The sequence below is a fragment of the Gossypium hirsutum genome, chromosome A09, assembly GCF_007990345.1.
Source record: "Gossypium hirsutum isolate 1008001.06 chromosome A09, Gossypium_hirsutum_v2.1, whole genome shotgun sequence".
NCBI classification, from domain to species: Eukaryota; Viridiplantae; Streptophyta; class Magnoliopsida; order Malvales; family Malvaceae; genus Gossypium; species Gossypium hirsutum.
This window is the reverse complement of record NC_053432.1, coordinates 80,281,184-80,423,414: the sequence shown is the minus strand read 5'-3', so window position 1 is coordinate 80,423,414 and position 142,231 is coordinate 80,281,184. Positions and strand designations below refer to the sequence as shown.

General features: G+C 33.5%; 5 protein-coding genes, 3 long non-coding RNA genes, 2 other non-coding genes and 2 pseudogenes across 11 annotated transcripts; 6 read left to right on the top strand and 6 right to left on the bottom strand.

Moving 5' to 3' along the window:
* Positions 1–18,304: 18,304 nt before the first annotated feature.
* Positions 18,305–20,860, top strand: LOC107935204 (transcription factor MYC2-like; annotated as a pseudogene).
* A 1,776-nt stretch (positions 20,861–22,636) lies between these two features.
* TRNAM-CAU (transfer RNA methionine (anticodon CAU)) lies at positions 22,637–22,723 on the top strand. The gene is given in 2 exon segments: positions 22,637–22,674; positions 22,688–22,723. It is a non-coding gene; the product is annotated as a tRNA-Met (tRNA).
* Positions 22,724–24,440: 1,717 nt separating this feature from the next.
* Positions 24,441–24,527, top strand: TRNAM-CAU (transfer RNA methionine (anticodon CAU)). Its single transcript is given in 2 exon segments — positions 24,441–24,478; positions 24,492–24,527. It is a non-coding gene; the product is annotated as a tRNA-Met (tRNA).
* Positions 24,528–25,053: 526 nt separating this feature from the next.
* On the top strand, positions 25,054–26,032 carry LOC107935188 (protein HAIKU1-like; annotated as a pseudogene).
* Positions 26,033–35,133: 9,101 nt separating this feature from the next.
* On the bottom strand, positions 35,134–36,345 carry LOC107935197 (transcriptional regulator SUPERMAN). The gene has a single exon (XM_016867762.2). It carries the CDS (start codon positions 36,044–36,046, stop codon positions 35,234–35,236), a length of 813 nt encoding a protein of 270 aa, XP_016723251.2. The 5' UTR covers positions 36,047–36,345; the 3' UTR covers positions 35,134–35,233.
* Positions 36,346–43,786: 7,441 nt separating this feature from the next.
* Positions 43,787–44,817, bottom strand: LOC121206268 (uncharacterized). Of its 2 annotated transcripts, none has more exons than XR_005901367.1 (3): positions 44,744–44,817; positions 44,394–44,663; positions 43,787–44,123 (listed from the first exon to the last, which is right to left on the bottom strand). It is a non-coding gene; the product is annotated as an uncharacterized lncRNA (long non-coding RNA). The 2 variants fall into 2 exon arrangements; XR_005901368.1 differs by lacking the exon at positions 43,787–44,123 and adding an exon at positions 44,181–44,236 and having other exon boundaries at positions 44,744–44,762.
* A 16,768-nt stretch (positions 44,818–61,585) lies between these two features.
* LOC121206267 (uncharacterized) lies at positions 61,586–63,939 on the bottom strand. Its single transcript, XR_005901366.1, has 5 exons — positions 63,846–63,939; positions 63,565–63,649; positions 63,093–63,177; positions 62,944–62,985; positions 61,586–61,796 (listed from the first exon to the last, which is right to left on the bottom strand). It is a non-coding gene; the product is annotated as an uncharacterized lncRNA (long non-coding RNA).
* Positions 63,940–64,731: 792 nt separating this feature from the next.
* Positions 64,732–66,170, top strand: LOC107917068 (uncharacterized protein At4g13200, chloroplastic). The gene is made up of 3 exons (XM_041076232.1): positions 64,732–64,763; positions 64,922–65,033; positions 65,916–66,170. Exons 1-3 carry the CDS (start codon positions 64,732–64,734, stop codon positions 66,168–66,170), a joined length of 399 nt encoding a protein of 132 aa, XP_040932166.1.
* A 353-nt stretch (positions 66,171–66,523) lies between these two features.
* LOC107912785 (uncharacterized) lies at positions 66,524–89,947 on the bottom strand. Its single transcript, XM_041076231.1, has 5 exons — positions 89,916–89,947; positions 87,527–88,848; positions 87,068–87,193; positions 86,250–86,449; positions 66,524–66,838 (listed from the first exon to the last, which is right to left on the bottom strand). Exons 2-5 carry the CDS (start codon positions 88,827–88,829, stop codon positions 66,524–66,526), a joined length of 1,944 nt encoding a protein of 647 aa, XP_040932165.1. The 5' UTR covers positions 88,830–88,848; positions 89,916–89,947.
* A 6,987-nt stretch (positions 89,948–96,934) lies between these two features.
* LOC107935181 (AT-hook motif nuclear-localized protein 23) lies at positions 96,935–98,177 on the top strand. The gene has a single exon (XM_016867748.2). It carries the CDS (start codon positions 97,205–97,207, stop codon positions 98,030–98,032), a length of 828 nt encoding a protein of 275 aa, XP_016723237.1. The 5' UTR covers positions 96,935–97,204; the 3' UTR covers positions 98,033–98,177.
* A 2,044-nt stretch (positions 98,178–100,221) lies between these two features.
* LOC121206265 (beta-amyrin 11-oxidase) lies at positions 100,222–102,303 on the bottom strand. Its single transcript, XM_041077082.1, has 6 exons — positions 102,189–102,303; positions 101,158–101,858; positions 101,004–101,082; positions 100,784–100,890; positions 100,587–100,708; positions 100,222–100,502 (listed from the first exon to the last, which is right to left on the bottom strand). The coding sequence occupies exons 2-6, from the start codon at positions 101,455–101,457 to the stop codon at positions 100,409–100,411; spliced, it is 702 nt and encodes a 233-aa protein (XP_040933016.1). The 5' UTR covers positions 101,458–101,858; positions 102,189–102,303; the 3' UTR covers positions 100,222–100,408.
* A 30,197-nt stretch (positions 102,304–132,500) lies between these two features.
* LOC121206266 (uncharacterized) lies at positions 132,501–135,374 on the bottom strand. Its single transcript, XR_005901365.1, has 2 exons — positions 135,207–135,374; positions 132,501–134,484 (listed from the first exon to the last, which is right to left on the bottom strand). It is a non-coding gene; the product is annotated as an uncharacterized lncRNA (long non-coding RNA).
* Between the last annotated feature and the right edge of the window lie 6,857 nt (positions 135,375–142,231).

Below are 142,231 nucleotides of genomic sequence, written 5' to 3'. Positions count from 1 at the left end.
AAACACCCAAGGCCCACCTAAACCTAAACCACCAGCCTAAAACGAGCCCAATTCCCCCCTAAAAAACCCAGCTAGGGTTTCAGAAAAAAACGAAACCCTAGCCAAACCTAGCGCCGCATCCCCCCTCTGCCGTCTGCCATGTCCCATCGCCACCCACCGTGCCTAGCCTCATCAACACCTGCAAAATGGCAGAGAAAGTCGGAGCACACAATAGATAATGCAAAGACACAACTAAAATACAATGTAAAGGGGATATAAAAGAAAAGCAATATCTTTGTAAATAGGGGGGACACTGCATTTTCGAATTGGAAAAAAAAGAAAAACAGATCGAAAAGGTTGACTCCCGTTTTTCTCTGTTCTTGTTTCTCATTCACTTTAATCTTCATTTATTGCTTTTTTTCTCCGCAATTGTTCAATAAAACAAACGGAACTCAAAGGGAAAGGAAGTACCTTTTGCTTCGATGGGCTAGCGTCGGAGCCCCACCCTTGCCGCCGTAGGAGTTGGGCCGAAAGAGGCGAGTCACCCCTTTTCCCTTTGATACCGCGGTGAGAAGGCTTAGCCTTCAGGGACGCCGCAAGGAGAGAGACCGTTCTCGCGCGACTCCGGCCACTGGCCATGGAGGCGGAGATGGAGGTCTAAGCCTAAAGGCCGAGGGAGGCGCAGAAAGGGAGAGCGTCGGGCTCTCTGTTTTGTTATTGTTTTTTTTTCTTTTTTGAAAGTGAATGGGTGGCTGCCGGATTAGGGTTCCTTTGACCCTTATGTGATGTGTGAAACGACGCCGTTTGGAGTCTGATCAGTGGCTCCAAAACGGCGCCGTATTGAGCATGACCCGCGTGTTGACCCGTCGGGCCCCAAGGATCCGCGTGCTTAGGCCTGAGGGGATATTGCGAAATAAGCCCCTCCGCCTTTATGGCGTTTTCAATGCAATTTTTTTATTATTCGCAATTTCGGTCTTAAAATTTCCTTTTGTTTTATTTTAATCCCCAGACCATGTATGTGCACTTCCTTGGAACGGCGCCGTTTGGTTGGTGCGGGATATTTCCCCAGTTAATCCTTAGCTTCTTTCGCGCCTTTGAAATTAGTCCCTACGTTTGGTTTACTTTTTTAATTTATCCTGTCAATTTAGTTTAAGTTGTATTTTAATCCTCTTCTTTATTTTGGTTATTTTGTCATTTGAATGTGATATTTTATTATTGTCTTCTTACTTTAAATCTTACTATATATATATACATATATATGTCTATATTTATAATATATACATGATTATATTATCTATTTTATAATTTATGTATGTATTTATATATACATTTTAAGTATTTATATTTATATGCCTATATTTTTACCATCCGTATCTATATACATACGTTCGTACATCTCATGTTTCATATATGTTTATATATACATGTTCTCGTTATTATTTTACAATTTCAAGCATGTATGTATATGTGAATAAATTTTTATAATATATGTATGTGCATACTTTTTTTAATTTGTATAAGTATATGTATATGCACATTGTTCTATCTTAAAATTTTCATATTTATGTACATATACACGTTCTTGTAATGTACATACTTTTATTATATATTCTTATGTTTTATAATCTACTCATGTATATGTAAATACTCACATTTTCATATTCTATAACACATATATATTTTATATTTTTATAGTTATATACATTTTCTTCGTTTATTTCTTCATTTACATTTCATTATTTAGAATGAATGTTTTAATATGCTTATAATTGTGTATTATATTAGTTCGTCTCTGTATTTATTTTCACCCAGTAGCCTTTGTTTGTATTATTTTGCTTATATCATCATCATTTCCATTACACTAAATTTTTTATTTAGATTTCAAAAAAGAAATTTTAAAAATAAGTAATATTCGGTATTTTGGATCTTCGAGAGAATCGAGCGCTAACGTACTGGATTCCGACTTTCTTCGTTGAATTTAAATAATTGGGATTACTCTTTTTTAAAATGATAAAAAGCTCGTTATCGAGAATTCAATATGTTGTGTCCTAACGCATTGGATGTGACATGTTGTTTCCTCGAGACGAGGATTTTTCGAAATAAATACCATATTCAATGTTTAATATTTTGGAAAAATTGTGCCCTAACGTATTGGGTTGCGATTTCTTCATTTGATTTAAACAACTGAATATTCTTTTAAACTTTATTACACGAATCTTTTCAAACTTAAGTTTTAAATGATCTCGGAAATAAAAAAGATCGTGTCTTAACTCACTGGACATGATCCCCTTTTTAATCCAAGATAATTAAATATCTTAAATAAGTAAATTTTGACATTCATTCGCATATCGGGAATTCGAGACATTGTGTCCTAACTTACTGGATATGATGCTTTCTTTCTCGATTAACGTGGAACGTGCCCCTCTTTTCCCAAAATTTTCAACACTTTAATACAAGGATCGTATTTTTAAAATTCTTTTAAATTCTCAATTTTCGACATTAAGACATTAAGTAATCAACTAGGTACCAATTTTGGGCGTATCGAGGGTGCTAATCCTTCCTCGTGCGTAACCGACTCCCGAACCCGTTTTCTAAATTTCGTGGACCAAAACCGTTGTTTTAATAAAAATCAAACCGTTTATTATAACAACCATTTTCGAGGTAATCCAATCACACCTCATAAAAAAGGGATTGGTGGCGACTCCCATTTTTGTTTTCATTTTCCAAAACCCAAGTCGACCCCGTTTTCATCAAAAAAGGTGTCAACAGCTTGGCGACTCCACTGGGGACTTAAAATAAGAGAGTCAAGCCACGAGTTGATTATTTTTGTCTTTTGTCGAAAGTTAAAATTTTGGTTTAAATTTACCATCCTCTCGTTGCATTTCATTTGTTTTGAGTTATAGTTTTCATCAGGTTTTGTATTTTAAGTTTTTATATCTTTCTGCATTGCATTGCATGACCGTTGGTCACACCTTTTTAAGTGGGAGTGAGAAACTACGCCTTCGTGAGGTTTTCACCTCCGCATGGGATAGTGAATCGCTTCCGGGATACATCCGTACTTATGTCTTCGTGAGATTTTCATCTCCGCATGGCCATAGGGAAATGTATCCCCCTGAATCGAACTTGGTCCGTATGAGCCTATAATGGGTGAGGATCGAGGAATCTGCTGGTTCAGGTACCCTACCTTAGAGCCAAACCACATGTAATGAGCCATAGGAACTGACCTAAGTAGAGCTACTCCAATTTTTAATGCTTACCTAAACGAGTGTTGTATTTATTTGTCGCTTATTTTAAATCTTATTCTGTGTTTAATGCTAATTTACTTTGTTTGTGATTGCATGGCATCTTCATTCTAAAAGAGGGGTCGATTTACATTCAGTTTCTCAGTAGAAAGCTTATCATGGAAAAGGGGTTTGTTGATAAAGTAGAGGATAATGCGGCTGTGCGAATATGGGCTGAAACGACACAACGGGAGAAAGGCGATAGTCTTACCAAAGGGTACGTGTCAGAATTGTGGGATTTTACCCGTATCAGTGTAATCCAGAATGACCTTCGAGAAATGAAAGAAGTCTGGGATCAATGGGATGTCGAGGCCAAGCAGCTGTTCTATTGTAATTACGGTGACCTACCTTATCTGCTTAGTGTCAAAGTGGACAAGTATTTATTCCGAGCCCTTGCTCAGTTTTGGAATCCTGCCTACAGTTGTTTCACTTTTGGGAAGGTAGATTTGACGCCTACTGTGGAGGAGTATACGACCTTACTTCGGTGCCCAAAGATTCAAGTCGACAAGGCTTATTCCAGAGCTGCTTGTGTCTCTCCGTTGTTAAAGAAATTAATGAACATCACTGGGATGAGCGAGCAGTGGGTCGCTGCCCGGATCCAACAGAAAGGCGACAGTAAATGTGTTCCTTGGAAAAGTTTGCGAGACTTGGTGCTTGTACATCCTGACTTAAAGAAAAGGGTCGATGTCTTCGCTTTAGGTATCTATGGACTAGTGGTTTTCCCCAAAGCTTTAGGACACATAGACGAGGCTGTATCTGATTTGTTTGATCGGCTTAGTAAAGGGGTGACACCGGTTCTGGCAATACTCGCTGAAACTTTTAGATCCCTGAATGCGTGTCGAAAAGCAGGGGAGGGAAGGTTTATTGGATGCGCGCAGCTCTTATTGGCATGGTTCCATAGCCACTTCTGGAAGGTCGAAAAGGTCTCCTATCGGGTATTCTCTGATAACTACTCCCCTCTAGGAGAATTGGTGGCCACGCCAAGACGGGATGATATTTCAGAAGGAAAATGGATAGAGATACTCCAGAATCTCCAGGATGAAGATATTGAATGGAGGGCTCCTTGGTTAATTCCTGATGAGATATTGTACCGATGTGGAGATTTTGACTGGGTTCCGCTGCTCGGGATATGGGGAGCTATCGGATATGCTCCTCTACTCGTATCAAGACAGTATAGATCACGACAATTCATACCAGCAACGCAGGGGTTGGCTTATAGTGATTTTTCCTATAGGGAGGACAATTACAAGAAGAAGGTTCGAGAAATATCTAGTGCCTGGAACCAGACTCGTCGAATGAAGATCTTAGCCGTGGGTCCGACAATTACCCCCGAGTATGGTCAGTGGCGTGATCAAAGGATCAACGACAACATCCCGGCGTCAAATTCAGAAACTGCTCGATCTTTAGAGGAACGCTTACAAGTTTTGCCTTCCGAGATGGAAATCATCAAACAAGAATTTGAAAAAAGGAGTTTAGAATTGGGGAAGAAGATAGAACAACTAGAGGAAGAAAAAATGCAGTTAGGACTGGATGTGGACATTCAAAGATTAGAGGCCGATAAATTGAGAAAAGGAAAGAACAAAGCAGAAGAAGATTTAGACAGCCTGAAGACAGATTACAAGAAGTTGCGCAGGTCGGTAAGAACTGCTGGCTTGGGTAAAACGCCAGAACAATGGCGACAAGAAATTCAGGAGGAAAAGACGAGAGCTAATCAATGGGAAAAGAAATTTCAGGATACTCGGGCTCGAGAAGTCGCCTTGGGAAAGAGTCTACTAGTTTGCCAAGATGAGAAGACGGAGTTGAAGGTCCGGATAACTGAATTAGAAAGATCGCTTCACCAGTACTGTAATCGTAATGCTACGGTTGAATTAAGGGCGAGCTTAGACAAAATTGAAGACTTAAAAGGACAAATAGGAGAGCTAGAAAATGCATTGCAGAATAGTGAAATCCGGATAGAGCTTCTGGAAGAAAATAATGAGCAGTGGCAAAGACAATTCCGTCGGTCTCAAGAGCAGATTAGGAAAGAGATTATATTATGGGAGAGGCGGTAGCTCAAGTGCGCGAAGTAGCTGATCATCTGCAGACTCTAGCGGTTCAGGCTGATCTATTAAGTTTGAAGTATGAGTCAGAGTCGGACAGGGGCCGAGAATTAGCTTGGCTTCTTAGAAAGGTTAAGGCTTTGAGTGTGAGGGCAAAGCCGTATATGTAGTCTATTTTATGTAAAGAAGCTCTTTATCTAGTAAAGTTTTCTAATGAAGTTGAATGAGAATCAGTGCCTCTTTTTTCTTTGCATTCTTTTCATGCATTGCATCACATCATATGCATTAATGACTATTAAAAAAACCTAATTGAATAAAATCATTTCAGTTAACCTGGAAAACCAACAAAGTTACGGCACCCGAGCTAAGGCAAAAATTATGGACCAAAGGTTGGAGAAGCTAGAGCGACTTCAAAAAGAAATGCAAGACCAGTTGCAGGCGCAAATGAAAGAGCAGATAGAAAAGATTCAGCGTGACATGGTGCAAAAGATGGAGGAGTCCCAAAATGATCTGGTGGCTAAGATGACGCAATTATTGAAGGGAGTAGATAAGGGTAAAGGTCCTGTGACTGTTAGTGAAGAAGAAAACAATGGTGAACCACTTTATCCTCCAGGTTTCACGCCTCCACATGCGCAAGTACAGACCGAGCTGCATTCGCGGAGACCCTCTGTGTCGGTTAGACCCCAGCAGTTTCAAGGCGATGCTTCAATCCCAATGAATTTTCAACCCGGAGCGGGCTTTAATCCCGGTGATAGCCCGAATAATATTGCGGTCCCAGATCTAGACGAGATGGTTGAAAAGGACAAGGCGAATGAGGAATTTCCGAAACAATTTGAGGAGAAATGGAAATGGATAGAAGAGAAGTTTAGGGCAATAGAAAGCATCGAAAGTTATGGAACAGATGCAAAGATCTGAGCTTGGTTCCGGACTTGGTGCTCCCTTACAAATTTAAGATGCCGGAATTCGAGAAATACAACGGGACTAGTTGCCCAGATCCCATATTACTATGTTTTGTAGAAGAATGACGGGGCATATTAATAATGATCAATTATTAATACATTGCTTTCAAGAAAGTCTTACAGGAGCGGCGTCAAAGTGGTACAATCAGCTGAGCCGAGCTAAAATCGCTACTTGGAGGGATTTAGCACAGGCTTTCTTGAGACAATACAATCATGTCTCAGAAATGATGCCTGACAGGATAACTCTGCAAAATTTAGAGAAGAAATTGAACGAAAGCTTCAGACAATATGCGCAGAGGTGGCGAGAGGTGGCGGTTCAGGTGCAACCACCGCTTTTGGAAAAAGAGATGACGACGCTTTTTATTAATACTTTGAAAGCCCCGTTCATCACTCACATGTTGGGAAGCGCCTCAAGAAATTTCTCAGATATAATCATGAATGGTGAAATGATTGAGCATGCCATTAAAAGTGGAAAAATAGATGGAGGAGAAAATAATAGGAGGGCACCCCCGAGGAAAAGAGAAAATGAAGTGAATAATGTGAATGCTTATGGTAGGTCAATTACCGTGAATCAACCAAAGAAAGTGGTTGCTAATCAACAGGGATCATCAAGACAAGAGTCAGGAGCTAGGCAAACTACTGAAAAGCCCCAATTCACGCCAATCCCGATGTCATACAAGGAGTTGTATCAGACTTTATTCGATGCACATGTTGTTGCTCCTCGTTACTTGAGTCCTCTACAACCCCCGTATCCAAAATGGTATGATGTGAATGCGCAATGTGATTATCATGCGGGAATTTCTGGGCACTCGATAGAAAATTGTACTGCCTTCAAGAAGGTAGTAGAAGGACTTATCAATTTGGGTGTCGTCAAACTTGACGACTCACCTAACGCAAAGAATCCGTTACCTAATCACGCAGATAAAGGGGTGAATATGGTTAGCGAAGGTACGGGAGAAGAAGTCAAGACTGACATTGCTGAAGTAAAAACTCCATTGAAACGGGTCTGGAAAGAAATGGCGAAAAGAGGGTTGGTTATTTCAGATTCTGAGAAAGGGCATGAGATGGGAAATTATTGTGAATTTCACCATGAAACAGGGCATGAAATCCAAGAATGTGAAGGATTTAAGGCCTTGGTTCAAAGCATGATGGATAACAAGGAGATGAGGTTTTATGAAGATGTGAAAGAAATGAGGAGCATATGCGCGACAGAGTTGGGAACAAAGGCTCCAAATCATCCTGTGGTCATTATCTCACGCCCTAAGGGTAATGAGGTTAGGGCTCAGGTAACACCGAAAATTGTAATCCAGAAACCATCAAATTTTTCTTATAGGGATAACAAAATGGTGCCGTGGAATTACGGGTGTAATGTGACCGTTTTGGGAAAAGAAGCAGAAAGAAATCAGGAAACGGGTTCTTACACGCGCAATGGAAAAAGATATGACGCTCAAGCAGAGTCGTCCAGGGAAGAGAATTGGAAGAAAGAACAGAGGAAAGGGAAGGCAGTAGAAGTTGAGCCATTGGTAAATGAACCAATAAAAGAAGAGGAGGCAAAGGAGTTTTTGAAGTTTTTGAAACACAGCGAATACAGTGTTGTGGAGCAACTGCACAAACAGCCAGCCCGCATTTCGATATTAGCTTTACTCTTAAACTCAGAAGTACATCGGAATGCACTCTTAAAGGTGCTAAATGAAACATATGTTGCTGACGATATTTCGGTAAACAAGCTGGATCGGCTGATCAACAATATTGGTGCTGACAATTTTATCTTTTTCAGTGATGATGAAATACCATCCGGAGGAAGAGGTTCTACTAAGGCCCTACATGTTACTGTCCGATGCAAAGGGTACACACTCCCGGGGGCCTTGGTTGATAATGGATCTGCACTAAATGTATTGCCTTTGTCCACTCTTAGTCGATTACCAATAGACAGTTCGCACATGAAAGCATGCCAGAGCATAGTAAGGGCATTTGATGGAACAAAAAAGGAGGTTATGGGGAGAATTGAGGTACCATTAAGGATTGGCCCAGTCACTTATGAGGTGGATTTCTTGGTAATGGATATTAAACCCTCCTACAACTGTCTATTGGGGAGACCGTGGATACACTCAGCAGGGGCAGTACCTTCATCATTACATCAGAAGGTGAAGTTGGTATCGGAGGATCAGTTGGTAACAATAGATACAGAGGAGGATATTATCGCAATGATGACTAGCGATGCACCTTATGTGGACATCAACGATGAGGCACTAGAATGTTCATTTCGGTCGTTAGAATTTGTGAACGCGACGTTTATTGCGGAGGGAAATAGAATTCCAGTACCGAAAATATCCAGGACCACTGAGATGGGATTGCGATTGATGGTAGGAAGAGGAGCCTTACTCGGGAAAGGATTGGGAAAATATCTTCAGGGAAGGATTGAGGCACCAATGCCGAAGGAAAAGTTTGATAGATTTGGTTTAGGGTACAAGCCAGACATGAAGCAGAAGAAGAAAGAAATAGAGAAGAGACAAGAGAGAAGAAGGGCGCGTTTGAATGGACATGAAGCTAAGTGTGAGCCTTTAACCTTTCCCCACATATCTGCATCTTTTGTGTCGGGAGGATTTATCCATTCTGAATGTGGAGTGTCTGATAGCGGCATGGGAGGAATGTTGGAAAAGGTTTATACCAACGCCATAGAAGCAACGGAAAGGAGGGCTTTGTTGGAGATCTGCCCTTATGAGCCTGGAAGCGAGCTAAACAATTGGACTGCTGAAGAAATCCCTGTAGTCTTTAGGGCTTATTCAGAGTAATGCTCAAAACATTCCTGTTGTTTGTTGGCCTAGAAACGATATGAAATCTTTTGTGAAATAGGCATTGGGCCTAAATATCATTATTTTAATGAAATACGTATCTACGTTCATCTCAACCAGTCATTTTTTCCTTTTATATTTTTCATTTGGTTGATTGTCTTACAAATAATTCTTTCATTTGTAATTCTTTTGCACAAACATATTCATAAATTTATATTCCTGGTATATTCTTTGATATGCCCTCATAGGTCTTCAGATATCAATGACATGAGTGACGCTGCCTCAAACGCGGAGCCTATTTTTGAGCAAGAAGTGTGTTTAGAGGAATCCTGCGACTTTGAAAATGACGAAGATTATGATGCATCTCCGGACTTGTTAAGAATGGTGGAACAAGAGGATAAGCATATCCTACCTCATAGGGAAGCATTAGAAATAGTGAGCCTAGAGGATGGGAAGGAGGTGAAGATTGGAACTGAAATCACCGCAAAGACAAGGCAAGACCTCATTAATTTGCTCCGAGAATTCAAGGATGTTTTCGCGTGGTCATACCAAGATATGCCTGGGCTAAGTACTAACATTGTGGTGCATCGTCTGCCCATAAAGGAGGATTGTAAACCCGTTCAACAGAAGCTCAGGAGAATGAGACCTGACATTGTGTTGAAAATAAGAGAAGAAGTCAAAAGACAATTCGACGCTGGTTTCTTACAAGAGGTCAAGTATTCGGATTGGGTAGCCAACATCGTCCCCGTTCCCAAAAAAGATGGAAAGGTACGAATGTGTGTGGATTATAGGGATTTGAACAAGGCTAGTCCAAAGGATAACTTTCCACTGCCTCACATTGATACTTTGGTAGATAACACGGCGGGCTATTCATTGTTTTCTTTCATGGATGGTTTCTCTGGATACAATCAAATAAAGATGCATCCTGGAGACATGAGGAAAACCACGTTCATTACCTTATGGGGAACATTCTGTTACAAGGTAATGCCCTTCGGATTGAAGAATGCGGGAGCAACATATCAAAGAGCTATGGTGACTTTATTTCACGACATGATGCACAAGGAGATCGAAGTCTATGTTGACGATATGATCGCAAAGTCTAGATCGGAAGAAGAGCATGTTCAGGTCTTGAAAAGGTTATTTTTGAGATTAAAGAAATTCCAGCTCAAGCTTAACCCGGCCAAATGTACGTTTGGAGCCAGATCAGGAAAGTTATTAGGCTTCATAGTTAGCAAAACAGGGATCGAGGTTGACCCAGACAAAGTAAAGGCAATACGAGATTTACCTCCCCCGCGCACTCAGAAGGAGGTTCGAGGTTTCCTAGGGAGGCTGAATTACATTGCTCGGTTCATCTCACAACTGACAGAGAAATGTGATCCAGTATTCCGGCTCTTAAAGAAACATAATCCGGGTGAATGGAATGAGGAGTGTCAGGAGGCTTTCGATAAGATAAAGCAGTACTTGGCTAATACCCCAGTCTTATCACCTCCAAGTCCAGATAGGCCATTGATATTGTATCTAACAGTGTTGGAGAATTCCATGGGATGCGTATTGGGCCAACATGATGAGACGGGAAGGAAAGAAAGGGCAATATACTACCTCAGTAAGAAATTTACCGATTGCGAAATGAGGTACTCATCAATTGAGAAGTTGTGTTGTGCTCTAATCTGGGCGACCCGAAGACTGAGGCAGTATATGTTGTATCACACGACTTGGCTGATTTCAAAGTTAGATCCTTTAAAGTATATGATGGAATCGACTGCTTTGAACGGGAGAATGGCTAGATGGCAGATCTTGCTCTCAGAATTTGATATAGTATATGTCAGTCAGAAGGCCATAAAGGGAAGTGCAATAGCCGATTTCCTAGCTAGTAGAGCCTTGGAGGACTATGAATCTTTGAACTTCGATTTTCCAAACGAGGACTTGATGTATGTGGCAAATACTGAAGAAAATCCTCAAATGGACCATGTATGGAAGCTAAATTTTGATGGAGCTTCAAATGCTACGGGTAATGGAGTTGGGGCAGTTTTGGTATCCCCAAGTGGAGATCATTATCCTGTTGCTAGCAAGTTGGACTTCGATTGTACAAATAACATGGCAGAATATGAAGCATGTATTATGGCATTCGTGCAGCCATTGAACGGAACATCAAAGTACTGAGAGTATACGGGGATTCAGCGTTGGTGATATACCAACTCAAAGGGGAGTGGGAGACTAGAGATCCTAAGCTAATCGGTTATAGAAAACTAGTTCTTGAATTGGCTGAGGAGTTTGACGATATCACCTTCTATTACCTCCCACGGGAGGAAAACCAAATGGCTGATGCATTAGCTACTCTAGCTTCGATGATTCAGGTGAATAGACTTGAGGCAATGAGGCCTGTTCAGATGAGTATCTCTGAGACCCCGGCTAATTGCTGCAATATTGAGGAGGAGGGAAAAGATGATTGTCCTTGGTATCAGAGTATCCTACAATATGTGAAGAATCGGGAATACCCTGATCAAGCGACAGAGAATGACAAAAGGACTCTGAGAAAGATAGCCATTGAATATGTCTTAGATGGAGAAGTGTTATATAAAAGAAGGAAGGATCAAGTACTGTTAAGATGTGTGGATGCTGTGGAAGCCGAGAAAATTTTGGAAGAAGTCCATGAGGGTATTTGTGGGACGCACGCCAGTGGTTTCACGATGGCCAGACAGATCATGAGATTTGGGTACTATTGGCCCACCATGGAAGGAGATTGTATTGATCATGCCAGGAAGTGCCACAAATGCCAGATTTACGGAGACAAAATACACGCGCCCCCTTCACCTCTTCAGTCATGACCTCTCCTTGGCCGTTTTCCATGTGGGGTATGGATGTTATTGGGCCAATATCACCAAAGGCTTCTAATGGGCATCGCTTCATCTTCGTAGTAATTGATTACTTTACCAAGTGGGTGGAGGCTGCTTCATATGCAAATGTCACGAAAGCAGTAGTCAGCAAATTCTTGAAGAAGGAGATTATTTGTCGATATGGAATGCCTGAGAGGATCATATCTGACAATGCGATGAACTTGAATAATAGCACAATAGCTGAAGTTTGTAGCAAATTTAAAATTAAGCATCATAACTCATCGCCGTATCGTCCCAAAATGAATGGTGCAGTGGAGGCGGCCAATAAAAACATTAAAAGGATTGTGGGGAAAATGACTGAAACCTACAAGGATTGGCATGAGAAATTATCATTTGCTCTCCTTGCCTATCGAACATCTGTTAGAACTTCTACTGGGGCAACGCCTTTTTCTCTGGTTTATGGAATGGAAGCAGTATTACCCATTGAAGTTGAAATCCCTTCTCTACGGGTGTTATCTGAGCTACAGTTGGATGAAGCCGATTGGATCCAATCTCGGTACGATCAGTTGAACCTAATAGAGGAAAAGAGGCTAAGGGCTATTCACCATGGGCAAATGTACCAGAAACGAATGATGCGAGCCTATAATAAAAAGGTTCGCCCCCGAGAATTTCGTGAAGGGGACTTGGTACTAAAAAAGATTCTTCCTATGCAAAAGGATTTTAGAGGAAAATGGATGCCAAATTGGGAAGGCCCTTATGTTGTAAAGAAGGCATTTTCCGGTGGAGCTTTGATCCTATGCGAGATGGATGGCAAAAGTTTACCAAATCCTGTAAACGCAGACTCCGTCAAGAAATACTTCACTTGAAAGAAAGGGGAACCAAAGTGAAACCCGAGAAGGGCGCTTTGCTTCCTAAAAAAAAAAAAAAAAAAAAAAGACTTTGGAGAGGCTAAGGTGAAAACCCGTAAAGGGCACTTTGAGACCAAGGAGGGCTTGAGTCGAAAACCCGAAAAGGGCGACTCAAGTATTGGGGCAGGATTGGAACATCAGGACTTGAGCGGATCAAATTTTGATCGGGGGGGATATGATGATCTTCCTTTACTTGAACCAACAAGAAAGGATATGCAACGTCTTGAAGCATTGACAGAGTATTGCAGATCTCCTGAACACCTGTCAAACTCAGAAGGGTCTTCGGAAAGTTTGTACAGAGAAACTCAATCTGCGATAACTGGGGCACCTAGTTCTTATGTGTATTCTTGAAAATACATTCTTTCTTCCTTTCTTTTGTAAAAATACACATTCTCAATACACTTCTTTGCTACTTTCTTCCGCCATCTTTGATGTTTTATTTGGGTTATGATCAGAACCAACTTTATTCTTTATCCATTGTTATGACCTTTTTGCAAACATGTTGCATTGGAATAATGATTAATGGGCTAATAAAACGTTCACAAAGGAAGTTTTGCATATTACTCTGAAAAGTTCTAAATAATATAGGAACCTGAAATAGGACTATTGTTTAGAACACGCCAATTTTAAAGGTTGGAAATATCTAAAAGGGAAGAGTCTAAGTTAAAGACTATCTTTTCAGATTTTGTTGTCTAAACATTGATTGAACAAAATGACAAGATGTCGTGTTGGTGGCAAAGCTTCAATGAACCAAAAAAACGATGTTTACCAGACAAGAACAAAAGGTCTTCTATGAGAAGAAAATTTTGCATTTGTGCATGAGCATTTGGTATGACACCTTGGGGATGAGGTAAAGGACCAAAGAGTTTCACATTCAATGTCATTGAATTGCGATAGGAGAAGATTGAGAAAAGCCATACCTTTCCACCCTTGGGTTACAATGGGAGATTGATGGTACAAATTTTATGTCCCAGTGGATTGAACTTTGACGCGCACAGTGGGGGGCAATCAAATTAAGTGTTTCTTTGGATATGCTAACCGAGCAAGAAGGCGGTGTAGCGCGTCAGTGATAAAGCCTTAATAAGCTTTTGTGTGATGATAACCTAAGCATTAAGGAATCGTTTTCATGACATTTTGCATGTCATCCATACACATCTAGTTAGGAGCATTTGTTTCATTTTGATAATGTCATCTTAATCATTAAGCATAATTAGGTTCATTATAAAAGGTCTTACTCCCCTGAGGATACGGTGGAACGGACCAAAGAATTGCAGATCTTATCTCCCTGAGATTACAGCGGAGCAGATTGAATATAGTAATCCTATCTCCCTGAAGTTACAGTGGAGCGGATTAAAGGATCTTATCTCTCTGAAGTTACGGTAGAGCAGATCGCACCAGGTCTTATTTCCCTGAGATTACAGTGGAACAGACTAAAAATTTCAGATCTTATCTCCCTGAGGTTACAGTGGAGCAGATCGAGGCCAGAAATCTTATCTCCCTGAGATTACAGCGGAGCAGATTGAAGACACTATCCTATCTCCCTGAAGTTACAGTGGAGCGGATTAAAATAAAGGATCTTATCTCCCTGAAGTTACAGTAGAGTAGATCGCATCCAGTCTTATCTCCCTGAAGTTGCAGTGGAGTAGACGAAAGAAATCAATCCTATCTCCCTGAAGTTGCAGAGGAGCGGGTTAAAACCATAGATCTTATCTCTCTGAAGTTGCAGTAAAGCAGGTTGAAGTCACGAATCTTATCCCCCTAAAGTTGTAGTGGGGCGGGTTGAAGATATGAGTCCGATCTCCCTGAGGTTGCAGTGGAGCGGGTCAAAATGATGGACCTTACCCCCTGGAGGTACAGCAGAATGGATTGAAGCAACAAGACACAGCGGACTAGAGTGAAGCTGCTAGAAGAAAAGCACCACGACGAGTCCAAAACAGGCGACCGGGCAAAATTGGCCTTTCTTGGTCTTTGCTCTATTCTCGTTACACGACAATGAGCAAAGAGGGGCAGTTGTTGCAGGCCCATTTACCCGGTGGCCCGCTACCCAAAACCAACCCAAATAAAACACCCAAGGCCCACCTAAACCTAAACCACCAGCCTAAAACGAGCCCAATTCCCCCTAAAAAACCCAGCTAGGGTTTCAGAAAAACGAAACCCTAGCCAAACCTAGCGCCGCATCCCCCCTCTGCCGTCTGCCATGTCCCATCGCCACCCACCGTGCCTAGCCTCATCAACACCTGCAAAATGGCAGAGAAAGTCGGAGCACACAATAGATAATGCAAAGAACACAACTAAAATACAATGTAAAGGGGATATAAAAGAAAAGCAATATCTTTGTAAATAGGGGGGACACTGCATTTTCGAATTGGAAAAAAAAGAAAAACAGATCAAAAAGGTTGACTCCCGTTTTTCTCTGTTCTTGTTTCTCATTCACTTTAATCTTCATTTATTGCTTTTTTTCTCCGCAATTGTTCAATAAAACAAACGGAACTCAAAGGGAAAGGAAGTACCTTTTGCTTCGATGGGCTAGCGTCGGAGCCCCACCCTTGCCGCCGTAGGAGTTGGGCCGAAAGAGGCGAGTCACCCCTTTTCCCTTTGATACCGCGGTTGAGAAGGCTTAGCCTTCAGGGACGCCGCAAGGAGAGAGACCGTTCTCGCGCGACTCCGGCCACTGGCCATGGAGGCGGAGATGGAGGTCTAAGCCTAAAGGCCGAGGGAGGCGCAGAAAGGGAGAGCGTCGGGCTCTCTGTTTTGTTATTGTTTTTTTTTCTTTTTTTGAAAGTGAATGGGTGGCTGCCGGATTAGGGTTCCTTTGACCCTTATGTGATGTGTGAAACGACGCCGTTTGGAGTCTGATCAGTGGCTCCAAAACGGCGCCGTATTGAGCATGACCCGCGTGTTGACCCGTCAGGCCCCAAGGATCCGCGTGCTTAGGCCTGAGGGGATATTTGCGAAATAAGCCCCTCCGCCTTTATGGCGTTTTCAATGCAATTTTTTTATTATTCGCAATTTCGGTCTTAAAATTTCCTTTTGTTTTATTTTAATCCCCAGACCATGTATGTGCACTTCCTTGGAACGGCGCCGTTTGGTTGGTGCGGGATATTTCCCCAGTTAATCCTTAGCTTCTTTCGCGCCTTTGAAATTAGTCCCTACGTTTGGTTTACTTTTTTAATTTATCCTGTCAATTTAGTTTAAGTTGTATTTTAATCCTTCTTCTTTATTTTTGGTTATTTTGTCATTTGAATGTGATATTTTATTATTGTCTTCTTACTTTAAATCTTACTATATATATATACATATATATGTCTAATATTTAATAATATATATACATGATTATATTATCTATTTTTATAATTTATGTATGTATTTATATATACATTTTAAGTATTTATATTTATATGCCTATATTTTTACCATCCGTATCTATATACATACGTTCGTACATCTCATGTTTCATATATGTTTATATATACATGTTCTCGTTATTATTTTACAATTTCAAGCATGTATGTATATGTGAATAAATTTTTATAATATATGTATGTACATACTTTTTTTAATTTGTATAAGTATATGTATATGCACATTGTTCTATCTTAAAATTTTCATATTTATGTACATATACACGTTCTTGTAATGTACATACTTTTATTATATATTCTTATGTTTTATAATCTACTCATGTATATGTAAATACTCACATTTTCATATTCTATAACACATATATATTTTATATTTTTATAGTTATATACATTTTCTTCGTTTATTTCTTCATTTACATTTTCATTATTTAGAATGAATGTTTTAATATGCTTATAATTGTGTATTATATTAGTTCGTCTCTGTATTTATTTTCACCCAGTAGCCTTTGTTTGTATTATTTTGCTTATATCATCATCATTTCCATTACACTAAATTTTTTATTTAGATTTCAAAAAAGAAATTTTAAAAATAAGTAATATTCGGTATTTTGGATCTTCGAGAGAATCGAGCGCTAACGTACTGGATTCCGACTTTCTTCGTTGAATTTAAATAATTGGGATTACTCTTTTTTAAAATGATAAAAAGCTCGTTATCGAGAATTCAATATGTTGTGTCCTAACGCATTGGATGTGACATGTTGTTTCCTCGAGACGAGGATTTTTCGAAATAAATACCATATTCAATGTTTAATATTTTGGAAAAATTGTGCCCTAACGTATTGGGTTGCGATTTCTTCATTTGATTTAAACAACTGAATATTCTTTTAAACTTTATTACACGAATCTTTTCAAACTTAAGTTTTAAATGATCTCGGAAATAAAAAAGATCGTGTCTTAACTCACTGGACATGATCCCCTTTTTAATCCAAGATAATTAAATATCTTAAATAAGTAAATTTTGACATTCATTCGCATATCGGGAATTCGAGACATTGTGTCCTAACTTACTGGATATGATGCTTTCTTTCTCGATTAACGTGGAACGTGCCCCTCTTTTCCCAAAATTTTCAACACTTTAATACAAGGATCGTATTTTTAAAATTCTTTTAAATTCTCAATTTTCGACATTAAGACATTAAGTAATCAACTAGGTACCAATTTTGGGCGTATCGAGGGTGCTAATCCTTCCTCGTGCGTAACCGACTCCCGAACCCGTTTTCTAAATTTCGTGGACCAAAACCGTTGTTTTAATAAAAATCAAACCGTTTATTATAACAACCATTTTCGAGGTAATCCAATCACACCTCATAAAAAAGGGATTGGTGGCGACTCCCATTTTTGTTTTCATTTTCCAAAACCCAAGTCGACCCCGTTTTTCATCAAAAAAAGGTGTCAACAAAATGTATGAGTGGCTGATTCATGGGAGGAAAAGAGGAAGAACCTTCGATTGCGTCACGGATATTGTTTCTGGATAACTTTATGTAAGGAAGGTAGAAAGTAGATTTATGAGCATAGCAGGAAGACATATAATAGGGAGCCGCCAGTGTAGGCATGCAAAACAATAAAAACATCTATTACAGAAAAATATGGGGATCTGTTTGACAATTTCTTCATAATATGTACCCATTCCTGTTTTACTTCCATTATCATAGCCAACGAACTCGCTGTTAATACAACTAACAACACCCACTCATGCACTTTCTTTTGCATTTCCCAATACTAAATAAATATTTTTTCTAAATATATAAAGCAAAAATTTAGAAGAAAATGGGGATATTTATTTTGACAAATTTGATAATATCTATCCTTCAAAGGTCAAATTTATAAGAAAGGTCCCTGCATGTGATTAATTTTTTAAAACATGTAAAGTATATATATATATTTACAAGGAGATTATAATAGAGAGGCTAAATCATCCAAAACCCAAAAGTACAAGGAGCTTATAAAAAAATTTACCACAGTGGGAGCTTAGCTTCTAATCCGTACAGTAAAGTGAAACAAAGAGAATGCAGACACGTTTCACGCACGTGCTCGAACGAAGGCTATAGGCTATCTATGAGACACAGCTACGCCGGAATTTATCACCCAGTACTCGGGCCTTCGTAGAAACCGCCTTTATTTTTTTTATTATTGGGTTGTCCAGTCTCCAATTCCTCTATTTCCCCCAACCACCCTTAGTGAAAGTAAAAATAATCAGCCCAAATATTAAATAAAATCGCAAAGAAAAATCTAAATCTAAATCTAAATCCCCCCATTGCCATCCTCTATTCCTCGTAACCAAATCTGCCCACTTTATATGGAATGAAGGACCATAGGTTAGCACCGACGATGAATCTATGGACGGACGATAACGCCCCGGTTATGGAAGCTTTTATGAGCTCCGATCTTTCGTCTTTGTGGCCGCCGCCGCTATCCTCTGCCTCCACTTCCACTCCAGCTGCTTCTGCTGCCGGTGGTGGTGGTGGTGGTGGTGGGGGCACGACCTCTCCATTTCTTTCCTCGCCCAATCTCAGCCTTCCGTTTCTCTCCTCAATCAAGAAACTCTTCAACAGCGTCTCCAGGCGCTGATCGAAGGAGGCCGTGATTGTTGGACTTACGCCATTTTTTGGCAGTCCTCGTACGATTACTCGGGCGCTACTGTGCTTGGCTGGGGCGACGGGTATTACAAAGGCGAAGAAGATAAAGGGAAAGGGAAGTCCAAAGCTTATTCGTCTTCAGTTGCGGAACAAGAGCACCGTAAAAAAGTGCTCAGGGAACTTAATTCTTTGATTTCTGGCTCAACAGCCACCGCCGACGACGCTGTCGACGAAGAAGTCACCGACACCGAGTGGTTCTTTTTAGTATCCATGACGCAATCTTTCGTCACCGGCAGCGGGCTCCCGGGGCAGGCGCTTTACAATTCCAGTCCGGTTTGGGTTGCCGGTTCGGACCGATTAGCCAGCTCGATGTGCGAGAGAGCCAGGCAAGGGCAGCTTTTCGGTTTGCAGACGATCGTTTGTATACCGTCGGCGAATGGCGTTGTCGAATTGGGGTCAACGGAACTTATCACGCAAAGCTCAGATCTGATGAATAAGGTTCGGATTTTGTTTAATTTCAATAATGGGATTGAAGCTGGTTCTTGGTCTGTGAGTAATAACACAGCTGATCAAGGCGAAAATGATCCGTCTTCGCTTTGGATTAGTGAACCAAATAATGGAGTCGAACCCAAGGATAACAATAACAACGGCAATCACAATCCGTCGATTCAGGATCCAAGTACGAGCAGTTTAACTGAGAATCCAAGTTCTATTCATGGTGGAAATCAGCAGCAGCAGCCGCAGGGACAGAGTTTCCGCTTGAATTTCTCCAATTATGGCTTTGATGGGAATAGCAGTGTGAAGAATGGAAAATTTTCTGCTCATTTGTTGAAACCAGAATCCGGGGAGATATTGAACTTTGGTGAGAGTAAGAAAAGTGGGAATGGGAATTTGTTTTCAGCCAATTCTCAGTTAGTGGTGGAGGAGAATAAGAAGAAAAGGTCGCCTACTTCGAGAGGGAGTAATGAAGATGGAATGATTTCGTTCACTTCTGGCGCAGTTTTGCCTTGTTCGGGTGTGGCCAAACCCGGTGGCTGTGCTAGGGATTCGGACAACTCTGATATCGAAGCTTCCATCGTGAAGGAAGCTGATAGTAGCAGAGTTGTGGAGCCTGAAAAGAGGCCTCGGAAACGAGGGAGAAAACCAGCAAACGGAAGAGAAGAGCCTCTGAACCACGTAGAAGCAGAGCGGCAAAGAAGAGAGAAGCTTAACCAGAAGTTTTATGCGCTGCGTGCCGTAGTTCCTAACGTATCAAAGATGGATAAAGCATCGCTCCTTGGTGATGCTATTTCGTATATTAACGAGCTTAGGACAAAGGTGCAGGATGCAGATTCAGAGAAAGAGGAGTTGCTGAAACAATTAGATGAGATGAAGAAACAATTGGCAAGTAAAGAATCTTGTTCGATGGCACCACCACCGCCTGATCAAGACCGCAACATGTCGAACAAATTGATTGAATTAGATATCGATGTCAAGATCATAGGATTGGATGCAATGATTCGAATCCAATGCAGTAAAAAGAACCATCCAGCTGCAAGGTTGATGACTGCCTTGAAGGAGTTAGACCTTGATGTGCATCACGCTAGTGTGTCAGTAGTAAACGACTTGATGATCCAGCAAGCAAGCATGAAGATGGGGAGCCGGTTTTACACACAGGAGCAGCTCAGAATAGCTCTAGCATCCAAAGTTGGAGATGCAAGATAAGAGAGTGATGAGCAGAGCTTGACCTGTGTAAGCAATTGGGATCATTAGAGCTTGAACAAAAATGATAAAATAGAACCAGAGTTTCATTGTTTAAACTGGCAGCAGGTCTCTGGGACATTTTATGGCTCCCGGTAGCACAAGCTCTGTAAAATATTGTTCCATTTTGCTCCTATTATTAGTGTTTAGTGTAGGTATTAGTCTCTTAGTGGTGATTTGAATCAAGGAGGGTTGATTTCCCCCATTAATTCATCACTGAAAACTGCCTTTTTGGTGTTAAATCTTGTAGTTGTATGCCTTCACTCTTCAATGTATATTTGTTTCATTGGGACAAGTTTTACTGGACCTGAAGCATGCATGTTTTTGTAACCTTTTGTTGCTTGCTTCACCTGTCTTGCCTTTTCTTGCATTTTCATGGCAATTGTTGCTCTTTTTATTGGGACAAACTGCTTCCCTGTTTTTGCCATATGTTGGGCCTTATATGGTTTCCATGCTAATACTGCACAGACAATTTGCATTTATCTTTTGAAAGGATTGCATCTCAAAATCTGCCTTTCTGCAAATGTGAGTTTAGATGTAGCAGGCACCAACATCTTTGGATAATTTTTAGAAGCTCAAAAGCTAATAACAAATAACAACAAAAAGTAAAAATAAAAATACAATGCTTCTTCCTTTATTCAAATACAAATTTGGGGGGTTAAATAATGAACCAGTGATTTAATGAATAGAAACAAAAAAGAAATAAATGAACGATCAGATTACGTAGCCAAGCCATGCACTCCGTATAGTCTCCTTTTCATTGGTTTCATAAGTACATCAAAATCAATGTACACTCATCTCTTTTCCCGTCTGTTGAACCCTTTGTCCCCTCAAATCCTCAAAGCTCCAATCCCTCCTCATGCCCGAGCTCCTCACCAACCTTGGCTGAGCGCCGACGTTAGCTTCAAACCCCATCGTGCCGTAAGTTGTAGCAATCGTATTAAACCGGATAGGACCCTTCTTTATCTTCTTGGAAGGAATCCCCGAAGTGCTGCTGGTGCTGCTTGGCTCCTTACCCTTTTGTTCATAACCTTGAGGGCTCATATTCCCTGACCAACTTCTATTTAACCCTACACAACAAGACTTACTGATGCCCGTTTCTTTACCAAAATCAATATCATCGTTTGAATTTGTTCTTTGCAGGACAGGGCAGGTACAACAATTTAGACTCATGGCTTTTGTTGTTTTTTCTCACTTGTTTGATGATCAAAAGAAGCACGTCAAAAGGAATTGAGGGGTTGAAAAGAGATGTTTTCTATTGCAGTTCTAAGGGTCTCTTTTTTTTTTTTTTTGTGAGGAGGTGATTGGAAACAACAAAAACAAAAGAAGCTTAACTTATAGTTTAAAAGGATATTGGTATTAATTTAGTATCATCCTTTTTTTCTTTCTGGTTTGGGGATTTATGTTTATGTTCCCCGCGAACACAGGTACACCAATTCTAAGTATGGTAATAACAAAAGTTTCGAGTCTACAAACGATTCATTAATGACCAAAAAATCAATGTGTGTAATCACTGATACGACTATTTCCTGTCATTTAGGTAAAGCTAGCATGATTAATTTAGCATTCAACCATCACTTGTTTATTTTGTGATATAAATAGAAATGATGTGATGTTAACCACCAATCATAGTGCCATTCTAACTTCAATAATCCATCAAGTTTAGGTTCTTTTTCATCACCCATCTGCCTTGTACAACTTCCACTTTATTTACTTTTGACAAAAGTCAAAGCTTGGATCTTGTTTCAATGGATAATATTAATATACTGCACGTGTAACAAATCAAGGATGAGTGTGGCATCAACACTTTGTCTGAACAACTAAGTTTTGAAGTAACATCACAGTAAACCCATCTAAAGGCAGTTAACAAAAATTAATCCTACGAATCAAAACAAAGCGTAAAAAAGAATATAAAATTTTCGATGTTGCTCAAGGGTGTCTGAGGATCTAAAAGTACTAATTTCAGGGTCTTAATGAAAGGATTATCCTTTAAGCTAGAAATTTCAAGGAAACGAGCATTATTCTTACAGCATTCATAATCAAAATGCAGATTTCATAGCTTTCTGACAAGAACAAGCTCACTATAAGAACAACGGTTAACAAAAAGGGGTGGTGGCGCAGTTGGCTAGCGCGTAGGTCTCATAGCTACGTTGAGTGATCCTGAGGTCGAGAGTTCGAGCCTCTCTCACCCCATTTTATTTTGAACTTTTTAACTTGGATTGTTAAATTCATTATTATTAATGGCTGATGTAATATTTATGGATTTAGGGATTTAGTCCTTATATTTTAATTTGGTCATTTTTAATATTTATATTTTTTAAACATTAGAATTTCACTCATCATCACTTGATAATTAGTAATTTCATTAAGTTAAAGTTCCGCTATTTTCAAAATTTGATGCGGTAAACATATGATGTGTAATGTCAATTCAAATTGTTATTTCCACATATTATTTTCTAAAAATTCAGTTAATAAATTAACGATTATCATTTGTATTAAGGCTGAAAGTTTAAAAGTATAGAAAATTAGAATGATCCAATAGGAGAATATGGACAAATTCTACAATTGTGTGCGTAATACATGACTAGTAACTAAATTTAATTGAACAAATTTAACTATTACTATTTGGGTTAAGACTAAAATTGACCAATTCGAAAAGCACAAGTTTTAAAATTTCAAAATTCAAAAAATATAGGGGCTAAAATTGACCAATTCAAAAGTATAAGGACTAAAACTGATCAAATTAAAGTAAAAAGACTAAATCTATTACTTTAGCAAAGTATAATGGCTAATACTATAACTTAACCTACTTAAAGCTTGTTCCCACAAAATATTTCCTCCGATATCGACAACGTAAGGTGGATGTTTTGTGCCCTTTGTGTTTGAATTCACAAGAAGATATTCAACACCTACTCAAGGATTGTTAGATCTTTTAGAATGTCTACAGTTCTATTTATTACTTATACAAAGATTTCCCCCTTTTCGGTGGGGATTGGGAGGACCGACACCTAAGCAATCTCTCCTCCAAGGCTTGGTCTTTAAAACTGAAAATCCCTTGGATTGTCTTATTCTCTTTTACAATACGGGAGATATGGCTTACTCGTAATGCCCTGGTCTTTGGAGCTGATCATCCTAAAGAACAACTCCTTGATAGAGTTATCACCGCAGCGGTTGAGTTCTTTGTCTTTTCTCCAACAACAAATAGGAAGGACTTACCATGTTTTGTTCCACTGTCATGGAAACCACCCTCAGTGGACTGGATCAAACTAAATACGGATGGATCATACATAAAAAACCTTGGAAGAGCTGGTGTTGGAGCTCTCATTAGAAACTCTTATAGTGACTGGCTTATTGGAGCATATTGTCATATCCCAAAAGCCACCGATGTTTAAACTAAACCTTGGGTCTTTAAGGGTGGACTCACTATAGCTAGGAATCTAAATATTTCCCAGCTAGAAATAAAAGTGGATGCTACTACTACTAATCAATTTACATCTTTTGATAAAGTTTCTAACATGTACTTATCCTCTTTGATTGATGACTGTATAATGTTCCTCCATAGTTTGCTTTTTAGGTCAATCATGTTTTTTTGGGAAGGAAACCAATTTGTTGTTGCCTTAGCTTAACTCAGAAGTAACTTCCAAGTTCCAACCTACTCTCTCTTTAATAGTTGATGCTTGAATTCAAAATTGACTTTGCTTATATAGAATTCCTCCTAATTATTTGATTTCTTTGTTAGCTAAGGATATATTGGGTTGAGATGTGTATCAAACAATATTTTAATTTCGGTTTAATATTAACTAGTTCCATTATTCACCAAAAAAAAATTTATGGTCAAAAAATGAAGGGAAAAATGGTTAAAGAAAGAGATTTTAATAATAAAATTAGTTTGTATGATATAAGCAGGAAAGGGGTGGTGGCGCAGTTGGCTAGCGCGTAGGTCTCATAGCTTCTTTGAGTTATCCTGAGGTCGAGAGTTCGAGCCTCTCTCACCCCATTCATTTCTTTTTTTATTTAAGGGCTCGGTCCAGCAAACCCATAAGTTTCATTTCCTAAAAGTAACTCTCCCTTTTTTTTAAAAATAATAATAATTTGGGGTTTAAATATTTTATTTTTACATGGACTGAAAATAAGTAAATATACATATATTCCAAAATCATAGGGTCAAAAAATAAAGGAGAAAGCTTCCAAATGGTGAGGACTTAATTGTAGTGTTATAATTTCATGCTCCTTTAATAATATAAAATTAAAAAAAGAGAGAGAGCGTAAGATGGATTAACAAAACTCCACATTTGCAGTCCATAAATTAGTTCCAATAATGAATATTCACTATTGAAAATCAACGTATTTATTATCATTTAAAAAATTTAATTAAACATTTAAATAATAATTTATAGGCATATAAAGTGGGGGAACACCCTCAACACTGCCAAACTGTTGCTAAAAAGTTTAATTAGAACCACCGTCGCTAGTTCCATTTACTTTCACAGTCTTTATTAACTCTTCCTCGCCGCTAATTACTATTCTTCTATTTATTATTTTATACACATCGTTCTATCGTCACTAATTTATGGACGATTCGAAGAGTGGGTATATTATCGCCTTCACAAGATCTTTTGCCTAGACCACCACCGAATTCTCCTAAACCCCAAAGTATGAGGTTGCAGAAAATTTAGGCCTCCTCCATTGACGCCTGCTGTTCCGGTCCCTACCCCTGCATATCCACTAGCAACAGTTCCCCCTCCGGCGCCTTACAACAACAGCTTTGTTAGACCTGGCCAATATGAGCAACCATTACCTACAATGTTGCAACCTACGATATATGGAGATGTTGTTTGGGCAAACGTGACTGAATCTCCTATCTCGACGTATATGCGATACCTCCAGACAGCTCTTTTAGACCCAAGTCCGGTTGCAAACCAAGGTCAACCTCAGGCTCCACCACCATCTTCTAGTTTACTTCCTAATCCACCAACATCAGCTCCCCCTTCCCTCAGAGGAGTAACTGGATCCGTAGCACCGATCCCAGCTCTCTCTTTTCCACCAACGAACGGTCCTGCCCTTTTACTCTCATCAACTTCTCAGTTCCTTTTGCCATCACCTACTGGTTTCATGAACTTGTCACCCTGCTACCCATACCCCGCACCTTCCTCTGGTCTTGTTTTCCCATTGTCACCTTCTGGTTTTTCTCCCTTTCCAAGTCCAAGATGGAGAGATGAATAGTCCATTGTTGTTCACATGAGTTCCATGCTTGTCGAGGAACCCCAACCAGGACCTTCTTCATTCAAGGATCATCTCTTCCTCGTGGAGGTTCAATTGTGAAAATATAATGTACATACAGTACAGCGCTGTAACTTGTAACGAGATAGGATCACAGGTATAAAAAAAAGTAATATGCTAGGCAAATTAAGTTGAAGAAATCTTGTGTAGTTTTGGATTAAAAATGAAAGATTGAAGCAATTCTGTAAACCTTGTAATCCATGAATTTAGTTACTTTGCCTTGACAATTCTGGAAAAGCAAAATTGTACATTTATAGTAAAACTACAAATAATTGTAGAAACCTTGATTTTTGTCACAACTGACTAAATCCTATAAAAGAATCCATTAAAAAAGTGTGGACCATGGACCAAAACAAACAACAAGCCGATACTCGTATACATTAATGAAAACAAACATAAGGTTTTTTCTAACATTAGTTATATTTTTATCTTATTTTGTTTCTCCTATTTTTACTTTGTTTATCTAATTATTAAATTTAATTGTAATGACTAAAATAATAATTTAATTGGGTTAATTTATGCATATATCTTTAAACTTCAAAATGTTTTAATTAAACTTCCAAATCATCAATATTGTATCAATTAAATCCGCTTCTATCGGATAGAGTCAAACCCACGTTCGAGTGAGTGTAATTTTTGCTGCACTGGAACATTAATTTTTCATTGAAGTATTTTGCTTCAATTGAAAAGCAAACCCCTAGTTAAACTCCGCCTCTTAAAGAGAAACGGTATAAAAGGATTACATCAATCTATTAAATTAATAAGTAATAAATCTTATACCGAAACCAAAGTTGTTCAAACAATTGTAAATTTTTTTCCCAGATTAAGCCATGTTTTGGACCTTATGTATATGCTTCTGAAATGTTCGTAAGGTGGTTTATTTTACAAAGAAATAAAAGTAAATATCTTATATAATATATATATTTAATAATTATTGAAAGTAAATAGATTATAAATTTTATTTTAGAATTTTTCAATAATAATAATATAATAAATATATATTTATTATTTAACATAAAACATGATTTCAATATATTTTATTATATAATATGAGCATAATTTGAAACAATTTAAAATTTATTATAAATAAAATTTTAATCATTTTAATTATTTTTAAAAGGAAAAATTTAATTTATATTTTATTATTCAATATAAAAAAATATTTATCTTAATCTCACCTAAAACACTTCTTACATCATTGATTTTTCTCACTGCTACTCTGACTAGTTTTATTGTTAAAATAATTAATCTCACCAGCGGTGGGCTTCATTTATATGAGTGGTGAGTTTAGCTCCTATGAGATTAAAAAAAACGGTGGGGTGAAATTAATTATTGAAACTCTGAGATAGTAGTGAGATTAAAATTATTGGTAGAATATGTGTTTAGATTCAACAATGAGATGAATAATAGTGAAGAAAAAAATGACCATTAAGGATATTAGACTAAAATATGTATATAGACAACGAAAATTTTAATTTGATTTATTTTATAAACTTAATAAATAATAATAAATTATTAAAATTATATATGTGTCAACAATGATTTTATTAATAATTAAAAATAATTAATATTTATTATTATTCATTAAAATGTTTAATTTTAATTTATTAATATAATTAATAATGTCAAGCCTTCCAAGTGAGGAGAGGGTTATTACTATTTTTAGCTTCAGATTCTAAAAGCAGAAGAAACATGAAAAAGGGAATTCTATTAAAGCAAATGGCTGTAGTTGGGAGGTTTAGTATGTTCAATTACTATAGAAACAAGAGCATGGGAGGTTTCCATCCTTCATTGGATGCCATTGTGGAAGGACTTGACTATGCATAACCCACTTCGAGAAGTGCTTGGGTTTGAATGGCAATTCATGAGATAATTTATTTATGATGTTTGACACCATTGCCTTTGCGCCCAGACTTCCCGAGAAGCATCATCTGAATTCTGATGACAGCTTTCTTTTGGTACAAAATTTGATGAAATATCAGAGATAGTGCACATTTTCAATCTGTGGCAGTAATTCACTCCCTTTGGATGATGATATTATTTTTATATATATGCATTTGGATTTGGATTTGGATTTGCTCAAGAAATGAGTCAACATCATAATTGGTTGCCTGACATATATACAAAGTTAACAGACATGGCAGCATCAGCTTTCCATTCAATATAAAGAATCCTTTTGTCGGAGCTGTTTTTGTGGTTCTGTTTCATGCTATTCCAGGCCGTAATTTGTTTACTATCATCATCTCATTGTAAATGATATATATTGTTATACTTACCTGGCTGATCTCACGCCCTTCCAATTTCGCCGCACAACACTTTTGACTAAAATGTCATTTGGGGAATTAAGGGTAACTGTGAGGCCAAAACCTTACGAGCCCTCAACTTCATTCGTTCATTCATTACATTCATCAGTTGTCTTAATATGCTAATTTATACCTACATGAAAAAGACATCGGTATGTTGATTAAGCTCTAAAGAGTATAAAACTACTATGGAAATGACACATGAAGTCTTAAAAAGGACCTACGACACAAGTGTAAGGAATGAGAATCTCTCTCTCTCACCCTCACCCTCACTCTCTCGCTCTTCTCCCTCTATACCCTTACTTTGAACTATCTTCTTTCATCTCACGTGCTCCTATCTTTGAAGGGTCTTGTGCCCCAATCATCCATAATCACCTAGACACTCATGGTTCTCCTCCCACTGGGTGAATCATAGCGAATCACTATAATCCCAACTTATTGGCACGGTTTTTTGACATGAGGAACTACTTTGAAACCCAATATATATTTTTATAAAAGGTAGTGGCTAATAAGTCCACACAGCAATAGAAGGAGTGTTTAGTGGTGGCCTAGGCCTAGCCACTCAATCATTTAGCAAACCCCAAAGTTTAGTATTTGTATCAACTCAACCCACGACGCCGTTAACACAAAGGTCCACAAGTATGGTTGTGTGTGCAGTGTGGATAAAAGAAGTGTCACTATATAGTAACAGAGATGGGGGAAAAGAAGAGCCAGCGGCTTCCCATCCCATCCCATCCCATGCATGCATGCATGCAGCTGAAGATAAAGAGAAAAAGGCAATGATTACTGACTTTTGTTAGAGGGGATGACTTAGGAATACGAGCCACTCAGTCCCATGCACTGACCATGACTGGTCCTTAATACCCCCATCTTCACACGCACCCTTTTTTCTCCCATTCATGGTTTGATGGAGTTTTCTGTTTGGTGGTTCATGGTTGATGTAGTTCATCATCAAGTATGATCCAATGGGGGACCATGCAAATAGGGTGATTTAATTAGTACCTAGGCTAGTAGTTTAAAGTCATCTCATCAGCTTTATAAATGCAATTGTCTCAGCTTAGCTGGCTACGGAATTTGGTGGGGTCGAAGAAACAAAGGTCTCTAACACAGATTCAGTATCTGCTGTGATGGTACTCTTTGTCCTCAGACTTGCCGCTGCCACCCCATTACTTATGGATTCATACATTTCTAAGCATATATGTATAAAAACAGTAAAAAGCCAATTATAGTACAAATCATTAAATTCCGTAAAAAAGAATTTAACTTGGCATGTAAATCTTATATGAAATTATTTAGAAATATATACATTTTTTTTAATTTCCTTGTTATATAATTTTTTACATGTATAAGTAAAAAAAAAGTTAAAACAATTTTACATCATTAACATGCAATTTCAACTTTATTTATCCATTTATTAAGGTATAATGATTTTTTTAGCCCTCCAACTTTTAAAAAAAATTATTTTAGCTCTCCATTTAATTTTTTGTTTCTTTTAGCTTTTGAATTTGTATTTTTTGTCAAATCACCCTGAAATTGATGCAAAAGTTAACGTTTATTAACTTTGTTGACATGGCATACATGTGCATTGCCACGTGGATGACATGTAAGCATTTAATTATTTTTAAAATAAATTTTATATATTTTTAGAGTTTTTTAAAATTTTAAAAATTAATTAAATATTAATGTGTCATCCCTGTGTATGCCACGTTAAGAAAGTTAAAAAGCGTTAACTTTTTCATCTATTTTGGGTGATTTGAAAAAAAAACACAAGTTTAAATGCTAAAAAAGGTGAAAAAAGTAAATTAAGAGCTAAAAAAATTTTTTTATAAAATTGAAAAACCAAATAAGTCATTATGCCATTTATTATTACCCGTTCAAAAAAATTAATATTTAAATTATTAAATTACATTTTATCTATTACATTCTATCCAAATATTATAAAAACTTTAAATATTTTTATCATTTTGATCAAATTTAATTACTTTCAAAATCGTAGCAAATAACATTAGTAATAACATACTATTTCCTGTCAGTTTGACAAAAAAAAAAACCCTAGTGGTAGATTATTGTGGATTTCAGTTTATTTATTTAAGAAAAATAAAATTAATTTATTAGACAAATGTATTTATTTTTAGTAAAAACAAAATATGTTGTGTAGTAAAAAAGACAAATTCTATAAAGATAAATTTGTAAAATATACTTTATTTGGATCAAAAGGAAATAATGTAATATATTTACACGGTAATATGCTAAATAAACTAATTTTTACATTTCGTGTGTGATTGAATTTGCATGGAAAGGAAATGATGATGAGACGTGGGACATCAATGCAAGTGAAAGTGATCCAACACCACTGTCTCTGCTCAAATATTTCAGTATCCAACATCATGTGTACTAATTTTTTTTTCTTACATAAATGTCTGTCTATAATTCAGAAAAATATCAATCATTTTGTAGCATTTCCAACTTTAAAGAAAAAAAAATTACACCCAAAAATATTAAAACATAAAAAATTATATGATTCAATTAATGGTTTTTAGCATTTCGGTATCATTTTGTATTATTGGTTTCTCAATTAATACTATTGAATTTTGGGATTTTTCTAATTCGTTTAAAATTTTGGGTTGAAATGAATAATTCTCATATTTGATAACATTGAAATTATTTAATAGTTGATCAGCATTACTCAATTTTGACACTTGCTATTAAGAATAGTTATAATTTCTATAAATAGTTAAAGTTACTTACATCTTCATAGAGGGTAACAAGGTAGTTGATGGATTAGCATTAATAGTGTTTTCAAGATCGGTAGGTAAGTACTTTTTCATGCAACCGTCAGATAAAGTCTTACTACCGCTACATAATAATTATTTCGAAGTGGCTTAGTCCGGAATAGTTTAAGTTATAATTTAATTTTTCTTTTTCTACCAAAAAATAAAAATAACTATCTTTTCTATACAACTTCTTGAATATTAAGTCCCCTTAATTGAATCATAACCTTTCTTGACTTGCCACGCTCACAAGAAAAATAAATTGAAGTTGTTTTATTATATTATTAAAAATTATTATTTATTTTTTAATTTGATAAATTTTCAATTTGATTTCTAATTTTTATTTAAATTAATTTTATTAACAATTTAATTAATTTTATTATATCATTAAAAGGTGATAACATGACTCGTGTAAGATTGTTGATTTTTTTTTTGTGTGGGCACATCATTACCTTATTTTGTATGTAAATTCACTCGACTGAGTAAAATTCTATGTTGGGCGATATGATATGATGTTTAGGAGCAAATTAATGATCTAATTTTTGGTCTTCTTTAAAATTTCAAGTAGCTAAAACTAAGAGTAAAATTGCTGAAATTAGAGGAGTAAAACTTGATTCAATCCGCAAAAATTTAAAAAAGTTTTAAATTTTAAGTTAGTCGAATCAAGTTATTCAAGTAAATTAGAATAAGATGTTCGAGTTTCGAGTTCGAATCGAGTTAAATTTTCAAATAACTCAAATAATTCTAATAATTCAAATAACAAATAGGTGTAAATATTCTTTTGGTCCCTATCAATTTAAAAAAAATAAGCAAATTGACCTTTCTCTCAACAAAAAATCTAAAATAATTTTAAAACTTCAAAATACTTATAAAAAATTTTAAAAAATTCTAAAAATATTTAAAGAAAGTTAAAATTTTAATCTAAACTAATAATTTTGGGACATAAATAAATTAATTAATGATTCAAGTTTATCATATTAAAGTATCTTATTATTATTATTATTATTTTGTTTTGAAATTTTTTCAAATATGTATGGTTTCAAATTTATGAGTTCTAATATGAAATTAGTTATACGAAATAATATTTTAATTTGACATATTTAATTTTTTAATTAACTCTAATAATTTCATTCGATTTGATTCAAATTTTATTTCACTAGATTCAATCCGAAAAAATTTCAAATCAAATTAAGATAATAAAATAAGACTCATTATTTCAAAAAATTTTCATCGGATTCAACTGGATTCTACCGCTCAACCTTTCTTGAATTCTACATTTGCAAGCACCAAAAAAAAAATGGTGTGCTTCTTCTTCAAGCCTTCACATGGCTAGCGTAGGACAATTATCAATTTCTGGCCATGGGTTTTTGTCTCTCCAATAGAATGGACCACACGCACGTGTATATATATATTTGATTTAATTGCTCCTATTACTGGGATCAGAAAATTAAACAAGAAAATGGACCACAAAGTTAGGATTTATCGTATAGAAAAATATTTTGAAAAATATTATTTTTAATTGGAGTCAAATTCCAAATAAAAAATTTATTCATAAAAATATTAATTTTATTAAATAATAAATAATATTTTTAAATAATAATCCAATTTAATATTATAGAGACTAAATTAATAGAGATTAATTTGATGAGGGTGCGGAGAACTTTTGGCTACGTTCACCAATTTAAACGTGGTGAAGGTGGTGCAGCTTTGTGAAGTAGGGGCAGCAGCATTGCAGGCCTAAAATAGAGTCCAGTGGAAAAGACATAAGCCGACAAAAAGAAAACAAATTTAGAAAAAGAACAGATAAAACTGACCACTAGGTCACTACTGCAAGCCATAAATAATAATATCAGGTTAAATTCTACTATTAGTCTATGTAGTTACAAAAGTTATGAATTTAATTTTTTTACTTTTATTTAATTATTTTTTATTTTTAAAATTCTAAAATTTTAATCCTTATTATTAAATTTATTAAATATAATTTTATTATTTTTAAAATTTGATGTGCGCTAAATATATTATCACGTCAATTGAAAAATAGACTAAATCTATAATTGTATGAATATTGTAAATTTAATTTTTACTGTCAGGGTCAAGACTAAAATTTTAGAAATTTAAAAAAATAAAAAAAAACTAAAATTAATAAAATAAAAATACAAAGACTAATAAAAAAAATTTAACCATGCTTCTCCCTTTGTCCATGCCTATGCCTAGTGCATTTTCTAAAACAAATGTATAAAAAATAAATTTTAAATTTATGAAAAGTAGAAAGATTTTATTTTAACTGAAAAAACTGAATATATAGGAATGGTTGGAGGGTGAAGATAAATCTGGTTTGCTACATTGTACATGGTTGGTGGGATGTAGCAGTTTATGTGTTACATTTGGCACATTTTAAAATAATATATTATTGATTTATAAGAATTTTTATGCTTTTCCTCAATATTACGGAAAACTTCCAATTAATTTATATATATTTAATTCTGTACCTAATAATAGTAATATATGAAGTTAATGGGAGGAATGTTGATATTACAAACTAAATAATTTCTTTTGTTGTTGAAGAATTGAATTTGCAATTTAATATTTTTGTGGTTAAATTATGATCTTAGTCCCTATCTATAAAATTATATATAAAATATAGCCTCAAGATTTTCTCTCTCAGATAACATATATAAGTATCAACCTTGGATTTCTCAACAACACATATCTCATGTGACTATATCATGGTTATGTACATATAAAAGTGATATTAGGTGGATTTAATTGGCATAATTATAATTAAATCGGTTTTGGACCAAATTGAATAATTAAAGAGAACGTTTATTATTTATTTTACAAGCCTTTCAACGGTGCATATTTAAGTAAAAGGTATTTGTCAATCCTTTAATCGTATTTGTAAAATCTAAAAATTTCATTGCAGCATATCAAATAATTTCCTTTATTGTTTTTTTAGTAATTATATTTTATACATTAATATTGTGATCCACTAGAAAAATTCAAAAACCATGATATAGCAAATAATAAAAACTCCTCAATACCATATAACAAATCTATGTATAATTATATAGACATACTATATGATATTAATGGTGAAGGATTTTTAAATCCATCTCAGAATATTCATAAATCCCTATGATTTGGGTTTCAGGAATCAGTTGGTGTGGATGGAATTTTTCAAACAATATCTTAAACTACAAACAAGACATGGCAGCCTCCATTTTTTGTGGTTTGAAAATTAAAACAAGCAAATGCAGTCCTTCAAAACTTGTTTTCCCTTTCACAACTTTATTTTTCCCAACACTATTAACCAGCCACCCTAGCTCTCATTTTCTTGAAGAAAAACAATTTAACACCGAGGCGAAAGGGAAGCCTTCTTATAAAGTAATTTTTTTTTGAATTAATCGCGGGTGTGGTGTCGTCATTATTTATCTCATTTCTTAATCATGTAATTGAGAATTTGACCACCACTCATGAGAGTGGAACACATTTCATGATCAACACATATGACAAGAAAATTAATTACTTTGCGATGACGAAGAAGCTGATTATAATTAAAAAAAATTACAAGATAAGAATATGATGTCATGATAAAGGGTTTTTAGAGTGGAAATGAATAAAATATATGTATGTAACTTGATCTGTATTTCCTGGGTGTTATCCATAAATATGTGGTAAAAGTAGCTAGTTTCCATTTCTAAGTAACTAAAATGTTGCAGAAGACACACGGGGTTTTGTTAGAGTTGAATCTTTTAGCCTTAATTGAAATAATCCCCACGGAAATACATGCCCACATCATAAACTCACCTTCTCAATTTCTCTGCAAAACCTGTACCCCAGACAATGACACTGCACTGCTCTCTTTACCACTCTCTCACTCTAAGTCTAACCCTAATATTTTTCCTTTCGAATTATTTTTGTGAGTAATCTCTGGTTAAATTCGAAGTTGACTTAGACCAATTCAAAGTTTACTTAGACCAAATGCTTAATTGAAGGTAAAATTCTCCTATATCATTTTATTTCCATTCACAATATTTGAATTCAAAACTTTTGAAGATATAAAATTTTTTATGGTTTAAATCTAAACCCTAATCTTCATTTCATTTCTTCTTCTTAGATGATAACAATAAACTCTTCTTTCTCTTTAAATTTACAGCCTGCTTTCCTCTATTTTCTTTTAAATTCACATTTATGAAATCAAAAGTTATCAAGCATTTAAAAAAAAGAACACAAAAAATCATACACCCAGTTAAAAATCAAAACTAGACACTTAATTTCTTATTCATTCCCTTCCATTGGCAGTCTTTTAGATATAAAGAAAATTGCACACTCAGTGATCTCTTTGGTTTTCAAGATGTTGTTGGACGTTTATGCCCTAGTCGAAGCTCAAGATCAAGCTCTTCAATGGGTATTTCCTTGTTGCTGATATTCAATCCCTGGTTGAGATTATTATTATCACCCCGCGTCCTTGAATGTACTGCTTTGGTTGAGTAACAAAAAGAAGAAGAAGAAGAACTATTTAACACCGGAGGAGTTACCGGAAAATTTATGGGTGACTGTGTTGCTGCCGTCACCGCCATGAAGTTGTAAGAGGGATATGGTGAAACGGAGAGAAGGGTAGAAGATGAATCGATGGGCCATGCATCCATGGGTGGAGAAGAAGTGAGAACACCATCACTAGGGTTGTGTAATTGGTAGAGAAGGCACAAACCACCATTTGTGACGAATTCTTGTGTGGGTATTAAGAGAGTGGATGAGGAAGTTGTGGATGGAGAAGATGGTGAGGTTGGGTTGTTTAATGCACCATTACCACCACCACCACCACCAGCAGCAGGGTGTGCTTGGTGAAGCCGAGCCCTGTCACGGCGGTGCACATTCATATGACCCCCGAGGGCTTGAGCTGAACGGAATTCCCTTCTACAAAAGCTGCAAGAATAAGACCTCGGTGGCCAAGTTGTGCCCATTACATTACCTGTGTCCTCGGCAAAGGCCCTAACCTCCCATGAATCATCGTCTACTTCATGAGAATGCCCCTTTGGGTACCACATCAAGGAACCAACGGTGGCTAAGTTAGTATCGGGCTGATGATGGTTGTGGTTTTGTTGAGATTGGGCTAACTTTTGAAGTTGGGTCGATGAGAGAAGGTCAAGCTCAGCAGCCATGGTGGTTTGTTGAAATATATATAAAGATATGAGATGGAGAGTAGATGATGGAACATGGGGTTAAATACAGGGGGAAGCAAATGGGGATGGGTTTTGAGAAGGTAGGGACAAATTAGAACCCTAACACCGAGCATATCACCCAAGCATTTGGATTTTTGCAACATCAAACCTTAATAATGACTTAGCCCACTCAACTATCTTTCTTGTTCCCCTTCGTGTGCACGGACAATTTATGTCCTACTTCGCCTGCAACTCCATGTTTGAAAAAGAACATGTCTATTACTATAACCACATATTTTTATTTATTGCACTTGTTTTACCTATTACATATTCTTACCCAAGGATTATCTCTTTGCTAAAATCTTTTAAATTAAAAAGCTGAGAAAATGAATGGCAAGTGAATTTTTTGTTATTTGATTTGTATTGATTGGAAGGTGACATGAGATTGGGTAATGCTAATGAAGTTTGGTTTTTTCTTTTTACTTTGTAATGTGAACAGAGGTGTAGTTGTAGTATATATGCCCAAATAGCTAAAGTGTGAAGAAGCATAGGATTATATGTATAATCAAAACATCCATTTTTCTCCTTTTGCTTGTCTTCTTCCTTATGGCCTCGTTTATTTGCCAATAGTGAACCCAAACCTTAGAATGATGAATTTAATCCCCACACCCTCACATTTTATTCCAATATATACATGTATTTTACACCATGTCTAGAATTTCTTATAATTCCTCCTCAACCTATAAATAGAAAGATAATACGCTTCAACGCGTTCGAACCCACACCATCATGCACTGGCAATAATGTCCATGCCAATTAAACTAATACTCAATTAACTAAAAATAAATAAATTTAAATGCAGAGGTTTTAAGATAAAATTCCCATATTTGCTGAGCACAAAAAATTAAATATGACTTCCACTCCCCTCGTACGGAATTTAAAATTAGATATGATTAGACGAAAGCATTTTCCAATCGCTCTCAACTTGGATGTGGACTGTCATTACATACATTAATAATTTGGTATCTAAATTCTTCATATTGTTTTCTTCTTCTTGCATTAGCATCAACTAAACCATTTTTACTAGGAAAATGTCTTCATATATCTTACCAAATTTATCGATAAGTAGTAAGAAAAAAATGGCAACCGAAATTTTTCTTAAATATTTGGACTAAATTTGAATACTAGAACAGACATTGTTGGTGGGACTTTATCTGAATATAGGGGCGAATTTAGACATTTTTTTAATGGGGACCGGAACTAAATTATAAATTTTTAAGAGTTCAAAATATAATTTTATCATTTATTAGTTTCGAATTTCATCATTTTTTTAAGGACTAAACAATTTTTTTTCTTCTTTTTTTAGAGATCAAAGTGTAATTTTACCACATATATTCATTATTCCTAAAAAGACTAAATTACAAGATTTTTATTTTTGAGGGGTCAAAACCATTACCTTTCCCTTAAATTCACCCCTGCCTAAATACCTCCCCATACTTGAACATGACTATAATTCAATCATAAAAATGGACGATAATATTTGTAGTTATACCATATCTTGCAAAATATTTTTAAAAACTTTAAAGTTACAAATTAATATAATGTTCAAAATTTATAATTCAGTACTTTTGGCTCAGCAGAAAATATTTTTTATTTTACCTATGTTACAAGTAATATTTTAGTTTTAACTAATTATAAAAATATGATTATACAATTACTTTTTAAAAAAGAAATAAATAATAAAACAGGAAATTTTTTAATTTAATGGGTCTGAACAAATTTTTTTCTTTAAAAAAGCAAATTTATTTTCAATTTTTCTTTTTGTTCTTAATATCAACATGTCGGGAAGCTGTTTCGAAACAATTGATAAATATAAATAAAAGAGACAAATGGTGTCCTCGTGACATAGCTGTTTTCGTCAATTCCGACATAAACAAGAAACAATGATATCTTACTTTTCTTTAGGGCATAAAAAAACCTTCGTATATTTTATATATCTTAATTAAGGATAAACTACATCAGTAATTATTAAATTATCAATGGATTTTTGTTTTGATCACTTAACTAAAAATAAGTTATAATTTGATCATTAAACTTTTTAAAATTATTTTTTGGTCACCTAGCTGTTAAGTGGAACTTTTTTAATTGATATAATACAAATTTTAATCCTCAAATTTTATATTTTTGTCAATTTGATCTTGATTCTATATAAAAAGGATAAAAAAAAAGCTCAATTATTTAAAAAATAGAAAATCCTATATAAGAATTCTAGAAAAATAAAATCTTGAAAATTGACATCAAATTTGATTTCATAAGCCTCTATAATATCAATTCTGGATGTTCTTCACAAGCATGGAACTTAACTTCAAGTTATTACTAAATTTAATTTTGAAAACATTGAGGAAGCATGTAATGATCTAACTTTATTTTTTGAGGGAGGAGGGTTCTATTTTAATTTGTTATTGAATTCTATTGAATGATACTTTTCTTTATTTCTCATACATATTCTTTTTGGTACAAAAATAAGGAAACAAGGGAACTAAATTCGAATTACCCCCTCTCCACAAGAGTCGCTATGGAGTAAGGTTTCAAGTGTCGCCGACGACGTCTCAAGATGAACCAAACCTCTTTCGATGTTCTGAGCTAAATTCGCCAAGTGATCTGCCCAACTATTTCCTTCACGATGAATGTGTCTAACCTCAGCCACCCATCCTTCATTTATCAAGTTAAGCAATTTATAATCAAAGTACCTAGAGGATGATTATTCTCAAAAGGTCGTCGAAGGAGCTGTACCACCAGTAGTGCATCTAACTCCACCACGAGCCGACGAATCCCCAAGGATTTTGTGAGACAAAGACCGGCTGAAACCCCCCATAACTCTGCCTGTAGGCTGTCCATCATCTCGATATTCACCATAAATCCTCCAATCTAATGAGTCTCGCTATCTTGGATAAGACCCTTGGTTGAAGCTAAGCATGAGTAATATTTTACAGCCTCATCTGTGTTGAGTATGTAACTTCCTTGAGGCGGTTTTGTCCATTTAATCTAGCGTGGTCCTCAAACTAACCTTAGCTTAACAACACTCATGACAACAAAGATGTCCGTAGCAAACTTCTGAACATATTGCAACACTCACAAACCTATTGGATTTTTCCCTTGGAAAACAAAATTATTTCTACTTTTCCATAGTCCCATATAATGGGAATAAATAGAACACCTCAAGGTAAATTAACTTTACTTGGCACCAAACTGAAGACTAAAATTGTTATTATATTAATTAAAAAGTATCACTTAACAGTTGGGGGATAAAAAATAATTTTAAAAAGTTCAGTGATCAAATTATATTTTTTTAATTAAGTGACTAAAATGAAAATTTATTGATAATTTAGTGATTAATGGTGTAATTTACCATTTAATTAATTTACTAAAAATAGGAAAATTAAGCAAACAAAGCTGACCCCATTTTTAAAAAAAAAATTATTTTAGGCAGTTAAATTGATTTAAACTCCCCAACCGGGCGATCAACATTTGATGAACAGATTAATGTTGTCGGTATCGATTTGGAAACATATTCTTACACAATGATCATCTATTCCACTAAGACGATGCCAATTACAAAATGATGAAAAGTTGAAGAAATTATGTCAACAAGCTGTATATTGATCCAGGAATATCACTATAAACTAGCTAGCTCCAATATTTATAGCTTGGAGAAATTTTTAATTTCTATTATTAGATATACATTACTAATTATTACATAATAATAACAAAAATAATATCAATTAACCATTAATTCATTCAATATAATAGGATAAATCAAAAATAATAAAATGAGTTTCGTTTTCAAGGGTTTCTAAAAACAACGGTATTAGGAGTGAAGACAAAGGTTTTAGCTCCCTTAAAATAAAAAAAATTCTACTTTTATTCTTATAAAAGGTAAAATTATAGTTCAGCATAGATTTATTCATGGGTCAAGTTACTCGCCCAGTTTCAAAGGCTTTCCCAAAATTTAGAAGGGTTTGAACAAAAATATTAGGTCTGAAAATGAACTTGGGCAAAAAAATTAGGCCTATTTAAAATATGGGTCAAACTCAGGCCCTGAACATTCAAGGCTCGAGATCAAGCCGACCCAACACGTTTTGAAGTTTATAATGTTGTATATTATGTAATTTGTAACACATTAAAAAAAAAACCTATACTAAATGTTGACACCATTATTTGGATGAAACGGGGTCGACTTGGATTTTGAAAAAAGAATGAAAATGGGAGTCGCCACCAATCCTTTTTTGATGAGGTGTGATCGGGTCACCTCGAAAAATGGTTGTTTTTAATAAACGATTTAATTTTTATTAAAGCAATGATTTTGGTCTACGAAATTATGAGAAAATGGGCTCGGGAGTCGGTTACGTATGAGGAAGGATTAGCACCCTCACTACGCCCAAAATTGGTACCAAATCGATTAAATACTGTCCTTAGGTCTAAGATAAAAATGTTTTGGAAATGTGGTTCTTTTCTAATAACGTTCGAGTGACCCGAGTTGATTGTCAAAAATCTTCTTGTTTCGATGGCCGCAAATTTATAATTTGAAAATCACAAAAGGATGCCCAACTATTTGGTCCAACGAAAAACCGAAACCCAGCACAGTAGGGCACGATTCCTCGAATTTCCGAACATCGAACATTGCCTCACCTTAGAAAATACGAGTGAAATTCCGAAGGGATCTTCAATTATTTTGAGCAAATGAAAAAGCACAACCCAGCACGATAGGGCTCGATTCTCAAATCGCCAAACATCGAACATCACCTTCGTTTTTCAAGGTTTTTAATAAACATGAATGAAAACCTAAAGGAATATTCGATTGTTTTGAACAAACGAGAAATCACAACCCAGCACGATAGGGCATGATTCCCGATTTGTCAAACGCCGAATATTGCCTTCGTTTTAAATGATTTTTAGAAGGTATGCGTGAAATTTTGAAGGGATATTTGATTATTTTGAACAAACGAGAAATTGTAACCTAACACGTTAGGGCACGATTCCGCGAATTGCCAAATATCGCACATCGCCTTCGTTTTAAAGAATTTTTAAATGATTGATTATAAAAATAGCTTAAAACATATTAGTTTGACTTGAAATATGATATAAGATAATATATAAAGTAAATTTATGAAATCTTTATATACAGATAAACATTGGGTATAATTATTGATAAAAAGAATGAAATTAATATTGTATAAAAAAAGAAGTAAACATATACGTTATATAAATAACAAAATATATATATATAAAACATAAGGATAATATAAGATACAATAAATTATTTAAAAATATTATTCACATAAATAATTTTGAAAGAGAATATATATACATAGAAAAATATTTACATAAAGTTATATGAAAATAATAACATGTACCATAGCAAAAATAATTTAATATGTGCCCTATACATGTAAAAAATGTAAGAAGTAATTATATGTCAAAATATCATCTAATTAAAATATGAATTATAGGATTAACCTAATTTTATCATAAATTATATACATAATAATTTTTTTAAAAAAAAACACAATTAATTACAAACTTATTAAAATCTATATGTATAAGAATATTAAAACTTTACTAATGGATGCAAATTAAATATAAATACAAAATATATGTTTAATAATAATTTAAATAATATACTAAATACCAAGAAATAATAATTCATGGTAAGGTATTACACATATTAAATGTATTTAAAAATTAACCAATCGTAGAATTACAAGGCCAAATTAAACTTACAGTAAAAATAAGGAAGATAATTTGCAAATAAAGCAATTACAAAATGAATTAATGCTCAATGCACATAAATGTAGGAGGACTGAATTTGTAAATATCTCGCATCCACAATGCATTAATGAATCGCGGATCAAAATGAAATGATGCACAAATTAGCAAGCCAAATTTTAAAATACAAGGTAAGCCAATTGGGCACAAATTGAAGACTCGCGCAAGAGGGGGATCTAACATGCAAATCTGCCATTTAACAAAATGGTGCAAATCCATTTCACTTTTTTGGGCCAATGCGCATACCTTTACTGCTATAAACAGTGCCGCTTGGCTTTGTGAAGGATTTTAAACCCCATTTCCTTCAAACATAACCTAATTTCAACCATTTTTTAGAAGTAGTAGCAGCCATTAACCCCCAAATGATAGGGTTTCATTTGGCTAGCAGACGACGAGCCAATATTGGACTAATGGCCGACGACGTGCGGTCAACAACCCAACCTTTGCCTGTGAAGATTGCAATCATGGAGATCTGGTAAACCAATCCATCTCATTTCCCTTTTTTTTTAAAAAAAAACTTTAAATTGTGCTTTGCTTCTTTGAAAATAAAACAAAAAACAAAGAAGAAAAAAGTTGAGAAGAACATTCGACCCTCACCCAAATCTCTTCATTTCAGAGATCATTGGGTTTTCCTTGGTGTCGATCCATAAATTAAAAGAAATCTAGCAAACCAAAAATAGATCAGAAAAGAAAGAGGGAAAAAAAACTAGAGATCACCTTTATACTGGATTTTTTTGTTTATGTATGTATGCAGAAACGTATATTGTGCCCAGTGAGCATTCATCCCCTCCCTTTTATTCGTTTTTCATGTGATAGATAAATCAAAGAAAACAGAAACGAAATCGAAAGAAAAATGAGAATCAAATCACCTTGTAGAGACTTTTTGTTCAAGCTTTTCTATATTGATTTTTTGTTTTTGTGTCTGTATTCATAAAAAGAAAGAAGCCCCCCCTAAAATACAATCCCTTCTCCCATCGAAATATCAAAAAATCCCCCTCCCTTTTACAAATGATAGATTTCGGCTTTTAAAGCCAATATATTTTTTTCGTTCCTTTTGTTTATTACTTCCCCCATCATTCGCATGCTTTCTTTGCTGTTGTGTTTGTTCTTGTTGCAGGTGGTGGGCACGGTGGAGCAGGTGGGAGTGTCAGACGCGTGGGGCGTGGTGGCCAAGGCTGAGGGGCATGGTGGTATTTGGGCTGAGGGGCATGGGTTATTATTTGTATTTTCTGGACTATTTGTGTTTGGATTTTGGGCTTCCGAGTTTTGGGCCCCGGGCAAAATTGGGTTTCTACACTAAATATATAAAACTACTCTAATGTAAACATTAAAATAATGTTAAGATGGCTATATAAAAATTTCAATAAAAAAATAAAATTATTAATACTAAAAATAATATAAATATAAATATTTTTAAGAAAATATTTAAAATGAAAACAGACTTTTAGCGGCCTTTTTTTTTCCTTTAGTGGCGCTTGGAAAACGTCGCTATACGTAACACCGGTAAAATTAGCGGCGTTTGTTTGAAAAAAGCGCCGCTGAAGACCAGGACTTTTAGCGGCGTTTTTTTAAACAAACGTCGCTAAAGATCAGGACTTTTAGCGGCGCTTTCTTTAAAAAACGCCGCTAAAGACGAGGACTTTTAACGGCGCTTTTAGAAAAACGCCGCTAAAGAACAGAACTTTTAGCGGCGCTTTTAGAAAAACACCGTTAAAGAACAGGACCTTTAGTGGCGCTTGTTTTATAAAAACACCGCTAATTTGCCCAGTTTTTCAATATGTATTTTTGCACTTATATCCAACCCTCCTGCAAGAAATTCAACCAAAAACAGCAAATATACCATGAAATCCAACCAAAACCCGCAAATTTAAATAATACAAAATTATACGAAAAATATATTATATAAATTGTAAATGAATATTCAAAATATTCTTATAATAATGTGAAAAGTTACAAGAAAACAAATGTCTAAGATGGGAGATTTTGAAATTGCTGGAACATAGTCATCATAGACTGAAGCTGTAGCTGGAGTTCGTTGTATTTTCTGTTCTGCTCCGCCTCCCTTGCTGCTGCCTCCGCTCTAAGTTGAGAAATTTGCTCATCTATGCTAGCTTGTATCTAAACTATCTGATCTTTTTGCCTCTGAACTTCAGCTTGAATTTGACTTCCGGAAGGCATGTATTGGTGCGAGGTGGATCCAAAATATTGGGTCAGGTTAACACCAGATCCTTGAAATCTAACCCGACCATACCTTTCAGGACCCAAAACTTCTTTAATAATTCTGTTATCAATATCCTCAAAATTAACAGAACTATCAGTCGAAGCAGTCGCTTCATACTCTGCCTTTTTATCTTTTAGTTTCTCCTAATAAATCAGTTAAAGAGTTAGAAACGAAATATACAATAAAAAGGAATACAACATAACATTATTTAAGTTAAACTAATAAAAACGACGAATTAAAACATTATAATTAAATATTATAAATATTTACAATGAATTAAATTTTATTAAGTAAATATACCATAATTTCTGCAGCCTCAGATGTCATCGGAGTTCCATCTTTTTTCCTGTGCGTAATGTCAAAAAGCTGAAGCCGTCCAACTTTTTGACCAGACGAGGCTTCCTACAATATAGTAGTAAATATTATTTAATAGTAAAAAGTCATTAATACTTGATAGAATTAATAAATCCATAGTACCGCGGCCTGAGCTACACAAACAAAACTTCTCGATCTTGCCGTGTGCGTAAATTTTTGTTTTTGCCTACTGCTTGTTCCAACTCGCTCACGGTCCTACAAAATGAAATTATTATTACGTATATAGTAAATACTATAAACCAGAAAATTTATAAGAGTTTGCAAGTACATAATACCTCTCCTTTCTTCGAATTTTAAAATCGAACCGCATCTTCCCATTGGTACCTCAGCATTCCCGGTGGGACATTTTGCAATTTTTCTTCGAGGCTTATGGGTTTTTTAAAATATTCTTTTTTCAAAATGCTTTTATGGTCTCTCCATTTTTTACCCAATGCCTTCTTGATATAGGCATCAGAGACCTCTAAAGCAAACCTCTCCTAAAAAACACAAGTTTAGAAAGTAAATATAAATGAAACTTAAACCAAAGTATTATAAATTACATTAACGTTTTGTTACCTTAATATTAGAGAGAGCTTGATTTTTATTGCTATCAGGCATGTTATGCCATTATTCGTAGTTGATGGGCAACATATTGACATTTCGTGCTATAATGCCCAAATAGCCTGCTAAAAGTCGAGCTTATTGTCCAACAGGCTGACCATGGCTGTTTCTAGTTACTTTGACAAGCTCGATAGAATTTAAGTTAAATAAATCTGTTAGGAGCGTACGTCCTCGACCTCTGCGCGTCCGACCATTTTCAGCTGAAAGTTAATATATTATTACTATATTAAAATTTTAAAAAAAATCAGTAATAAAATTTAATACAATTTGTAAAATAAACTTAACATTACTTTGAAATTCCACAGACTCGTCAAGTGTCTCCGGCACGCTTGAAGATCCAACAACTGTCTGCTGTTCAGTACTTATTTCTTCCGAATTTGTAGTATTCTGTACAATACTAAGATCTCTTAATCTTCTTCTAGGCATTTTTCTTGCAACACATAAAATAGTTAAAATTTTAGTAAGAAATAACAACAATAGTAAATATAAAATAGTTAAATTATATAACATGACCAATGTTAAAATTATAACATTACATATAAATAAAAAAATCATAAAATCTTACATCATAAATCGTAAATATCTTCGTCCACATCCTGACGAACCCATTAAAATTGTGTACTAGTACTAGGGATATTTTCATTTAAGTTTTGTTCTGGAAAAGGCAAAGTTTCTGATCTTTCAACGATGTCATCTCTACTTCCATTCCCCATGTCAAATAAGTCTTTAGGGGTGTTTCAGAGTACAACGTACCAACCCTCATCAATTGGATCTTTCGAGTAAAAAACTTGTTTAACTTGAGAAGAAAATACATACGGCTCGTCTATCAAATGTTCTCCAGTGTGAATTAATCGAGAGAAATTCACTATTGTAAAACCAAACTGATCATTTTAATTCCGTGAGCAGTATTAGCATCAGCCCAATCACATCGAAATAAGACAACTTTCCATTTTCCTTAGTAATCCAACTCAATAATGTCGGTTAGAAGTCCGTAATACTCTACATTTCCCTCGACAGGATTACTGTCCCTAACACTAGCGTAACTTGTAATTAAAGAATTAACAACTACTCTACAATTTTGAGTTCTCCTCAATCTCTCACGATATTTGGTATGAAATCTGAATCCATTCATGATGAAGCCACTATATCTTTTTACTACTCGATTCGGACCTTAGGAAAGCCCTTTAACTTCGTCATTAACGACATTCCCACTCCAAACCTATTGAATCAAAAGTAAATTGAGTAATTGTAAATGTTATGAGAAAACATTATTATTTGTCAATAAAATGTTGAGTTGCATACCGTTTGGCTTAACCATTCATTAAAAGATTCTGCGAATAACCTATTAATCTCGCGATGTTGTAATCTTCATGAGCGTGAACGAGATCTTAAGACTTGTTTGTACTCACTATGTTAAAAACATGTTTAATTCGTTAAAAAATAAACAAATAAAAAAAGATAAATATTTATCATATTCTAGAACTTACTTGCATAATTGTTCAAGTGCATCGTAGTGGAAAAGAACATATCTATGTGCTTGTATCTAAGATCGGTCATCTAATTCTGCAATTTCAACTTTGCCGATTGGTTCTCCATAACTTTGAAATAAATAAGTTTCGGCCAAGCTAGGATCATTGAGTCCAGCATTTCTACTTGGTCTATTCAATCTTGTTTCAACATCTTCTAAATATCTAGAACAAAATGTCATACACTCCTCTGACAAGTAGCCTTCAGCAATCGATCCTTCCGGATAACGCTTGTTACGACAATAAGACTTCAATTTGCTTAGGAACCTAAACACCATATACAACATTATCAAAACTGGTAACTATAGGTATAAAGGTGAAATGCCTTTGAAATAAATTAGCACCTTTCAATTGGATACATCCAACGATAGAAAACTGGCCCACCAATTATTGCTTCACGAGGGAGATGAATGACAAGGTGCACCATAATTGTGAAAAATGAAGGTGAAAAGATCTTCTCCAAATTGCATAATGTCAAAGCGGCTCGATCTTGTACTTTTTCAAGTTCTTCAACATTCAGAACTTTGCCACAAATTGCTTTTATTATATTGGACAGTTTAATTATACAGGACGTTACCTTCTTTGACATACAACACCGTAAAGCAACTGGAAATAGATCTTGCATCAAGATGTGATAGTCATGTGATTTTAATGAATATAGTCTTCGATCTTTAAGACTTACACCGATATTATAATCATCGGATACACTTTTTCTCGTTTCCATAAAAGTATTCCCACCGATATTATAATCATCGGATGCAACACAGTTTGGTGGAAATGATTGGAAACCTTCACTCCGCATATTAGATGCATCCCGCATCATACCTTCCATGTCATCTTCTCTAATATACTGACGGTAACCACTATAAGGATAACCTAGATTAATCGTCGAAGAGGCTCCACTAGGTGTACACTCTCCATGGAAAATCCATTTTTTATACCCCGAATGAAGCCATCAACAATTAGATGTTCGTAGACAACTTCACGATAATGCCAATAGATATTGCCACACTTCTTACACGGGCAAAGAATCATATTCTCTTGGCTTGAATTGTGAAATGCAAAATCTAAAAAAGGTTGCACTCCATTTTGATACTCGTTGCTTGCCCTTGAGAAATTCATCCAAGTCCTATCCATTTCGTAGTTGTTGAAGCCTAAAGTTGGCAATAAGTTACACGGGTAAGTTGTTTATTATGTAAGTCTTGATATGATATATATTTATGTTTTATGTAAGTTATGTAGATTATGTAAGTTATGAAATTTGAACTTTAAACTATATGCTTTTAAGGAAATTATTAGATTAAACTACATGTATTAGTTAAGTTATGTAAGTTGTTATGTACATTATGTGAGTTATGTAATTTATTTAAGTAATGATCAATATTAATACTATTTTGATAAAAATTAGTTATAATATATTTAAACAATGATCAATATTATTATATTGATAAAATTATTTATAAGTGGCCCTTCAGTCGTTGAAATTTTTAATTCTTTTTTAAGGTCGATAGAATTATTTATAAGCTCCATAGAACTTTTTTTGAAATCTTTTTTTTATACAAATACATTTAAAAATATTAAATATTAAAATCAAACATTATTAATATAAAAAATAGTAATTTGAATATAATAATATCAAAAAAGAATCGTAGTTTAATTTTTATAAGTATATTAGAAATAAATTAAGGTTATATAAATATTCAATAGCGATAGAACTTTTTTCAAGTCTTTTTGAATTTTTTAAGATTCATCGTACGTGGCGTTGTTACACCTAGGGAGGATCCATTATATCTTGCAGCTCGATATAAGGCAACCCGTCAGGTTTCCAGCCTATATACTTTGAATCTTTAAAATATTTAAAATAAGGTTGGAGAGAAGGTCAGCTATTGTTGTAATTATAATGGACAAGCAAGCTACATATATGGTAATAAAATTAATTCATACTTATTCATACTTAAGTTGAATCAAATAATAATTAAGTTGAACCAAATATAAAAAAATTAATTTGGAAACAAAATAGTTCTGCTTCAAACAGAACCAGCAATTAAATCTTTACAAAATCACAACCCCAAAATATTAAATTTTCCAAAATCATCATGATAAAACTATTATTGATTACAATTTTGAAATAAAACGTACCTTAATAAAACGTACCTGGTCTACTCCACTCTCACCAGCAAACAGAGGCTGAAGTCCAAAAAGTAATATTTGTTAAGTAATTTAAAGTGAAAATGCATAGAAATAAGGAAAAAATTTAGCAACGAAACCTGTACGTACCTAGAACAAATGTCAATGGCTGTGGTGTATTTAGTTGCACCAAATATTATTTCAGGTGCTCGATAGTACCTAGAACAGATGTAAGATTATAAGAGTAGCACCAAATATATTTCAGTTTAAGCAAATATAAAAACTTTATCTATATCTGTACCAAATATTAATTCGAAGATTAAATGGCAGCTTCAGTTGAACCAATACTTGCAGGAGGAGCAGGAAGCAGTAACTGAAATACATACAGCATTAATTCACTAATACAGACACATGGAACTATATCCTAAAAGTCAAAACACAAGGAATTAAAGTATATGTACCATATTTAGTATACAATATAATTTTACTTCATATATATTACTTCATATTTAGTATACAATAAAATTATTAATATCATTTGGATGACATACAGTTTCCAAATTTATTGGGTCCATCTGCTTCAACTTCTGCAAGTGCCCACTTGTACCAGGATCAAAGACACTGCCAATGAAACTGTACACCTTAGCAAAATCTGGCAAAACTGCACTGTATAGAAAGCAAACTTATCATCAATAGGACAAAGGAAACTTAAGAATGTGATGACAGGAACTACTCAAGAAGACACTGACTATCACATGTTCTTATTCATACTTATTCATACTTCAAATAATAATTAATACTATTTTGATAAAAATTAGTTATAACTTTTAAAGACATTTAAAAATATTAAATATTAAAATCAATTGCTTCAACCCCAATCAACTGGAATTTGCCAATGACCATGAAAAACATCATAATATATTGAGTCTTACTGCAATTTACTATATCCAATATAAGCTTGCCATTCTAAATACCATTATCAGTGCCATTTTCTTCCTTCACCATAGCATTTATTACCTTCAATCGACATCTCATTTTATAATTAGAAATTGAAAAGCATTTTCAAACAAAATATAATAATTTTTTTATATAAAACGTGAGCAACAAGACAGCGTTAAACTCTTCAATCAATCTAAGTCCACACTAAACACATAAGTTGCATAGAAACATGAAAACAGACCAAAAGAACATCTAAAAAGCCAAAATGGAATCACCATTATTATGTAAACATGAAAATCATACTAAAGCAAAGACTAATTAACCTAACAAATGCTTTAAGTTTTTCTTTTCTTTTCTTTGCGCCATTGAACATCAACTTAAAAATGCACAGCTTTAAACAAACCAACTTTGCATGTGCAGAATCATACTCCACACAACTCATAAACATTAACTTCTCCTAACCAGAATACCAACTTTATGTTTACAGAGGCCTTGATGAAAACTAACATAACTGTTGATATATAACTTATCTAATAAGAATCACAGAATATGCAGAAAGTACCTGAGTATTTAGTATCAAGAGAACCATGTGTTGACACCATTTTTTTGAATGAAAACGGGGTCGACTTGGATTTAAAAAAGAATGAAAATGGGAGTCGCCACCAATCCTTTTTTGACGAGGTGTGATCGGGTCACCTCAAAAAAGGTAAAAATATATTTTTTTTTATTTTTTTTGTTATTTGTTCTTGGTCTTAGAATATATAGATTTTAGGTTTATATTAACTTCAAAAATGTATAGATATGTATATAGAAATCGAAAAAAAAGTAACCTTTTCCGTTTGCCTTTCCTTTTTTCTGAATGCTTGCTATCTCAGAGATCTATGTATTTTTTTTAAAACTCTAACTTCTATTTTTTTGTATTCAAATGCCGAAAAAAACAAACAAAAAAAAAAGAAGAAGAACCTAAAGAAGAAAAAAAAAACCCCCTGTTTCCGTTTTTCATTTCGGGTTTTATAACCCATTTTACATCCTTTTTCTATTATTCTATCATGTTTTTTGTCTTGATCTTGTAGGGTATGGAGGTGCTGGTAGTGGAGGAGCAGGTGGCCGACATGGTGGCATGGAGAGCTGGGCGTGGCAGACGAGGAGGCCATGCGAGGCATGCGGCGGCCAGCTAGGGTTTGCTGCTGAATTTTGCTGAAAAATGTTTTAGATTTTGGGCCATTTGGGCTTTAGGATTTTGATTTGTTTGGGTTTGAATTTTGGGTCAGAGTTTGGGTTTGTAAATGGGCTGTTACTTTTGGGTTTATTATTTTTATTTTGTTTTTGTTTTGCACTGGGTCCGGGCAAAATGGGCTCATACAGCTGCCCCTCTTTGCTCATTTTCGTGTAACGAGAATAGAGCAAAGACATCAAAAGGGCCAATTTTGCCCGGTCTTGCCGAGTCTTGACTTTTTGGTGCTCATCTTCTTCAAATAGCCTTATTCCAACCTGCCACGTCTTGTTGCTTCGATCCGCTCTACTGCAACTTCAGATACGCCTTGTAGCTTCAATCTACTCTGCTACGACTCCATCGGGATGAGATTGGTGTTTTTAGTCTGCTCCACTACTGCTTAGGGAGATAAGACTGAATATGATCTGCTCCACTATTGCTTAGGGAGATAAGATCTGTAGTTTCGTCTGCTCCGCTACTGCTTAGGGAGATAAGACTTAATGCGATCTACTCCACTACTACTTAGGGAGATAAGATTGTAATCTTCGATCTATTCCACTATTTAATACAGGGAGATAGAGTTATCAGCTTCAATGTACTCCACTGTAGTCACAGGGAGGTAAAATCTGCCATCTTCGATCTGCTTCGTTGCCAAATACAGGAAGGCAAGATCTGCAATCCTCAATCTATTCCACTGTCAAATACAGGGATAAGATCTGCTTTCTTCGATCTACTTCACCACCAGTATGGGAAGACAAGATTTGTATCTTGGATCCACTTCCTATCAATATAGGAAGATAGGACCTGCTATCTTCGATCTACTTCACGCCAATACATGAAGACAAGATCTGCTTTCTGCGATCTACTTCGCCACCAATATGGGAAGACAAGATCTGTATTTTCGATCCACTTCCTACCAATATAGGAAGACAGGATCTGCTACCTTCGATCTACTTCACGCCAATACATGAAGACAAGATCTGCTTTCTGCGATCTACTTCGCCACCAATATAGGAAGACAAGATCTGCATCTTCGATCCACTTCCTACCAATATAGGAAAATAGGATCTGCTACCTTCGATCTACTTCACGCCAATACATGAAGACAAGATCTGCTTTCTGCGATCTACTTCGCCACCAATATGGGAAGACAAGATCTGCATCTTGGATCCACTTCCTATCAATATAGGAAAATAGGACCTACTATCTTCGATCTACTTCACGCCAATACATGAAGACAAGATCTGCTTTCTGCGATCTACTTCGCCACCAATATGGGAAGACAAGATCTGCATCTTGGATCCACTTCCTATCAATATAGGAAAATAGGACCTACTATCTTCGATCTACTTCACGCCAATACATGAAGACAAGATCTGCTTTCTGCGATCTACTTCGCCACCAATATGGGAAGACAAGATCTGCATCTTGGATCCACTTCCTATCAATATAGGAAAATAGGACCTACTATCTTCGATCTACTTCACGCCAATACATGAAGACAAGATCTGCTTTCTGCGATCTACTTCGCCACCAATATGGGAAGACAAGATCTGCGTCGTCGATCCACTTCTGTAATCAGGGAGGTAAAATCTGCCATCTTCGATCTGCTTTGCTGCCAAATACAGGAAGGCAAGATCTACAATCTTTAATCTATTCCACTGCCAAATACAGGGAGATAGAGTTATCGGCTTCAATGTACTCCCATGTAGTCAGGGAAGTAAAATCTGCCATCTTTGATCTTTAATCTATTCCACTGCCAAATGCAGAGAGATAGAGTTATCGGCTTTAATGTACTCCACTGTAGTCAGGGAGGTAAAATCTGCCATCTTTGATCTACTTCGCTGCCGAATACAGGAAGGCAAGATCTGCAATCTTCAATCTATTCCACTGCCAAATACAGGGAGATAGAATTATCGGCTTCAATGTACTCCACTGTGGTCAGGGAGGTAAAATCTGCCATCTTTGATCTGCTTCGCTGCCAAATACAGGAAGGCAAGATCTGCAATCTTCAATCTATTCCACTGCCAAATACAGGGAGATAGAATTATCGGCTTCAATGTACTCCACTGTTGTCAGGGAGGTAAAATCTGCCATCTTCGATCTGCTTCGCTGCCAAATACAGAAAAGCAAGATCTGATATCTTCAACCAGCTCTGCTACAAACGAGAGTGGCAAGGTTTGTCTTCGATCTGCTTCGCTGTCAATGCAGGAAGGCAAGATCTGCTATCTTCAACCAGCTCTACTACAAACGAGAGTGGCAAGGTTTGTCTTCGATCTGCTTCGCTGTCAATGCAGGAAGGCAAGATCTGATAACTTCAACCAGCTCTGCTACGACCGAGAGAGGCAAGGTTTATCTTCAATTTTTACTGATCTGTCTTCTAGGGAACATGACCTGTATAATGAACCTAATTATGCCTAATGATTAGGATGGCATGATCAAAATGAATCAAATGCTCCTAACTAGACATGCGTGAATGGTATTTGAATGAATGTAGAATGTCATGAAAATAATCCCTTAATGCTTAGGTTATCATCGCTCAAAAGCTTATTAAGGCTTTATCACTAACGTGTCGCAACGCCTTCTTGACCAGCCGGCATTTCCAAAGAAACACGTAATCTGATTGCCCCCACTGTGAACATCGAAGTTCAACCCACTGGGACACAAAATTTGTACCATCAATCTCCCACTGTAACCCCAGGGTAGAAAGATATGGCTTTTGTCAATCTTCTCCTATCGCAATTCAAGGGTATAAGATTTAAATCCTTTTGGTCCCTTACATCATTCCCAATGTGTCGTACCAACGACTCATGCGCAAACGAGGGCTCTCCTTCCCGAGGTAACCTCTTCCTATTGCCTGAAGATCATCACTTTCTTGTTTATTCAAGCTTTGTCACCAACATGGCGTCTTGTCAATCAACGCGTTTGACAACAAAAATCCAAAGAGAAAGTCTAAACTTAGACTATTCCTTCCCAAATTTCCAACCTTTAAATTTGGAGTGTTCTAAACAATTGTCCTGCTTCAGGCTCCTATATTATTTAGAAACTTTTCAGAGTAATATGCAAAACTTCCTTCGTGAAAGTTTTATTAGTCCATTAATCATTATTCCAATGCAACATGCTTGCAAAAGATCATAACGATAGATAAAATAGAATTGATTTGAGAGCATAGCTCAAAATGGATAAACTATCAAGGATAGCAAGAATAAAAGGGGAATTAATTGGGAACACGTATCTTGAAAAAGAATGAAGTATTCCAAGAGAAAAAAAGTATGAGGACAAGATGCCCCAGATATCGTAGCTTGAACTTCTCTGTACCAACTCTTTGAAAGACCATTCTGTGTTTGACATGTGTTTAGGAGATCTACAAGACTTTGTCGATGCCCCAAGATGCTACCTACCCTTTCCTGTTGAATCAGGTATAGCAAGATCATTACATGCCCCGATTTGATCAAAATTTGAGATGCTCTGATCGCCTCATGCCCCAATTTGATCCAAAATTTGAGTCGCCCTTTTTTAGGGCTTTCAACTCAAGCCCCTTTGGTCTCAAGGCGCCCTTTGCGGGTTTTCACCTTGGCCTCTCCTTTTTCACTCATTTTTCTTTTCTTCTTTTTCATTAATTCTCTCTTTTTTTTAAGTGAAGTATTTGTTCCTTGAATCAAAATTCTCAAGATTAGGCAAGTTCTTGCCATCTATCTTGGTCAATACCTACACTCTCCCAGATAAAGCCTTCCACATAAGGTCCTTCTGGCTTGACATCCACTTTCTTCTGAAGTCCCCTTTGTATGGGAAGGATCTTCTTTGATATCGGGTCCCCCTTGTGGAATTCTCTGGAGCAAACCTTGTTTTGGTGAACTCATACCATTTGCTTTTGGTATATTTGACCATGATAGATATTTTGAACATTCCTCTCCAACCAGGATTGGATCCAAAAACTCAAAGAGAAGGCAATCTCGAGCTCAATAGGTGAAACCGAAATAAGCCCAAAAAGAGGGCGTTGCCCTGAGAGAGTTTTTTTTTGGCGATATGGTGTTAATCTTGAACAGACTGCAAACTTCTTATATTTTGCTCTTGTTCAAATTTAGTGCATTGTCAAATATGATTCTTTTTGACTTTTCGTGACTTTTCAAAAAATTGCTGTCGACTTCGTGACATTGGCATATGAAGCAGCTTCTTCCCGTGAAGATAAACTGATGACCACCAGACTTTTTTTGGCGAGATCGACCTAGTAACCTTCATGCCTCACATGGACTCCATTGATTTTTCGTAAGGTGGAATCTGTTTTCACCTTGTTCTACCCTCCTCAATAAGTACGGAGATAGGCCACAATCTATGTCATCTTCGAAGTCATGAGATTTCTCTAAACACATGTCTCGCTCAAAAAGAGATTCTGAGTCTGTAGCAGTGTCATTCATGTCGTTGATATTCAGGGACCTGTTGTTGGTGCAAAAGAATATACAAAGAATGTATGAATTTAAGAATAATTATCTGTACAGTATAATTATGAATGAATGAATGATTTTGGAGAAAGAATGAAAGATTAAAAATAATTATTCATAAAGAATGAAAGAATATTAGCTCAAAAATGATCGCAAAGATGCATTTCATTAAAATAACGACGTTCAGACATGAGCCTATTTCACAAAAATTCATATTGCTTCAGGCTAAAAGCAACAAGTTTGTTCTGAATATTACTCTAAGTAGGCTCTAAATACTACAGAGTCTGATTTATTTAGAACACTTCCAAGTTTATGAGGGCAGACATCTAACAAAGTTCCCTCTTCAGTTGCATGTCATTGATGTGAACACTTCCCAATATCTCTTCATACATCGTATTCACCTTATTGTCAATCATGACTGGGTAGCAGATTTTCTGCAGTAGATGAGTCACCCAACTTGACAATACCCATGTTGATGAGTTTTTCAACTAGTTTCTTGAAGGTGATGCAATTCTCTATTGAGTGCCCCGTAATTCCTGCGTGGTAGTCACAGTGTGTGTTCGCATTATACCACTTTGGATATGGAGGTTGTGGGGGTTTTGAGTAGGAAGGGGAAACAACATGCGCATCGAATAAATTTTGATACAACTCTTCATATGACATTGGAATTGTTGTGAACTGGAGGTTCTCAGTACCTGGTTTCACTCCAGGTTCTTGTCTCAATGAGCCTTGTTGGTTAGCGACCATTTTTCTTGGCTGATTCACCGTAATTAGTTTTGAATAACCCTTGCTATATGTACTCGTGTTGTTCACCTCATTGTCTTTGTACTTTGGGGTTGATCTCTTGATGCCTTCTTCCGCATCTATCTTCCCACTTCTTATTGCATTTTCAATCATTTCACCAGACATCACTACATCTGAGAAACTCATGGTAGCACTTCCTAACATGTGGTTAATGAACGGTGCTTTCAGAGTGTTGATGAAAAGCATCGTGGTTTCTTTCTCTAAAAGAGGTGGCTGAACCTGTATCGCGACCTCTCTCCATCTTTGGGCATATTGCCTAAAGCTCTCACTATGCTTCTTTTCCATGTTCTGCAATGTGATTCTATCGGGTGTCATATCTGTCACATGGTTGTACTGCTTTATGAAAGCCTGTGCTAAGTCCTTCCATGAATGGATGTTGACGCGGCTTAACTGGTTGTACCACTTAGCTGCAGACCCGATCAGACTGTCCTGGAAGCAGTGGATCAACAGTTGATCATTATTGATGTATCCCGTCATTCTTCGACAGAACATAGTTATATGAGCTTCAGGACAACTAGTCCCGTTGTACTTTTCAAACTCCGGCATTTTGAATTTGGGAGGGAGTACTAGATCAGGTACCAAACTCAAGTCATTGGCGTCGACTCCACAATGGTAGTCGGTGTTCTCCATGGCTCTAAATTTCTCCTCTAGCCATCTACATCGGTCCTCAAGTTGTTTTGACAAGTCCGTTTTCGCTTTCTCCATCTCTGCCATGTTATCGAGATCAGGAAACACGGGGTTGGTAGGATTATCACCGGGATTAGAACCCGAGCCTGTTGGAAAGTTCATCGATGCTGGGGCACCGACCTGGTATTGGGATCTAATGGTAACAGGTACCCTCTGCGGGTACACCTCTGGTTGCGCTTGGATGTTAGTTGGGGTGAAACCTGGAGGATAGGCAAGGTCATCGTGATCATCCCCAGCATCAACTAAAGGGCCTTTTCCTTTGTCATTCCTTCCAGTCAATAATTGCTTTACTTGGTTCATCACAGTGTTCTGGGATTCTAACATGTCTTGCTGGATTTTTTTCAGTCGTTCGTGCATCTGATCTTGCATCTCTCGTTGCAACTGTTCCAATCTTTCGAACCTTTGATCCATTGCTTTCGTTTGGCGACGAGTACCTAGTTAGGGTCACTTCGTGAAAGTCTAATGCATATGATGCAATGTAATGCAAATGCATGAAATGAATGCCAAAAGAAACGTTGATTCTTGGTTCAATTCTATTAGAACAACTGGTATAGAAAACAAATCCATTTACATAAAGCAGATATATATACGGCTTTGCCGTCATAGGCGGGGACATTCGATCCTCTTCTTCATTCGAGCGTTAAGATAAATCTCCCGAACTCTTCAAAAGGGACATCCCTTCTATCTCTTTTTTCTTCATCTAGGCCGCGACTCGTTACTCACTCATCCTTGTGATGCTCGTTGGCTTCTCTTTAAAAAGTCTAGCGGTTCTCGAATAATCTTTGTCATCTTGAGTCTTCAGACAACGAGGCAAAGTCGTATAGTCCTCCACTGAACTATCATCCTTCTTTTGTTCTATCTTCTCGGACCGTATTAGGACAACCGTATCGTCATCCACTTTATCAAGAAACCCATTTTCTTATGACAAGCTCTCTATTTAGCAATTGAACGTGAATCAACACCTCTTTTTATGATGAAAATGCAATGCAATCATGACAAAAAGAAAACATGTTAGTACAAAGCAAAAGCAAGCAAGAATAAATAGAACACCTATTTGGGTGAATACTAGGGGTTCGAAGTGGTTCTACCTAGGGTGAGCTCCTAAGGTTCACTACATGAGGTTTGGTTCTAAAGTAAGGGTACCTGAACCAGCAGATTCCTCGATCCTCACCCATTGTAGGCTCATGCGGACCGAGTTCGGTTCAGGGGGATACATTTCTCTATGGCCATGCGGAGATGAAAATCTCACGAAGACATAGGTACGGATGTATCCCGGAAGCGATTCACTATCCCATGCGGAGGTGAAAACCTCACGAAGGCGTAGTTTCTCACTCCCACTTAAAAGGGTATGACCAGCGGTCATGCAATGCAATGTGCAGAGGTATAAAATAAAATACAGAACACGATAAAAAAATAACTCAAAACAGAAGAGATGCAATGAGAGGATCGTAAATTTAAATCGAATTTTCCACTTTCAACAAAAAGACAAGAAATAATCAACACATGGCTTGACTCTTTTATTTTCCCCAGTGGAGTCGCCAAGCTGTTGACACCATTTTTTTGAATGAAAACGGGGTCGACTTGGATTTAAAAAAGAATGAAAACGGGAGTCGCCACCAATCCTTTTTTGACGAGGTGTGATCGGGTCACCTCAAAAAAGTGGTTGTTTTTAATAAATGATTTAATTTTATTAAAACAACGATTTTGGTCTACGAAATTCAGAAAAATGAGTTCGGGAGCCGGTTACGCACGAGGAAGGATTAGCACCCTCGATACGCCCAAAATTGGTACCTAGTTGATTAATTAGTGTCTTAGTGTCGAAAATTAAAAATTTGAAGAGTTTAAAAAAAATACGATTCTTAAAAGAAAATCTGATATCGTGAATTGAAACATAAGATTCTCTTGTTCCGAAGGAATATCACATCCAGCACGTTAGGACACGATACTCTAAACCATCGAAACCAAGATCACCTTATAGTTTAATGAAACCATACTTTGAAGCTTTAAGAGGATATTTGGCTATTTAGTCAAACGAGAAATCGAAACCCAGCACGTTAGGGCACGTTTTCTCGAGTTTCCAAACGCGAAATATTGCCTTATTTAGAAAAATTTTCCTTTTGGTGTTTAGTGTCAATGCTGGGCAAAACAATAACGAATACGACAAGGTGAGCAAAGTAAAGTGAGTAACAACAATGCAATAGGCAAAATGAAATGACGAGGCGATTACATAAACAAAGCATACAAATAAATAAATAGAACTAACATTTAAAAAAGCACAAGTGTACACGAATAAATAAACAAACACCAAATAACAATGATGACAATAAATACAATTATGTAAAAATGTACATGCATATATAATTTTAAGCCATAAAATAAGAAATATATATATATTATAGAATATGAAAACATAGATAAATATATACATATATGTGTAAAAAATAATATTATAAAAAAAAGGGTACGTATACATGTATAAAAAAAAATAAATGTATTAACAATGAATATAATAAGGGTAAGAAAACAAGTATATACACAATATATATGTAACGTGGTACTAAGGACATATATATATATACAATACAGTATTTAAAATAATATTTACGTAATACAAAATATAATATTAAAAGGTATATGTACATACGTAATATATAAATACATATATAATATAATGTTAAAATATTTACATAATACTAAAATATTTAGGTAATATATGCGTATATTGAAAACTAGTAATAATATTACCGAAGTATATACAAATATATCAAGTATATATACGTATTATAAATATATAAATATATAACAAAGCATAAACTAATAAAATAATAAGAATAATAATAATGATAACATTGGAATATAAAAGAAACAAACATAACATTAATAAAAATATTAAAATAAAGTGAAATAAAAATATTAAATATGAGAATATATATAGGTATACCCGTACATAATAAAAATATATACTAATACATAATAATAATAATAATGGTAATATAAAAATAACAAGGATATTTAATAAAGATATAAAATCAACAAAAAAAAGGACTAAAATTGAATTAAAAACAAAGTTGTGGGGCCAATTTGAAATGAAAACAAAGAAAAGGGACTTAATTGTACGCGCGTGAAACGTTGGGGACCGAAACAACAATTATTCCTTTCCTTTAAAACGCAGCACATTGGCGGGGACTAAATCGAAAAGCGCGAGAAATTATAGGGCCAAATTGAAAACCATAAAAAACTTAATTGTGAAGCATCAGAAAAGCGGAAGGACTGCGCGCATAAATATCCCATTCAAATGAAAACACGCGGATCCTCTAGCGGGTCGGGTCGGATGGGTCGGGCATGGCCAAAACGACGTCGTTTTGGGGCTTAAGTGTAGCCCCCAAAACGACGTCGTTTTGGAGGGCTATATAAGGCCTAAACTAACCAAAAAAATCATTTGGGGAGAGGGAAAGAAAAAAAAGAGAGAGAGGGAAGAGAGAAGGGAGAGAGAAGGGAGGGGAATCCGGCCAGGGGCCGGTCACCGGACGGCCACCGAAGGCTCGCCGGCGCCGGCGCCGGCCACCGTATTTTTTTTATTTTTATTTTGTTATTTGTTCTTGGTCTTAGAATATATAGATTTTAGGTTTATATTAACTTCAAAAATTTATAGATATGTATATAGAAATCGAAAAAAAAGTAACCTTTTCCGTTTGCCTTTCCTTTTTTCCGAATGCTTGCTATCTCAGAGATCTATGTATTTTTTTTAAAACTCTAACTTCTGTTTTTTGTATTCAAATGCCGAAAAAAACAAACAAAAAAAAAAGAAGAAGAACCCAAAGAAGAAAAAAAAAACCCCCTGTTTCCGTTTTTCATTTCGGGTTTTATAACCCATTTTACATCCTTTTTCTATTATTCTATCCTGTTTTTTGTCTTGATCTTGCAGGGTATGGAGGTGCTGGTAGTGGAGGAGCAGGTGGCCGACATGGTGGCATGGAGAGCTGGGCGTGGCAGACGAGGAGGCCATGCGAGGCATGCGGCGGCCAGCTAGGGTTTGCTGCTGAATTTTGCTGAAAAATGTTTTAGATTTTGGGCCATTTGGGCTTTAGGATTTTGATTTGTTTGGGTTTGAATTTTGGGTCAGAGTTTGGGTTTGTAAATGGGCTGTTACTTTTGGGTTTATTATTTTTATTTTGTTTTTGTTTTGCACTGGGTCCGGGCAAAATGGGCTCATACACCATGTATTCAAAGGAAAAGAGGCAGAAAATGATCAATGTATGCAAAACTTGGTCTATATTTCAAAACTGGAGTAAAGCTTTCATCTAGTACCAAATACATACATATATAGAGACACAAACACACAGGCATACATCTTCTATTTTCACTGCAATGGAGAAAAGCTGACATAGATGGAACTTTAGAAGCAGGAAGCAGGTGCACATTGTTCTGGTTCTACTTGAAAACACTGGACACCCTAGTTTTACATGATGTCAAAAATATTCCACAAGTAAGTCCTAACAACAAGATACTGATTTACCAGATTTATTTATTCCTCATCACAGTAATCCATTCTGGGCTGTTATATTTTAAGTAGCAAATGAGGTCACACCCATTATGCTTGTTGCAGCAACAAGAGAAATCTTAACAGTGGTAGTCTTACGTCAGTTAATTGAACACTAACCCGATCTTGAAAGTGGAGTAGAATAAATCTTAACACCCATTATGTTTTTATATTATAATATATTTAAACAATGATCAAACTTATTCATACTAGATTGCTAATCCTAGCAGAAAAAATGCATGATTAAGTTTCTAGAGATGTTGAATCTTTCATCATAAACATTAAAAACATAAAAGGAAAAACATGTTGAAAGAAACATAAATGTTAGGGAAGACAATGTTTACCTTGATTGAATTGGAAATGTTTTCTTGAGGGTTTATTTGGAGATGCTTGGGATTTATCTCTAATAATGTCGACAAACTTCCCTACTCATTGCATTTGAAGAACAGAAGTCTGTTTTTGGTCGACAAAACAATCAAATGAGTTCTAAAAATAAACAACATTTAAGACTTGGTATAATATTAATTATATTTGCTAATAACAGGTGGGAATAAACAAATAAAATGATAAAAAAAATATAAGCTACAAGAATTACTAAAAATAAAGCTACGTCAACAATGGTATGATGAGAACGAAAATTAAAAATCCGAATTAAGTAAAAAAAGAGACAAAAATATAAAGGAGAGACAAATAAGGGGACAAAGGGCTGGTTTTGTTGGAATAACCAAAGTTGCCGGATTTTCCACTAAAAATCAGAGTTAAAATTCTAGGGAAAGACAGTAAGTAACAGTCACCCTAATGAAGACCATTGTGAGGAGAAATAGGACCAAGCTCAATACCATTAAAAGAAACAAAATATTTAACCAAGGAAACCTAGAGCACCATCCAATCAGCCTAACCTTTATGGAACTCCATACGTTCAACAATGAACATAAGCTTATGTATTTGTATTTGTAAACAGAGACTTGAATCAGTGATTGATTGAGTCACGTACATGATGCACAGAATTCACATAATAGAGTCACGTACAAGATGCACAGAATTCACATAACAAGCAATAGGTTTATATTTCTTTTCTCGGGTCTTCATTTTCGCAAGAGTTCCATCAGCAACCATTTCACCAAATAAAACAATAAAAAAACACAACTTTCTCTATAAAGGTAACCTCAAATTCATCAAATATACAATTGTATGGCATCTAAAAAAGGACGAAAATTGGTTTTATTTTCCCATATATATTAATAGCATAACCATATATATATGGAATGGAAATACACTTCAGGCAAAAGACAGTTGCAGAAAACACTAGGAAAGACATTTACTTCCGAACACCCAGAATACAAGTTAAGAGAGCCGAAACTTATATTCACTTTATGCTAAGGTCAAATAAATAAGCCCAATGAATTGTAAACGTGAAGTGGAATTTAATGCCTTCACTCAAAATGCAAGCTCTACCAAAATTTTGACCTTTGTCCAAGAAAAAAAAATCAGTTGTTGACTTCCATGTGTTTAAATACGGTAATCATCAGTTCATCACAATTCACAACTCAAATACATTGAACTTTAGCCATTCTTTAGATCAGATTAAAAGTATGCATACCCTGATCCTTGCTTCAAATTGACTTTGCCAACCATCACAGAACTGAAATTAAAACAAAATTAAGGCAGAAAACAGAGTATGTGAGTATTGAAAACAAAATCAACTTTGAAACAGTATGTTTGATATCAGCGCTTGGTGAAGCTCCTTACCTCAAATGATGAGCAGGAGCTGTTAACATGCTCATCCGCAAATATCCACTGATGCTTTCCAGAAACTGCCACCTGTCCAACAATCCTGTAAAAACAAGCAATGAATACTAATGGGAATTGTTGCATAAGCTACATGTTACTCTTTTATTACCCGCTTCTTTTCAAATTCAAAAATTTGATTCTTATCATAATCACAATTAAAATTAAAACAAGAGTTTCATAATCCGAGATTGTTTCATTAGTACATACTTAAAGGAGAGAGATGGGATAAATAAAAAAGAGATGCAATAGGATTGTTAAGTGAATATAAGTTTCGGCTCTCTTAACTTGTATTCTGGGTGTTCGGAAGTAAATGACTTTCCTAGTGTTTTCTGCAACTGTCTTTTGCCTGAAGTGTATTTCCATTCCATATATATATGGTTATGCTATTGATAGAGGTATTTCTCATAGAAGAGACTTGGAAGAGCCTTACCTTGAGCTAGAGAGAGATCGGGGGAAAAAGACCTCTTTCACTGTTTCTCGAAGTGGGGACTTGCTTAAGTCAATATGGGAATTTTCTGGGGAAAATTTGGGAGAGAAAGAGAAGGAATCAGTGACAAAGTTAGTACATTTTTGTTTTTCTTCCCCTAAGTCACAGTGTTAAAACTCGGGGTGAGAAAATATGTAGGTGCAAAAAGAACGAAAATTGGTTTTATTTTCCCAAATAGAACAAAAAGTAGTTGTTATGAAGATTGATTGAGAAGAAACACTAACCTCAGCCCTTGAATCGGTGAGATATGGAGGAAAGAAAATTAGGGTTTGATTTGGGGAAACTGAGGGTATAGGGGAAACTTTGTTTTGGAAAAAACTGAGGAAAGTGTGTTTGGTTCAGTGTAATAGGTAATCCATTACGCCCCGATTACGCGCCTATTACATTGCCGACCTATTCCGGCGTTTGGTTCGCTGTAATAGGTATTACGCGCGTATTACAATACCGACCTAATCCCCAAATTCTCTGCTTTTCTATTCCCTTCCCAAATCGAGGATTACCCATTACGTCCAGCTTCCCTTTCCAAGTCTCTGTTTTACCCTCCCTCCCTACCCGACCCTCTACTTTTTCTGTCCTCATCATTTCTCCTCGTCTGCCTTTACCGATTCTCTCTCTCTCGATCATTTTTTCCCTTTCATTTGTTGCAGCACGTTTGAAAGCCACTGCTTCATTTTTTCTCTCGGTCTCGGCGTGAGGTATGAATCTTTGTGTTCATTTTTTCAGGTCTGGTTCCTTTCGGTTTCTTGGTGTTAATTCCTTTTTCTTTTTATTTGGTGTTCAAATCCATCACTGCCAAGTGGCTTCTGAGATTCAAAAATCCAACTATTCTGGGTTTATTTTGTGTTTGCTTCATGAACTTTGATTTTAATCGAGAATTTCTCTGTGTATGTTTGTAGTGGAAATATACAGTAGAGGGTGTATTTATACATGAATAAATCCCTAATTTTTTTTTCTATTTACAACATGATAATATTAATGAGCTCATTAAGATAGTCGAAATGCTAGAAGAGCTCATCAAGATAGCATCATTAAGCTGGTTATAGTTGGAGTAATGAAGCAGGGATTTTATCTTGCTGGAAATAAGTATTGACAATACCTAATAGTATAAACATGGTTACAATTGTGTGCACTGTGGGATTAAGGTTAAATTGAGTGTTTCTTGAGAAGAATGAATGAACCCAACCCCATAATACATTGTAGCTGTGTGTTTTTTTTCTTCCTTTCTATGTGAAACTGAGTGGGATACTTAGTATTGCAGGTGATAATGGAAGCAGGAATGTGCTGGATGCTTTTTCTTAAGGAAGGCTGTAGCCGAAGCATTGAATGAGAGAATCGAGTCCACAATTGGGGAATTTTTGAGTGTTGTTGGAAGGTTGCAGGCTGAGCAACAAAAGCAAGTGCAGGATTTCCAGGTAACCAGATTTTGTTCTTGAATCTAATCCTTGATAAATTCATGATTCATGTCATGGCCCTTTCTTTTTTTTTTTGGGGGGGGAAGGGGGTGTTCACTTTTGCTGGGTTTATTTCATAGCTCTTGGAATAGCTTATTTGGTAATGCACAAACGCCACCAGTGGAGAGTTTTATGAATTTGAAATTTGGCTTTAATACACTTCTGTTCTGCTTGGCCATTACGTGTGTTTCTGATGTTATGGTGCCCAAAGTGATTGGTTCTATTGCTTACAAACCAAACCTTACTGGAAAAATAACAATAATTTGAAGGTATTTAAATGGGAGGAGCTAAAGGTTTTCTTTTCTTTTCTTGACATCTGTTCTTGGAAGCCTTACGAAATTGCAGTCATCATTTGTTTTAAATGCCTTCTTTTGATGCTGGTATTATTTTTGCTTCATTTACAATAGGAAGAGTTAATGTAAGAGACCCCTTTTCTTTCTTTTGAGGAAAATTATGGCGTTCAGGTTTTCAAATATACTGTATCAATGGCATTTCCAGTAACCAACCCTCTCCCTTAACCTCATCATGAACTGCATGGCCATAGTTTCACACCAACTTAAATTCTAGCAAGTTGTATTATCTGAATTCCACTTCTAGTTAGTTATTGGAGGCTCAAGCTAGAATTCAACTTTATTTCTACTACAACATTTTTGAAACTGACCTTTGTCGGTTTACATAGGGATGTACCATTATTTTCTGAGTAAATGCAATAACAAATTGGCCATCAGGATCTTTTCTTCTTTTGTTGGAATTGAAATCGTTCATCTGCAAATTTGCTGCATTTTACTACTCCATTTTGATGATTTATTAAAATATGACATCCCCTTTAATTCATGCACACAGGAAAAGGTATTGGAAAGAGCAAAAAGAGCCAAAGAGCAAGCGGCACGCGAGGCATTGGAGGCACAAAGGCTGATTCCAAAGTCTACTTCCCTAAGTACATCAATGGGCAGTGGTGCCACTGCAAACAATGGGGCTGCAGCTAAAGCTTCGTCCTCAACTGCCAATAACGGAGTTTCTACAACCCCATCCTCCTATAATCCCGCCAACCCTGCTGCTGCTAATACAGACCCTGGGCCTGATACTAAAAAGGAATAGTGCCAAGTATCTCCATTTGTATTTCACACTTTTCATCTGATACAATACCAAATAAATATAATATCCAGGGTGTTTAATCCCCATGATCCTTTTTGTTTGAATATATTTCTGCTCCCTTTATATTCAACAAAAAAAAATAACTTTCAGGTTTATACGTTCAGGTTCTTAAAAAGTATGTAAGCATTCATTAAATAACACTTTAACAAGTGACAGGATTGAAAGGAATTACATCGATTAAACAAAATTTCTGATCCTGCATGGATCCAACACCTTCAGTGTCTGCATAAAATTTTCTAGGTATGTCTAGTTCTCATCACTCATCAACTTCAACACCTGACATTGGAACTCCTCCACTAGTTTTGTTCCTTTCCCTTAACATAATCCACACCAAAGTCATAATTATCATCATCATCATCCATAGCTTCATCCCCTGAGGTTAATTTATTTTTGGCTTTTTTCCTTCTCTTATTCTCAGCTCTTTTCATCTTTGTGTTCAGCATGCCTTCTACTGCATACAGCTTCTCATTTTGCCTGCTTGTGGCAGATTTTGACTTTGCCTTTTCAGCATCTTCTTCTTCAGAAGCCATCTGCTCATCATTACCACCATTAACTGATGTATCTTCTTGCTTTTCATCACCTTCAATTGATTGCAAGCGTTGGGCATTATCCTGTGGTGCGCAAATATCCAACAGATTTATATAACACCATTAGTTCAAGCTATTCCATCTATTAACATGCAAAACTAAGATTAAACCACAAAATGTCCTCAAACAGCAATTATAAATTATCTTATATGAATTCATATAAGAACATTTTATTATTAAGAATTTTATGAAATTATATATCATTATTAAATTATATTTAATATTAATTATTTTAAATTGTATAAATTCATATAAGAAAATTTATTATCAAGAATTTTATGAAATTATATATTATTATTAAATTATATGTAATAATAATTATTTTAAATTATACAAATTCATATAAGATAATTTATTAGTTATAATTATTTTAAATTTTATTAAATCATATATTTTAATTAAAATATATTTAATATTAATTATTTCAAATTTTCTTTTATAGTATCATATATTATGATTTGAGTAAATTCATATAAGACTATTAATTATTAAAAATTTTATTAAATTATATATTTTAATTATAATATATTTAATAATTATTATTTTAATTTATATTTTACAGTATCATATATTATGATTTGAGTAAATTCATATAAGAATATTAATTATTAAGAATTTTATTAAATTATATATTTTAATTAAAATATATTTAATAATAATTATGTTTAAATATGATTAAATTATTTATTATTGATATTAATAATCTCATTAAAATTTAAATAAAATAATTTACCAAAACAAATTTCTGCTAATTATTAAGAATTTTATTAAATTATATATTTTAATTAAAATATATTAAATAATAATTATGTTTAAATATGATTAAATTATTTATTTTTGATAATAAATAATCTTATTAAAATTTAAATAACAATAACAATAATCATTTACCAAAACAAATTTATGCTAAGGGTATTCTGGTCATTTTAGTTTTCTCCATTATGCTATTACACCTCTATTACATTCAACCAAACACAGTTTTACTATTACGCCTCTATTCCATTACATTCAACCAAACAGTTGATTTGCTATTACACCTCTATTCCATTACACCTCTAATCCAATACACCTCTAATCCAATACAGCGAACCAAACGTGCTCTAAGTATCGGGGCTTACCTTGGGGATAAAGAGGATGAAAAAAAAACGCCTTTTAACCTATTAAAACTCAAATATTTGCGGCGTTTTTATTTAAAACGCCGGTATAGGTCAACTTTTAGTGGCGTTTTTTCTTACAAACGCCACTATAGCTCATTTTTGAGGCGTTTTTTCAAAAACGCCACTAATGCACAATTTTAATATTTTTTTCATTTTTAACATATATTTTTCTATGCTTTTTTATTTCAAATTTTCCTGCTGAGATTATCATTTTTTTAAATTTTTTATTTAACTTTGTAACTAAAATATTAAATTTTAACTTTTTAAGTTTTTAATTTCAACCTTAAAACCCTAAAACTATAAACTCTAAACTCTAAACCCCAAATCCCAAACCTAACCCAAATTATAAACCACAAAACCCAATCCACAAACTTTAAACCCTAAAACTCTAAATCTCCTTAACCCAGTATAACCCTTAAATATTAAACATGTATACTCTTAATTAAACCCGCTAACCCCTAAACACTAAATATAACCCTAAATTATAAACTCTAAAACCCTAAAACAATAAAAATAAAATCTTATTGCTTTCCAGCTAAAACCCTAACGTTAAACTCTGATAGCATAACCCCTAAATCCTTAAACAATGCTAAGACCCTGACCCTATACCATAAACCCTAAACTATAAGCCCCAAAGTACACTACACCATAAACCCTGATTAACCCATAAAGTATAAATCATAAACCATAACCCATAACCCTAACCTCTATCCCTTAAACCCTAAACCACAAAACATAATTCATAAACCATTGACCCTTAACCCCTAAACTCCTAACCCCTATCCACATAACACTTAAACTTTAATATCGCTAAACACTAAGATCTTAGACCCTAAATACTAAACCCCAAATAATAAACTTTAGAACACTAAACCCCTATCCTCTATCCTCTTAACCTGGCCCATATAAATCCCTAGCTAACACCTAACCCATAAACCTTAAACCCATATATATCCCTTAATCCTAACCACTAACCACTACCACTAACCACTAACCACTAACCCTTCAACCCTAAACCCCTACCCTTCTAAATTATAAACCTCAAACCCTCAATCATAAAACATAAATCATCAAACCTAAATCATAACCCTTAAACCCATAACCCCTAACCTATAAAAATATTAAATTTAAAAATTAGTTTAAATAGAAAATTTTAAATTCATTTAAAAAATAAGTTAGACTGAAACATTTAATACCTGAGTTTGGTCTAATCCGTTTTCAACTTCATAATATTTTATATATATACTATGTAATTTTATAATTTATAAAAAATAAATTTATACTAAATGTATAATAGTAGTCTAATATAAACATTAAAATAATATTAAGATAACTATATAAAAAATTAAATAAATAAAAAATATTAAATTAAAATGACATAATTATTACAAAAATTAAAAATATAATATGATTGTACTTAAAATAGACTTAGGTTAATCATTTGTAGGTATTAGTGGGCTTTAACAAAATGTTAAACCTATATTTTAAACCCTACTAAAAATAAATTCAAACAAATATAAAATATATAATATCATATTTAAACAAATATTATATTTAGCACCCATAAACACCTAATATTGAGTAATAAAGAACTAAAAAATGTAATGATTTTGTTGTCTTTTACTTTGTTAAAGAAAGAAAATGTGTCTGCCCCATAAACTGTAGCGGCGTTTTTCAAGAAACGCCGCTAATGCCATTGAAGTTCAAACAAAACGACGTCGATCTGCTTAATATTTTCGCGGTGTTTTTACAAAAAACGCCGTTAAAGATTGATATATTGCGGCGTTTTTAGTAAAGCGCCGCTAATGCCATTGAAGCTAATTTAAAATGACGACGTGCTGCTTAACCTTTTAGCGGCGTTTTTACAAAAACGCCGCTAATGGAGCAACCTATAGCGGCGTTTTTAACAAAAATGCCGCTAAAGTGTGAGCTATTGTGGCGTTTTTAGTAAAGCGCCGCTAATTTCATTGAAGTTCATTTAAAACGACGTAGTTTTGCTTAACGTTTATCGGCGTTTTAGAAAAAAACGCCGCTAAAGTTTGATCTATTGCGGTGTTTTTGGGAAAACGCCGCTACTGCCAATGAAGCTCATGTAAAATGATGTCGTTTTGCTTAACCTTTTAGCGGTGTTTTTAAAAAACGCTGCTAAAGGTCGACCTATTGCGGCGCTTTTTTAAAAACGCCGCTAAAGCTCCATCTATTAGGTTTTTTCCGGCGTTTTCTTTTAAAACGCCGCTAAAAGTCTGTTTTGGTGTAGTGGCAGGTCTAAAATAGGTTTAGGATTGTCTTTTGCAAATATAGGCAGGTTTGAATAAAATGTGAGGCCCATATTTAGAGCCAGGTTTGGGCAACTATAAAGTATGTTAATCATGCTTAGGCCCGACCTAACCATGAGCACCTCTAGTTTGGCCTCAAAAATAATAAAATTTTGATTTAGTCCTTATAAAAACTATAAAGATAAATGTTAATACAATGATCAAAGTATATTTTAACTCTCATAAAAAATGTGTAACTCGATCTTGTTCATTCCTCCGGAAAAAAAATGAATTCCACCTTAAACCACATCTAAAAGTCATTGCAAATGTTCTAATTTTACACTACAATATTTAATGCCCTTCTTGTATTATACAAGGACACATAATGTGATTGCAAAATTTAATTGTTAAAAGTACATTTTGTTAAAAATACATTTTACAATATATTTAATGCCCTTAATGTATGTTGCATATTTCTTTTGTTGAATAATTATTCGTATAAATTTAAAATATGATAATGGAGATGAAAAATGGTTGACACGAGGTATAGCAAGGGAGGAAAGTAAGGGGGTGTAGGTTGTGGTTCTTGGAGGTCGATTCACTTAAAAAGGCGAAGAGTTAAAAAGCAACAAGAGGACAAGTTGATTACTTGAAGAGAGAATGATTATCCGAGGTCACTTTAGGGTGTTGAAAAATGGATCTCTTTTTCATCGTTGGGAAGATATGTATAAAATAGGTTCTTTAATTTTGCTCACTAGCATGATGTGACAGAATAAACACTCAGCCTCACTAAATGCGTAAAAGATATTTACAAACGTGAGGGATATGCACAATGGGACCCATTCTATTATGTATTCGATCAATATAAAATTGCTATGGTCAGGTGGACCCCTCATCAACTTGAAAGTATATTCACACCTAAGAGTGTTTACACCTAAAAAGCGGATGCCTAAAAAACAAATGTTTATCTTGTTATCGAAGAGTGAGAGAACTTGTCAAGAATACTTATCCAACGGGTGATCCCAACAACGAAAGGATGCCATTCCTCTAATTAGGACAGAAGATCAATTGGTGGATATTTCACATTACATTTTCAAACTAGTAAGAATATGGATCAGATTAATATTAAACCCAATTACAAAAAAAGGCCCAACATTATGCCTCTTATGATATGCCTAAATAAATGAATCAAGCCCATTATTGTAACTTGTGGATCCATCTATTATTAAATACACAATTTCAATCATGTAAACAACCTCAAATAATATAAATTAATCTCTAATTAAGTTTGATGTTGTACATTAATTCATTGATAGATTATGCTTCACTGACAAATTATAGTATGTTTTGTTATTGTACTCTTTAGAGGCATCTTTATTGATACCTTCCCTACTTTCTTTAATCACTTCTCAATTATTTAATATTGTGATGAAATCAAACTAACAATATCTAGTGAAGATTTAGTGTTTGCTGATACTGAATTGCTGTTATTTATAATTATCAGTCAGTACCACACCCTTCAATATTCTGTCTCATAATATTTCATCATTCCCTTCTTAGGAAATTCAGGCTATGACACCTTAGATTGTGATAGTTATGGGTAAAAGTATGATAGAGGCTTTTGTATCAAGAGTTATATTGTATTTTTTCTTTTTACATAAAAAAATGAGTAAATTAATCCATATACATTAGATAAAAAAGCAAATTGGTCATTCTATTAAGATTTTATCCATTTCTACTGTTAAAAATTGGTCTTTATACGTCAGTATGATGTACATATCACTATATGGCTATTTTGACAAAGGGATCAAATTTTTAATAAAAATGACCGATTTGTTTTTTTATCTAACGTACAAAGGTTAAATTATCTATTTTTTAAAAGGAATAAAATAAAATCTAACTTCTCGTACAAAAACCTCCATAATGTTTTTACCGATAATTATATATTATATATTACTTTTCTTCAAAATTGATATATAGTATATAAAACCAGACGAGGGTGTTCTTGTATTATGGAATCTATATTTGTTACATATTTATAGTATTTATAATATTATATATAAATTTTTGCATTCTAAAAAGGTCGGTGGAAGTTGAGTTTGTGGCAGCATCATGTTAAATTCTTTGAGTGTAACAATACGTTAATGATGCCATAAAAAGGGTTTCTCTAACTTCTAACTAATCATTCAATTGTTTTGGAGGTTAAAAATTGTGCATATATTTAAGCCAATATTTGGTATTACCTTTTCATAGGATTTTATGTATATATATATAAATTTGGTGGAGCCTCGGATTTAAGCATAGATTAGGGATGTTGAAAATTACTTTGTTTCATGTCCGGTCTACATTGATGATTTCATTGAGATTACCGATTATTATTTTATATATCATATATAGGAACAAATGCATGAACTTGGCCTCCATGGGAGCACCTACTTGGAAGTTTCATATGATGGCTAGTGGTGAATTTGGAGGAAAATAAACTATAATTAATGAATTTTGTGACATTTAAATTCCTTTTGTTTAATATGTAAGGAGATTGGATTGTGTTATCATTCCTTTAAATTAATCAAAAAATGTTTTGTCAACTAGTGATATTAAAAGGGTAAATAAATGAAGAGTCTTATCTTGAAATCTGAATGTATTGTAGGTTGACCTATTAGTTAGATGCAACCAAGGCATTAATTAGAATTTTTTTTAATAATATCGATCATATATGTTTTTTTTAATGTTTAAAAATATATACCAACTCATAAGTAGGAGTATAATACGTTTCAGCGCATTTGAACTAACGTTATCATACATTAATAATAATAATATCCATATCAATTGAACTACGACTCAATCAACAATTAGAATTTATTTATTATTTTGGATGCGAAAATTCCCTGAAACCAAACAAGAAGCACTTGTCCTATAAAGAAAAACGTTCCAATCCAACAATTGACCAAATTTTTGGATTCAAGCTCCGACTAAAATGCATTCAATAATATAGATAATATATGCCACATCATTTAACCATTTATTGGACACCAAAAAATTCAACCAAACCATAAGTTAATATCTCCAAGTTGCTCAATTCATATTTATATTATCAAACTCAAAATAATTTAAAAATCTTAAAAAAAAAATCTGAATCTAAGGGTTTTGACTTTAAATTTAAACTTAAAAATCTTATTAAACTCCATAAATCTCACTGTTTTTAATCTCAATTACAAAAGTGAGTAGTTTTGAATTGGGTTGTACTTAGTTGACGATATGAGTTACCAATGAAATGACATTACTAAACACAAGTTAAAAAGAGTCGATAATAAAGACTAGTAACAAAACTCCAATGACTTTCGTCACTCCACATACTCTTACATAGCACTAGGTTAAGTCACTCTCACATGTCGCTACGATCTTTGTGCCAACTGCCAAGTGCCCAACCCCCAACTAATTTCCAACCATAACCTTTGAATGTATTTGGGTCAATCTTGGTGTTCTAACATTAGGTTTAAAAAATATTCTTCCACCGATCAAAAACATTTAACTTTTGCTATCAAAATTGCGTGAAAAGCAGTAAAAATTGATACTTAGGTATTTTTAGTTTTTAAGTTGTGTTTGAAAGTAAAAAATTGATTCATATTTTTACATAATTATTTAAATAAGAAGATAAATGTATTTAAATATATTTAAATTTATATATTTTTATTCTAATAACAATATCGATGTCAATTGAATTAAAGATTGATTTAGTAATGTTTTTAAAAAACGTTTTTAAAGAAAACTTAAATATTTTATTTCTGCGTTTAGCCAATTTTTAGCGTTTAAAAAATATTTTAGTTAAAAATACTTTTATCTTTAAAACGCTTTTTATATAAAAAAATATGTTTAATAAATTATACTACACCTTTCAAAAACATTTCTTTTAATAACACTTTTCAATACGCTATTAATAAAGGCTAGATGATGGTGTGTGTTGGAGGTTAGGTGGATGCAAGAAATGGAATTGACATTAGTGATTCCTGTCTTAAAAATCTTATTTATTGGTCCTTTTAAAGTACGAAGGGACAATTATGAGCATCAACAAAGTCCTTCACTACCTCTTTACTCTCCATTACTTAGAAAGTGCTCCTAACGCGCCTTCTTCATTAATCATTATGCTTCATTTCTTCAAATTATGTTAGAATTGTAGATGTAGTATCTCTACTTTAATTTGATAATTTTTTATTTTTAAAATTCAAAAATTTTAGTTGGAATTAAATGATAGCTATTAAATTAATTTAATTAATTTTTGTTATTTTTTTAAATTTGATGTATCAAACAGATTATCGCATGTGCAATGCTATAGCTATTTTGTTATTTTCACATATTATCCACACACAAAAATCAATGAAAATATTTAACGATTGCCGTTCATATTAAGACTGAAATTTTTAAATTCAAAAAAATATAGTCACAAAGAATGATCTAATTAGTGAATGTAGACTAAATATATAACTTCACGTATAATACAAGACTAATGACATAATTTAACCAAATAGATTTAATTAGTACTATTAGGTTAGGACTAAAATTTTAAAATTTGAAAAGTATAGAAACTAAAATTGATTAAATTAAATTATAGGTACTAAATACACAACTTACGCAAAGTACAAGGTCTAATAGCAAAATTTGCCCTTTAGCTTTTATTTTTGGGTAAACTACATTAGTAGCCACCCAACTATTCAAATTTTTTTCCTTTTTAGTCACTAGTTGTTAAATTACTAATAAAAAAATAAGTTGATAACTTTTAAAATTAGTATAATAGCAACTTTAGCTTTCAACATTATACATTATATAATTTGATCAATTTTACAGTTTTACTTTTATTTGTAACACAATGTATAAATGTTGAAAGTTAAAATTGTTATTATGCCAAAATTAAAAATTTGCACATCATCTTTCCATCAACCGGTTAACATCTGGTGAACAAAAAAGAAAAAAAATTGAATAGTTGAATGACAAAAAAAAAAACTTACCAATAGTTGGGTCAATTACTTTTTAGAACCAATGTTTATCATTTATATATATTTTTTTATGATTAACTCTTCCAATAGCATTATTTTTAATTATTTTAACAAATTATTTGTAAGATTTGTATTTGAGTTTTTCCTTTAAAAAAATGTAATACAACTTATTTCCGAAAATTTTAAATGGTTTAATAGGGTTTGGCTGACTAGGTTTATATTTAGAGCAACTAATCTTTTTGTGATTTTATGAGAAGTATTTAGGATGTTTCTGTATTATAGGAATTACGTTAAATTAGTTCTTTTATTAATAAATAAATTAATTTAGTCTATCTATTATTTAAAAAAATTAAATAGGTCCAAATTAGAATAGAGTTAATATTTGGTGTATAAAAAATATCTTAAAAAATATTTTCAATTATAATTTTATTCCAAATAAAAGATTTTATTTATAAAAATATAAAAATTTAAAAAAAATTAACTTATACTAAATAGTAACTTATATTTATTTAAACAGGAAACTTTAACTTTATTCCAATTTGATTTTATAGTATATGAATTAAATTGATTCATTTAATAATAAAGGGACTGATTTGATCTGGTCTCTATAATATAAGGATCTCCTATATACTTTAACTTATTTTATGGGTAGGTTAGCTCAAATTATAAAGAAGATGTTTCAAGTAAAATAAATTTATTTAAAATATGTATTTATAAAAAGTTTATGTAAAAAACAAATATTTTGGTTGAAATGGTAAAATTAAGATTTTAGAGATCATAGTGTTGTAGTTCAAATCTCATCAAGTATGAGTAATTTTTTAATTTTTTTATTTAAATTGATTTCAATATACTTTATATAAAAATATATAAAAAGCCCTCAAATTAATATTTTACTTTGTAAAAAGAATAAGTTTTAATACATTTTGCAAGTAAATTTGTGTCTAGTTATCTAGTCCGATTAACTTAATCAAGGATTTAAACATAGTATAAATAGATAATAATAAAAAAAGTTGAGATTGGGGTTTTAAGCAATGCTTTAAAAACTAGATTGGTGGCCAAATTAGTCAAATCGCTATTCTCGGTCCAATCAAAGATCCAAAAATAAATTAAAATTAAAAATTAGTCAAATATTAAAAAAAATTAAAAATTTATAAACCAATTCAACCAATCAAACTGTTAATTTTTGTCCCAATTTTCATTGTTTATCGATTCTAAGCAATTCATTCAGAGATCAATTCAATCTCTTTGTCCGAATCAATATACTGACCAATTCCTGATCCAACTGACCGATACAATCTAGTTTTAAAAACATTGTTATTAAGTTGATATTTGTGAAAAATAATTTCTTTTACTCAAATATTGGAGTTCAATGCATGATTTGATCACTACAGGAGGTTGCACCCTATATGTTAAGTGGAAAGTACTGCAAAGTACAGTTAATAGGTCTTTCATATGTGAGACAAGTGGTGCTCGAATTCTATGCAAATCTTTTGAGGAGCATCATTGATAACCAAGGCAAACTCTACTAGAAGGTATTTGTTCGTAGAAGGTGATATGACTTTACTCTTGCCTTGATTAGAAAAGTGTTCAATTGCTACTGTCAAAACATAGTTGAGCTGGATGAATCCTTGGACACTACTGCCTCTATCATCACCAACAATGTTCATATCACCTACCCTAAGAAGGGGAACATTCAAGCCTCATCCCTGGCTACTACCTATGCAACCTTTTTTAGTGTTGGCAATAGAAATTGGCTACCCAATAGCCAAAGGGATACAGTGAGTAAGAAAGTTGTATTGGAGATGGTTGAATTCGATCTTGTTCAATTGGTTTTGAAGAGGTGGTGAAACATGCTTAGAAAGTCCATGCAAGGTATCTCTTGCCTTTCCCCTATTTAATATTTCAAGTACTAATCCTTCATAATCCGAGGCTTGTGTGTGCCATTAAGCAACCTGAAAGAGTAATGGTTGAGTTAAAAATTTCGCTAAAGCAGCTTGAAGGCAAGCACATCTCTACTAATCCAACTGATCAACTGTAACACCCTCTAAACCTATCCCGTCACCGGAACAGGATTACGGAGTATTATCGGTCATTATAGTTCGATTACAATTAAAACAAAATAATTATTACACAGTTCATAAAATATTTCTTATTGTTCTTTGAATGGACCTTTGAGACCCAAGATGGAAGATAAACATAAATCGGGACTCAATCGGAAGCTTGTAAAATTTTTTGTGTAATTCTCAAAATTTTCCTTTTTGAACAGTACCACACACCCATGTGGTTTAGGGGACACGCCCGTGTGGGCACACCGTGTGGCTCAATTCGAAGCTAAAATTCAAGATGCAGGGGACACACGGCTTAACTACACGCCCGTGTATAAGCCGTATGTCTCACACGGTCTGGCCACACGCCCGTGTGCCAAGCCGTGTGGACTCACAATTAGCCTTAATGTCAAGTTTACCGACCCTGGAATACAATAACACTAAACAATCCAAAAACATACATTCAATCACTTCAACTCACATTCAAATATATTTTCAACTTGTCAAACTAGACATTTTATACGACTATATGATAAGTCTTTTAAGTATTTCACATACGTTATCAAATAACCCAAATTCATACCAAATAGACTATTTCCTACCCTATACCATTACCAACTCTAAATTTACTTATTTCACTATTGCATTCACAATTCAAAGTGACATACATAAGACTTCCTAGGTACATGCCATTACCAATAATTAACATACTTTACCTCATTGAATTCGGGATCGGCCTAGGATGTTGATTCAACGGTCTGGCTTTAACTTACCCTGCGCATGGAAACAAATTGTACGCTGAGTATGAACTCAGTGGTATTTCTATAATCCAAACACTTAATAATATGAAAATATAACATTTACTTAAAAATCATATAACAATCACAATTATTTAATTGTTCAATTCGTAGACAAATTCCTTATACTAATTCAATTCTTGTCATCTATTAACCCAATAGCTTTTCACAATAAATTCACAAATCATTAGAACAATAATATTCTTCATTCATATCTAATTCAGATATACTTAGTTCATGTGTCTTATTCATACTTTAGTTCACTGTTCAATTTCAATAAATATTATTCAACAATTCACTTGCCAATTAATATTCTGTACTCATTCATTCCAATAACAGTTAGTATTTTCAATATTAATCACTTTATCAATATCATTCAGTAACGATCAATTGTTCAGTAACAGTCAGTTATTCAATAACAGTCATTTATTCAGTAACAGTCATTTATTTAGTAATAGTTAATTATTCAATAGCAGTCATGTATTTAGTACCTTTATTTACCCCTATTAACATGACTTGGACCTGGATGGATACATGGATCCAACCAAACACACCAGTATGGCACATTGTGCCTCATCGGCGTTGCCGGAGAAAACAGTAGCAGTATGGTACATAGTACCTCATCGGATTAAATCGAAGTAATAGTAACAGTACGACACACGAAGTGCCTCATCGACACAAAGTCGAAGTAACAATACGACACTATTAGTGCCTTATCGACCCATGGTTGAAGTATCCCTGTACACTTCCAATCCTATGGCATGCCAACTATATCCGACTTAGCCCGAATACTGTTAATAAGGTTTTCAATTTCACTTTCAAAATTTTTTTTTCAACCAATACACATTTCAATTAATCACATATATTCTCAAATCAATACAATTCACTTTACCTTCCAATAACAAATATTTAAATTTCACAATAATCACATATTCATAATTAATTTCATCACATTCTCAATTAATATATTTTTCAAATATAACATACATCCAATATTCAATTTTCATATTAACCACATATATCCATATAAATTCAATTCAATAACAATTACTAATACTTACCTTAATTTCTTACAATAACATATAACAATTAATAATTCAAATTCAAATTAATTACCAACTCAATTTAAATTCAATACCAATGCTCAAATATCATATAAATTATAATTTCATAAATACTCAATTCAATATCAAAGATACTACACTTACCTTAATTTTCTTACCATAAACATTTAAATTAAAATATAACAATTAATAATTAAATTCAGATTATAGAAATACAAACCGTAATTTCTCGAATTATTTTTCGTCAACTTTCTCTTTTCCTTTCTTTTTCGATGTCTCGGATTCCTTATTAGCTACGAAATAAAAATAATTTATATTATTAATACAACACTAATTATAATAAATAATTGAATTTCTATTCAATTTACACCTTATTTTCAATTATTTCCTAATTAATTAATTCACTTTACTAACTTAATTCATTCTTCATTCTTATTCAAATTCCTATCAAATTCAACCTAACTATCAAGTGTTCATAATAAAACCCTAATTTAAAATTTCTTTCAATTTAATCCCTGAACCGAGACTAACTTTTATTCTTTACATTTAGCTCAATATTTCCATTCAAATTCCACTTTAAACTAATTTCAACTCTCTAATTTCACCATAGGACCATAATTTTGAAATTCTTTCAATTTAGTCCCTACTATTCAAAACTTATGATTTACCTTACAATTCAATCCTTATTTCACTTCTAACTTTAAATTTTATCAACTTAACCCTTAATTCTTTAATTTATTTAACATGAACCATATCTAGAAATCTAATATCTTTCAGAATATCAACTTAATTTCACCAAAACCTTATTCCAAGGCTTCTAAAACATCAAAATTAAGTAGAAAAGGCTAAATTGACTTACCTATTAAAATTTAAAGCTTCAAAACCTCAATCTCTCCCTTTTTCTTTCTTTCCCCTTTCTTTTCCCCATTTTTGTCTGAGCATTCCGTTTCTTTTCTTTGTTTCCTTTCTTTTTCTTTCTTTATTAACTATATATATAATATAATAATAACAATACAATATATATTAAATATCTTTTAAATAACAAATATTTATTTTACATTTGTATATCATCATCTCTATACACTTGTCATAATTAAATTTATTTATTATATAAATATCTTATAATATAATTACTTAATTAATAAATATCTTTTATAAATAGTAAATATCTATTAGTAATTAAATACAAGTATTACAAGTGTATGTATTTTTTTATTTACACACTTATATCAAATCATCACCACACATTTGTCTTTATTTATTTTATTTATTTATTTACTTTATTTAATTAATATAAAAGAATAATATAATAATAATAAAATATTTACTTAAATAATAAGTAAATACATACATGTATTACAAATGTATATACAATATTTATTACACATGTGTTTTATTTTTACCACACACTTGGCACTCATTTTGGCTTATTTGCTTATTTAGTCCCTTCAATTTTCTTTATTCTATAATTAAACTTTCATACTTTATTCAATTTAATCCTTTTATCTAATTATCCTTAATTTAAGCTAATTCACTTCATTAAACTCTAATTAACCACCCACTTAACTTCGTAAATATTTATTAAAAATATTTACGAATCCATTTTTCAAGAATAGAGACTTGAAAATACACTTTTTCGATAATCATAAAATTCGGGTTGTTACATCAACTTGGTGATGAAGAGTAAAAACTTGAAGCAATAGAACCTAAAATGGAAGATGAAGTGCCTACTTCCATAAACACTTTGAGCAACCCTATCAGGTTCAATAGGAGAATAATCGACCACTTTTCTTCTTCCATTGACTCTCATAACCCAGTTATTGCCAAACTACGCATAGAAATTTGAGTTATCCAACATATTTGAGATAGGGAGATAGCTTTGCATAATGTTTTGCTAGCTCGCCCCAAGCAGTGAAGATTTGGCATTTATTTTGAATAAAAAGGGGGAGTAGTGTGATAGAAGTTGGAGGTGTTGATTGGCGATGGAATTTGGTAGTTATTTTGCTACTCATATTGTTAAAGGGAGAGATTCTTGAGGTAAGTTTTTGAAGTAGTTGGTTAAGTGCCACTGAAGATTGGATTGGATCAGATCGAATCAAGCAATTAGATCCCTTGGATTATGAAGAATGAAACGAGTCACATTAAAGACGCCATTTGTAACACCCCTTACCCAATACCGTTGCCGGAGTCGAGCATGAGGCGTTACTTGACTTAACTTAAAAGTTCGGGCATAAAAATTTACTTTCAAATTTAATTTCATCATTCATAAGAAAGCTGTCCACCTGTACAGTAGTCACTAAAATAATTATAATTCAAGCTACGAAACTCGAAATTTAGATCCGTAAATTTTTCCTGAAACTAGACTCATATATCTATTCACCATAAAATTTTCAGAATTTTTTCTTTAGCCAATTAGTACAGTTTATTAGTTTAAGTCTCCCCTGTTTCACTAATCGACTATCCTGACCACTCATCGCTAAAATTTAATTATCTCTTATTACAGACTTCATATGGTGATTAAACTTATTTCTACTGAAAATAGACTCATTAAAGAATCTATACATATAAATTATAACTCATAATTCCTTCTGTACAATTTTTAATGAATTTCTAAATTCAGAACAGGGGACTTCAGAAACATTCTTGCCCTGTTTCACTAAAATTCAAATATCTAAAAGTATATAATTCTTTTGCTTACTCCACTTCTTTCATATGAAAGTAGACTCTTTAAGCTCTAATTTCATATCTCACTCAACTTCTAATTCTATTTCCACTATTTTTGGTGATTTTTAAAATTTACATCAATGCTGCTGTCCAAGAACTGCTCCATTGCAATTTTTTAAAAAAAAATTCAATATAACCCCTTTATAATTGTCTAACCTTCCTTGCAATTTTCAAATCACAACCAATTCCAGTATTTCATCTACTTCATTTAAATACTAATGAAGTTCAACCAATCAACCATTTCAAACTAAAAACATGTATATATTTCGATATCTAACGTAACCATAACATTCAAATTTACTTTTTACTTCAATTCCCTATACATGCCATATAAATCCAAAAAGTTGCTTAACATAATCTACCGGAGTATATCTGGATAGTGTGATTCTTGATGTAGATCCGATCCTCCGAATGTATAAATACGTTAATCTACAAAAACAATAAACACACACATGTAAGCTTATAGAAAAGCTTAGTAAGTTCATAGGAATAAAACATAAATCTTACCAAACACTTGTACACTTATACAATATACACCATTACTAAATTTACCTGTCAACCACAATCTTTGGTGAGTTCCTTGGTATAAACTCACTACTACTTATTCTTTTACCATAATTCCTTTGGGCCCATTTATCACTTACTATCCTTGATCAAAATTAAGGAACGGTTACGGAAAATTGAGTACTTCACTTTCACTTTGACATATGACCTCTTATCACTTGTCCTTGATTAGATAAGTGTAGCTAGGCTACCACTTATCACTTTGCCACTTGATCAGATAAGTGTAGCTAAAGCTACCACTTATCACTTTATCACTTGATCAGATAAGTGTAGCCACTTATCACTTTGTCTCTTGATCAGATAAGTGTAACCACTTATCACTTTGTTTCTTGATCAGATAAGTGTAACCACTTATCACTTTGTCACTTGATCAGATAAGTGTAGCTAAAACTACCACTTATCACTTTGTCACTTGATCAGAAGTACTCAAATCCGGCGTTCCACTTAATTTGATCATTTATTCGATTTTCACATTTTTATTTTATTCTCACTTCAACAATAAATGCATTTCATCATACATTGTATAATTCATGAAATTAACATTTAATCATTAAATTTCAGCCATATGAACTTACCTGGGTCGATTTGCAGAATTTGCAAAAGTTTAGGGACTAATCAACTACTTTTTCTTTTCCTCGGCTTGCTTCGGGTTCTCGATCTAAAATACAAATTTATTCATTCATCAGCATATAATTCTATTCTAATCCATTTCACAATTTATGCCCTTAAGTTTTCGAAATTACACTTTTACCCCAAACTTTACAGTTTTTACAATTTGGTCCCTACTCAATTAACCCCTCAATTGATCTAATTTTTCTCAATTAACACCTTTTCCAACTATTTTAAACTACTACATAGCCTTTCATACTCAAAACCGCAACACCAAACCTTAATTCTCAACTTTTTCACAATTAAGTCCCTAAAATCAATTTCTATCAAAATTACTTAATAAAATCATCATATAACAAAATTAAAGCTTTAATTCCATGTTCATTCATCATATACTTCCAGCATGTATTCATAGAAACTTTCAAAATCAGCCATGAAATCAAAAACTAATGAAATAATTAGTTGGGCCTAATTGTAAAAGTATCAAAATCACAAAAATTAGAAGAAAAAAATCAAGAATTAAACTTACATAATTCAAATATATGAAAAACCAGCTTGTTTCAGACCTCCTATGGCGTTTTTACTGATAAATTGTGAAGAGATCTCTAGATTTTTCACTTTTGTCTTTGTTTTAAATGTTTAATTTGTTAAGTTTCCAATTTTGCCCCTATTTCTACTTACATTCTGCTGATTTTTCTTACCCAACCGTCCAGCCCATAAAATTTGGGCCTAATTGCCTTTTAAATCCCTCCTCATTAGTCACTTAAGCTATTTAATCACAATTTAATAAATTTTACACTATTTTCAATTTAGTCCTTTTTAGTTAATTAACTATCCAAACGTTAAAATTTTCTAACGAAACTTTAATACCAACTCAATGACACTCTATAAATATTTCTAAAAATATTTATGGCTCAGTTTAAAATCTTCGAGGTCTCGATACCTCGTTTTTTTATTTTAATTATTTTAATATTTATTCCTAGTACACTATTCACTATTTCAAAAAATTTTCTAACTTCACATTTAACTTATACTTACTAAATTTATAATATTTTCTACTCGTTTGTCAGATTTAGTGATCTCGAATCACCATTCCGACACCACTGAATATTCAGGCTATTACAACTCTCTCCCCCTTTTAGGAAATTTCGTCCTCGAAATTTCATACCTGTGAATAAATTAGGATACTGAGATCTCATCAATTCCTCCGTTTCCCAGGTTGCCTCCTCAGATCCATGTCGATTCCATAACACTTTAACTAGTGGTACACGTTTATTCCTCAACTCTTTAACCTCCCGAGCTAAAATTTTCACCGGTTCCTCTGAATAAGTCATGTCAGGTTGGAGCTCTATTTCCATATGAGGAATTACATGTGATGGATCTGATCTGTACCGTCTCAACATAGACACATGAAACACATTATGAATCTTTTCAAGTTCCGGGGGCAAAGCCAATCTATAAGCTACCGGACCGATTCTTTCAATGATTTCATACGGCCCGATAAATCGTGGGCTGAGTTTTCCCTTTCTGCCGAACCGCAAAACTTTCTTCCACGGTGACACTTTCAAAAATACACGATCACCCACACTAAACTCTATATCCCTTCTCTTCAAATCTGCATATGATTTTGCCGATCGGAGGCAGCTTTTAAACAATCTCGAATAATACGAACTTTTTCTTCAGTTTCCCGAATCAAGTCCACTCCCACCAGTTTCGATTCACTTAATTCAGACCAATATAATGGAGTTCTACACTTTCTTCCATACAGAGCTTCCAACGGTGCCATTTTAATACTAGTTTGATAACTATTATTATAAGCAAATTCGACTAAAGGTAAATACCTTTCCCAGCTACCGCCGAACTCAAGTACACAACACCTTAACATATCTTCTAGGATCTGAATCACTCGCTCTGACTGCCCATCTGTCTGAGGATGAAAAGCTGTGCTGAAATTTAATTTGGTGCCCAGAGCCTCCTGTAATTTACTCCAAAATCTCGAGGTAAATCTCGGATCTCGATCTGAAATAATAGATATCGGTACCCCGTGTAACCTCACTATCTCTGACACATATAACTCCGCTAACTTCTCGAGCAGATAATCTGTTCTGACTGGAATAAAATGTGCTGACTTAGTTAACCGATCAACAATCACCCATATCGAATCTTTTTTCTTCGAAGTTACTGGTAATCCGGATACAAAATCCATCGTGACATGTTCCCATTTCCACTCTGGAATCATAATGGGCTGTAACAACCCTGTCGGCACTTGATGCTCAGCTTTCACTTGTTGACAAATCAAACATCTTGCTACATATTCACAGATTTCTCGTTTCATTCCAGGCCACCAATACATTTTCTTCAAATCACACTACATTTTTGTACTTCCCGGGTGAATAGAACACATACTACTGTGAGCCTCTGATAAAATATCAATTTTCAAGTCTAAGTTATTCAGAACACATATTCTATTACGATAATATAACATACCATTTTCATCAATGGAGTATTCTGAGCTTGACTTATCTTGAACCATCTGTCGTTTTATCATCAATTTTGGGTCATCATCCTGTAACTCTCGAATCCGTTGAAAGAACACAAGTTTAGCCTTTAATTCTGCTAGTACAGAACCATCCTCATTAATAGATAAATGAGCATTCAATGCCCGTAGTGCAAATAATGATGATTTCCGACTAAGTGCATCTGCTACGACATTTGCTTTCCCTGGGTGATAGTCAATAACAAGATCATAATCTTTCAGCAACTCTAACCATCGTCTCTGTCTCAAATTTAACTCTTTCTGAGTCATTAAATACTTCAAGCTTTTATGATCAGTATACACATAACATTTCTCACCATATAAGTAGTGTCTCCATATCTTCAAAGCAAACACGATCGCTGCCAATTCCAAATCATGTGTAGGATAATTTTTCTCGTGTGGTTTCAGTTGCCGAGAAGCATATGCCACCACTTTGCCTGACTGCATAAGTACACAGCCCAACCCATTCAGAGACGCATCACTATATACTACAAACGGTACACCCGATTCTGGTTGAGTCAACACTGGAGCCTCTGTCAACATCTTTTTCAACTGATCGAAACTCCGCTGACATTCATCTGACCACATAAATTCAACATTCTTTTGTAGTAATCGAGTCAACGGTAAGGTAATCATTGAAAAATCTTTGACAAATCGGCGATAATAACCTGCCAATCCTAGAAAACTCCGCACTTCAGTAACATTCTTCGGAACTTTCCAATTTACCACTGCCGTTACCTTACTTGGATCCACTCTTATTCCATCAGCTGATACAATATGACCCAAAAACGCAACTTCATGGAGCCAAAATTCGCATTTGCTCAATTTCGCATATAACTGTTTCTCCCGCAAAATCTGTAGTACAATCCTTAAATGTTGTGCATGTTCAGCCTCTGTCGTTGAATATATCAATATATCGTCAATAAATACAACCACAAATCTATCCAAATATGACTGAAAAATTCTATTCATCAAATCCATAAAAGCAGCAGGAGCATTGGTTAAACCAAATGGCATCACCAAAAATTCATAATGACCATATCGAGTTCGGAAGGCAGTTTTCGGCACATCACACTATTTAACTTTCAACTGATAATACCCAGATCGAAGGTCTATCTTGGAAAATATTGCAGCACCTTTCAACTGATCAAACAAATCATCAATACGAGGCAAAGGATATTTATTCTTTACTGTTACCTTATTCAACTGCGTGTAATCTATACACAGTCTTAAAGAACCATCCTTCTTTTTCACAAACAAGACAGGTGCTCCCCAAGGCGACATACTCGGTCTAATGAACCCTTTATCTAATAACTCCTGCAACTGCGCCTTCAACTCTTTTAACTCAGCTGGAGCCATTTTGTACGGTGTTAATGAGATAGGAGTTGTTCCGGGGATCACATCAATTACAAATTCAACTTCTCTATCAGGTGGTAGACCGGGTAACTCTTCAGGGAACACATCAGGAAATTCATTCACCACTGGCACTTGTTCGAGCTTTAAATCAGAACCTCGAGTATCTAGGATATAGGCCAAGAATGCTTCGTTGCCTTTGCGTAATAATCTCTGAGCAGAGAGAGCTGAAATAATTCTGACTGTATCATCCATATTTTCAGACCCAACTGAGATTACATCTCCTGTTTGACATTTCAAACTGATTTTCTTATCACGACAATTCACCACCGCATCATGTCTCATTAACCAGTCCATCCCCAGAATAATGTCAAATTCCCGAAAGGGTAACAACATCAAATCAGCGGGAAATTCATAGCCTTTCACTTTCAGTGGACAATTACGACATATCAAATTAACCATCACACTATGACCTAATGGATTTGTGACTTGTATATCAAATTCAGTGGACTCAACAGATAAATTCTTTTCAGATGCTAACATAGTGCAAATATATGAATGAGTAGACCCAGGGTCTATCAATGCATAAACAATAACATCATAAAGATAGAAAGTACCAGCAATTACATCAGGAGTAGTAGCCTCTTCCCTTGCTCGAATGGCGTAGGTACGTGCTGGTGCTCTATTCTCTGATCGACCAACTGATTCCCTCGTACCCGAACGGGTAGTCCCTGTAGCACTGCTCTGGCCTGAACGTCTACTTCTTTGGGGAATGGTTCTCTGTATCTCTTTCTGTTCCACTTCATCTTTTTGCAACTGGGGACAATCTCGAATAAGATGATCAGTAGCCCCACATTTATAACAAGCTCCCATCTTAGTCCTGCATTCTCCGAAATGATACCTTCCACAATATTGACACTTAGGCCGGGAAGCATTCTGAACGCTGCTCACACTTGCTGTAGGTCTATCGAATACCCTGAAATCAGATTGTCTTGGTCTATCTCTACCCGATCTTCCCGAAACTGATGTAGTTCGACTAATTTCTTCTCTAGATTTCTTCACTGGAAAATCTGAAAATGACTTAGAAGCACCTCTTTTGAATAGCTCTTTACTTTTCCGATCCCGCTGCATTTTTCTGTTGTATACTTCTTCGAGCTTTTGAGCACGGTCTGACAGAACAACGAACTCTCGTATTTCATTACCCCCAATCATCATTCTAATTTCATCATTTAACCCTTCTTCAAACCGGATACACATTTCTTCTTCAGTAGGTATAATGTCTCGGGCATATTTGCTGAGGTAGACAAATTCTCTTTCGTATTCAGCTACTGATTTATTTCCCTGCCGTAGGTCAAGAAATTCCCTTTTCTTTTTATCCAAATACCGTCTGCCCACATATTTCTTCTTAAATTCATTTTGGAAGAATTCCCAAGAAATTTTCTCTGCCGGAACCACAGCCTCGATCGTCTCCCACCAACTATAAGCTTCTTCTTTCAACAGAGACACAGCACATCTCAAATAGTCATCTGGTGAGCAAGCCATTTCTTTAAAAATTCTTATCAAACTCTGTAACCAATATTCAGCTTTGACGGGATCATCATCAGTCCTTCCCCGAAATTCTTCGGCTCCAAGTTTTCTAAGCCTTTCCAATGGAGAACGCTTACTAGATTCAGTCGTTGTAGGAGGTGGAGGAGCAACCGGGGGTACCATCGATGGAGCAGTAGGGGGAGGAGGTGGTTCAGCCTGATTTCTTTCTTGCCTCATTTCAGTATACCACTGATTCATAATCCCATAAATCATATTCTTTAATTCTTGCTCTCGCATTTGGGAAATCGGAACATCACTGATTGTTCTTTGTTCAGAATTTGGTATTCTACTGTTAACTTCTTCTTGCTCGGCACGTTCAGGTATATCTAACATCTTTATAATTGGAGAATATCTATAAAAATAACAAAGATTAGATCGGATCATACACATCACACTATCACAGATTTATATGGCATGTATTTCTAAACACTTTACACTTCACACATATTCCGAGAACCGGCTAAACCGGGCTCTGATACCAATAAAATGTAACACCCCTTACCCAATACCGTTGCCAGAGTCGAGCATGAGGCGTTACTTGACTTAACTTAAAAGTTCGGGCATAAAAATTTACTTTCAAATTTAATTTCATCATTCATAAGAAAGCTGTCCACCTGTACAGCGGTCACTAAAATAATTATAATTCAAGCTACGAAACTCGAAATTTAGATCCGTAAATTTTCCCTGAAACTAAACTCATATATCTATTCACCATAAAATTTTCAGAATTTTTTCTTTAGCCAATTAGTACAGTTTATTAGTTTAAGTCTCCCCTGTTTCACTAATTGACTATCCTGACCACTCATCACTAAAATTTAATTATCTCTTATTACAGACTTCATATGGTGATTAAACTTATTTCTACTGAAAATAGACTCATTAAGGAATCTATACATATAAATTATAACTCATAATTCCTTCTGTACAATTTTTAATGAATTTCTAAATTCAGAACAGGGGACTTCAGAAACATTTTTTGCCCTGTTTCACTAAAATTCAAATATCTAAAAGTATATAATTCTTTTGCTTACTCCACTTCTTTCATATGAAAGTAGACTCTTTAAGCTCTAATTTCATATCTCACTCAACTTCTAATTCTATTTCCACTATTTTTGGTGATTTTTAAAATTTACATCAATGCTGCTGTCCAAGAACTGCTCCATTGCAATTTTTAAAAAAAAAATTCAATATAACCCCTTTATAATTGTCTAACCTTCCTTGCAATTTTCAAATCACAACCAATTCCAGTATTTCATCTACTTCATTTAAATACTAATGAAGTTCAACCAATCAACCATTTCAAACTAAAAACATGTATATATTTCGATATCTAACGTAACCATAACATTCAAATTTACTTTTTACTTCAATTCCCTATACATGCCATATAAATCCAAAAAGTTGCTTAACATAATCTACCGGAGTATATCTGGATAGTGTGATTCTTGATGTAGATCCGATCCTCCGAATGTATAAATACGTTAATCTACAAAAACAATAAACACACACATGTAAGCTTATAGAAAAGCTTAGTAAGTTCATAGGAATAAAACATAAATCTTACCAAACACTTGTACACTTATACAATATACACCATTACTAAATTTACCTGTCAACCACAATCTTTGGTGAGTTCCTTGGTATAAACTCACTACTACTTATTCTTTTACCATAATTCCTTTGGGCCCATTTATCACTTACTATCCTTGATCAAAATTAAGGAACGGTTACGGAAAATTGAGTACTTCACTTTCACTTTGACATATGACCTCTTATCACTTGTCCTTGATTAGATAAGTGTAGCTAGGCTACCACTTATCACTTTGCCACTTGATCAGATAAGTGTAGCTAAAGCTACCACTTATCACTTTATCACTTGATCAGATAAGTGTAGCCACTTATCACTTTGTCTCTTGATCAGATAAGTGTAACCACTTATCACTTTGTTTCTTGATCAGATAAGTGTAACCACTTATCACTTTGTCACTTGATCAGATAAGTGTAGCTAAAACTACCACTTATCACTTTGTCACTTGATCAGAAGTACTCAAATCCGGCGTTCCACTTAATTTGATCATTTATTCGATTTTCACATTTTTATTTTATTCTCACTTCAACAATAAATGCATTTCATCATACATTGTATAATTCATGAAATTAACATTTAATCATTAAATTTCAGCCATATGAACTTACCTGGGTCGATTTGCAGAATTTGCAAAAGTTTAGGGACTAATCAACTACTTTTTCTTTTCCTCGGCTTGCTTCGGGTTCTCGATCTAAAATACAAATTTATTCATTCATCAGCATATAATTCTATTCTAATCCATTTCACAATTTATGCCCTTAAGTTTTCGAAATTACACTTTTACCCCAAACTTTACAGTTTTTACAATTTGGTCCCTACTCAATTAACCCCTCAATTGATCTAATTTTTCTCAATTAACACCTTTTCCAACTATTTTAAACTACTACATAGCCTTTCATACTCAAAACCGCAACACCAAACCTTAATTCTCAACTTTTTCACAATTAAGTCCCTAAAATCAATTTCTATCAAAATTACTTAATAAAATCATCATATAACAAAATTAAAGCTTTAATTCCATGTTCATTCATCATATACTTCCAGCATGTATTCATATAAACTTTCAAAATCAGCCATGAAATCAAAAACTAATGAAATAATTAGTTGGGCCTAATTGTAAAAGTATCAAAATCACAAAAATTAGAAGAAAAAAATCAAGAATTAAACTTACATAATTCAAATATATGAAAAACCAGCTTGTTTCAGACCTCCTATGGCGTTTTTGCTGATAAATTGTGAAGAGATCTCTAGATTTTTCACTTTTGTCTTTGTTTTACATGTTTAATTTGTTAAGTTTCCAATTTTGCCCCTATTTCTACTTACATTCTGCTGATTTTTCTTACCCAACCGTCCAGCCCATAAAATTTGGGCCTAATTGCCTTTTAAATCCCTCCTCATTAGTCACTTAAGCTATTTAATCACAATTTAATAAATTTTACACTATTTTCAATTTAGTCCTTTTTAGTTAATTAACTATCCAAACGTTAAAATTTTCTAACGAAACTTTAATACCAACTCAATGACACTCTATAAATATTTCTAAAAATATTTATGGCTCAGTTTAAAATCTTCGAGGTCTCGATACCTCGTTTTTTTATTTTAATTATTTTAATATTTATTCCTAGTACACTATTCACTATTTCAAAAAATTTTCTAACTTCACATTTAACTTATACTTACTAAATTTATAATATTTTCTACTCGTTTGTCAGATTTAGTGATCTCGAATCACCATTCCGACACCACTGAATATTCAGGCTATTACACCATTGAAGAGTGAATCTCCGACAATCCACTTTACTTTGACTTTATTAGTATATTGCTTTTTGCTACTTTGTAGCTGCAATTATTAAAGGGGTTATATTGTAATTGATCACTAGTGTGTTAGTAAATCTTGAAAACTTTTATATATTGAGAGACTTGTATAGGTTTTGTTTGAGAATTGAAAGAACACTTTATTGTTTATTAAGGAATGTATTGTGTGAGTGCATTTGAAGAGTAAACAGGTTATGTTTAAAACCTAAATTCTCAGGGGGGAATTTAGAGGTGAGTGATCTAGTCCTGAGGCAAACAAGTGAGGTTTACACAATGTGAAGTGTTAGGACATGATTCACTTGTTGTATTGAGGAAAACAATAGTAGACTTGCTTATTGAGCTAGGCTCCATAAATGTGGAGAAACGAAATTGTATAAACAAGATTTTGTGTCCACTGTTTACTCTTATTTTGCTTGTTCATCGCAGTGACAATCAAAGTGGCTACCAATGGTGAAGCCACTAAGATACCCAAGGGGCCATGGCCCCCCTAAGGTCTAAGATTTTTCAATTTCCTCCTTTATATACATAGTATGGCTCTTCCAAAGTTAACATTCTAACTCCACCACTTGCGACTAGAGCAATCTAGTATTTCCATTCAACATATTAGGGTTGTAAGCAATTAGCAATAATCAATTATTTTATATATACAATCATGAACACGTGGATGAGGTATCCAATGAAGATGTGTGATTTTTAAATAATGAAAAGAAAAGACTTTGTCAAGTTTTGGGTTGCCATCTTTGCTATGGTTGAAAACTATAAAATATCAAATATGAAATGCATGCAATTATGGATTCATAATGTAAAGAAGATTGGAATTATCAAAAGATTTAAAAATGAAAAAGAAAAAGAAAACACTAATCTCCCCGAGAGAACCTAATTACTGCTTGGTCAGAGAAGCATTAGAATTGGTTAGGCTTTCACTTTCAAGGGCTGGCACAGCTTGAACTTGCAGGGTTGCCCCTATGAGGGGAAAACAGAGTTTAATTAATTAGCATTAGTATATATATAATCCAAATCAACAAGTTGTATTAAGATTCGGGTCAATCTTTTATTATTTCATAAATGGCTTCAAAATGAAGAAGTCTAACTCATCACCACCTTTATTTTGTGTCCATATACCATAATACAAATAATTGATTTTAGAGCATTCTAAAAGGAAAACAAATTCAAATCCATGAAAAGGGTTTTGATAAAATAAAAAAAAAGTTAATGGGATCTTAACTCAATAGATATTAATATTGTTGTAACAACGTAGAGAACAAAAAATATAAATCCTCTACTTTAGAAATATCTTTTTAATCTATCGATTCATGTTTGTATATGATTTTTTATGTTTATTTTATCGATCATTAAATGTTATTTTTATTATATACTTTCATAATCTTTTTTAGTATTTATTAAAATGTTATATGCGTATTTTCACTTAAAGGAGGATTAGGAGCAAACAATAATGCAGGGAACTTCATGAAAGAAATGGCATTAGATAAAGTAATGTAATCCAAATTGCAGAAAGTCAAGCTAAAGGCTAAAACAAGGTGCAGTGACAGCCGAAGGAGGAGAGGACGGCCGTCCAGAGTGGGGCCGAAGGAGGAGACGACAAGAACGGGACCCTCGCGCCGCACCACTATTGCCCACTTGCCTCCATTCCTCCCATTTGTTATTATTTTTTTAATATTTAAAAAATCATTTTAAATAAAATTTTGCCCCTAATTTTTCTATTCTCTCTTTCTTCTAAAACCAAACAACTACTCTAACCATGGTTAAGGGTTTTTTTTCTCCTCAACTAATTAAGTACTTTTTAAAAAAAAAAGAATTACCGGAATAATTATATATGTAAATTAGTATCTCTAAAAAATAGAATAATTTAATCCATATTAATTTCGAAAATTAGTATCCAATGACTATTAATCACAACATTAATATTATTGTTAATTTTACATAATTTTGATTGACATAATAACAAATTTAGTTTTCAAAATTTACACATTCAATCTATTTATATATATATATATATTATTTTTTGAAATTTTTAAAATTTTATATATATTTTTAGGTAATTTTTTAGATTTGAAATCAATTGATAAAATATATAAAAATTGAGAGCTTAATTTGTTATCATTTTAATAAAATTTTATATATAATTAATAAAAAAAATTAATTATCGTGATTAATTATTTTTAAATGTTTGCTTTCAAAATTAACACAAATTAAAATTGCTTTTACAAATAATATATGACTATAGTCAAAATCAATTTAGCATAAAAAAATTAAAAGCAAACAAAATTTAGATAGAGCTGACATATGACCATTGAAATGCAAAATAAATGTAGGAAAAAATCGACACATTGAAATTATGCATGATGAGAACCAAATCAAGCTTCAATCTTTGTCAAGCTATAAAGGTTTCATTTGTTGAAATTAATGATTAAATCACAATAATTATTATTTATTTGTTGGAGTAAAAGATAATTATTGTCTAATTTACTAATTAGGATAAGTCTTCTTAAAAGTAGGAGTTTAATTCTAATCAAATTTCCGTCCATAGTCTAATCTATAACCATCAAAGATGGATAAGAAATAGACTAAAAGGATAAAAGGTATAATAATAAACTTAGCCCTTAACGTTTATATTTTCTGCCAATTTGACACTTAAATTTTTTTCAGTTAAATTTGATCCTCAACTTTTTAAAAAGACTCAAATTTGACCATCAACCTTTCGAGAAGAGTCAAATTGTTGTTTAAACATGACAACTTTGATGACAATTTACGTGTATTTCATGTTAATTTTTTGAAAATTTATGAACTTTTTTATTTTTTTAATCTTTTTTCTAATTATTAAATTATTTGTGGATGTGACATATAAAATAAATAGTGCCATATTAGCATGAAACACACATGAACTGTCATGTGGGTTGTCACACTAACATCATTAAAAATTAATGTTTTAATTAGTATTTCAGTTAAAAAAATAATTTGACTCCTTTTAAAAGGTTAATGATCAAGTCTAAATCAAAAAACGAACAAGAATCAAATTGACAAAAGATATAAAGATTAAAATTAAGATTATAAATGCGAGGGAGTTAATATGTAATAAAGTTGTTTTCTTTATACATACTAACTCATTATAAGAGTAAAAAAATTATCCAATATTCCCATATAAATTTTTATTGATCCTAAATAAAACACAATTGATGGTAACACTAAATCAAATGATTGTATAGAATTTAAGAAATAATTTTTATATAAATATCTAGTTTTGAGAAAAAATAACATATATTTTTGGTTTAAGGGGCAAAAGCACCTCAAAATTTTTTAGAAAAAGCAATTAAGTCCGTATTTTTTTTGGACTCATTTGGCTACTTGAACTTTCAAAATGTATAAAAAGACTCTCAAATTTTTTCCCAAAAAAGAAAAAAACAATTAAGCCCATGTTTTTATTAAAAATTAGAAAAAAAAATAAAAATCGTAAAAGAATATAAAAATTGTAAAATTTTATAAAAATCATAAAAATATATAGATATATAAAAAAATTATAAAATTTTATAAAGTTATAAGAAAATTATACAAAATGTAAATAAATATAAATTTCATAAAAAAATTATAAAAATTATGGTACCAAAAGAAGCATTTTATAATTTTTCTATAACTTTTATTGATTTTTATTTCTTTTATCATTTTTCGCCACATGTCATGTTGTGCTGCGACACATGATGACTTTAATTGAAAAAAAAACTATGGGTCATTAATTTTTTTATGATTTTTATAAATTTTTATAAAATTTTTACTTTTTACTATTTTTATTAAAAAATTTATAATTTTTAATAAATTTTAATAAATTTTCTAAATTTTATTATTTTTATAATTTTTTTCTAATTTTTAATAAGAGTAAGGCTTAATTATTTTTTTAAAAAATTTTGAGGGTCTTTTTGATGCATTTTGAAAGCTCTAGTACTCAATTGAGTAGAAAAAATAAGCAGGGGCTTAATTGTTTTTTTTAAGAAGTTTGAGAGCCTTTTCTTATGCATTTTGAAAGTTCAAGTGCTCAATTGAGTAGAAAAAGAAAAAGAGTTTAATTGCTTTTCTTGAAAAAATTTGAGGATTTTTTTTACACCATTAAGCCTATTTCTTTTGAAATTAGTTTTCAAAGATGTATTCTATGAAGCAAAGGCATTATAATTATATTTATTATAAAATATTATCGAAGCATTACTCTTTGACAATCGAAATTTATATTATAATAAATATAATAATAATAATCAATACCCGATTAAAACTTAGCTTTGAAGTTACACATATAAAAATAGATAATCACACATTAAAACTAGAAAGGTTAAATCAAGTTAAATAAGATTTAAATAAATAATTTTATTTATATTATTTAAATATATATTTTATATAATAAAAAAATTATCACTAAGTATTTATAAATTATAATCTATATATTTATAAATATTATTTAATATTTAATAATATTATTAAAAATTGAAAATTAAAATGAAAAATCATATTAATAATTATTATATATTTAAATAAAAATATTAAATTTAAAAAATTATTATTAGTATAATATTTTTACTCGATTAGAGTTACTTTTTATCGAAATATTATGGGTACACACAAAGAAGTTTTCATTTGAAAATTTCATAAAAGAATTAATTATTTTCTGGCAAATAAAATTGGTAAAATTTGTAGTTAAAAGATATCTCCATGTATTATTTAAGTCCACGCCCCAAAAAGATGAGAGTATGATTCGCACAGGGGTTGCTAGCTGGTAGGTGATCCCTGCCTAAAATACAAATTTTGTTATTTACCTCTTTTAATTTTTTTAAAATTTTAAGTTAGTAATAAAAAATTACAATTTAATTTTCTTTAAAAATAATAAAAAATTTAATTTTTTAAAAATTATAAAAATATAATTTATCATTTTTATAATTAATTTCGTACCCGAAATATTTTGTGATTTCGCACCTTGAATCCAACCTATTTTTGGTTTTCATATTATTTAAACTTTAATGATAAGAAAATGATTGCAACCTTTCGGACTTCGTCCCCCCTCCCTCTCTTCCTTCTTGTTTCCTTCCCTTTTCTTGCATAGCAGTCCTTCTCCTTGTCTTTTATTTTCTTTGAAAATAATATAAAAAAGCACTAAAACCTCATTTCTCTCCTAATTTCTTCGAGCCCCCAAACAGGCCCTTCCCTTTAATCTAACTCTCGATTTATTATATATAATTTCTTTAAGAAAAAAAAACTATTTTTAATCCATTATTTTCCCTTGTTTACGGCTGTCCCTTGTTGCTCTCGCATGGCGGGTCTTGATTTAGGCACTGCTGCTTCTCGCTACGTTCAACATCTTCAAAGACCCGACCTTCACCTCCATCACCAACCTGAACCTGAAGATCGCGAAATTTCAAACAATCGTCACGGCCAAGATGATGATGTTTCCCACCAAGCTCTGGATTTAGTCAACGGTTCCCACTCGGGTGACCTTGTTATAGCCCGTAGGCCCAGGGGTCGTCCTCCAGGTTCTAAAAACAAGCCCAAGCCTCCGGTCATCGTCACTAGGGAGAGTGCAAACACGCTCCGGGCTCACTTACTGGAAGTTGGGAGCGGCTGCGATGTGTTCGACTGTGTTGCCAACTACGCTCGGAGAAGGCAAAGGGGAGTGTGTATACTGAGCGGGAGCGGTACGGTGACCAACGTCAGCATTAGGCAACCAGCTGCGGCTGGAGCTGTTGTTACCCTTCATGGCAGATTCGAAATATTATCACTTTCGGGTTCGTTTTTGCCGCCGCCAGCTCCTCCAGGCGCCACCAGTTTGACAATCTTTTTGGCCGGCGGGCAAGGTCAGGTTGTTGGGGGAAATGTGGTTGGGGAACTGATGGCGGCTGGACCTGTTATACTCATAGCATCGTCGTTTACAAATGTGGCCTATGAGAGACTCCCTTTGGAAGAGGATGATGACCAAATGCAGATGCAAAGCGGCGGCGGCCGTGGAAACAATGGTGGTAACATGTTTACCGATGACGGTGCTGTCCCAGGTGGGTTGCCTTTCTTCAATTTGCCACCCAATATGCAGCCTAATGTCCACTTACCAGTTGAAGGATGGCAAGGAAACTCAGGTGGTACATAGCTAGGCCTGGGTTTGATTTTAGGTTTTGTTTTTTTTTAATCTTTCCTTCTTTATGGGATTTTTGGAATCTATGATTTGTGGAAATGGTTCTAACTTTGATCCCCATAAGAAATAGTTTGAAGATGAATTAAATAACTTTTCTTCACTCTCCTGCTTCCATCTTTACAATTTGCTTTATACATATTAACCCTTCTCCTATTTATTATCTCATTCACTCACAATATATATATATCTTTCCTATTACATCAACATTGTACTTTAAAAATGACTTTCCAAATTAGATCTTGTAGGAGTTTGGTAGCATATCATTGTGTTTTTCTTGTATTGCTTTTAGGAAATTGCATTACATGGGGTTAAAGTTTTTTTTTTCAAATTGTCGATTTAATTTTTATATTTTTAATGTGATTAATTTTAATTTTTATATAGTTTTTTAATTTTTCAATTTTGTTTTTGACTAAAATGTAGTAGTTAAATTGAATTACCTACTGGGCTTTGACTTTATGACAAAAAATGAAATTGTTGAAAAATAAATTATGTGAATAATTATTATTATCCGATATTACTAATGAGTAAACTTCTAACAACAAGATAAAAAGTGAATTTTTCCTTATGGGAAATAAAATTCAAAATTGGAGAGACAAATAAAACGAATTTTATCTTCTTCTATTGCGTCTATATATATAATTTAAATAGAGAAAAAATAGAATAAAAATATAGAGTTCTACATCTTTCTATATCTCCCAAAAATCCTATTTTTACAAATAATCCTTGTTCTTGGATCGGATTCTAACGAATCGAATATTTCGACAATTTATAATAAACTCTTTCTTTATTAAATTCAAAAATTCAAATTAGAAGACAAAAACAATAGAATAATAAGAAAAGTAAGAATAAAGTAAGATAATAAAGAAAGTGGATTATCTTATCATACACCTATTTTATTTGATTTAGAAAGATGGGCAAGTCCTTTTATTTAATTCTACTAGTTATATACTATACATACAATTGTAGATTTAGTTCATTTTATCTAATTTGATTATTCTAAGTCACTATACTTTTTCGATTTTGAAATTTCGATCTTAATGCAAATGAGAGCTGTTAGTCTATTGATTGGATTTTTAATAAGTAATACAGTCCTATTTGTTTACTTAGATTTTGTCTATTATAGAGAGATGGCTGCTATACACCTATGACAACATTATTATAGAAAGATAACTGTTGTAAACTTACCATAAAATTCATATAATGAATTTCCACCAAATAAAGAAATTGGGAATTAGGTTCATAAAAGAAAGAAAATGAGAATCAAATCAACAAATTTTAAAAGATGTATAGCAGGTGCATGCGTTATTGATTTTATGTATCTTTTATTTACATTCTGTCACACGATTAATATAAAGTTCATAAATCTTAAAAGTTCAATTAACCAATATGAGTTATTTAAATTAAATAATTTATCACGAGTAATTAAATTTAAGTAATCTAAGTTTATGATATTCTAAATTTATAGTAGAATATTTAATTAGGGAGCTTAATAGGTTTATTGAATTAATATATTTAATTTCAGTCATTGAAGATCATTTTCATTTAATAAAATATGATTAATAGATTTTTTTACATGAAATTTAATCATTTTATTGAAATAATATTTTAATTAAAATCATTTTCATTTAATAAATGATAGTTAATGGGGTTACTTATATGAAATAGCTATAATTTTATTTAAAAATTCAGACAATATTTTGTTATAAAGAACTAATTTAATAAAGAATGTACTCCTTAACTATGGATATTGTTGTTATAAAGCGAAAATCTATTATAGAGAATTAAAATAAAACATAAAAAAATCGGTTCTCCAAGAAACTTGACTATTATAGTGAAATATTGTTATAGTGGGTGGCTGTTATAGAAGAGAAATGATTGTATGAAACAGAGATATTGCCCCTTTCCAATAGTTTTATGCAACATCATTAATTTTATCTTGAATTTCAGGATTTTAATTTGGATTTGATTTTTTTTTAGGATGAAAACACTGATGTGGCATAAAATTATTGGAAAAGGGATAAAGATGACATGGCGTCACTGTTTCATACAATCCTTTCCCGTTAAAAAGAGGGTTGACTGCATGTGGAATAATAAGTTGACATGGCTTTACAATTTACACATGATAATATATTTACCAAATCAGATTTTAGAAATAACAAAACTTTAATAAATTTAACAATAATCCTTTGAGTAAGACCAGAATTTTAAAATTGGCACCTAGAACAGAACACATGTTTGTCTTTTTTATTGCATAGACTGTGTTAGCTACACTAAAACTGGAAATTCGAAGCTGAGAACCTTTTTATTATGAACTGAAGTACTAAAGCATAATCAACGGATCTTAATGATTTTGGCAGGACAGTTGTCAGCTGGATCTAGTGAAGGGAAATAATTAACAGGACCTCCTGGATTAAGTTGTACAAGCCTGCATATTATGAAAGTAAAAGATTTTAACTTACACAATGACCTAAAATGTACATTACTTGAAAAGAAATTAAGCCAAACTCACTTATAGTTGAGCAGGAAATAATGAAGGAAAATAGTGACTTCAAGTTTGGCCAGATCAGCTCTAGGACAGGTACTACTTCCTGTTGAAAAGGGTAGAAAAGCCCCTGCTTTGGGTATAAAATCCTGGAAACATTTTAAAAAAAAGCATAGTCATTACAATGCCGTGGTACGAGGTCATTATTTTACCATTTTACTTACATTCCATATTGAAAGAAGGAATTCTTTTGGGTTGGGATAAATTTCAGGGTCCATATGAACTGCACTTGTCCATACCAACACTTTCCAGCCTTGTGGTATCTGGTAGCCTTTAAAAAAAATATTAAAAGCAACTCTAAAACTGGTTGCGAGGCAGGAGAAGACAGGAAAATAAGTAATTAAACACGTAGAGTGGATATGGTGAAATTATAGAGAAACTAACCATTGAGATAAGTTTCATTTTTTGCTTCTCGAAAGATTGAAAAAATATTGGTGCGTATTCGTAGTGTCTCATCAATCACCTAAAAAGTTATACAACAGTGATTTCATATTTGCAAGTGGAAATGATTGATGAACATATAAATCTTAATTCTAACCTTGGATAGATATTTCATTTGTTTAATTTCGGTGAAGGTTAAACCTTTCTGGGAAGAAGGTCCTCTTTTCACGATTTCCTCTTGCTCTTCTTGAAAAATTGGAATTTGAAATCCAATAAAAAAGTTAAAACAGATGAGTTGTTTGGGTAAAAGACCAAAATCCCATTTCACCTTGGCCTTGTGCAACAGATGGGGATGATTATGGAGATAGATGGTGGCCCATATAGCCGTTCGAGATGTAGTTTCACGACCCGCAATGAAGAGCCCGATTAATAAAACAGCAAGGAGTTCATGGCTCATTGGTCTACCATCCTCATAATCAGCTTTCTCCAAAAAGTCGGTTATGCCTGTAGAAGCCCAAATTGCTCGGGCCCAGCTTTACAACTGTACACTTAACCCAATTAAACCCACTGGCCCGTTAACTCTAAATTCAACGCCAAAACAGATCAACAAACCTACTCAATAAACCAAGACCCACACCCAAATCCCATTTCAGACCCAAGACCCAACCAATAACCCAAAATCTTAACTACCCAAAGCCCAATTTATATCAAAACCCGAATGGCCCAAACCCTAAACCAAATGCAAAAGAAAAAGCTATCACAAACCCTAGCTTCCCCCCCTTTACCGCCGCTTCTGTCCCATCACCTCTGTCAGCCCCACCCATCGTTCACCCACTCTCTGCTCCACCGCCCCAATACCTGCAAGAAGAGACAAATAAAATAAAGAATGATTGAAAGAGGGTTATAAAACCCGAATCAAAATTGTAAAAGGGGGGTATTCGATGCTTTAAAAAAAATGTATCAATTTCAACAAAAGCAAAAATAAAAGAACAGTGGCTAGTTAAAACACAAGAACATCAGAAAGTCGAAATTGAAGGCTTAAGGTGACTTTTTTTTTCGTTTCTGTATCTCAGTCGAATCTACTCTTTCTATATTCATCTATATATAAACATATAGTATAAACAAAGGAATAGGAATATTTCTTAAAAAACGTAAAAGAAAAAAGGAGAAAAAAGAAAATTTTCTTACCTCCGACCGTCGTGTGCAACGGTCGCCGACGGCGGAGACACGACGGACTGGCAACGACTACCTTGGGCTCTCAAAGCCCTAGCAGAGAAATAAAAAGGGAAACTTTGGATTTTTTTTGAAGGAGATCAGTAGAAATGATTTTTAAGAAAATTTTTGATTTAAATAAGTGTATAAAACGACACCGTTTTGGCCGTTATTCATATATGCTTAAACGGCGTCGTTTCACGCCCAAACCCGAGGACCCGATCCGTAGCATTAAGATCCGCGTGTTTCTTCTATTTGGGGTATTTGCTTGCGCAGTCCTCCTGCTTTTTCATTATCTTACAATTAAGTTTTTTAAAGTTTTAAATTTGTCCCGAACTTGCATTTAGATTCCAATTGAGTCCTGCTTGATACTATGCGATTTAAAAGAGGGGTTTATTATCCGCTTTGGTTCCTCTTCGTTGCCTAGACGTTCAATTTAGTCCTTTTCTCATTTATTAATTTTCAAATCTACCCCAGATTTTCTGTTTCGAATTCAATTCAATCTTTTTTCATTATTTAGCTCTTTTACTGATAAATTAGATAGTTTTGCTATTATTATCATTATTCTATTATTTTTTTATTACTATTACTACTACTATATCATTATCACCTTTATTTTCCATGTTATTATTATCTTTATATAGATGCGCATGTACGTATTTATTAATAGTTTTTATCATCATTTTTAATATATGTATAAATTGTAAATAATTATATATATATCTTTAATATATATATATGTATATGTTTATGCAATATTATTAATAATTGTTTTATAACATTATCTCTAATATGTATATGTATGTTTTGACAACTATACCATGTACATATATCTTTCAAGATTTATTTTTTTTACATCATGTATATATTTCAAATATTATGTATAGTATATTCCTGACACTATTACCATTTATATATGTATATATATATTGGCATACATATTGTTAATATCATTATCATTATTATATATATTTATTGTTTTATATCTCGTATTTGATACTATTGTTACATTTAATATTGTGTGTATGGTCATTGCCTTTAATATGATTGCCGTATGTATTATGTGCCTTGATGTATTCCTAACTATTATCGTTCGTTTCCCGCCCATTTTTATATATTACCTCGTTGTTCATTATTTTAAAATGTTTATTCGTGTTTTTATTTATTTCAATACGCATGGCAACGTACCGATATAAACACTATGTCATCTATTTCATCACTATGTTGGGTGAATATCAAGTGACTCGTGTTAAGATGGTATGTCCTTCTCAAAAGCATAAAAATTAAAAGTTCTCGTGTTTTGGTCGGATCACGATTAAACATTACATTGAATTCGTATTTTTGGAAATCAAGACAACACATGTTTATAAGATACCAATTTTGGGCGTCGCGAGGGTGCTAATACCTTCCTCGCGCGTAACCGACTCCCGAACCCTACTTTTTCTCTGGATTTTGACGTAGACCTAAACTCAGCCTCCTTTTTGTTTTAAAAATAAATTTATTAGGTGTCCGATCACACCTATAAAAAGGATCGGTGGCGACTCCCCTCTTTATTTTAAAATCAAACTTCAGTTTTCAAGTTTTCAGTAAATCGCCACAATTAGCGACCGAAAGCAAAATTTTTACGTCGCTACAGCTGGCAATTCCACCGGGGACCCTTTTTGAGAGTCGTGTCTGGAACTAAACTCGTGTTGTCAAATTTTTCAAAGTTCCTTGTTCAAATTAATATTTAGTCATGATCGTAAAATTGTGTTTTTGAAAAATCATGCATTTGCATCGTGTTGTATATATTCTTCTAACTTGTTTTGTCTAGTTGTTTTAAAGCTTTAAATTTTTATGGTTTTAGTTTTGATTTAATTTTTAAATAAAACATAAAGGTTTGTGAGTTTCTCCCCACACACCGTGCACGTGCATTCTTGCATAACATGAGCTCTATACCCGGGCTCCGTCCGTTTAAATGAAAGTAAATGCTACGCCTTCGTGAGTTAACTCGTCCCTCCGCACAGGCTAATGAATACTTTCGGGTTACATATGACTTATGCTTTCGTGAGTTAACTTGTCCCTCCGCATAGGCATAAGTAAATGTAATCCCTCGAATTGAACTCGTGAGCCTGTGATGGGCTACGACCGAGGCTTCGTACTAATCTTAGTAGATGACAGTATGGACAATTCGAGTACCTATCTAGAACCGAAACCGCATATAGTGAACCGTACGAGCCACCTAACTAGAGCCATGCCGAACCTCCGTCCGTTAATGGTCACCAAAATAAATACATGAGAGAAACGCCTCTTCCCTTTTATTTTTTTGACATTTACACTTTCTATTTTGATTTTCCGTAATTCATATTTGTTGTACTAACCAAGATACTTGTATGTGTTCTTATTTTGCATCATGCATTATAGGCATCATATTAGGAAGGTGTTGACTAGAGATTGGTTGCCAAAAAATGGGTTTCTAATGGAAGAGTCAATTATACAAACAACCGAGAAGAATGCCATGGTTCAGGACTGGTCTTTAAAAACTCAGAAAGAAAAAGAGGATAGTCTAGTGGAGGGATGGATTGCCAATCTGCCCGAGCACGTAACCGTGAATGTTCGCCAGAATAATCTTGAAGATTTGGTTCGGGTTTGGAATCAGTGGGACTCGGACACTAGAGGTATCTTCACTGAAAGATATGGGGACATAGACAACTTGATTGCTGTCAACATAGATGAGTGATTGATTCAAGCTATGATCAGATTTTGGGATCCGGCCTACCAATGTTTTACTTTCAATCAAGAAAACATGACTCCGACTATAGAGGAGTACGTTGCTTTGCTTCGTGTTGAAAATGCGCAATTCTATAAAGTATATGTGAAGGAGCCTAAGCTAATGACCTTCAAGAAAAAGTTAGTGAGATTGACAGACATGACTGACGCATGGGCCGAAAAACAGATAAAGAAGAAGAATGAAACCATTTGCATTCCATGGTCTTCCCTATGAGAATTGGTTCTGAACCATCCCGACATGTTGAAAATAGTAAATCTATTTGCTTTGGCCATTTACGGTTTGATCATCTTCCCGAAAGTCCTTGGACACATAGAAGTTACGGTGGTGGATTTCTTTAAAAAATTAAAACAATGAATCAACCCTGTCCCGACTATCCTAGCCGAGACCTTCAGATCCTTAAATAGTTGTAGGAAAATGGGGAAAAGATGCTTTATCGGATGTGCGCAGTTACTAAATGTTTGGATTTTGAGCCATTTCTGGAAAGTAGAGTGCACACCGTTCCATATGTTTTCAAAAACATTTGCCCCGTTGGAAGCTTATCTCAAGAAAGAATGGCCAAAGGAAGTCACTGAACAGCATTGGGTCTCAATTTTTCAGAACTTTCGCGCCGAGGATATAACGTGGAGAGTACCGTGGATCTGCCTTTCGGTTCTGCTATACAAGGTCGGAGATCAAGATTGGTTACCACTACTCGGGTTATGGGGAGGAGTTGGATATGCTCTGCTATTAGTCCAAAGGTAATTTTCTTTGCAACAATTCATACCCGCAACTGGAGGATTAGCACAGTCTGAGTTCGCTTTCGCGGGTGAAGGGTATATGAAGAGGATCCGAGACACTGCAAAGCCTTGGAAGAAAATTCATCTCATGGAATTAGCCTTATATGCTGATACCCTTACCCAAGATTACGACGTCTAGGAAAAGCAACGGGTGAATAGTCAGCAAATCTTGTCAACGAACTACACCGTCCAGAATCCTTTCTCGGAGGAAATACCGTCTGAGCTAGAAATGGCAAGACAAGAATTTGAACGAGAAAAGGCCAAGATGTCTCGGGACCTTAGTGCTCTTCAAGAGGAAAATTACCAATTGAAGATCGACGTTCAGATTGAAAGATCCAGAACCGAGAAAGTACAAAATGAGGCTGAAGTCGTAAGAAATGACTTAAGAGATCTTCATCTGGAAAATAAAAAGTTAAGAAGCACAATAAAGAATAGTGGGCTGGGCAAGTCGTCGGCAGAATAGAAGGAAGAAATAAGCAACATTAAAGGAGGGATGGAATTTTGGAAAGGAAAAGCGAAGAAAGAGGAGGAAAAGGCTGCGCAGGCTATGATGGAGCTAAGGAAGAAGAACATCGAATATGAAGCTATGTCTGCCGAGGTAATGACTAGTCGATCTAAACGTCAATAACTAAAAGAGAGGATACGAGAGTTAGAAGATATACTGCAAAATCGTCAACAACAGCTTGATACTCTCTTGAAGGCTTTGGAAGAAAAAAATAGTCAGTATGATAGAGACGTTCGTGCTTACGAAGAGGGTCTCCAAGAAAAAGAAATGCAACTTAGCTATTTGATCAATGAAGTTCGTGGGGTAGCCATGCACGTGGTACAATTATCGGAAGAAGCTGAAATTCTCATTTTCCAATTCCCTCCAAGTCAAAGATCAAACATATCAGAGTTCTTAGCACGAGTAAAGAAATATGGTGATGTAGCTAGGAAGTTTGTGTAATAGCTAAATCGAAAATGACAAAATGTTTTGTAATAAACTCTTTTGATGAATGAAATGCGTAAATAGGGGCTATCTTGAAATCAACACCAACTTCTTGCATTTCTTTCATGACTAACATTCATTTGACATTTATGCATTCATTCATTCATTCATTCATTGCATATCCCATAATCGTTCGCTGAGGTTAAAACATACAATTCGCAGTTGTAATACCACGAGACTGGAACCACGTCATTCGTATAGAACGCGTCGACAAGCTAGAGCAATGGAGGCTGAATTCAATGAAAGAATCGAAAGAATGGAAAGAGTCCAAAGGGAATTACAATAGCAGTTGGCCAAGCCGCAGCAAGAGACAAGAGATTTAATAGTGAGACCTCAAGAAGGATCACTCGAACAGAAGGATCAAATGGCCAAGATAATGGAAATAATGTCAGCTTTAGTTAAGAGAAAGGGACCCACGCAGAGCTCTGACGTCGAGAAACCTCGGTCAAGAGTTAATCACAGTTAAGGTCCACTCTATCCCCCAGGATTCACTCCGTCGCACGCCCACGCAACACAAAGAGGGTACACTCAAGGGGAACCCACAGACCTGGAGCAACGGGCGGTGCCACCTGCTCACATAGGGTAAGGAATGTTTGTATCAAACTCGGGGGCTAGTCCTGCTGATCCACTCGTTCCAGATTTGGACGATCCAACAGAAATAGCCAAGTTGAAAACCATTGACCACGAGGCTCAAGAGAAGTATAGGAGCTTAGAGGAAAGACTTAAAGTAATAGAGGGTACTGAAGCCTTCTCTGCACTAAGTGCCAAATAGCTCAGTTTGGTGCCCGATCTGGTTCTGCCTCCGAAGTTCAAGGTGCCTGATTTTGAAAAGTACGATGGGACAAGGTGTCCAAAAGCACATCTTGTAATGTTTTGCCGGAAAATGACGGGTTATGTGAACGAAGATAAGCTACTCATACATTGCTTTTAAGATAGTCTAGTAGGATCGGCTCTTCGGTGGTATAACCAGCTTAGTAGGGAAAAGATCCGATCTTGGAAGGACTTGGCATCAACATTCTGTGAGCAGTACAAGCATGTATCGGATATGGTGCCAAACCGGATGACTTTGCAAATGATGGAGAAAAAGTCGTCAAAAACTTTTAGACAGTATGCGCAAAGATAGAGGGACCTCTCGGCCCAAGTGGAACCTCCATTAACAAAAACGGAGATAACCGTTCTCTTCATCAACACTTTGAAAGCACCGTTTTATGACAAACTAGTGGGAAGTGCCACGAAGGACTTTGCGGATATTGTAATATCCAGTGAGCTTATAGAGAATGCCATCAAAAGTGGGAGGATGGAAGGTTCAGAAAGTTCAAAAAAGGCAGCACCCATGAAGAAGAAAGAACCAGAAGCCCATATGGTAGGAATGGGAAGCCATTATACCCCTAATCCATATCCAAACCAACCCCGACCTCGAAATTATCCTCCTCCAAATTTCTATTATCCTTCTTAGACCCCTTACTACCAAGCATCACCTCCTTCCTACCCTGTATACGCCATGAACAACTAAAGGCCCGTCACTACATTCCCACAAAACACTCTACCCACTCAAAACCAACCCAGAAATGAAACAAGACCAACAAGACCCAATCCCGAGAGACCGCAATTCACCCCTATTCCTATGTCGTATGGGGAACTGTACCCAAAACTCTTGGAGAAACAATTAATATCTCCCCATTACATGGCACCCCTAAAACCTCCATACCCGAAATGGTAGGATCTAAATACTAGTTGTGCATATCATGCCGGGAACCAGGGGCACTCTATGAAAAACTGCCTTGCCTTCAAAAGGAGAGTTCAAGGACTCATCGATGCGGGCATTCTGCGATTTGATGGCACTGTCGGTACGTCCGGGAACCCATTCCCAAATCACGTCGAAGGGAATGTGAGCACAGTAGGAGAGGAGGACAAACGACAAAGTAGAAGATGAGTTTCTGAAATAAGAACACCTCTGCAGAAAATTTGGGAGGTGCTAGTTGAAGAGGGGTTGCTCTGTCATCTTAATAGAATATTCGAAGGAAGAAATGAAAAAGGTCAAAGTTTTTGCGAATTCCATGGTTTTGAAGGACATGGCATTCAGTCCTGCGAGGAGTTCAGGATATTACTGCAAAACATGTTGGATAATAAAGGGTTTGAGATCTTTTATAAAGGGGAAGAGGCCGATGGAGGAGAAATATGCGCCTCTGACCATCAATCGTCAGGTTTCCCGTATAGCGCCCACCGACCGTTAATAATTTATTACGACGCGAAGAAGGAGCCGGTGAAACCAAAAGTGATAATCGAGGTACCATCCCCTTTCCCCTACAAGGACAATAAAGCAGTACCATGGAAATACGACGTCAATATCGTCACACCTGAAGATGAAAAACCCAAAGCCATGACTGGAAGTGTTGAAGAAGTAGGTCATTTCACTCGTAGTGGGAGATGTTATTCGAAAGAGGTCGAACCAATGAAGAAGAACAGTGACTTGAAACAGAAAGGAAAAGCACCGATGCACGTAACCGAAGATGAGCATGAAACTGTGCCTGAACAAGAAGCTAAAAAGCCTGTAGACGAGGAGGAGACACAGAAGTTCTTAAAATTTATCAAGCACAGTGAGTACAACGTGGTAGAACAATTGAGTAAAACTGGATAGGTGGGTGAACAACTTGAATGCGGATAATTTCATTTCTTTTAGTGATGATGAAATACTGCCCAATGGTAGAGGCTCAGTGAAAGCATTGCATATCACAACCCGTTGTAAGGGCTATATAATACCGAACGTGCTCAACGACAATGGATCGGCACTCAATGTCATACCTTTGGCCACACTTTCTAGGATTCCGATGGATTTGTCCTATCTAAGGCCCTGCCATTCTACAGTAAGGGCATTCGATGGAACAAGACGAGAAGTCATTGGAAAAATCGAGATCCGTCTAGAAGTGGGTCCCTACATATACAATGTTGAATTTCAAGTCATGGACATTACACCATCATACAATTGTCTCTTGGGAAAACCTTGGATCCATTCTGCTGGAGCAGTCCCATCATCCCTCCATCAATAGGTGAAATTCATCATGGATGGCTGTTTGGTCATCGTCGAGGGAGAAGAAGATATTGTAGCATATATTTCTACCGACGCACCATACATTGAAGTGAGTAAAGATGCTTTAGAATGTTCCTTCCGATCCCTTGAATTTGTCAATGCCATATTCGTCGCTGAGGGAAACAGAATTCCCGCACCAAAACTGTCAAGAAATACTAAGATAGGTGTCAAACTGATTGTAGGAAGGGGAGCTCGAGCGAGAAAAGGTCTAGGGAGATATCTGCAAGGAATAGTCAGGGCTCTAAAGCCAGTATACCACAAGGCCTGATACGTTTTGGGGTTCCAGCCAGACATACGTCAAAGAAGAAAATAATGGAAGAAGGATCAAGAAAGAGGGATCGCAAGAACCTTAGGCCAAGAAATAGAATGAGAGCCAATAACGTACCCTCTTTTGTCAAAAACATTTACATCTGCAGGGATGATATACCCCGGACAGGATAAAATAGAAAGCACGTTGTTATTAATTGAAAGGGGTCTTCGAAATGTCAGTATAAATGCCATTGACAAAGGAAGTGAGGCAATTAAAGATGTTTCAACGATACGCCCTTGTCCTTCTGGTTTCATGTTGAACAATTGGACTGCCGAGGACCTTCTTGTAGTTTATAAGTTTTCAAAGTAATGCTCAAACATTAACCCTCTATTGTGTCCTTAGATATAATAGAATTCTTTTGTAAGAGCTTGCATTCGCTCTTTATCATTTAAATGAATATCAATGAAGATGCATTTTGTCACGATCTTTCGCATTATCACTAATTTCATAATCATCTTCCCATTTCATAGCCTATCTGTACATTTGCCTCACACTATGCCATAGTATTTCATTTGTTGGTTCCAATACTTGGATGCCCCTCTATAGTTTCCTTTTCCATTCAATTTTCACGTGCTCAGATATCAACAGCATGAACAAACCCGTTACGAGTCCTGAAATCGATTTTGAGAAGGCTATTTGTTTAGGAGAATTTGAAGTCGAAGAAAGTGCTGAAGACTATGTCTCGTCTCCTGACTTGCTAAGAATGGTAGAGCAAGAGCATAAACAGATTTTGCCTCATCAAGAATCTATTGAAACAATAAATTTGGAAACTGAAGAAAAGAAGCAAGAAGTGAAAATTGGGACCTCTATTTCAGAGGATACCAGGCATAATTTGATTGCTTTACTCCTCGAGTACAAAGATGTATTCGTATGGTCATATCAAGACATGCCAGGATTGGATAAAGATGTAGTAGTCCATAAACTCCCATTAAAGCCAGAATGCAAACCTATTCAACAAAAGCTAAGACGGATAAGACCTGAGATGTTGTTGAAAATAAAAGAGGAAGTCAAGAAGCAATTCGATGCTGGTTTCCTACAAGCCTCTAAATATCCAGAGTGGATGGCTAACATAGTCCTGGTACCAAAGAAAGACGGCAAAGTACGAATGTCCGTGGATTATCGTGACCTGAATCGAGCAAGTCCTAAAGATAATTTTCCCTTGCCACACATTGATACGTTGGTGGATAACACAACAAAGCATTCATTGTTTTCTTTCATGGATGGATTCTCGGGGTATAATCAGATGAAGATGGCCCCCGAGGATATGGAGAAAACTACTTTCATAACAATGTGGGGAACATTCTGCTACAAGGTGATGCCGTTCGGATTAAAGAATACTGGGGCAACATATCAGAGGGCTATGGTGACATTATTCCATGACATGATGCATAAAGAAATAGAGGTCTATGTCGACGATATGATTGCTAAATCTCGAGGGGAAGAAGAGCATGTAATGAACTTGAAAAAGTTGTTCGACAGACTGAGAAAGTTCCAGCTAAAGCTCAATCCAGCCAAATGTACGTTTGGGGTTACCTCGGGAAAATTGCTGGGCTTTATCGTCAGCGAAAGATGCATTGAAGTTGATCCACATAAAATAAAAGCCATTCAAGAGTTACCACCTCCGCGCACACAAAAAGAAGTCAGAGGATTTTTAGGAAGGTTGAACTACATCGCTCGGTTCATTGCTCAACTCACTAACCAGTGCAACCCAATTGTTTGACTCCTCCGAAAACATAATCCTGGAAAATGGAACGGGGAATGCCAAGTGGCTTTTGACAAGATAAAACAGTATTTGTCTAGTCTTCCAGTGCTAGTACCACCAATGCCGGGAAGACCATTGATATTGTATTTGACTGTGTTCGAGAATTCAATGGGTTGCGTACTGGAGCAACATGACGAGTCAGGAAAGAAAGAAAAGGCGATTTACTACCTCAGCAAAAAGTTCACTGAATATGAGGCAAAGTATTCGTCCATAGAAAAATACTGTTGCGCTCTGGTTTGGGTAGCTCAGAGACTCAGGCAATATATGCTGTATCATACGACATGGCTAATTTCAAAGTTGGACCCAATAAAGTACATGATGGAATCACCTGCACTCTCAAGAAGAATGACACGATGGCAGATCTTACTATCAGAATATGACATCGTCTATGTGAGCCAAAAGTCGATAAAAGGGAGCGCAATAGTTGACTTCTTAGCAACTCGAACAACGGAGGTAATGGCCTATTTTCAGTAAAAATCGGAATAGTGGTTTCGTGACCACAAATCTGATCTAGAAAGAAAATTTATTTTAATATTGAGGCATAGTCTATATTACGATAGGAATACTGCATGAAAATTTTGATAGGAAAATTTTATTGATTATATAGTTAAATTGTTAAAAAGAGAAAAGAAAGAAAAAAATGTATTCTCGGGACTCCGTTCTGATAAATCGGATTCGTAAATATTTATTACAAATATTTACGAAGTTAGTTGTGTGTTTAATTAGGTTTTGATTAAGTGAATTTGACTTAATTAGAAGTAATTAGGAAAAAGGATTAGATTGAAATAAGTGTGAAAGTTTAATTATAGATTAAAGAAAATAAAAAGGACTAAATAGGCAAATATGCCCTTATTATTAAATGAGGCGGTTTAATGTTGAAAGAAAAAAAAATCTAAGATATTTTTTTATATAAAAATATATTTTATATATTATATTAACTTAATATTTAAGTATTAATATATAATATATTATATTATTATATTATATATAATATAATATATAAAACATGAGAAAAGTAAAGAAACAAAATAGAAAAAAAAAAACAGAATAGCAGGGACGAAATAGAGAAAAAGGGAGAAAGAAAAAAGAAAAAAAGAAAATTTGGGATTTCAAGGGTTCAAATTCAATTTGGTAAGTCAATTTAATTCATTTTCTTGTAATTATTGAGTTTTTATGATCCTAGAACAAAATACTATTAGGTATATGTTGAAATTTAGAGAGTTATTAGATTTTTGTTTATATAGTTATTGTTGAATTTATGGATAAATTAGAGATTGAACTTATGAAAAATTCAAATTAGAATTGAGAAAAAAAAGATTGAATTGTGAAATAGATTGCAATAAGGAGTAAATTATAAGAAGTTTGAAATTGGGGTTTATTAGTGAAAATTTGGGAGTTAAACTAAGTTATAAGTAGAATTTAAATAAAAATAAAACATAAATTGTAATAGAAATGGAAATAAGTTTAGTTATGGAATAAATTGAAATGTAAGTTAATGTAAGAAATGATGAATTTATTATATCATACATGTTTATTTTTTTAATAGCATAGGAAAGTCATTTAATTATTTTCTCTAACATATAAATGTTATATGTTTTATATGAAATTGAAGAGAAAGAAAAGAAAGGAGAGGACCTAATTGAAGAAAAAGGAAAAGGGAAGGCTAAGGAGTGAAGGAAGACATCATCTCAATCTTTTTGTTGTAAGTACTACAAGATTTTTTTTAAAATTAATTTTATTTAGATGTTTATATTGTAGTATAGAATTATTTAGAAATAAAAATGTAATATATATGTATATATTTAAATTTATAAGTAAATAAATAATAATAATAATAGATTATGGAATTATGAAATTTGAAAAGAAAATTATAATTGGAGAATATAAGAAATTATATTGTTTGAACATTAAGTAATAATGTTGTGACAAAAGTATGTGTGTGAAAAAGATGTGATATTTGTGAATTGTATAATATGTACTAAATTGTAATGATGAAGAAATGAAAAATCTTTTTCGAGATATTTATGTAAAGTATTTAAATGTATGAAATTCAGTTTTAATGCCTAAATAGATGAATCTAGAACTACTAGGATATTAGTGGCATGCCATTAAGGAACTCTAGCGCGCTCTCTGATTATTAGCACATTAGTGCTCTCTGTTCTATTATTAGCACGTTAAGTGCTCTCTGTTTAGCACATCTGTGCTCTCTGTTCGTTTGTGCATAATAATGCACTTCTGTATTTGTTCTGTATATCCAGTGTGTTCTATTAAGTCTACTTTGGGCTAAAGTTATAAGTTGTGAATCAAAGCGAGTTATCAATGTACTAAGGTAAGTTTTATAACTTATATAATAATAAATTAAATTTTGTTATTATAAGATACAACTAAAGAAACTTATATGCATATAAATATATATTGATCAAAATGGATTATAATATTTTAAATGGGATTTATTTGCCTATTTATTCTTGTAGTGCTTACTAAGCCTTCACCGGCTTAACGCGTTTAATTTTAACGCGTAGGTACAGTTAGACTCGAAGAGGTAGCGTCGACTAGAAGATCTTTCATCTCTTCACATCCTCAAGAGCTTCATAAGTAGGTACCATATTTTGAATTAAAAGTGGCATGTACAAAGGTGTTATTTTGATCACATCAGAATGTTACAAGACTTTTGTTGTAAAAAAATGGTAATTAGTATTTTTAATGTTTATACTAATGAAATGGTACAAAAGTTTATATAGTATATATCGTATTGGTTGTTTTTGGTTTGAACTTGCAGGGGGTTTTATACAAAATAAGCAGAAATGCTGCCGAAATTTTGAAAAAAAAAATTCGTTCCACTCCTAATATGTATTTTGGGCATCGAGGGTCTATTATAAAGACTTAAAAGTTAAACTATGCTATGAATGTTATTTATTTATGAATTATTTCTAAGTTGTCGAATATGTCCGATAATGCTCTGTAACCCTGATCTGGTGATGGATTAGGGTTAAGGGGTGTTACAATACGAGCCATTGAGATTTGATTTCCTAGATGAAGACTTGATGTGCATTACAGAAAAAGAATGTGAGTCATCAAAAGAAAAGTCATGGAAGATGAGCTTTGATGGTGCATCGAATGCATTGGGGCATAGGATTGGAGCAGTCTTAGTATCACCAGAAGGGAACTATTATCCGTTCACTGCCAGGCTGAATTTCTTCTGTACCAATCACATAGTGGAATATGAGGCCTGTATCATGGGACTTCGTGCAGCAATTGAACGAAACATCCAAACTTTAGAGGTATACGGAGACTCAGCATTGGTGATTTATCAGATCCGTGGAGATTGGGAAGTGAGGGATTCAAAATTAGTCAAATACAGTGATCTCGTGGCAAGGTTGATTAAAGAATTCAAAGAAATAACTTTTAATTACTTTCCACGAGAAGAAAACCAGTTAGCTAATGTCCTGGCCACTTTGGCTTCAATGTTTAAAACAAACAGAGAAACAGAAATAATGCCTCTTCAAATGAGCATATATGAAGTCCCTCCACATTGTTTCAGCATTGAAAAAGAACCAGATGCACGGCCATGGTTTCATGATATCTTAGAATACATCAAGAATCAAAGGTATCCCGAGCAAGCAAATGAGAATGACAAAAGAACAATCAGGAGAATGGCAACGGGATTTGTTCTTGATGGGGATATCCTGTATAAAAGAGGAAAAGATCAAGTGCTCTTGAGATGCGTGGATGCTGTTGAAGCCAGAAAAATACTTGAAGATGTCCATGAGGGAATCTGTGGGACACATGCCAATGGTTTCACTATGGCCAGGAAGATTATGAGACTAGGTTATTACTGGTTGGCGATGGAAAGCGACTGCATTAGTTTTGCAAGAAAATGACACAAATGTCAAATTTATGGCGATAGGATTCATGTAGCCCCTTCGCCCCTTCATGTCACGACTTCTCCGTGGCCTTTTTCTATGTGGGGCATGGATGTTATAGGGCCAATCTCCCCAAAAGCTTCTAATAGACACCGGTTCTTTTTTGTGATCATTGATTACTTCATAAAATGGATAGAAGCCACTTCATTTGCCAATGTGACAAAGACTGCAGTTTGTAGGTTTTTGAAAAAGGAAATCATTTGTCGATATGGTTTGCCTGAAAGAATCATTTCAGATAACGCCATGAATCTGAACAACAAGATGATGACGGAGGTGTGTGAACAATTCCAAATAAAGCATTATAACTTATCATCCTATCGCCCGAAAATGAACGGAGCTGTTGAAGCGGCCAACAAGAATATTAAGAGGATTATTGGGAAAATGGCCGAGACATATAAAGACTGGCACGAGAAGCTACCATTTGCTTTGTATGCATATCGCACATCTGTGCGAACATCTACGGGAACAACTCCTTTCTCTCTGGTTTATGGCATGGAAGCTGTGTTACCTATCGAAGTTGAGATCCCCTCTCTACGAGTCTTAATGGAATCAAAACTAGAAGAAGCAGAATGGGTTCGAGCTCGATATGACCAGATAAACCTCATCGAAGAAAAACGTTTAAAGGCAATTTGTCACGGATAGATGTACCAGAAGAGAATGATCGCGACCCATGATAAGAAAGTACGGCAAGAGAATTCCACGAAGGAGAACTCGTGCTGAGAAAGATTCTCCCAATACAAAAAGACTTCCGAGGAAAATGGGCACCAAATTGGAAAGTCCATACGTCGTAAAGAAGGCATTCTCGGGCGGAGCTTTAATTCTCACCGAGATGGATGGGAAGGAGTTGCCGAATCCAGTGAACTCAGATGCTGTAAGAAATATTACGCTTGAAAAAGGAAACCAAGATGAAAACCCGAAAAGGGCATCTTAAAAAAAAGGGATCAAGGTGAAAACCCAAAAAGGGTGTCTTGATTAACACAAAAGATTAGGATGAAAACCCGAAAGGGCATTCTAATGAAGCAAACCCGGGCTTAAAGAATAAGGCATTTCGAACGGTGGGTCAAATAGCGAGACTACAGTATTTAAAGCATTTATGAAAGCTCAAAATCTTCTACGCAAAAAGCCATGCTCGAAAAGATTCTAGATGAAGGAACGTGGAAAAGTTCATGTGTTGAATATCTAGAGCATTTGTATCCGTTGAATGCGATCCCTTTTCTCTTTATGACACTTTTTACTATTCTTGGTTAACTTTCTTTGTTTGTTACCTTTGAAATAAATGAATATGAGGTACCCTTTTTGTCCTTACCTGACTATTTTCATGCATCTTATTATGTGACTCATTCACATGATAAATAGTGAAATGACATACTCTAAACAAAATAAATGTTAAGCATTACCTGAATGAAAATTTGACAAATACAAGAGCCTCAAAGCAAGGACAAAGTTCAACTAGGGACAAAAGAGTGATATCTGAGAAACACAGATTACTCGTGAAGTTTGAAGACGGGTACAAAGGTTGAAGAGAAAGTCAAGAGTCAAAGCAATGAATGCAGATCATGAAAACTCGTGGTGAAAAAGGACATACGATAAACATGCCTAAGGCGCATAGCATAATAATGTAGGCATAAAGGCATTTAAAACACATATGCATATCATGATAACATCATGCATGACATATACAGGTACTCTAGCAGAGCAAGAAGATATGATAATAGCTGCATTGAATCAAAGGAAAAGACACCTGAGTTCTACCAAATGACAGGTTTTGGTATTCTGATGTTTTTATTTCTGTTTTCAAATCAACTCATATTGCGGGAGGTGAGTTGAGCCTCGAGGCACGCCGAGGTAATTTCAATTTCTGTTTTTCAATTTATACTTTTCCAAAATCAACTCATATTGCGAGAATGAGTTGAGCCTCAATACACGCTAAGGTACTTTCAATTTCTGTTTTTCAAAAATCAACTCATATTACGAGAGGTGAGTTGAGCCTTTTAATTTCTGTTTTTCAAAATCAACTCATATTGCGAGAGGTGAGTTGAGCCTCAATACACGCTGAGGTACTTTCAATTTCTGTTTTTCAAAAATCAACTCATATTACGAGAGGTGAGTTGAGCCTCGGGGCACACTGAGGTATTTTCAATTTCTGTTTTCAGTTTCTGTTTTTTCAAAAAATCAACTCATATTGCGAGAGGTGAGTTGAGCCTTGGTCATGCTGAGGTATTTCCAATTTCTGTTTTAATTCATGTTTTCAAAAATCAACTCATATTGCGAGAGATGAGTTGAGCCTCAGGACACGCTAAGGTATTTTCAAAATCTGCTTTTCAAAAAAATCAACTCATATTGCGAGAGATGAGTTGAGCCTCAGGATCACATGCCGAGGTATTTTCAAATTTTGTCTTTCAAATTCTGTTTTTAATTTCTACTTTTCAAAAATCAACTCATATTGCGAGAGGTGAGTTGAGCCTTTTTTCTGTTTTTCAAAAATCAACTCATATTGCGAGAGGTGAGTTGAGCCTTTTAATTTCTATTTTTCAAAAAAAAATCAACTCATATTGCCAGAGGTGAGTTTAGCTTTTTAATTTCTGTTTTTCAAAAAAATCAACTCATATTACGAGAGGTGAGCTGAGCCTTTTAATTTCTATTTTTCAAAATCAACTCATATTGCGAGAGGTGAGTTGAGCCTTTTAATTTCTGTTTTTCAAAAACCAACTCATATTGCGAGAGGTGAGTTGAGCCTTTTAATTTTTGTTTTTCAAAAATCAACTCAGATTGCGAGAGGTGAGTTGAGCCTCGGGTCACATGTCGAGGTATTTTCAAAATATGCTTTTCAAGTTAAGTTTTTCAAAAACCAACTCATATTGCGAGAGGTGAGTTGAGCATTTTAATTTCTGTTTTTCAAAAAAATCAACTCATATTGCCAGAGGTGAGTTGAGCTTTTTAATTTCTGTTTTTCAAAAAAATCAACTCATATTGCCAGAGGTGAGTTAAGCTTTTTAATTTCTGTCTTTCAAAAAAATCAACTCATATTGCGAGAGGTGAGTTGAGCCTTTTAATTTCTGTTTTTCAAAAAAAAACCAACTCATATTGCGAGAGGTGAGTTGAGCTTTTTAATTTCTATTTTTCAAAAAAAATCAACTCATATTGCGAGAGGTGAGTTGAGCCTTTTAATTTCTGTTTTTCAAAAAAAAATCAACTCATATTGCGAGAGGTGAGTTGAGCCTTTCAATTTCTGTTTTTAATGTTTAGTTTTAAAAGAGTCAGTTCATGTTGCGAGAAATGAGTTGAGCTTAGGATCACATGCCGAGTAAAGAATAAAGATTGGAGCTGATTGAAGACACCAGATTTGGCCTCCCTGAAGTTGCAGTGGAGCAGGTCAAAGTTGCAAGTTTCGACTCCTTAAAGATGCAGTTAAGCTGATCGAGGATATCAGATCTTGCCTTTCTAAAGTTATAGAAGAGAAGACCACAAACCTCATCTCACTGAAGTGATAGAAGAGCAGATTGAAGCTGTAGGTCTCATCTTTCTGAAGTTATAGTGAAGCAGATCGAAGCCACAAATCTCATATCCTTGAAGCTACATTAGAGTAGATTGAAGCTACAAGACATATCTCCAAATTTGCAGTGGATTGAACTAAAGCTACAAGATATGGCGGATTAGAACGAGACTACTTGGAAGAGAGGAACTCCAAAGCAAGTCAAGACCCAGCAAGACCGGGCAAATTTGGTCTTCCTTGAAAGTCTTTGCTCTATTCCCGTTGCACGACAATGAGCAAAGAGGGGTAGCTGTAGAAGCTCAAATTGCCCGGGCCCAGCTTTACAACTGTACACTTAACCCAATTAAACCCACTGGCCCGTTAACTCTAAATTAAACGCCAAAACAGATCAACAAACCTACCCAATAAACCAAGACCCACACCCAAATCCCATTTCAGACCCAAGACCCAACCAATAACCCAAAATCTTAACTACCCAAAGCCCAATTTACATCAAAACCCGAATGGCCCAAACCCTAAACCAAATACAAAAGAAAAAGCTATCACAAACCCTAGCTTTCTTCCCCCTTTGCTGCCGCTTCTGTCCCATCACCTCTGTCAGCCCTACCCACCGTTCACCCACTCTCTGCTCCACCGCCCCAATACCTGCAAGAAGAGACATATACAATAAAGAATGATTGAAAGAGGGTTATAAAACCTGAATTAGAATTGTAAAAGCGGGGGTATTCGATGCTTTAAAAAATGTATCAATTTCAACAAAAGCAAAAACAAAAGAACAGTGGCTAGTTAAAACACAAGAACATCAGAAAGTCGAAATTGAAGGCCTAAGGTGACTATTGTTTTTTTTTCGTTTCTGTATCTCAGTCGAATCTACTCTTTCTATATTCATCTATATATAAACATATAGTATAAACAAATGAGTAGGAATATTTCTTAAAAAACGTAAAAGAAAAAAGGAGAAAAAAGAAAATTTTCTTACCTCCGACCGCTGTGCGCGGCGGTCGCCGACGGCGGAGACACGGCGGACCGGCGACGACGACCTTGGGCTCTCAAAGCCCTAGCAGAGAAATAAAAAGGGAAACTTTGGATTTTTTTGAAGGAGATCAGTAGAAATGATTTTTAAGAAAAATTTTTATTTAAATAAGTGTATAAAACAACACCGTTTTGGTCGTTATTCATATATGCTTAAACGGCGTCGTTTCACGCCCAAACCCGAGGACCCGATCCGCGAACATTAAGATCCGCGTGTTTCTGCTATTTGGGGTATTTGCTTGCGCAGTCCTCCTGCTTTTTCATTATCTTACAATTAAGTTTTTTAAAGTTTTAAATTTGTCCCGAACTTGCGTTTAGATTCCAATTGAGTCCTGCTTGATACTATGCGATTTAAAAGGGGGGTTTATTATCCGCTTTGGTTCCTCTTCGTTGCCTGGACGTTCAATTTAGTCCTTTTCTCATTTATTAATTTTCAAATCTACCCCAGATTTTCTGTTTCGAATTCAATTCAATCTTTTTTTCATTATTTAGCTCTTTTACTGATAAATTAGATAGTTTTGCTATTGTTATCATTATTCTATTATTTTTTATTACTATTACTACTACTATATCATTATCACCTTTATTTTCCATGTTATTATTATCTTTATATCTTCTATTCTTACTAATCTTTATGCTATTACTACTGTTATTATTTCCGCTGCTATTATTTTTGTTATTTTTTATCATACTATTATTTCCTACCCCTTTTTTATTATTGTCATTAACTTATATCATTGTTATTCAAGAATCAATATTTTCTATTACTATTATTATTATTCCTTTACCTTTATTTTGCATTATATTATATTATTAATTTTTACTATTATTAGTATTAGTTTTGGCTACAATTGACATCCCTAACATACGTATATGTATACTTTTACCTAACATTATTAATAATAATTATCCTTTTAATATTATCATTATTTTAATACATGTATATATATTTTTATCATTATATTTATTATTAATGTTATTAATGCTAGTATTTTCACTTAATATTTTTATATAGATGCGCATGTACGTATTTATTAATAGTTTTTATCATCATTTTTAATATATGTATAAATTGTAAATAATTATATATATATGTATATATATATCTTTAATATATATATGTATATGTTTATGCAATATTATTAATAATTGTTTTATAACATTATCTCTAATATGTATATGTATGTTTTGACAATTATACCATGTACATATATCTTTCAAGATTTTTTTTTTTTACATCATGTATATATTTCAAATATTTCAAATATTATGTATTGTATATTCCTGACACTATTACCATTTATTTATGTATATATATTTTGGCATACATATTGTTAATATCATTATCATTATTATATATATTTATTGTTTTATATCTCGTATTTGATACTATTGTTACATTTAATATTGTGTGTATGTCATTGCCTTTAATATGATTGCCGTATGTATTATGTGCCTTGATGTATTCCCAACTATTATCGTTCGTTTCCCGCCCATTTTTATATATTACCTCGTTGTTCATCTATTTCATCGCTATGTTGGGTGAATATCAAGTGACTCGTGTTAAGATGGTATGTCCTTCTCAAAAGCATAAAAATTATAAGTTCTCGTGTTTTGGTCGGATCACGATTAAACATTACATTGAATTCGTATTTTTGGAAATCAAGACAACACATGTTTATAAGATACCAATTTTGGGCGTCGCGAGGGTGCTAATACCTTCCTCACGCGTAACCGACTCCCGAACCCTACTTTTTCTCTGGATTTTGACGTAGACCTAAACTCAACCTCCTTTTTGTTTTAAAAATAAATTTATTAGGTGTCCGATCACATCTTTAAAAAGGATCGGTGGCGACTCCCCTCTTTATTTTAAAATCAAACTTCAGTTTTTAAGTTTTCAGTAAATCGCCACAATTAGCGACCGAAAGCAAAATTTTTACGTCGCTACAATGCCTGTGTTTGGGTTGGGGTCATTACATCTCCTCTCTCTCCTTTCACCCAATACACCTCGAATCTCATTCACCAGCACCTTCCTTGCCTGGACTGCTCTGTGATATGCAAAACCAGGGATGTTAATGGGAGTGGTATGTAATCCATAGTATACTTTTCTATAATACTCTTCCATGGATGCAATTTGAGTATCGTCAGTTCCAGAGCCAAGAAAGATGGCTATAATGAGTTTGAACACAAACTTATTCACCTCAGGAACGAAAAGGATCGCTTCCTTCATCTTACTCCATTCTTCCAGTGTGTTGATAACGATTTTCTCAATGGTCCCTAATTGCGATGAAGGTGGTTGGTGTTGATTGAGAACCGTGGTCATTAGCCTGTGAAATCGCTTGTGACTAGTCATGTAATCGAATGGCACATCACCCTGAATCAGATTTGAAACAGGGTAAACCCACTGAAAATTGTTGTCATCTGTCAACACTTTCTTACATAACTCCGCACTGCAAACTATGATGCTTGCCTTCCCAAACAAATGGGTCTTGTAAATCCCTGTTTTACCGTACCTGGATTTGCTTCCATGTTTGTTCTTTTTCCTTTAAAGAAGGTTTTAGTTTGGAGATTAAATTAAAGCAGAGTTGGCAAGAGACCTTTTCTTCAATTTGTTAATGAAAGATTCTGGGTTTTGGGATTTGTAAGCTCTTATGAAAGACCACGTATTCCCAATCAATGGCCATCCCATATTCCCTGGAGGGAGAGACTTAAGCTGCTGCTGCCCTAACCTGTTCACATTTTATCATTCATTAAATTTTCTAGTGAAAGGTTAATTATCACTTAAAAATTCTAATGGTCCTTTTCGATGTGCAATAAGATTAGCTCTGATCACATTAAAAATTCTCATGGTTGGATTGGGTTGGGATGGGTTGAGTTTGGGTCAGATACATATAAGACGTTTAAATCAATTTTTTTAATTTTGATTCGATATGCTCTAAAAAATGAGTTTATATTAAAATATTATTAAAAAATTATTAAAAGACTATATTAATGTTACATTAAGTAATAATATATATTAAAATATTTTAATTGTTGTTTCAATGTTTATTATATTGATCATGTCCTCCTGTCAGATACATATTTCAAATTTAAATCCAGATATGTTTTAAAAATGCTTCATATAATATTCAAATGTGTATAAAGTGACGTCTAAACTAATAAAAATATTTGATTAATACAATATTAATATTTTAAACATTTAATTCGATTATTTTAAGATATTTTAAAGGTCTGAATTGGACTTTGGAACTTAATGTTCAAGTAAGTATAACTCAAATCTTTTCAAACAATGGGAAGAGATGATAGTTCGACCGTCCGTTCAAAAAAAATTAATTACTTGCAATATAGTATGAAACAGTTGAGTTAAACTAAAAACACTATTTGAATCAACTGTTAAAACAAATTTTATAAATTTTTAAATATTTTTAATAATTAATTTATATTGAAAGGGTTAAATTCAGAATCATAGCCTAACTAATTTGATCATTAGTTCAATTTTAAAAAAGACTATTTAAACCATTGATTCAATTCCTAAAACATTGGTTTGAAAAAGTAGTAAGGCGGATCTAATGCTAATCAACACCGTTATTTATCTGCTGAGAATTGAAGTCGGGATTTGCTGGTGCCATGGAAACCTTATGCGGTCAAGCTTACGGAGTAAAGCAATATCAAAAGTTTGGAAGTTATACTTATTGCGCAATAATGTGTCTAATTCCAATTTGTCTTCCGGTGTGCTAGCTGTGGGTATTCATGGACAAGCTATTCGTGCTAACGGGGTAATTGCGAAGGTGGCTTGGAGATGCGGGATATGGCTTATACCTGCGTTATTCCCCTACTCCATTCTTCACTCTCAAGTTCGATATTTCCAGACCCAGAGCTTGATTCTCTTATTTTTATAATGAAATTAGGAAATCCAAATAGTTTACATTAGTCACTATTTCGATTAAGATGTTAACATGATTTTTTTTCAAAACACCAGTTTAGCACACAAAATATACTTCAACATGAGTTAGATTTTGTGTTTTCAAAAAACATATTCACGTAAACATTTTAATCGAAATAGTTAAGAGTGTTGATTAATTGTACTAACCAATGGTATATATTGGTAGGAAAATATACTTATATAAAATTAAAATTTATGAATGAAAGTCTAAATTTATGTATAGTAGACATTATGATAACTGTCGAAACCATTTTTTTTAAACGGGGATCGACCTTATATTTTGAAAAGAAAACGAAAATTGGGAGTCGCCACCAATTTTTTTTGTTTAGGTGTGATCGGATCACCTAGAAATTTAGTCATTTTAATAAACATTTTGATTTACTAAAACAACGATTTTGGTCTACGAAATTTGAGAAAACGGGTTCGGGAGTCAGTTGCGTACGAGGAAGGATTAGCAGCCTCGTAACGCCCAAAATTGGTACCTAATTGATTAATTAATGTCTTACTGTCGAAATTTAAAAACTCAAAAAGAATTTAAAATACGATCCCTTTTTTATGTTGATCTATACGAAGAATTTGCTTGAGTAAATCGAAATGGATTCTAAAGACCTTCTTGTCCCGAAGTAATAAAATGTCACATCCAGTACGTTAGGACACAACATTTCAGACCCTCGAGAATAAGTTGGTCTTTTGATTTTCAAGACTCACATGTTTTAATTTTAAAAGGTTATTCAGTCATTTGGATCAAACGAGAAAAATCGAAAGCCAGTACGTTAAGGCACGATCTCTCGAATTTCCAAATACAGAATATTGCCTTACTTAAAATTTCTTTTTTTGAATAATAAAAAGTGCAATATCTAGCAATGTATATTTTTTAGTTTAGAATAAGATAAAACTGTCTATATTAAATACATGCATTTGAGTTTTAATACACGATGTAATTTAAACGAAATGAAACAAAAGGGAATATAGAACGCAAAATAATAATACATGAATTAAATGCTAGGTCAATGAATGTCAACAACATGAATACATTAACAAATAATTTCTAGAGTACATAATAGATATGTTCACATAATACACTAATTTAAGAGATCAACATTAATAATCACAAAAGAATGAAACAAAAAAATATATGAAAAATTTTAAAGTGAATAAAACGGTTTAAAATAAATAACAAATGAAACAATTATAAATGAAGAATATAAAAGAGTGTTTCAAATGAATAATGTATAAAAACTTAGAATAAATAATAAAAGAAACTTTAAAATAATATATGAAAATTTTAAAATGAATTACATATAAAACGGTTTAAATTAAATACTATATGATATATGTTAATGAGAAATATGAAATTAAAATCACAATATGTTAATAAAGATAAAAAATATATGTATACAATAATAATAGTAATATAATGGCGATAGCAAAAAATAAAAATAATAAAGATAGTAATAATGATAATAATAATAGTAACGAAAGGTAAAGTAATAACAATGAATAATAAGAAGAAGAACAATAATGATAGCAGCAAAAATAGTAATAAAACAAAAATCATAATAATAATTGTCGAAACCATCATTTTTAAAATTTTAAATTAATAAAAAAAATGGGAAATCGACTTTTTGAAAAACAGAAATAGAGTCGCCACCGATCTTTTTGTTTCGGTGTGATCGGATCACCTAAGAATTTGGTTATTTTAATAAAACGTTTTTGGTTTACTAAAACAACGATTTTGGTCTACGAACTTTTGAGGAAACGGGTCCGGGAGTCGGTTACGCATGAGGAAGGATTAGCACCCTCACTACGCCCGAAATTGGTACCAAATCGATAAAATACTGTCCTTATGTCTAAGATTTAAAAATATTTTTGAAATGTGGTTCTCTATTGATAACATTTGAACAACCCGAGTTGGTCGTCAAAATTCTCTTGCTTAAGAGGAATATAGCACCACATCTAGCACGATAGGACATGATCCTTTATGCCCTCGAAAATATGATAAATTTTGACTTCCAAAAATTTATACGCTGAAAACCGCAAAAGGATGCCCAATTATTTAGTCCAACGAGAAAATCGAAACCCAACACAGTAGGGCACGATTTGTAATACCCTTAACCCGTATCCGTCGCCGGAATAGGGATTTGGAGTATTACCAAAATTTACAGATCATTTAACAGAAATTTCGCTTCACATAACATTCATACCTGAAATCAATCAAATTTAATCATAGTGTCTCTTATGTGAGCCATCGAAGCCCAAAATATATATATCGGGATTTAACCGAGAACACAGAAATTTTTTTCGAAAATATTTAAAAAAAAAATTTTCAATACTGTAAGGGGTCACAGGCTGTGTGGCTAGGTCGTGTGGTTCACACAATATTCAAGAAGTTATATTCATCAATTCACAAAATAAATAAATCCACAGCATTATTTATACATATCATCTCTAGCTTAATAAAATTTTAACTTTTCCGAGTTCCTTTATTTTCATATGTATTTCTTTACTTTCCACACTCATTCTTTATGTATAACACACCGGTTATAAGCAAACCATGCCATCATACCCACAAGCTAGTGCGTTTGGACATAACTCTTTTCAATTAATCACATGATAAGTCATTTCATAAGATATTGCATAACTTAAAACTTGCCACTCTCTCATGAGCATAAGTACATTTTCATTTGAGCGCTTACCCTTTCAACACATCATACAAAAATAAACATTTTACCATTTAACCAATAGCTTGGCACTTGTCTAAGCATCAACAGCAACACTTGTTAGCATACTTGAACATATTCATATAAATTCAACATAGATAAACTTATTTTCTCATCATATCACACTTGAGTTTATTGCTCGTCTCAACATACATAATTTCCCTTGTAACAACATATTAAAGATAATTACGTTTTTACATATCATGATACATATCATTCTTTTGCTGTTTCTTTATAAACATTTATCATTCATTTCATTATATTAATATTTCACGTACCATTATTTCCATATATTTCAGGTATATACCGGTAATAATTCATTTCAAACTCATATTATTTCATATCAAAACTTTACCCCTTGAATCATTTAAATATCAATGGGTACACTTATTTCAGATCAATATCAATAATAACCATAAGTCTACCAATACTAATTTCATATCTCACTTACCAATCTTTGTCAAATTAGAGAACGTCTTACGGAATTGAGTCCTTCGTGATCTGAAGCCCAAAGTTTAGCTGAAGCACATAAGTGCTAAACGGAAGCCCGAAGTTTAGCTGAAGCACATAAGTGCTAAACGGAAGCCCGGAGGCTAACTGAAGTACACAAGTGCTAAACGAAAGCCCGAAGGCTGACTGAAGCACAGAAGTGCTAAACGGAAGCCCGAAGGCTAACTGAAGCTCACCAGAGCTGAACTGAAACCCCAAAAGGGTTAACTGAAACTCATATGAGTTAACGGAAGCTCGTAAGAGCTAAACGAAAAGCAAATACGAGAATTCACAACAAATGCTGAATCTCGGTTTACTTGGGTAATTTACCATCAATCCATCTTTTTCACTGAAAGATTGTACTCATTTCCTGCATTCCGTTCCTCTAAAATTTTCAGTTTAATTTCATAACTTTTGTACATAATTTACTTATTTTCAACAATTAACATACATAAATATTAATTACCATTCATAAAATAATATTGAAATTTAATTATATTAACAAATGGTCACTAAATTTAGTTATATAAACTCACAAGTTCGATTTTTGTATTATAGCGATAATCATAATTTCATAATAAATATTCCAAATAAAACATTATATCGTTTCTAATTCAACACTTATCGATTATAATCAGGCATGTGATCAATTTATACACAAGTCATTCATATATATTTTGTATATTTTCCTCCTCCTCCCCCTCTCCATCCACATCCTTAGTATAAACAACACACTTGTAGGTAACATTATCCATAATTTTGACTATCTACTTATGTGAATATTCAAGCTGTCCATCTGTGTCATACTCACTAAATTATTTTTATCTTGAGCTACAGAAGTCCAAATTAAGATCCATAAATTTTCCCAGAAACTAGATTTACCTATCTTCTTACCATAAAATTTTCATAATTTTTTGGTTGGGCCAATTAATACAGTTTATTCATTAAAGTCTCCCCTGTTCTGCTGTCTGACAGTTCTGACCCTTCTTCACTAAAAATTAATTATCTCCTCGTACAAGATACAAATGATGTTCCCATTTGTTTATCTTGAAAATAGACTCATTCAGGATTCTAAACATATTAATTTAAGCCCCTAATTATTTTTATCCAATTTTTGATGATTTTACAAAGTCAGAACAGGGGAACCCGAAATCATTCTGACCTTATCTCACAAAAGTTATTGTATCTCATAATTTACAATTTCATTGCTTACATAATTTCTTTTATAAGAAACTAGACTCAATAATATTTAATTTCATATTTTATTCATCCTATAATTCCATTTATACAATTTTTGGTGATTTTTCAAAGTTAGACTAATGCTGCTGTCCAAAACAGTTTTAGTGCAAAATGTTGATTTCCATTTTGCCCCAAATTTCACAATTCATACAATTCAGTCCTTGCTCAATTAACCCCTCAATTAAGATAATTTTCTCAATTAATACTTTTCATAAACATTATAAGTTATTTCATAACTATTGAAATTCATAATTTCCACATAAAACTCGAAATTCAAACTCTTTTACAATTAGGTCCCAAACATTCACTTTTTATTCAATTCTTACAATACAATCAACATATAAACAATTTAAAGCTCTAATTCCATGCCAAATCATCATATACTTCCAGAACATATGTATAGAAACTTTCAATTTCTTTCATAGAATCAAAAACTAATGATTTCAACAAGTGGACCTAGTTGTAAAAGTCACAAAAACGCAAAAATTTCAAGAAATAATCAAGAATTGAACTTACTTGGAGTAAAAATATGAAAAACCAGCTTAATATAACTCCTCCATGGCATTTTTCTGATGAGAATGCAGAAAAATAAAGAGAAATCTAGATAATTCCACTTTAGTCCTAGCTTTATTAAGTAAATTTTGCAATTTTCCAATTTTGCCCTTAATTCTCCTTATTTTATTGCTGATTTCATGCCCTTTCCGTCCAGCCCAAATAGACCTTGGGTCTATTTCCCTTTTAAACCCTCTTTATTTTATCAATTAAGCTATTTAATCATTTCTCACAATTTTGCATTTGATACAATTTAGTCCTTTTTGTTCAATTAACTATCAAAACTTTAAAATTTCTTGACGAAACTTTAATACTAACATATTAACACTCCATAAATATTTATAAAAATATTTATGGCTCGATTTAAAATTCTCGAGGTCTCGATACCTCGTTTTCGATTCTAATTATTTTAATATTTATTTTTTTAGTACACTATTCACTATTTCAAAATTTTTCCTAACTTCACATTTAATTTATACTCACTAAATTAATAATATTTCCTACTCATTTGTCGGATTTAGTGATCTCGAATCACTGTTCCGACACCACTAAAAATTAGGGTGTTACACGATTCCTCGAATTTCTAAACATCGAGCATTACCTTATTTTTTAGAATTTTTAAAAAACATGAGTGAAATTCTAAAAGGGATATTCAATTATTTTGAACCAACAGGAAATTGTAACCCAGCACGATAGGGCATGACTCTCCGAATTGCCAAACATCGAACATTACCTTCGTTTTAAAGAGTTTTTAGAAAACATGAATGAAATTCCAAAGGGACATTCGATTATTTTGAGCAAACGAGAAATTGCAACCCAACACGTTAGGGCACGATTCCGCGAATTTCCAAATATCGAACATCGCCTTCGTTTTAAAGGATTTTTAGAAAACATGAATGAAACTCCAAAGGGACATTCGATTATTTTGAGCAAACGAGAAATTGCAACCTAGCACGTTAGGGCACGATTCCGCGAACTGCCAAATATCGAACATCGCCTTCGTTTTAAAGGATTTTTAGAAAACATGAATGATCATAAAACTAGCTTAAAGCGCATTAATTCGACTCGAAATAAGACGAAACTAATCATAAAAATTTGGATTTTATAAAAATCACATTTCGTAAACCAAGTGGAAAACAATGATAAGGGATAATATATGTATGCATAAAAGTACGAGAATGGAAGAATGAAGATAATGCAATTTATTTAATCAACTAACAAGCACTTAAGCAACTAAGTATAACTAACGTGATAATATAATTCAATTTCGACCATGCATGGAGAATAATTAACATGACAATATAAAACAATGAATAAATGATATGCAACGATAACATGCATGGCATAATATAATATGACTACTACTAGATACACAAAGCAAAATGCAAATCAAAGAAGTAATATGGTATAAAACTATTTTAAGATAACGACGAATAAATGGACACATAAAACATAGGTTGACAAATTTGTATAAAAAACTAGGGATAGATATATAATTTTTTGAAATAGATATTATAGAATGAAAGTTTGAATCAAATTGCATGTAAAATATTTTAAACACAAATACATTTAAAAGTTGACAAACTACATGCTAACTTTAATAATATATAATACAAAAGAATAATAAGGATACAAGACGAGACATAATACATAATACATAAAATAGATTTATAAAACATATATACATGTAAATCTATTGTAAAAAAAATCATGAGATTAATAATAAGATATATATAAATTTTTAAGTTAGTCTAAAAATTATACATACCCTTATATCAAAACATTTAAATAAGAGACTATATAAAACACAAAAGTAATATAATATGAAGAAATATTCAAAAATAATAATTTTATAATTACAAGGATGAAGTTTCTAAAATAATTTCATATATGCATAAAGAGAATACTTGACAAATCATAAAGCAAAAAATGTTTTAAATAGAAAAATCTATTAAAGTAATAAGTGTATTAATATATATACATATAAATTTAAAAGCAAATACATGCACAATAACGTAGAAACGATAATATGTATAGGACCAAATTAATTTTATTATAAATTACACAATAGACTTAAGAACATGCTTACATATGTAAGAAAACTATATGTATAAAATGTATAGATTTAAATATATATGAATCAAATATGTGTACTAATATAAGTAAGTATAAAAATAATTTGAATTTTATGCAAAACATATATACAAAACATGTTAGAATAACAAAAAATATATGCTTAAAATACATGGATAGAGTCAAAAGCCATTATATGTATGAAAATATGTTAATTTTATTATAAAATATATGCATGTATAACAATACAAAGGAAATAAACATTTAAAGTAAACAAAATGTGATAATAACATTACAAAAACAAATTTACAATAATGAAGAAACAATTACCAAATTTGTTTGAAAATGTACAAATAAATAAATAAGAATAAAAAGGGCTATAAAATAAAAAAGACTTAATTAAAATTAAACTAAAACAAAAGGGGTAATTCAAAAATAAATCAATAATGGTAAGAGGGCCAATAAGTAATGCGCGCAGCTGTGTAGGGACTCAAACTGGAAATTTCCAGGCCCCCAAAACGCAGCACACAAGCGCGGACCAAAATGCAAACGTACACAAATTATAGAGAAAATTTAAAAGAAAAAGAGATGCGAATATAAACTGATTTGAAAACGGTGCGAAAGGGGAAGAACTGATATTGCAAATAAACCCTCACCGCAAAAACGAGCGGGTCCTCGGGGCAGCAAACCGGATTGGGTCGGGGCTCTTACCAAACGACGTTGTTTTTGAGCCACTGAAACAGGCTCAAAACGGCGTCGTATTTGGCCCTTTAAAAGGGCTGAAACTGAACCAGTCAGTCAAACCCTAGCCCTCCAATCCTTACTCTTCAGCCGAAACCTAATCCTCCTCCTTTGTTCGAATCTCAAGAGGTCCTAGCCGCCACTTGACCACCCCGAACGGTGATCGACGGAGGGAGATTTGTACTCTCGCTGACCCTGCTTGGGTCATTGCTTTAAGGACTTCCGATTTCAGACCTTACACCCCGTCCTGACTTCAATTAAAGCGAAGGAGACGAGGATTCCGGCAGTTTGTTCATATAGGTAACCCCTTCGCTCCCTTTTACCCCTTTTTATGCTCGAAATGACAGTATGTGCAACCAAAAAATAAGAAAAGAAGATGAAAACAAACGGGAAAGAAAGGCCAAAGCCGAATAATCACCTTTTCAAGGTTTTGATTTCTTTTATTTGTATTCAGTATGCAAAAATGTGCTTGTGTTCGTAAAAACGAAGCCCCACAAACGAAAAAAAATACAATGCTTTATAGTCGAGAGAAGAAAATAATAAAAATATACAATTTTTCTGCTATTTTCTTGGGTCTGTTGTCTCTTTGTGTTTGGTGTGCAGGTACGGAATGCGTTGGCATCGTACGGAGGTGCGGCCATAGCGTACGAGGGCTGCGCACTGGCCGTACGGTGCTGAAGGCTTGGCGTGGTTACTGGAGGTTGGAGTGTACGGAGGCGCTTGGGGGCTCGGCTGCGGCGCAAAGTGGAAGAGAGCCCTAGGGTTTCTGAAATGTTGACATTTGGGCTTTTGGGCCTATTCTTGCAGTTGGGCCGTAATTTTTGTAATTGGACTGTAAACTGGGCCGCTATGATTTAAAATTTTTGGTCTTGTATTTGGGCTAGATTTGTAAATGGACATTTATTTAATTATGGTTTTATATATATATTTTTTTATTGGACTTTGGTTCTGACGTGGGCCCGGGCAAATTGGCCCGTTTACAATAATAGTAAGTAAAAACAGAATAATATATGGTGTAATAAAGACAATACAAAATGAATTAGTTTAATACTATGCTAATAATAATAGTAATAATATAATAATAACAATAACAACAGTGAATAGAATAATGACAAAAGTAGTAATAAGAATGGTAAAAGAAAATAATAATAATAATGATGGTAATAATAAGAATGATAATAAATAATAGTAAAAGAGAATAAATAAAATCGCCAAATAGCTAAAAAGAGGACTAAATTGAATTTAAAAAAATATTCGGGGCAAATTCGAAATAAATAAAGAAAGAAATGGACCACATCGAATGCGCGAATAACAAGGAGGGATTAAAGGAGATAATATCCCACCCTTCAAAACGCTGCACCTTATGCAGGATTAAAATGAAATAGAATGGAAATAATTACGCCAAATTAAAAGAAAAAACAATAATAAAAAATCTAATTAAAACATGTAGAAAAGCAGAAGGACTTTCAGCGCAAATATCCCTTCCGCTTAAGAAACACGCAGACCTTGGCTAGGCGGATCGGGTCGACCCGTTTCATGCCAAAACTACGCCGTTTTGGCGTTAGTGACTTAAGCCTAAAACGACGTCGTTTGGATGGGCTATAAAAGTCAAATTTTCATCAAAAAAAATTCATTTTCCCCATTTCATAAAAAAAATTAACCCTTTCTCTCACCCTTTCCCCACTCCAGCCAATAGGGCTCCAGTCGCCGGACCGGTCATCGTCCGCCACGCAGACCACCATACACGATGGCCGGAAATCGAAAAAAGGTAATTTTTTTGCTATATTTATATATAAAAATATATATACTATTTTTTAAAAAAAATAGAGAAAACATGTATGTATGTGTAGTCGAAAAATGAAAATAAAAGAAAAGAAATGGGGACTTTGGCACTTTGAATCTTTTTTTTTCCTTCAATGCTTGCTGTTTTTTTTTATATTCAAATATATGTTTGAAAACATTGATCTTACATTCACAATCTCTTGATTTTTTTTCAAAACCCCCCTTTTTTTACAACGGTTTTTCGAGGCTTTTATAGCCTAATATTGCACTTGGTCTTTGCTATTATTTGCTACTGTTTATGCTGTCATCTGCGTCTGTCTTGCTTTCTTTTTGTTGCGTGTTTGCAAATCTTTGGAGGTGCAGGCGATGGGACGGTGGCATGCTACAGGCGTGGCCAGTGGAGGGGTACGGCGCACATGGGACTAGGGTTTTTTGCTCAGCTAATGGGATGTTTAGGTTGTGGGCTATAGGGTTGGTCTGGGTAGTGGGCTTAGTTGGGTTTAGGTCTATTTAGTTTTTATTTGGGCTGATGTACGTGGACTGTTTAATTATTATTTTTTTGGTTGTTGAGCCCCGGGTAAATTTGGGCCTCTACAATAACATTACTAAATGTAAGATTTTTTTTTATTATCTATATATAAAAAATTGTAAGAATTGTATATTTGATAACAATGATAAAAAGAATAAGTTAAATTTATCAAATAATTTGAAACTGACAATGTTTACATTTTTTTTCAATTTGGCCTTTATTCCTTTTTTGAGTTAAATTTGCTCCTCAACCTTTTAAAAAAAGTCAAATTTGACCATTAACTTTTTAAGATAGAGTCAAATTGATTTTTTTAACAAAAATACTAACTAAAATGCTAAATATTTAAGCATATGGCAGTCCACATGTACCTCGTGCTATTTTTTTTTAATTTTTAATTTTTAATATTGTTACAATTTTAAATTATTTATTGTCGTGACATATAAAATAAATAATATCGTGTTAGCATAAAGTACACGTAGACCACCACACGGGTTTTCACACCAACGTCGTTAAAAAATTAATATTTTAGCCAGCACTTCTGTTAAAGAAAAATAATTTGACTCTTTTTGAAAGGTTAATGTTAAATTTAGCTAAAAAAATAAAGGCTAATTTGACAAAAAAAATGAAAATATTAAGGACTAAATTTATCAACATGTCAAAAAATATATTAAAAAGAATCCCTCAAATAGTTTGTTTAAGTTTAATTAAATTAGAAAGATGAATTATAGGAATAAAAAAATTGAAACAAAAAATAACTGGAAACCAAAACTATGGAAGGATTTACCTCTCATAAGCTTTCTTAAGGAATCCAAATGAAACAACAAATGTTACCACAATTATAGCAATACTCCACAAATCTAACTCCATTTCTTCACTTCTCTGTGTTTTGGGTTTTCAAGTATAGGAGCTCTGATTTATAGTACAAAACTCATAATTAAGTGCATCCATAAATATTAAAATTATATATCTAACTTTGATATATATAAATTTTCAATTTTGTACAATTATATGTATAAAAATAGATATTTAAAAATATAAAAATGTTATATTAAATTATTTAGTGGTCATAATATTTAAATTTAATTAAAAACCTATATTTACTAATTACTAATTAAAATTAAGTTTGAAACTATATATAAAAATAGAATTTCACACAATCTACTCTTATATTTACATTATAAAAATAATTTCAAAATGTTGTTTATTTAAATTTAATCTAATATCAATTAGCATGTTTTATTAAATTAAAATTATATATTATTATATCTTAATTTCCTTATCTTATTATTAATGACACGTTATAAAATTTAGGGAAAAATTTAAGAAATATTTAAATGTAATTTAATTAAAACATATGTATAAATAAATAAGGAAAATTAGTTATATTATAAAATTATTTGATACACTAGTAATAATGAAATTTCAAGTATAATTATGTTGTTTATATAATAGTAAATCTCTACTTTGAAATTTTATTTTTTCATAATTTTAATTTTTTATAGAATAATCTTATTTTTTAATATAATATCTTTATGTTTTTAGATAAAATTAAATATTTAATTTTTTAAAATAAAGAGATAGATTATTTATGTAAGTTTTTAAAAAATAAAATAAAGTCAAATTTATCTTTTTTTTAGGTCTAATAAGTAGTTATTTACATATTTATCTTATTCATATGTTTTTATTGAAAATTTTGCATTAAATAAATATTCAATATGATTACCAAAGATCAAAATTGAAGTATTTAATTTATACTTGAAATCTTATCACACATTTATAGGTTTGAAAATCACAAATATAGAACATAAACGTGTTTCTAAAAATAACTTATAATAAAGAATGAAACATGTACCTGGAAACTATTTAATAGTGATACACGAAATATGTACGATATTAAAATTTTAAAAAAATAGATTAATTTGTTTATGAGTCAGTATCGATCAATCTCAAGTCGACGTTGAGTTAAAAGTTTTACTAATGCAATTAGTTCAAGTTCAAATCCCACCATAAACATATTTTTATTATTATTTTTAAATTAAAAAGACTAAAGTACCATCGAATAATAAAACTTATTTTAAATGTGAAAGGGCATTTTTATAATTTTTCTAATTGAATTGGTGACCCAATTGAGGGTGACACCAACTTAATCAGAAACTTAAATCATAACATAGGTATACAGTTGATGAAAGTAATAAAGTGTGCATAATAAAATTAAAATATACAAAAATATGCATATTTTTAAATAAAAAAATTAAAGTACCTTCAAATAATATAACGTAATTATATAATAGAATGACATTTTTGTAATTATTCTAACCGTGTTGATAACTTGATTGAGGGTGACACTAACTCAATCAAGAGTTTAAATAATAGTAAGTATAGATATAGAGAGAGTTTTAGGTATTTGCAGTGCTTTTATGGCTCAACCGTGCGCCATGGGTAGACTCCAATACTAAATAACATCCCTAAATAAGGGGTATTCTTCAAAAGGTTGAATTTTAAGGATTTAAAGAGGAAATTTAGAGTTTAGGGTTGTAAGGATGGGGTCGTAATTATTGTTGACTTTGGACTTGGTGTTTTTTGGTTGGATAATTCCCCAATTTGCTTAATGTTTTTAATCTGTTTTTGACGTATCAGCTCTCATAATTAACGCGTTAGGCATTAGTGATTAATTGAAGCCGGCTGCTCATACCAAAGCCTGCCAAACCTGCTTCTTATCCTTTTTACATTTTTTTTCCACAATTATTTTAAATTAAAAATCTATATAAACAATATTTTAAGCATAATACAAATAATTATGTTTTGTATATTAAATTTAAGTAATTTTACATTTTATTTAAATAAAAAAAATTTAATACACATAATCAATTCGTGTATCGCACGGGATAAACAATTAATATTATATATTACAAATTCTAAATAAACAAATAATACTCCTCATTTTAAGCGTTTACTTTCACTTTAGATAAACTACTCTTTTACTTCTTACCTTTTTAAATCATATTAGATAATTTACATTAAACATAATTTAATTATTATGCATATATTATAATTTTAAATTAATCTTATTATTATTTTTATAATTAAAATTCATTTTTTAATTTTAATTTTAATTATAATTATTCGTCATAATTTAATATTTTTGTTAGTAAAAAATTTATAATAAAAAATGAGTATATCTATTTATTATAATAATTTTAATATTTCAAATTCAAAATTTTTCGAATTATTTTAACAATTGGTATTTCTATTTATTATAATTTTATTTATATACAGTTAATATATTTATTGATTTTTTTATGTTGACATTAAATTTACACTATTTTTTTTATTTCTTTTTAAAAATAATTACATTAACAAACACTATTAGCTCGTGTTATATATTATAGGTTCATAGGTCTACGAATTAGTTTCATAGGTCTGCCAATTAGTATTCAATTTACAACTTTAACTACATTTTTAATTTGCAAATTGTATTTAATATTTTTGCTAATTTTTTAAAAAAATTTCGTTTTAATTCGTTATATTACCTTTTATTGAACGTTTTGCCAAAAAAATCCATACCGACAAACATTTAATAAAAAAAATTTACCAAAAAGCTACAGTGAATTAATTTTAACGTTTTATTATAATACATTTTTATCCCAAAAACAATGAAATATTACTATTGGTTTAGCAAAATATACCATTTTTTTAACTTTCTAAGCTAAATTAATACCGTTAATTTATAAATTATCTTATCTTTATTTTCAAAAAATAAAGTTATTTTTAACCAATATTACAAATTATGTGCAAATAATTATTTCATATATAATATTTTTAAATTTTTAAAATTAAAATTTAAAAATATTTACATAACAATTTTTTTTTTTAATTTCAAACAATTTTTTTAAAAAACAGTTTAACATACATATCTTAAAACAAATTATTTAAAACAATCTTATTTTTTCAATTTTTATAAAAGTTTACATAAATGTTTGAAAAGTGGTTAAAACACGTTACAATTTGTTAATATAATATGTATACAAATTAAATATATTTTTTATTCTATTATATTTAAATAAAATTTTCATTGAAATAAAAATTTGAATTTTTAAAGGAATTTTATAAACTTCATTAAAAAATTTTCAAAATTATTAAATATACTTTAATTTATACACAATCAATTCATGCATTGCACAAGATAAAAAACTAGTTTAATTATTAATTTAATTAGGAACACGTGGCATATTCATCTTTTTTTTTTACATTTTAGAAAAAACAGTTAAATGTTATTTTGGCCCTTTTAATATGATTAAATCTGAGATTTAATCTATGTTTTTATTTTTAATTTCTAACATAATTTGATCCCTATATTTTTATAATGTTATTAATCAATCTAAATAATTAATATCATTAACTTTTCAATTAGAGCATCATATGATTATATATAATTTAAATACCCTAAGAGTCTTAGAAATAGTCATGTGGCTTCTTATTTGTTTTGGGTTTGCGTTGCTTTTTTTATATTATAAGACAATGGTGAAATTTTAATTTAGCCCTAAATTATGTTAAAACTTGAGATCTAATCTATTTACTTTAATTTTTGACATAACTTGATTCTCTATCTTTTTAAGGTCATTAGTTAGTCTAAATAGTTAACTATTTCAGTCAAAACACAAAAAAAAAAATTATCATGATAATTTTGAATAAGTGTTTTTAAGAAAAAAAAACTATAATTAATATTTTCAACTTTATTGTTAGATGACTATTAAGTGAATTTTTTAAAAATTTCAAAATATCACACCAAAAAATTTTAGGGAAAAAGATTAATTGGTTAAACTTCGTAAAAGATTTGGTTACTTGAATATGATCTCCTTAAAGCCTCAGCACATAAATACTTATTTAATAGATTTATTGCTTTAAATATATTACAAATGTTTGTTTTAGAAATTTTATTAAATTCCTCTACTTCAACTTTAATATAATTTTCAAAAGATTTTTTAATAGTTTTTAAAAACAATTTCTAAAAATTATTTTAAAGTGTAATCAATTCATAGTATACTTATATCACACTAAATTAAAGAAAACTATATCTCTTTTATCTTAATCAGTGATCGAGGTTTCGATCCTCGCCTTATAAATAGAGTAACTTTAAAATTCGCAAATGTCTACCTACAAAACGCAAAGTTGGAACAAAAAAAAATCTATACTTTTGTCATTTTTTTACACCTTGGGTGTCCTCAAGCCACATTAATCCATATGGAATAGAAAGCCTTTTAATAAATGCGCTTCTTCAAGTTGAAACTTGCATTCTTGACATTGATATGGGGACTTCAACGATCAACTTTATCTGTCACTTTGTATTCTTCCGTTTATAACCATCGAAAAGAAATAGACACATCTGAATCAAGTTGTCCTTTTTATTACATGGGTTGTCTTTGCTAGGGAACCTTACAACTATAAATTAAAGTAGAAGTTAGTAACAATCCTGAGCATAATCAACGGATCTTGTAGCGACGTAAAAATTGGTTTCAGGGTCGCTAATTGTGGCAATCTAGTGAAAAAGTTTGGAAACTGAAGTTCGATTTTAAAATAAAGAGGGAGTCGCCACCGATCCTTTTTCCTAGGTGTGATCGGACACCTATTAGATTCATTTTTTTAAAAAAACAAAAGGAAGGCTGAATTTAGGTCTACGTTAAAATCCAGAGAAAAATTAGGGTTCGGGAGTCGGTTACGCGCGAGGAAGGTATTAGCACCCTCTCGACGCCCAAAATTGGTATCTCATAAACATGTGTTGTCTTGATTTTCACAAAATACGAGTTCAATATAAAATTTAATCATAATCCAATTAAAAGAACGAGAAATTGTGGTTTATTTCGTTTTTTTTAGAAGGGTATATCGCTTTAACATGAGTCAATTGATGTTCACCCAACATAGCGATGAACTCGATGACTTAATGTTAAATCGGTATATTGCCTTGATTATTGAAATTGATTTAAATCATGAATAAGAATATTTTCGAAATAATGCAAAGTAAAATAATATGAAATAAAAATCAATAAATGAAAGAGCTAGGAATATATTGAAACAGATAATCGAGGTGACAATAATATTAGAAAAGATGAAGGTATAATGTAATAATGGAATTGAACACGAAATGAAAATAATGAATGTATACACGTAATAATAATATTAAGAATGCGTGCGTACGATGATATATGTATATTAGAAATAATAATAGGAGTTAATAATAATATAAATACCATATACATAAAAATAATAATAATAACAATAGATAACGTAATAATAAAAAATGAATGACAAAATTAATTATTAAAATGTCAAAATGATAGGAAGAATTGAATCGAAAACAAAATAGAAAGCTCGGGATAGATTTTAAAATATAAAACAAAAGAGGAGGGCTTATTTGAACATGCACAGAACCATGGGGGATCAAAAGCACAATATTTCAGATTATTAAAACGCTGCGCAGTAGGGGCTAATTTGAAAAACGCAAAAAACTATGGGGTCAAATTAAAAATAAATGAAAATCTGATTGCCGAAGCTTGGAAAAGCGGAAGGGTCATTCGCACAATTAGACCCTTCCTTAAAAACACGCGGATCCTCCTCGTGGGTCGGGTCGGGTCGGTCCGACCCAGGGCAAAACGACGTCGTTTTATGCCCTGGGTCATTTACGCAAAACGACGCCGTTTTATTAACAGTATAAAAGTTAAGTTTCCTTTCTTATTTTCATTTCAGCTGAGTCTTAGAAAAAAAAAAGAAGAGGAGAAAGGGATTTTTCTCTCTGGAGAAGCCCAGAAACCGGTCAGGAAAGCCACCGCATGCCGTCGCAGCTCCACCGCGCCGGCCACCGTACACGGTGGCCGGAAATCGCCTTAGGTAAAATTTTTTCTTCTTTTTTTATTTTTTGTATTTTAATATATATGCATATATAGGTGAATGTAAATCTGAAAATAAAGAAAAATGAGAAAATATTAGAAACCTTGATTTGTCTTTGCCGTTGTTCTCTTCTTCTTTCCCTTTTTTGCTAGTAACGTTTCCGATTTTAAGGCGTTTAAATCTCCCCTTTTTGATGTTTGATCTATGCTACTTATGATGTTTTTGCTTTTGTATATTTGTTGTTGAAATCTGGTTTTTTGTTGAGATTTTTCAAATTTTACACTGCCCAGTAAAGAGAAAGAAAGGCCAGCCCCCCTTCTACTACATTCGGATCTGGCCTTTATAGCCATTTCTATACAACATTTTTTTTAAGTTTCTGGCCATTGCTCATTGTCATCTGCTCTGTCTTGGTGTTTGTTTCATTTTGCAGGGTATGGAGGGCCAGACGCGTGCGTGGAGAGTGGTGGTGGTAGTGCGCAAGGTGGCCAATGGTTGGCCGTTGGTGAGAAGCGGCGGCTGACAAGATGGGAGCTAGGGTTTGCTGCTGAAATCTTCTAAGCAAATGGGCTATTAGGGTTTTAAAATTTGGGCTCAGGTAGTTTTAAGATTGGGCTAGGTTGGTTTAGGGTATTGGGCTAGGTTAGTTGGGTTTTGGGTTTAGTTGTTTAGGCTTGGTTTAGGATGAGATGGGTATGGGGTTTAAGTAGGTTTAGTTATTGGGTTTTGGGGGTGGCCCAAAATTGGCCTGTACAGCTGCCCCTCTTTGCTCATTGTCGTGTAACGGAAATGGAGCAAAGACATAATGAAAGGCCAATTTTGCCTGGTCTTGCTGGGTCTTGACTTCATTGGTGCTCTTCTAGTTCAGATAATCTTCTTCCAGTCCACTGCATCTTGTAGCTTTAGATTCAATTCACTACATCTTCTGAC

Excerpts from the sequence above, each read along its gene's own strand:
- LOC107935197 (XM_016867762.2), bottom strand. The coding sequence starts at position 36,046 with ATGGCTGCTGAGCTTGACCTTCTCTCATCGACCCAACTTCAAAAGTTA.
- LOC107917068 (XM_041076232.1), top strand. The coding sequence starts at position 64,732 with ATGGTTACAATTGTGTGCACTGTGGGATTAAG. Across the intron at positions 64,764-64,921 it reads GTGTGCACTGTGGGATTAAG|GAAGGCTGTAGCCGAAGCAT; the intron begins GTTAAATTGAGT and ends CTTTTTCTTAAG. Across the intron at positions 65,034-65,915 it reads AGCAAGTGCAGGATTTCCAG|GAAAAGGTATTGGAAAGAGC; the intron begins GTAACCAGATTT and ends TCATGCACACAG.
- LOC107912785 (XM_041076231.1), bottom strand. The coding sequence starts at position 88,829 with ATGTTAGATATACCTGAACGTGCCGAGCAAGAAGAAGTTAACAGTAGA. Across the intron at positions 86,450-87,067 it reads CTATATCCTAGATACTCGAG|AGGCTGAACATGCACAACAT; the intron begins GTTCTGATTTAA and ends ATTCAACGACAG. Across the intron at positions 66,839-86,249 it reads TTCCGAAGAATGTTACTGAA|GATAATGCCCAACGCTTGCA; the intron begins GTGCGGAGTTTT and ends TGCGCACCACAG.
- LOC107935181 (XM_016867748.2), top strand. The coding sequence starts at position 97,205 with ATGGCGGGTCTTGATTTAGGCACTGCTGCTTCTCGCTACGTTCAACAT.
- LOC121206265 (XM_041077082.1), bottom strand. The coding sequence starts at position 101,457 with ATGAGCCATGAACTCCTTGCTGTTTTATTAATCGGGCTCTTCATTGCG. Across the intron at positions 101,083-101,157 it reads AAATGAAATATCTATCCAAG|GTGATTGATGAGACACTACG; the intron begins GTTAGAATTAAG and ends ATAACTTTTTAG. Across the intron at positions 100,503-100,586 it reads TATTTCCTGCTCAACTATAA|GCTTGTACAACTTAATCCAG; the intron begins GTGAGTTTGGCT and ends CATAATATGCAG.